This window comes from Gossypium hirsutum, chromosome A09 (assembly GCF_007990345.1).
Source record: "Gossypium hirsutum isolate 1008001.06 chromosome A09, Gossypium_hirsutum_v2.1, whole genome shotgun sequence".
Classification (NCBI taxonomy): Eukaryota; Viridiplantae; Streptophyta; class Magnoliopsida; order Malvales; family Malvaceae; genus Gossypium; species Gossypium hirsutum.
Genome location: NC_053432.1, coordinates 1,333,947 through 1,478,125, shown reverse-complemented (window position 1 = coordinate 1,478,125; position 144,179 = coordinate 1,333,947). Strand labels below are relative to the sequence as shown.

The 144,179-nt window shown below is 32.4% G+C and overlaps 9 protein-coding genes, 1 long non-coding RNA gene and 1 pseudogene across 25 annotated transcripts; 5 read left to right on the top strand and 6 right to left on the bottom strand.

Moving 5' to 3' along the window:
- The first annotated feature begins 10,938 nt into the window (after positions 1–10,938).
- Positions 10,939–11,899, top strand: LOC107890180 (protein DOG1-like 3). The gene has a single exon (XM_016814676.2). It carries the CDS (start codon positions 11,011–11,013, stop codon positions 11,824–11,826), a length of 816 nt encoding a protein of 271 aa, XP_016670165.1. The 5' UTR covers positions 10,939–11,010; the 3' UTR covers positions 11,827–11,899.
- Positions 11,900–30,838: 18,939 nt separating this feature from the next.
- LOC107888487 (uncharacterized) lies at positions 30,839–38,984 on the bottom strand. The gene is made up of 10 exons (XM_016812616.2): positions 38,452–38,984; positions 37,679–37,799; positions 36,203–36,288; positions 35,724–36,105; positions 35,495–35,595; positions 35,246–35,312; positions 32,986–33,213; positions 31,505–31,963; positions 31,275–31,347; positions 30,839–31,178 (listed from the first exon to the last, which is right to left on the bottom strand). Exons 1-10 carry the CDS (start codon positions 38,820–38,822, stop codon positions 30,919–30,921), a joined length of 2,148 nt encoding a protein of 715 aa, XP_016668105.1. The 5' UTR covers positions 38,823–38,984; the 3' UTR covers positions 30,839–30,918.
- A 7,915-nt stretch (positions 38,985–46,899) lies between these two features.
- LOC107888488 (amino-acid permease BAT1 homolog) lies at positions 46,900–50,884 on the bottom strand. Its single transcript, XM_016812617.2, has 7 exons — positions 50,681–50,884; positions 50,406–50,588; positions 49,749–49,868; positions 49,462–49,653; positions 48,651–48,956; positions 48,023–48,205; positions 46,900–47,463 (listed from the first exon to the last, which is right to left on the bottom strand). Exons 1-7 carry the CDS (start codon positions 50,777–50,779, stop codon positions 46,969–46,971), a joined length of 1,578 nt encoding a protein of 525 aa, XP_016668106.1. The 5' UTR covers positions 50,780–50,884; the 3' UTR covers positions 46,900–46,968.
- Positions 50,885–53,142: 2,258 nt separating this feature from the next.
- Positions 53,143–56,744, top strand: LOC107889832 (uncharacterized). The gene is made up of 5 exons (XR_005901652.1): positions 53,143–53,516; positions 53,797–53,837; positions 54,841–54,988; positions 55,428–55,493; positions 56,483–56,744. It is a non-coding gene; the product is annotated as an uncharacterized lncRNA (long non-coding RNA).
- Positions 56,745–61,374: 4,630 nt separating this feature from the next.
- Positions 61,375–67,751, bottom strand: LOC107888489 (pentatricopeptide repeat-containing protein At4g18975, chloroplastic). Of its 2 annotated transcripts, XM_041077587.1 has the most exons (8): positions 67,407–67,751; positions 67,229–67,309; positions 66,744–66,794; positions 65,225–65,344; positions 64,971–65,114; positions 63,725–63,937; positions 63,312–63,510; positions 61,375–61,719 (listed from the first exon to the last, which is right to left on the bottom strand). In XM_041077587.1, exons 1-8 carry the CDS (start codon positions 67,428–67,430, stop codon positions 61,637–61,639), a joined length of 915 nt encoding a protein of 304 aa, XP_040933521.1. In that variant the 5' UTR covers positions 67,431–67,751; the 3' UTR covers positions 61,375–61,636. The 2 variants fall into 2 exon arrangements, with proteins under 2 accessions (XP_040933521.1, XP_016668107.1); XM_016812618.2 differs by lacking the exon at positions 63,312–63,510 and having other exon boundaries at positions 67,407–67,707.
- Positions 67,752–72,199: 4,448 nt separating this feature from the next.
- On the bottom strand, positions 72,200–73,483 carry LOC107888490 (ribosomal L1 domain-containing protein 1). Its single transcript, XM_016812619.2, has one exon. The coding sequence runs from the start codon at positions 73,388–73,390 to the stop codon at positions 72,329–72,331; it is 1,062 nt and encodes a 353-aa protein (XP_016668108.1). The 5' UTR covers positions 73,391–73,483; the 3' UTR covers positions 72,200–72,328.
- An 11,450-nt stretch (positions 73,484–84,933) lies between these two features.
- LOC107888491 (ubinuclein-1) lies at positions 84,934–107,055 on the top strand. 6 transcript variants are annotated; one of them, XM_016812620.2, is made up of 12 exons: positions 84,934–85,449; positions 88,298–88,374; positions 91,308–91,402; positions 91,607–91,890; positions 97,678–97,777; positions 97,880–97,989; positions 98,107–98,193; positions 98,407–98,511; positions 98,936–99,076; positions 99,165–99,212; positions 104,389–104,490; positions 105,999–107,055. In XM_016812620.2, exons 1-12 carry the CDS (start codon positions 85,240–85,242, stop codon positions 106,416–106,418), a joined length of 1,779 nt encoding a protein of 592 aa, XP_016668109.1. In that variant the 5' UTR covers positions 84,934–85,239; the 3' UTR covers positions 106,419–107,055. The 6 variants fall into 6 exon arrangements, with proteins under 6 accessions (XP_016668109.1, XP_040933520.1, XP_016668110.1 ...); XM_041077586.1 differs by having other exon boundaries at positions 84,978–85,449; positions 91,610–91,890; positions 106,004–107,055; XM_016812621.2 differs by having other exon boundaries at positions 84,979–85,449; positions 91,610–91,890.
- Positions 107,056–108,958: 1,903 nt separating this feature from the next.
- On the top strand, positions 108,959–112,546 carry LOC107888493 (RNA polymerase II transcriptional coactivator KIWI-like; annotated as a pseudogene).
- A 2,378-nt stretch (positions 112,547–114,924) lies between these two features.
- Positions 114,925–117,286, bottom strand: LOC107888497 (large ribosomal RNA subunit accumulation protein YCED homolog 1, chloroplastic). Its single transcript, XM_016812630.2, has 2 exons — positions 116,411–117,286; positions 114,925–115,455 (listed from the first exon to the last, which is right to left on the bottom strand). The coding sequence occupies exons 1-2, from the start codon at positions 116,968–116,970 to the stop codon at positions 115,047–115,049; spliced, it is 969 nt and encodes a 322-aa protein (XP_016668119.2). The 5' UTR covers positions 116,971–117,286; the 3' UTR covers positions 114,925–115,046.
- Positions 117,287–117,429: 143 nt separating this feature from the next.
- LOC107888494 (tRNA uridine 5-carboxymethylaminomethyl modification enzyme MnmG) lies at positions 117,430–132,898 on the top strand. Of its 9 annotated transcripts, none has more exons than XR_005901649.1 (15): positions 117,430–117,652; positions 117,727–117,884; positions 117,992–118,083; positions 118,429–118,542; positions 120,595–120,925; positions 121,630–121,809; positions 122,736–122,816; positions 127,599–127,817; positions 127,967–128,109; positions 130,589–130,755; positions 131,429–131,646; positions 131,810–131,902; positions 132,272–132,412; positions 132,521–132,663; positions 132,794–132,898. XR_005901649.1 is itself a non-coding variant. In XM_041077583.1 (14 exons), the coding sequence occupies exons 1-14, from the start codon at positions 117,469–117,471 to the stop codon at positions 132,530–132,532; spliced, it is 2,127 nt and encodes a 708-aa protein (XP_040933517.1). In that variant the 5' UTR covers positions 117,430–117,468; the 3' UTR covers positions 132,533–132,898. The 9 variants fall into 9 exon arrangements, 4 of the variants coding, with proteins under 4 accessions (XP_040933517.1, XP_016668116.1, XP_016668115.1 ...); XR_005901648.1 differs by having other exon boundaries at positions 132,754–132,898; XR_005901647.1 differs by having other exon boundaries at positions 117,733–117,884; positions 132,272–132,663; positions 132,754–132,898.
- Positions 132,899–134,447: 1,549 nt separating this feature from the next.
- On the bottom strand, positions 134,448–142,020 carry LOC107888495 (CDP-diacylglycerol--serine O-phosphatidyltransferase 1). Of its 2 annotated transcripts, none has more exons than XM_041077584.1 (13): positions 141,728–142,020; positions 139,624–139,820; positions 138,575–138,640; positions 138,426–138,485; positions 137,261–137,351; positions 136,686–136,740; positions 136,441–136,587; positions 136,219–136,307; positions 135,994–136,078; positions 135,352–135,443; positions 134,991–135,244; positions 134,815–134,903; positions 134,448–134,731 (listed from the first exon to the last, which is right to left on the bottom strand). In XM_041077584.1, exons 2-13 carry the CDS (start codon positions 139,785–139,787, stop codon positions 134,604–134,606), a joined length of 1,320 nt encoding a protein of 439 aa, XP_040933518.1. In that variant the 5' UTR covers positions 139,788–139,820; positions 141,728–142,020; the 3' UTR covers positions 134,448–134,603. The 2 variants fall into 2 exon arrangements, with proteins under 2 accessions (XP_040933518.1, XP_016668117.1); XM_016812628.2 differs by having other exon boundaries at positions 136,219–136,335; positions 136,508–136,587; positions 141,728–142,019.
- Between the last annotated feature and the right edge of the window lie 2,159 nt (positions 142,021–144,179).

Here is a 144,179-nt window from a genome sequence, read left to right as displayed (position 1 = left end):
AATTTCATACCGCTCACACACAACGCTAATTATCTACAATGGTTTAGAATGGAGTGTGTGAGCTTAAATGAGCTTAGTAAATAATCAAAAACCACCAATAAACGTGATATCATACATTAAATGAAAGCAACTAGAACATATTCACACATATTCAACCATGGTGACATACTAAAACATCAATGCATCAACTGTCAACTTATTTAATTTTATAATCATCTAATTAGTCATACAACAAATTTCATAATATTTCATTTCATGATAAATTGAAACTTGAGCTATGAAACATAAAAGTAGGCTCATCACCACACATTGAATACACAGATCTCCAACACACCAATGGCTCAAAGAGTCGAACATATCCCAAAAGCGTAGCATTTAGCTAAGACTCTCCAACACACCAACATATCCCGATGAAAAGAGCTTAGCTCACATTCCCTTATCTCTCCAAACTGTCCCGGGCCTTAATTCTCCAAAAACACAACACAAGGGTGAGTGCTCACAAATCCAATAGCATGCCAACTATATCCAAAGGTCTCAAAAGGTCACAAGGACAATATACCCACAATAAAACACATATATGTACTTACCGTTTTATGCATACTTTCACTTCACATTTAGATCATTAACACAACATCACTTCCATTCAACAAGTTTAACATGCCTAGAATTAACATATTCCATAATAGTATCTCAAACATATTTCTCATATCACATTTACCCATCATAATACACAATCTATATCGCATAATCACATATCACACAAAAGTAAATAGAGGAATAAGAAAGCTCACACTCGAAACTTTGGATAAGGGTTTAAGCTACTCCTAAGCTCCCATGTAACACTATGAATCATGTCTACAAGCAGCAACTCCAAACATTCACCATTCGCACTTTCGCCTAGTCGCCGAAAGCCTAAACTAGCTTGTCCTTTCCTTTTCTCTTGCTCATCGAAGGCTCCAACAATTTTGAATCTTCACTAAAATTAACCACAAAACAAACATAATTAATTTATAGCTATAAACACACCCAAACAATCAAAACCCGCAGGTCTAAGGTTTCTTCCTCTTAGAATTGAAATTTTTTAATTGCAAATTCGAAACCCAAATATCATAATCTTAACTCATTCTCTTTACCTAAAATCAATTCCAATCATCTAATTATTTATCTAAGAATGATTCTCAACCATCAAACCACTCTAAACTACTCAGAATCATGGTTCCAAAATTTCGATGTATAATGGCCATTTTTCATGAAAACTCAACAAAACCTTAAAAACATTTAATGAAACCTTAAAGAGAGTATAAACATCTTCCAATATCATCAAAAAAATTGAAAAATACATAGAAATTGTAGTTTCATCAACAATCCCAAATTTCACCACTAACGACTCCAATTTCGGTTAACATGGAAAATTCTCGATTCAATTGATTAAAACTTGATTTAAAAGACTAGACTACATCAAAAACTATTAGGAAAATGAAACATTACCTTGATTAAGGGGAAAAAGAGCGTTTGATTAAAAATTTGAAAAACCCGCAAGTTGAATGACAAGGAAATTAAGGGTTTTATTTGTGCTCTTCTTGGTTTTCAAATGGGGTTTTAATGTTAGGAAGATGATATAAAATAAGGGATTAGAGTTTTGAAAACCAAAATTATAGTAGCTCGTTTTTAATCAAATCAAAACAGTGGTTTCAAGACCACAAATCTAAAGTCAAACTAATTATTTTATTATAATTTTAATGTTTCCAGTATGATATTATGATTGTGTGAAAATTTTGTTAAAATATTTTATTGTTTGAATGCTTAATTCGATAAAAAGGATTAAATCGCGTAAAGTGCAAAATTGATGTTCTATTAGTTAAAAGGGCCTAAAAGTTATGGAATATTAAAGTAAAGTCCTCTAGTAGTAATTAGACCATTATAATGGTGAGTGGACATTTATGGACACATTATTAGGTGTTTTTAAATGTTCAATTAAAGGTTAATTTTGTAATTTGGTAATTAAAATTAAAATAATAAAAAAAACAAAACCATTACCTATTATCATCTTCTTCCACCGAATTGAGGGCAACAAGGGAGCCATTTTTTCTCCTTTACCTTCGGGTAAGGCATTTATACTCAATTAGGTATGGTTTTTGTCCCGTTTTTAATGATTTCTATGTTTTTAAGATCGTTGCAACTAGGTCTAGCTAACCCATGGACTATTTTGCAAACCTTTTAAAGATTAAGGGTGTTTTTATTGATGAATAAGCATGTATTTGAGTGATTGGTGATAGATTATGAATGTTAGATGATAGTTATACAAGTTTTGTTAAGTGATTTTTAGTGAAAATACAAATTAGGGATTAAATTGTGAAATGTGGAAACTTTATAGTTAAAATGTGAAATAAATGAAAAATATGGCTGCTAGTACCTAATTGAAATTCGGCTAACATGGGTTTGGGTGAAATTGCATGAATTTGTAATTTTATGAAATAAGGACTAAATTGTAACAGTTGTGTAATACTTGGGGCAAAAGTGTAAATGTGCTTAAATGTGAATTTTGGACTAAATTGAATAGAAAGGTAATTAAATAAGTTGATTTTGATTATATTTAGATCAAGAAAAGCAAAATTTAGATTTAGATCGGGGGAAAAACAAGGTGTTGGACTAGTCAGTCCATTCAGTCGTTTTAGCGGTTGAGGTAAGTTTGTATAGTTAAACTTTAATGTTTATTTAGTAAATTTATGAATGGTATTATGTATTTATTCGTATCTATTGTTGAAAATGAAATTATTGTTGAAATATGAAATCAAATTAAATGTTTAAAACAAGTGCAATGCAGGATTGAGTACAACCATTTTATGACAAAGGATGAATTGAGTGTAAGGCCATGGTTGGACCATGGTAGTATTTATATGTAAGACCATAGCTGGGCTATGGCATTTTAATGAAAAGACCATAACTAGGTTATGGCACCTTAAACGTAAAACCATGGTTAGACCATGGCAGTATCTATATGTAAAACCGTAGCTGGGCTATGGCATTCTGATGATAAGACCATAATTGGGTTATGGCATTACGAATGTAAGACCATGGCAGGGCCATGGCAATGTAAGACCATAGTTGGACTATGGCACAAGAAAAATGATATACTCGTATCCGTAAGTCATTCTTCGATTCGGAAAGACTAGGTAAGTGACATATGAAATTAATACTAAAGATGTGAAATGGTGAGAAATAGATACGCATCGATACAGGTATGTACGAAAAACTGTATAAGCATCGAATAAGTGAAAGTTGTGCATACATGGTTAGTTATGTGATTGAAAACATAATAACATTGTGTTTAAATGTTTTGTAGCATGTTATATATACAATTTGAATGGTTAATAAGTGATAACTGTTGTTTATTATTTTTATACGAGCTTACTAAGCTATAAAGCTTACTTTGTTTATATTTTTTCGTGTTTTATAGTGATTTCAAAGCTAGCTCAGATTCGGGGATCGTCAGAGACCTCATTACACTATCAAGCTATCATTTTGGTACTTTTGAATCTACGTTTTGGAATATATGGCATGTATAGGAATTTTGGTCATTTTGGTAAATAAGTTGTTGATGAATTTAACCATTTGGTTTGGCTTGTAAATGTCTATGGTTTGATTTGTACATATAGCCATGAAAGTTGTCTTAATTTGGTTGGTTTGGTTGTTTTTATATATGTATCTGTGCATATAGTTTATGTGATGTGATTGAGGTTAGGTTTGTGATGCTTATTGATAATAGGTATGGTGGTTGACATTAGAGAAGATATATGTTTGTAAATCTTGAGCCAAATGATGTATGTTTAAAATTGTTTAATTAGTTGAAATGTATATGTGAATTTGGTATAAATGGATTGGCCTATTTTGTGACTTGAGTGTTTTGTGGATAATGATGTTGAGTTAACATGAATTAGGTTTGATTGAGTTGGAATGAATACCTATATATATGCTATGTTTTTTTCCATCTAAGTTTGGTGTAGGTACATGTAATTTGGGTGGAAAAATGGCTTGGTAAATAGCCTATTTTTGTCCACACGGGCAGAGACATGAGCATGTGTCTCAGCTGTGTGTGACACACGGTTATGTTGCACGGTTGTGTGTCCCCTTTTGTTGAATTAAAAACTAAGTCACTATGCTCCTCACACACGAGCATGTGACTTGGCCATGTGGCATAAGTTAGTATACCTTACAGGTTTGGCACGGCCTGGCACACGGGCATGTGTGGTCATTTTTAGGGCACACGGGCATGTGTGTTAGCCGTGTGACCCAAGTCAGAGAGTTATATTGGGTCAGACACGAGCTGGGACACGGCCATGTGCTCTCATTTCGAATGTCCACACAACCTGCAACACGGGAGTGTCTTTGGCCGTATGAGAGACACGACCACGCCACACGAGCATGTGTCCCCTGTTTTTGAGAAAATTTCCTAACTGTTCTAAAAGTTTCTAAAGTAACTGGTTTAGTCCCTAACCACCCCGAATGCATGTTTTGAGCCTCGTAGGCTTGTATTAGGGACGATATGAATGTAGTTGATTAATATTCGCATGAAATTGAAAATGTATGAGAAAATGTATGTGTAATTGTATTATATGTGCGGTAATACTCCGTAACCCTATTTTGGCGTTGAATACGGGTGAATGATGTTACATTTATTGGTATCAAAGCTACAGTTTAGTCGATTCTAGGACTAACGTAGCGTATGTGAAAGTCTAGCTATATATGCCATATATAATCTATAATAGTGTGATATCTCCTGACAGTTTTAAATCATGTTTTCATATAGTAAATGAATCTCAATCGAGCTGTAGCTGATGATAATAAAAGTAATGCATCAGCCTCCATTTACAAAGTAGCAAAATTTGAGTCGAGACCTGTATCGAGTAGTCAGAGAGGAGAGGCCAAGGAAGCCTTCTCTCAGATGATGAACGAGAGGTTCGAGTTTGTCTGAACTAAATCGGTTGTTCAACAATCTCCATCCCTACCTATTTCCCAACTGGTCCTCGTAACTCCTCAAGGTTTGGAATCTTTATGTTTAAATGAGTCATCTATTAATAAAATTCAAAAATATGAGGCTAGCGATTCAAGAAAGAGGTTAAGGAATAAAACAAATCATTCTTCGTCAAAGAAATTGAAGGATTTTCAAAATCATTCTACCGCTTTAGTGGGATATTCTAGCAAGGATCATGGTAAACAACACATAAATTCAAAAGCTCAAGCCACTTCAGTAGCAAGTGTTGGTAATGTCAAGGCAAATAAATTTGTGTGTAAACAGTATGGTAGACGACATATTGGAGAATGTTGGATGAATACTAGAGCTTATTTTAGATATGGTTCATAGGAACATTTCATTTGAGATTATACTGAATTACCTGAGAAAGATAAACTACAGATTTCTCGATAGAGTAATACAACCGTGAGAAGGAGACCATTTTTCAAATTACTGAAAATATGAGTAGTAGTCGTGATGTTACTGGAAATTCAGCTGCAAGATCCGAAGTATGACCGCCAGCAAGGACCTAATTGAAATTCAGTAGCATGGTTTTAAGTGAAATTGCATGAATTTGTAATTTTTTATGAAATAAAGACTAAATTGTAAAAGTTATGAAATACTTGGGGAAAAAGTGTAAATGTGCTTAAATGTGAATTTTGGACTAAATTGAATAGAAAGGTAATTAAATAAGTTGATTTTGATTATATTTAGATCAAGAAAAGCAAAATTTAGATTTAGATCGGAGGAAAAACAAGGTGTTGGACTAGTCAGTCCGTTCAGTCGTTTTAGCGGTTGAGGTAAGTTTGTATAGTTAAACTTTAATGTTTATTTAGTAAATTTATGAATGGTATTATGTATTTATCGTATCTATTGTTGAAAATAAAATTATTGTTGAAATATGAAATCAAATTAAATGTTTAAAACAAGTGCAATGCAAGATTGAGTACAACCATTTTATGACAAAGGATGAATTGAGCTTAAGACCATGGTTGGACCATGGCAGTATTTATATGTAAGACCATAGCTGGGCTATGGCATTTTAATGAAAAGACCGTAACCGGGTTATGGCACCTTAAACGTAAGACCATGGTTGGACCATGGCAGTATCTATATGTAAGACCATAGTTGGGCTATGGCATTCTGATGACAAGACCATAATTGGGTTATGGCACTACGAATGTAAGACCACGGCAGGGCCATGGCAATACACGTGTAAGACCATAGTTGGACTATGGCACAAGAAAAATGATGTACTCATATTCGTAAACCATTCTGCGATTCGAAAAGACTAGGTAAGTGACATATGAAATTAATACTAAAGATGTGAAATGGTGAGAAATAGATACACATCGATACAGGTATGTACGGAAAACTGTATAAGCATCGGATAAGTGAAAGTTGTGCATACATGGTTAGTTATGTGATTGAAAACATAATAACATTGTGTTTAAATGTTTTGTAGCATGTTATATATACAATTTGAATGGTTAATAAGTGATAACTATTGCCTATTATTTTTATAAGAGCTTACTAAGCCATAGTCGAATATATTTTTGGGTTACCATACTTCTAAATTTTCGAACTTATTTTGAGCCTAAATATCTAAATTACCCTTGAAACTTCTAGACCCAATTTCGGGATGTGAAAAATATATTTTTTGTAACTTGTGTATGTTTGTTGCGAACCCAATAGAATCACCCTCGAGCAAAGTCAAAGGAAATGCGAAGCTTGTCTATGTTTTCAAGCAAACTGGTGAGTGTATAGGGATCGCCACTTGTATTTGCGAACCGCAATGTTAACTAGGAGCTTAGGGTTTTGAATTAAGTTTCGAGAGTAAGTCTTTTCTATTACTTTGCTATATTAATGTATTTAAGAATGTGTTTTTACTCACAGTGGTATGCAAGGTCTATTGGTGAGCTATATATGTTTTGCGAGCTCCTTATGATTTGCGAGCTCTAGATTAAATAAATGTTTTAATAAAATAACCTTCTGGATATATTGGATATAATGGCTTGCCATAGGATTATGAGTACTCACCTATATGTTTTATGATTTGGGTGTTGATGCCCTAGGATAGGTTGGAAAGATAAGGGTATGTCGAGCTGAGCTCTATTCAGTAAGACATGTTGGTGTGTTAGAGAGTGTTTAGCCTTGTGCTACACTTAATAGGACATGTTAAGGACTCATTGAGTCGTTCTGAGGCATTATAAGGAGATTCAATTATCCAACAGGAATGAACATGTGACTAAGAATATGTTTTTCTGAAATAATATGTTTTCACTATTTTCAAGCTCTCTGAAAAGTACCCGCGAACCAAAGTTCGCCAGCTAAGTAACCTTGCATATATTTTTGTTCAACTTATGTTTTGTACTTACTATATGGTTATTATCTCCTATAAATTCACTAAGTTCACAAGGACTCACACGCTCTTTTCTAAACATCGTAGATAAGTAGAACGTAAGGTGAGCAACAGCAAGGCAAGTGATCTAGGCAAAGCATACATACTGGAAAAGTAGTGCAATCGAACCCTAGAAAATTAAGGCAATATGGGATAACCTGTTTTGGGTTTAGAGATATAGATCCGATGACCTCGCCAAATGATTTAGAACTAAGTAAATTTATTTATATTTCCCTGTGTTTTTTTTAAGTTTAATTTGTGAATCGTAACATTTGATAAAAACATATGATATTTAAAGATTTGATTATAATCTTAGTCTGCTTTGATGTTTCCTTAATTCTCATGCCTTCATGATTTTTCTCATGCTTTAATTTCTAAACCCATGTCACTTTAAGCAACAACATGTAAGAACCTATTGATTATCTTATTAGAGTTCGCCAAGAATTTACATTTGTTGGTGACAGGGTGCAAACCCTAAAAAATGGAAAACTACTTCCATCTGACTTTTAACGAGTTTCCATAAAACAGTATAGCAAAAAACTTTACGAACCGAGTTCATAGAATTTGAGTGTTTAAGGGGGAGTTCGCGAACCTTACCCTGTTTAAAGACCTTGTTATGTTACGAACCCTGTTCACGAAAATTTAACCCTGTTTAGAAAGACCTAACAATCCTCAAGTATGAAAACACTTAGAAAAACCATTACGCGAACCCTAGACAAGCAAACCCCTAGTAGACAGTAGACGGACCTTTATGTGAAACTTTGCTTGTGTATAAGCGAACTCTTACTTATTATGCATGTGAACCCTTATTTGTTTGCGAATTGTGACTAAATGAGATTTGGTTAATTGTTTTGAAGTAAGTACCTATATGATATTTCGCTGCATGAAAATATCTTAAACATATATTACATGTTTTATATTGAGGTGTGATGGAGGATAGATTGGGTGTTAATGGAGAGTCACTTTAGCGACTAATGTGACATTCCATGGCTCAAGTTCGACGATCAGACTAGGTATGGGGTGTTACAATAATCCTAATAATATGTTATTTATTTTATAATTTAATTTCGATACTTTCACCACGGAATCCAAACTCATTTAGAGAGTTAATAATAGTATTAATAGATATCATAAAATAATTAGTTGTAAATTATTAATACTATTATTTATATTTAAAATTAGATTATGGCACACATACATTATGGGTGAAAGCATTAATGTAACAAATTTGTAAAAAAAATTGATATAAAAAACTAAATGTGATTTTGATTGAAATGGTAAAGTTAAGCTAGTGAAAATTATGATGTTTTGAGTTCAAATCTCATAATTCTCATTGTTTTTATTTATTTTTTCTAGATTTATCAAAATATAAAAAGCCAAATATCCTCAAAATAATGTTAGTTGATTTGCAAGAGGAATAACCTTTTGACAATTTCATACTAAGTTGGGACTAGGTTGATAGGTGACACCAACTTAATCGAAATGTTAATATATAATAAGATTATAGCACACCCATGTTGTGGGTGAAAAATAGATTTATGTAAAGTATAAATGTTGAAAACTATAGACATTTGGGTTCAAATATTATTTTGTATGTATATTTTTTCTATTTTTCAATAAAAGATATAAAATGGCAAAAGTATCCTCAAAATAATATAATTTACTTCGTAAAATAAAGATGTTTTCATTATTATCCAACTCAATTGGATGCCCGTTTGACTCATGGCATCAACTTAGTCAATTACATAATATAGTATAGAAAGATAGTAAAAGAAAGGGTTAATATATGTGTGTGTGTGTGTGGAGGAACTTGAACTTTACCTAAACTTTTTTTTGAACTTAACTCATACGTAAACTTGGAAACCATAAGTTAACTTGGCACTTTTTTTTAGGTACCCGACTAACACTATTAAAATATGTTGGCGTGGCGCTAATAACCAATAGCATGGTGATACGTGGCAACCTCACATTTTGACACGTGATTAAAACATAGTACCAAGTTGGCTTACAGTTTTCAAGTTTAGGTACCAATTAGGTCCAAAAAATGTTTAAGTACCAAATAGGTACAATTTGCTAAGTTCAGATACATCCGTATATATTAACCCTAAAACAAAACATTTTCCACCCGAGAGAATATTCGATACACTGTCGGTGCTTAAATTTAATGCACCATCGTTGAATAGTAACACGACTCTTCATCATTAAATAAAATAAAAAAAATAGCGGAGATTTAAAATAAATACTAATAATTTTATTTGAACATAATTAAATAATAATTCATTATAAATAAATGCTAAAACTCTAAATTCTAAACTCAAAACCTAAGATTCTAAACTCTTAAATCCTAAACCTTAAACTTATGACCTTAAATCCGATAATTATTAATATTTAGTTATAATAATTATAAATTATGTTTAACTAAAATTATTAATATTTAATTTTAGATTCTCTATATTATTTATTTAATTTAGCAAAAAATATATCATACTATTATTGATAATAAATAAAATTTATAGACTATCAATACATCAAGAGTTGCTTTGTAATGAAGTACGATATCATAAAATCCAACAAATGTATGACAAGAGGCATTTGATGGTGCAGAGGAATCGAAGTTGCAAGTTACAAACAAAGCAAATTGTTTCTTGTCTTATTATCCATCGGCATTCAACGTTTTTAGTCAGATATATACGAGAAGTCACATGCACTATCCAAAAGCTGCTGGCACCAATGATATCAAACTCCTACTCTCATTGGTTCACTTTGATGTGCAGAACTTTTTAAGTGCTTCCTTTCTAAGAAATCTCCCAACTTGTCCCTATCCTTACTAAATCCAATAAATTGATGACCAAAGCATCAAACTATTCACATTATAGTTGTTTCCTTAATCAAACCTCATGTTGTCAGCTGTAAAATACTATCCTTGGGTGCATTGAACCAAATCTCAAACATAGGTAAATTATGATTAAAATCATTAAATTATTAATAAATTTACGTTTTGATCATTAAATTTTAAAATGTTACAAAATAGTCATTAAGTTATTCAAAAAATTTTATTTGAGTCACTGGGTTGTTATGTTTTTTCTTTTAAAGTCTAACTAGTAAACTTCAAGTGACAATTCGATTATCGATATCAATATTTATTTATGAGTAGAAGAACATATCTTATATTCAAATTTGATCTGATGATCGGCGTCAAAGATCGGAGAAAAAAGCTATTTGGATTTTCATTTCCCAATTTTTAATGTTTAAAGATATTTTATGAAAAAAATAAATTGTAAAAGAGAACAAAAATGAGAGGTTTAAACTCGCGCAGGCGATGTGAACCAAGAAGGCTATACAGAAGTTATTTTAACAATCGAGTGAATTATATGAAAATTTTCGAATAGTAATGTGATCATTTTGTAACTTTTTGAAGTTGAATAATCAAAACGTAAACTTATTAATAGTCTAATGACTTTGGCTGTAATTTACCCATCTCAACATTTAGTTCTAATAAATATCCCAACTTTGGCTGTCTCCAGTCTCATATACAATTAGTATTAATAGCCTGTCCCCAGACTGATATAGGGGAACTGCTTACTTTGTTTATTCAGCCATGTCTGTACTACCTAGCAGTGGTAGTGCCACCTACATGGATTCAGGCAACCAAAATCCCGACACTTTCAACAACTTCTTCGAGCGCTGGTTGGTGGAACAAAACCAGCATCTTCGAGAACTGGTTGCTGCATCCCGGCAACAAAGCAGTGTCGATGAGCAGAGTCTACGGTGTCTCGTCCAAAGGGTATTGGACCATTATGAACATTACTATAAAGCCAAAGCCAAGTGGGGTAAACAGGATGTGTTAGCCATGTTATCACCTTCATGGACCAGCAAGTTTGAAGATGCTTTTCTTTGGATCGGTGGGTGGCGACCCAGTATAGCTTTTCACTTGCTTTACTCAAAATCAGGGATGCAATTAGAAGACCAACTCGACGAGTTAATTCGAGGAATGGGAAGGGGTGATTTGGGTGATCTTTCACCAACTCAGCTCTCGAGGATCAACGAGTTACAAACCAAGACCATTAGGGAAGAGAAAGAGATAAGTGAAAAGATGGCAAAGCATCAAGAATCGGTAGCTGACTCGTCTATGGTTGAGTTATCTCATTTAGTGTCTGAAATGATGAGGAAAGGGGATGAAGATGGTGTTGATGTTGAAAAGGATAAAGTTGAGTCAGCCATGGAATCAAAAGAGGAAGGATTGAAGGAGATTTTACTAAGGGCTGATGATCTTAGATTGAGGACATTGAAAACCGTGATTCACATATTGAATCCCATCCAAAGTGTGCATTTTTTCATAGCTGCTGCTGAGCTGCATCTTAGGATTCATGAATGGGGCAAGCAGATAGACCATAAGCATCATCAACCATCCTAACAGGGGCTAATCCCCAAAAAAAAATTAAAATGTTTAAAATATAAAATGGAATTTTTATTATTTTTGGGTAAAACGTAATTCAACCATTTACTTATTTTTAAATTTTATAAAATATTAAGAAACAAATATAATATTTTTCTGTTTTCCTGCACAAGTGCCAAAAATCAGACCTAGCTACCATCTTTTTCTTCTTCAATTGTTTTTACTATTCAAAACCATGACCATTTATTTGCTTATAATATACTTCTCTTGGTTATGTAACATTAATATATGCTTTTCTCCCGTCTCCCATTTATTCTATATCTTATTCTTTTAATTGATCTAAATTTACTTTTTGACTTCAATTGATTTCAACATTCGGTGATGTTAAAGTTGAATACATAGATTAATTGAGTCCAAAATCAGATATGATAGTTCCATCAATATTATATAATCGAAAAATGGCTAAATCTGTAAAAAAAAGCATATCAATTTGATTAAAGTTTGTTACATTTTAGTTGAAGTCAATGGCGAATATGAGCGGCAGGCACATGAAAAATTTTCTAACTTATTCTTTTTATGAATAAAATAAATTATAAATTAATATAATAACTTAAAATAAAAAAATTTCAATTCATTCGTTTTATAAATAGAGAAATTATAAATTAATATATAGTAAAGTCCCACTTTAAACCTCTAAAAATGAAGAAACTTTTCTTTAATTCAGTCAAAAATGAAAAAATTATAAATTAATACATAATAAACTTATATTTTTATCTATGAAAAAAGCTATATTTAACTTCTGACCCTTCAAAAAGAATTTTTGAATCCCCTTATTGATGTTAATTTAAATCTTTAATTTTATTGTTAAGATCGAATTTATATATTAATTTTCTAATATTTTTTTAACTGAAAAATTGATTATGTAACCAGTTTCATCAATCCAATTATTATAACATAGGTGAAATTTATTTCTTTAGATTCTTACCAAGCATTTATGCGTGGAGCTAGATTAAAGTTGGACAAACTTTTGTACGGTAATAACGACATCCTCACTTCCTCATTCTGTTCTTTTTTAGAATATCTTATTCTACTTTTTATTAATTTTTTAAACATTCATCGTCAAGTTTGGCATCCACTATCTGTGCGTCTCTAATTCAGTCAAATAACACCGGTTTGACTCTTAACTCTGCCAACAAATTGTCATCATTGCAAATATTAAGTCGAGCAAACATAGCTCGTAACTCAGTTGTTGCTTTCCTACTCAGCGCGTTAACTACAACATTAGTTTTAGTAGGGTGGTAATTAATAACACAGCCATAACTTTTTAGAAACTCAACTCGATAATGTTGTCCGAAATTCAACTCCTTTTGAGTTAAAAGGTATTTAAAAATTTTGTAATCAGTGAATATATGATTTTTTTCACCTTACAAGTAGTGTCTTCAACTCTTTAGAGCAAAAATTATAGCAGCTAGCTCTAAATCGTGTGTCAGATAATTGCGTTAGTGTGTTTTTAACTGTCAGGATGCATACGCAATCACTTTCCCTTCCTACATCAAAATGCAGCCTAAACCACTCAACGAGGCATCACTATAAACCACAAAGTCCTTTCCCAATTCTAGTAAGGCTAGAACTAGTGCCTCGGTAAACAACTGTTTAAATTTCTCGAAACTCTATTGACATTGCTTGTTCCAAAAAAATTGTGTATTCTATAACACACATAACCTGTACCGGTCGTCGAATTAGGGATACAACGTATAATCGTACAATCCAGAATAATCAATAACAGATACATCAAGTTGCCAATTTAATTAACAGAATTTCATAATAATTCAGATCGGAGTAATTCATTCATTTATGGACATTAAATCAAGCTTATGTAGCCTTAAAAATAATTGAGGAATAATTAGGGACTAATTCGAAGTAAATTAGCAAGTTTAGGGAAAAACTAAAAATTTTCAAAAACAGGGATCACATGGTCGTGTGGCCAACCGTGTGACCGAGCGTGTACCCTTTGAAATAATTTCACACAGCCGTGCTGTAGGCCATGTGCTAGACCGTGTTCAAACTATTTTAAGACACACGGCCGTGTCGCAGGCCGTGTGTTAGCCCGTGTGAAACTTACACCTAACACGTTCAGGGCGCACGCCTGTATGGGTTGCCCGTGTGTGACACATAACCGTGTGATAGCCCATGTTCTAGGCCGTGTGTGCCCAAAAATGTCTCAAAACATGCTTAATTTACATTCAAATGCTTAGGTACCTAAACCAACTTATAACATATTATCACAAGCCATCAAAACACATTTTAAAACACTTAAACCAAGCCAAAAGAAACTAAGTGCCTAACCAATGTGTCATCAATGAGTCCACAAATCAACATTTACATCCAATCATTTAAGATAGATCTCAATTCACAAGTTTACAACCTAGTGATTTATAATCACCTAGAGTATCATACCAAAATTCATGTCAAGACTTACAATTTCCCATTCACATTCAACCACATCTTTGTATCATGCATGCGCATATTCATTGACCATTTAGCTCAACGACATTATGAGCACAGCACGTTATACAATATAAGTACTTATGAACATTACAAAACATAACCAAATGCTCCTATTACATGCCATATAAGCCAAATCAAATTCATAATCTACCAAAGAACTTCAAATAGTGTGATTCTTCGAGTTGATCCAATCGTCCGATTTCCACAAAACATTATCTACAAGGAAACAAAACAATAATAGGAGTAAGCTTTATATAGCTTAGAAAATTCGTCGACTTAACGATAAAGCTTACCGAATTAAACATAATAATTCAAATAACAAGATTAATGAACAAAGTTCCTGTCAACAAAGTTATTATCAGAATTTTTCTCAATCACAACTCACAACAGGTGAAAAATGCTCAGTTTTCCATATTCCAATAACATTCAGTGATCAATAAATAATGCCCGATAAACAATATATGGATATGAGTATACAGTTATCCATCTGGAACACGCCAAACGCTCAAACGAGCCAATCCAACAGATAACATGCCTCAGCACCAAGTGCTTAACCTGTAGGCTAACATCCATCCTGTAACACACCTTAGCACCAAGTGCAAGCCCAAAGGCTTTACATTCACCCCCGATAACACACTAGAAACATTATAAATATAACACGATAGTCCGCAACAAGTTGATAAACCATAAATTGTACATATTTTTACCCCATGTTTAATGCATTTTATGGATGATTTCTCATCAGAATTGGTGAATTCGATGCTCCTAATGCTTTAATTTCATGTTTTATACTTAAGAGAGCATAGGAGAGCGAAAGGAGCCAAAAACGAGCCAAAAAAGGACAAAACGAACCAAATCGAGAAGATGACACGATTCACGATTCACACGGCCTGGCCATTGACCCACCCGATCGTGTGCCATTTAACGAATAGAACACAGCCTGGCAATCACGTCACACGGCCGTGGCACACAGGCATGTCCCTGCCGAGCCCAAGTTAAGTCCAATTCGGAAAAGGCCACTTTTGAGGGCTTCTAGGCATTCCAAAGCCTATAAATTCACCCTAGAAGAGGAGAAAATGGGAGACGGAGAAGAGGGAGTAAGGAATTACACCAAGGAAGCCGATTGATCCATTTCAGAAGCCAGATTCGTCATCAAGACTGAAGATCTCTCCTCAATTTCCCTTTAGGAGTTTTGGGTTTTCTTTATGTTTTGTATTCTTTATTCTTCTGAGATGTTTTCTTATTTAGTTATGAACTAAAATCCCTAAATACCTAAGGGGAATGAAACCTAAGACGAATCTTGTTATTATTTTTTGAATCGTATGATAAATATTTAAATTGTTCTTAATTATGTGTTCTTAATTCTTGTTTTGATATCCTAGGATACTGATTCAAGACATGCTCTTATTCAGAGGAGGAATAGACCCTGTCTAAGAGTACTTTTGTCATAATTAAGCGGAGTTGATTGCGCGCCTAGAAATAGGGTGACAAGATTTTGCCGGATTAGGGTGAAACCTAATAAGGGGATCCATAGATCAAGTTAATGCAGCCCTAGAGTGTTAATTAGAGAAAAGTCTCGATTATTCAATCTAGGGATTAGACGTTATTAGTCTTGAATAGGGATAATAACATAACTTAGGGATCTCTACGGAACAAGTTGAATGAATAAATCGTCCGGTTCGGAGCCAGAATAACAAGTAAATTTTAGGTGAATTTTTCCTTAGGTATTGTCTCAAGTTAATCGATTTTCCCAAAAGCAATTCCCTAATTCTTTTCTCTGTGCGTTCTTAGTTTAGATAATTAGTTAATTAAAACAAAACCCCTTTATTCTTAGGTTAAATAATAAAAAGATAGTTATTACTAGTACTTTTGGTTCCCTTGGGTACGATATCCCGGTCTTGCCATTACTATACTATTTTTCGATAGGTGCACTTGCCTTTTCGTCGTGATAATAGTTAGTCTAGGTTTGATCTTCATTATAAATATTTATTACTTGTTACGAATCACGCGATCACAAGTGCTGGACTTCGGTATATTCAGTGGACAGGAAATACACAAGAATCATCATCTCTTCTCATACCAATCCCATTTAGCACACACTATAACCTGTCGGCATGCCAATTGTACTCTATCCTACGTTCATCGGTTCAGAGTATTTCAATCAATAATCAATACCATATCAATTCATTATTTCCATTCTCAATTACATGCATCAACATTATCCATCATTCTACAATCAAGTTTATATAATATACATTTAAGATATATTAAAATTATCCGAACGAACTTACCAGACTAAACTGCAGCAATGACAAAGTACATAGACTATTTTGCAATTTTCTCTTCCCTGCTTTTCCAGTCGTTCTTGATCTAAAATAATAATTTCATTCAGTTCACTAATTCCATATAAAAATCAACTCATTTTTATGCAATTAAGTCTTTTTTGACATTTTTACAAAATTTCCCCAATATTTTACTTTCATGCAATTTAGTCCCTAAGCCCAAAATATGCATTTTAACCAATTTTAAACAAAACCAAGTTTAGTCGAACTATATAGGGCCTCTCTAAAGACAATAATTGCAATTATATCACATCAAGTACAAGTAATTTTATTACTTTAACAATTTAGTCCTTAAACGTTAAAATCATCAAAAATTACTTTACAAAATAGTCCTATCTAGCAACAAAACTCAATAATTTTTCATAAAACTTTAAGAACATACAAAACTCATCAATGGTATAACTCATAACATTTGACAGTTTTACAGATTAGTCCCTAGGTTAGCTAGATCAAGATAATACAAGCTCAAAAACATAAAAAAAAATACTAAAAATAGGCAAGGTTTACCTACCCAATCAAGGAACCCTAAGTGACCAAAGCTTGCTTCCCCCTTGGAAATGGATTTTTAGTGTTTAGACGAAAGAAATAAAGATAATGATGTCTTTTTAATTTTGTTATTCTTTAATTTTAACTTACCTTTTTTACCTATTTACAAAATTAACCTTTAAAAACAATTGAGATTTCATGAATTCCATCACTTATACCATCCACTAATACCTCAATGGTAAATTTACCTTTCAATGAGGGTTTAATTACACAATTGGTCCTTCAATTATATTAAATTCCAACTAAATAAGCTTAATTTCAATTTAACCCTAAACTAATTAGGACTAAATGAGAAAATAGCCCAAAAGTTAATGGATTAATAATATCCACCACCGCTTGGATTTTTTGACCATGATTTAAATACCATTTTGGTCTATTTACTATTTTAAATCTATAGCGATTAACTTTTACCTGTTTTACAATTTAATCTTTTTACTTTCAGTAGGCAACCAATCGTCAAAATTACTGGACCAAACTTCAATTCACCTATAATAAGACTTTGTAAATATTTAATAAAAATATTTACGGTATTAAATTACGAAAACAAGATCTCAATACCTCATTTTCAAAAATTACTTGACTTTTGAACTGAACCACTTATATTATTTATTTCTTCAATTTATAAAAATAAAATATTAAGCCAAAACTCAATATAATATTATAATTGACTCAAAATATTAAATAATAATACAAACTTATTCATCAAATTTCTGGTCCTGAAACCACTGTTTCCGACAATACTAAAAAATGGGCTATTACATATTCTTTTGAAGAAGTTTCGTTATTGGCATAGATATATTTGAGAACTCATTCACAAAACGTCGATAATAGCCAGCTAAACCAATGAAACTATGGATTTCTAACACATTCCTCGATGCTTTCCACTGAATAATTGCTTCAATTTTTTTCGAATCTACTCGAATCCCATCAACCGATATCACATGCCAAAGAAATACCACTTCGGACAACCAAAATTCACATTTACTATGTTTCCTGTACAACTATTTTTCTCATAAAACTTGTAAAATGATACACAAAAGTTGTTCATGCTCAACTTCCGATTTTGAATATATCAAAATATCGTCAATAAAAACTACCACGAACTGATCAAGGTAAGGCTGAAAGATGCAGTTCATGAAATCCATAGATGTCGCCGGAGCATTTTTCAATCCAAAAGGCATCACCAAAAATTCGTAATGGCCATAATGTGTTCGGAAAAAAGTTTTCGGTACATCACTATCTTTCACTTTCAACTTATAGTAACCCGATCTTAAATCAATCTTAGAAAAGACTGAAGCTCCTTTCAGTTCATCAAACAAGTCATTGATACGAGGAAAGGGGTATCGATTCTTAATTGTCAACTTGTTTAATTGTTGGTAGTCAATAAAAAGTCACGTTGAGATATCTTTCTTCTTAACGAATAAAACTGGAGCTCCCCGGGGTGATATACTAGGGCATATAAAACCATGTTCCAGCAAATCCTACAACTAAACTTTCAAGTCCTTCAACTTTGTCGGTGCCATACAATAAGGAGATATGGACACTAGAGTTGTACCAGGGAATAATTCGATTGTGAATTCAGCCTCCTGATTAGGTGGTAATCCCAGTAATTTATCAGGAAACACATCGGGGAATTCACATACAGTTCAAATATTACTGATTTTACTATCCCCGACTTCGAATTGATAAGATAAGCCAGAAAAGCTTTGCAACCATGTTTCAACAACTTATCAGCTTGAATCTACAAAATAATTTGAGTTGAACCACTCGTTTTAACACCTTTAACCTCTATAATTTTACCATCTGAATTTTGAATCGAAAACTTTTTCTTTCGACAATCGATAACCACTCCGTGCTCGGTTAATCAGTCCATACCCAGAATTACATCAAAATCACCAAAAGGCATGATTAATAAATCTCTAGAAATGTCAAGTTTTGGATTTTCAGAGTATATCGCTTACAGACCTAACCAACTAACACTATTTAACCCAACGAAGTTGATACAGACATAGCTACTCTTGACATTTTAGATTTCATACTCCCAGATTAGACCAGATCAATATTAACATACGAATGAGAAGGAATAGGATTTATCAAAGTATAAACAGGTGTGGAAAATAACAGAAAAATACTTGCTACAACATCGGTAGCATCACCCTCATCATGTGTCTGCACCACATAAGCACGAGCCGGCACTCTGGCCTCAAACTGATGAACAATTGTTTCGATCCCTTTTCTTGATCCAACCCTCGAAACCAATCCAACTCTACTCATCCTTCGACCCCTAACTATTAGGGCGGCTCTCTGTGTAACATCAGATGTATCATTTTCGTTCTTCGGACACTCACAAGCGAAATGCTCCAACGATCCCCATCAGAAACAACCCTTTGTCAACTTCCAGCATTTTCTCCAGTGCTTCTTTCCACAATGCTCTGAGGTTCTATTCAGCCTTTTCACACTGCCAATAGGAACTATAGGTTGACAATCTCATACTCTATTTGGTGTAGCTGATCTTGCAACTGTCTTCCTATGTTCCTGAGACTCTTTGTGTCGTTTTGGTACTGAATGCGAACTATAAGTCCCGAAACATTTTCTCGTAACACGGAAAGGTTCAAATGTCTTGTTTAAGCCTAGAATTGTTCCACCATTTTTGCATATTTTGACAAATCCACATATTCTTTAATCTTCAGTGCAACTAACTGAGTTCTGAGTTCTAATTTCATCTTACATTCCACATAGAAAATGTTTGCAGCTTACTTCTTTAGTAAGAACAAGTTCCATCGCATACTTGCTAAGTCATATATACTTTCGTTCATATTCTACCATAGATAAATCTTCTTGTTTCAACAAAAAATTTCTTGTTTTCTATCTTCAAGATATAGTTCCCCGACATACTTCTTCTAAAACTCTATCTGAAAGAATTTCCAATCTATAGCTTCTGTAGAGACGTGTCATGTAATAATTTGCCACCATGTTTAGGCTTCCCCCTGTAGTGAAACAACACAAATAACACTCTCTCAGGAAGGGCATTCTAGCTGTTGAAGAACTCGAATTGTTTATTCCAACCAAATTTCAACCGTTGACAGATCAACTCCTTTTAACCCAGCAATTTCAATCGCACCATACCTTCTCGATTTTTAATGGAAGCTCATTTAACCGCAGGTTGGGCATCATCAAAGGAGTAACTCCCACTACTCTCTAAAGAGCTTCAACAATAGTGCAAAGTATGCTCATATCACCATGTCCTTCGTTAGTGCTTCTATTAGCACTTGGCTATTGAACACCATCAAATTGAGCACTCAGTGTTACCGATTCAATTTCATCTAATCCCTCAGTAAAATCATCACCCGTATGAATATCTTGATCAACCACATTATTAGATTCATTTGACATCTTTTAACTATAAAGTAGAAACAATTATAAGCAGCATCCAAATCCTGAATCAGACTTGACTTAACTTTGGCATATATTTCTAGACTCGATTTCGAGCTCAATTTAGTTCGAGAATGGACTAAACCTATAGCTCTGATACCACTAAATGTAACACCCTAGACCTATAACCATCACCAAATTAGGGTTATAGGATATTACTAATCAAATCGTAACAATTACTAAACTTAGAACCAAAAAAATCAATTTGATTTACAACAATTAACCCAATATATAGTCATGGAAAAAACATAGCTACGAATCCTAATTCGAGCATACGAGATCAAAATTATAAGTTTGGAACATTTAGGGCCAAATTGAAATTAATTAAGAAGTTTTAAAGAACAATAATTTTTTTTGAGACAGGGGTCACACGGCTGTGTGGTCAGGCCGTGTGACAAGGCCCAGACCATGTGGCTCAGAACATAGGCCGCGTAACTCTATGTGCCCAAGTGGACCAACCAACACTGAAAACAAATAAGACACAATCGTACAGATAGGCCATGTGTGACACACAACCGTGTGACAGCCCGTGTCCCAAGCCGTGTGCAGCATAATTAACCCCTAAAACAAGCAATTTCATACCCCAATCCTTGCAGCACAAGTCATACCATGTCTAAATGAATCCTAGGTTCAAAATCACATTCAAATCATCAATTTCATGTTATAATTTCAACCATTCTAAGCCTAACCATTCAATTAAATAACCAAAATAGGAAAATACATGATATTAACCAACCATTTTCATTCAAACATCAATCAAAATGTCCAAATATATATATACAAGTTACTAATTCATTAAAATCACCATTATAGATGACATTTACATATACATCACAAAACACTTATATACAAGCATTCACTTTAAGATCAACATCATTCCAAAAGTCTACATGACAACATCCCTTGCAAATAACCTTCACTACATTCATCTATAGACAAAAAGATCAAAACTCAAAACATTATCATCCTAAGTACATGCCAAGACACAAAAAGAAAACATCACCAACTTTGAGTTCGGGACTGTAGTTGGGTGTTGAGTCATAAATCAAAAATAGATACCTAGCCTACACACAAAAGAATGAATCGAATAATGAATAAATTCTTTAACTCAAAGAACTACAATTACACTTAATAGCCATAATTTCATAATCCATGTCAAGTAATGTTTATATCCACTTAATTTACCATAAAGCACAACTTGAGCATTCCATACACCTTTTATAATAAACCTTATTTGCCAGTCTTCTCCAATGAATTAATTATACATTATCAATATGGGACAATCTGATGTTGGCACTCGATTCCTAACGGATAAACCGTAACAAAGTTTTGCACCAATGATAGGTGTGCCCTGCACTAGTTGGATAAACCGATAATGTTTTGCGCCCAGCGCTAATCCGATAAACCGACAATATCAAATGTGGGCCCAGCACTAGTTGGATAAACCGACAATATCAAATGTGGGCCCAGCACTAGTTGGATAAACCTACAATATCAAATGTGTGCCCATCACTAGTCAGATAAGCCGACAACATCAAATATGTGCCCAGCAGTAGTGGGATAAACCGACAATTACATATGTAATTTCATAATTCACATTTCCTCATTTCATAATTCAAGCATTTACACACATATATATAATTAAGATATAAAAGTAACAATTAAATTATTAAAAATAATAAATAGAGTTCGAGTTCAAGGGCTACGAACTTACCTTTGTAGCAGCCACCAATATTCGATGATGATTATTCAACAGCTTTTCCCTTCCCATGATTATCAACCGATTTACTTGTTTCTCGATCTAATTATAACAATTCAACTCAATTAATCCCCACCAAAATCTTTAACAATGTAATTTATATAATCAACTCATTAATACTATTTTACATATTAACATTAAACTTCTACTTTTATACACATTAGTCCCAAAAATTGATACTTCCAATTTAACATGAATTTACCCCATCCATGCTTAACTGAATTTTCCTAGAGTCCCTATAGAACTTCCTATTTCTCAATTGAACCCTTAATTTATTTTTTTTAATTTAGTCCCTAATGTACAATTTCATGAATTGACTCTACAAAGTAGTCTCATTTAACTTTCAACCTTAAAATCTATCAAAACAACACCAAAAACGTAAATTTCTCTATCATGGCAACTTCCATAATTTCAACAATTCTAAAAATTTCAACATAGGCAAGCTAACTTATGATCCTAAGGTTCTAAAAACATAAAATTTATGTAAAAAGGACCAAAGTATACCAACCAATTTGAGGTTCAAAGGTTAAATATCAATTGCCGAAATATGCTTCTTCTCCTTTCCAAGTCCGGCATGCAAAGAAAATGAAGTTTAAAATTTGTTTCTCTTCCCCACTAAGCTATTTGTTTCCTATATTTTATTATTTCATTTTCACTTTTATTTTAACATGATTTACTAGCTTAAATGTTATAATATGATTAACATATAATAAATAATATCAATCATAATCATCCACTATCAACAACTTATATAAATAATGGTCTATTTATCCCTTACTCTAGTCTCACCATGTAATTCAATATTAATTACTATTTTTATCACTTACTTAATTTAGTTTCTGTATTTAAATTAAAACCTTATTTCTACAAAACTACCAAACTGAATTCCAATTTACTTTCAAGATAACTCTATAAATATTCACTAAAGATATGTACGAGTCTGGTTTACAAAAAGGTCTTGAAACTACATTTTCCGACACCACTAACTTTTAGGTGATTATAACAGAAATATCATTTCATAATTAAAATAAGTTATATTATTCAAAGATATTTTAATCTTTTAATTTTAACAAAAACTAAAAAAAAATATGTACAATAAAATTTGAACCACACCAATTAAATTAATAAAACATTAAATTCACCGCACATCAATAACAAATAAAGGCCATCCTCACCTAGCAGAATTTTGTGAAAGATGAGAAGATAATTATTAAAGCTCCATGAACCACCCTCTATCAATAAGAACCGCTTATCCACAAATCCGAGATGGGATGCAAAATATTAGGTATAGTAGTGCACATAGGCTGGAAGTTCAGAATACAAGCAGGTAGGCAGAGGAGTGAAGTGCCTCCCATCCTGCTTCCTCCTCATCTTCAAGATTCAATGCAGCCAATCCGTCTTCCACAATACATAACACCCGACAAAACAAATAAATAAAAAAACGTGGTATAGAAGCAAACCTAAAATCTCTTAATTGAAGTGATTTATTTTAGTCTGAATATTTTTATAAAAATTTAGTCACTATAGAAAATATTCATGAAAATGTCGGCCACAGCAATTAATTAGGCAGATGTATGATTTCATTAATGCCCAAAAAAGTTATTCAAATTCCAAAGATGACAAGTCTGTTGTTTCTTTATGGCAAGAAAATACAAATTGTGCAATGTTATAAATATTTTTGACAACTTGTGGGCAGAGTCCCGCCCACTAGTCTCTATTTTTAATTACCAAATGCAATTGGCTGCGCATCATTTATATTTTTTCCATCTTTTTTGACCCTAACCAAATAACAATTCCATATATATATATATATATATTAAATTCTGCTGATCTAATTCTTAGTATTTTAATTTATTTTTTATATTTTAAAATTTTAATATTAAATAATTATTAAATTTATTAAGTTTTGTTATTTACTAAAAATATATTATTATATGTGTAATGTCATTTTAATTTTTTATTTCTAATATTACTCACTAAAAATAAAATTAATGGATTAATGATTATCATTTGTAACAAGACTGAAACTATAATATTTGAAAAATATATGGACTTAATGATAGATCCTCATTGTATAGTTATTTTAGGCTATATTTTACTTACATTTGCTTAGTTTCTTAACTATTCTTATATGTTTTGGATTCATTTTAGTTTATTTAACATTTTATGTTTGTATTAAATGTAATGTATTTCACTGTTTTATAAGTATTTGCAGTGTTTTTCGAGCATTTAATTTTAATAAAATATTTTGTATAATATTTATAATATTTATAAGTAAATATTGGTTTGTAAGAAAGATATCAATACATGGAACCATGGGATTAAATACACTCAGCTTGAAGTTGATCCAAGATGATGAGTGATAGTCCAATGCTCAAAGTTTCAAAATTTGTAATTTGGACACATTCAAAATCTCCAGCCCCAACACTTAGTGTTCCGACCATATCTCAGGGTCCAGCACTCCGTTTTGGATTACTTTATATCGTCGGAAAGAGAATTTGAAGCTCTATCCAAATATTAAAACATCAATGTCAAAATGCATCAAGAAAAAAAAATCTAAAAGCAAAGAGAAAGTTACAAGTTTTACATTGATGGAAAATTTTGACGTATTTTCATATTAGGATCATGTCTCTTAATATACTTAAAGTTTGGTGCTGAAATTTTTACAATGAATGTACAATGTGCAAATCTTCAATCAACTATTTTGACTTTTCCTAACTAGAGTCATTATTTTGGACAAAAGAAGTAATCAAGTAGCATGTAGAAAATGATTCCAAAATATAATAAAGAAATAGGCCAATAAGTTATTACTATCAAAACCTATTCATTGTCATTTAGTTCTTCCTAAACCTTTATAAATAGTCGTTAGTTTTTAGAATGGAAGGCCTCTTAGATTTGAGATCAAGATCATTTTCTTGTTAGAGTTTATTTTATGTTCATTTTTTTCTTCACTATGCTTGTAAAAATCTTATGTTCCTTTTAGAAAAAAATCTTATGTTCTTCATTTTCGATATCTCTACCCTTATTTCAAAATTAAGTAACAAATATTTGTTTTAGCATAATATTTGTAATATTGTAATGTAACGACCCAAAAATCAATGGTGTCGAAAAATGTAATTTTGGGACCCTGTTTTCGTCAACTGGATCTATAAATGTTTCTAGTAAATATTTATGAAGTTATATTAGAAGTAAATTAAATTTTGATTAGGCAATTTTGTCAAATTAGTGATAACTTAGGGCTCATGGAGTAAATCGTAAAAGTGTCAAAAATTCAAATTTTAAGAAATCTCTAATCAGGATTTAAAGTAAGGACCTTGAATAGAAATCATACCACCATGGATATTTTAGTGGACGGTGGTGAGTTAGTGGACATCATAAAATTTCTAAAGTTAAGAAATTAAAATAAAATTTAAAGAATAAAAAAAAGGTGATGTTGGAAAGAAAGAGAAATCAATATCTTTTATTTCTTTCAATAAGTGATAGCTAGGGTTTGAAATACTCAAAGCTTCAATTGGTTAGCTCAATTTAGTCTTTTTTCTTGTAATTTTTATATTTTCGGAATCCCGGGAGCTTAAGTTAGTTGACCCATGTAGTATTTTTCGGTACTGTTAAAGATTGAGGATGTTGCCATTGATGAATAGTTGCAATTTTTTGTGTTAATTTGATATATTTAAAGTTTAGAGTTAAAAAATTGACTAAATTGTAAAGTCAATTGATGATTTTGTTCAATAGAAACTAAAATGGAAAAAAAAATTAAAATTTATAGTAGAAATGAGAAATAGGAGGTTCAATTAGGACTAGAGTGAAATTTACATGAAAATTTGAGACTAAATTTGAAAGTTATGATAGTCCCGGTTTTAGGGACTAAATTGAATAAACTAAAAAAGTTGCTTAAATTAACAATTGAATGTGAAATTGTTTGTGTATTGATGATTTGGTATAATTGTGTTAATCTTTAGCTAATGTCGACCCGGATTCCTTGAAAAAGAAAGGAAAAGACAAAGCCGTCAACAAATAGCTCAGAGTTTGCAATTTTTGTTTCTATAATCCGAACTATCTCAATTGTTGCATTTATGAATTGCATTGTATGGTAAGTTCTTAAGGTGAGTTATAATTGATTCAATGAAATGAATTGAATTGATATGAATTCGTTGTATGTAAAAAAGACTGAATTGAATAGATTCAAAAATATTATTTGAAATATGGAATTGTACTAATGTTACGATGAGCTATGTTGTTATATATGAGAATTATTGATTGGTTGATTAAGATTATTATATTGAAATTGAAAATAGGATTTAAATAAATGTGAGAAATTTGTTACCCTATTAACTATTCGAGCAGGGTCAGGTATAATTGGCATGTCATAGGATAGAAAGAGTTCAGAGTTATATGACTACGTGTCGAGGAGTGTTGGGCACTCCATTTTTTGGTTATACCGACCAGTGCTGGGCACATCTATCTGTCGGTTATACCGACCAACATAAGGCGCAACTTATTATTCTCGGATTTATCCGATAAGCACTGGGTGCCAAATTGGTGTGTTGGTTGGATCCGCGTATTCATCTGAGTCCAAATCAGGTTAATAGGGAAATTAAAATGAAAATCAGAATAATGATCCATGAAATGAGTAGAAATAATTATGGTTATGTTCTTTGAATTAATGATATGAAAAATTGAGATGAAATGTGATACCTAATAATTGAGATTTTCAAATGGAATATGAAATGGAAATGTTTCGCCTTATACTAATGACTTTTGTTAGATTTAGATTATGAGAACAAGAAATGGTAAAAGTTGACATGATAATTTGCATATCATCATTTATTCTTAACTTGTGCATTGAATAATTTATATTATGATTTAATGTTCAGATTATAGAAATACCACTAAGTTATACTCAGCGTACGATTTTGTTTTTCGTGCGTAGGTTAGGTTCTTTTCGTTCAATCATCAACTTCAGCATCCAACAGCAATCCCGAACTCAAGTGTTGGTGATGTTTTTAGTTTGTTCATGACAGAGGGTTATATGGTTGTATATGTTATGCTTTGGATTAATTTGGTATTTTGAATGTTATGTGAATATGTGTATATATAAGTGTTGGTACTAATCTTTGTAGTTGATAACCTTGTTGAATTGTTTAGGTATGTATGTTTAATTGCTTATATGGTGATTAGGTAATATGTCTTGAAATAGGCTTAGTCAAATGAATGGTATGCATATGCTAAGTTTGAAAGAACATGGTAAGGTTTGGTATATGTTTATGTGGTTGATATTAATGCCATCTTAAAATTGTTTTGAATGATTAAATGATGTGTGTCATGTTGATTGTATTGTGGCACTTGATGGTATAAGTATGCTTTAGTACCTATAATCCATTTTTATTGATGAAATTTGGTAATTGGGATTGATGTGATTTTGGTGAACAAATTGGTATGAAACTTTGGTATGTTTATACATGAAGGGTTAGTGATGAATTGTTGAATTGATGTACTAACTATGGCATATTGGGTAGGCACTTAATATGGTTGTTATAAGTGGTGTTTTGGAGCATGTTTTGATTTTTTTGAATAGGTTGGGAGTTGGTTTAAGGCTTGCTTATGGCTTAAGTGAATTAGGGATTATAAAACTTATTTTGGAAGGTTTCTTTAAGTGCACACAGTCTGACACACGGCCGTGTGCCATACACGGACATATGGCACGGCCGTGTGGTCTATATATTTTGGGTGATAATTGGTACATACAGTCATAGTCTCTCACACGGTCCAGCCACACGACCGTGTGAATGTTTGTAAGATTTTACAATTAGGTACACACACGGACTCAGTTTGTTACACAGCCAAACGACACAGCTGTGTGACTTTCTATTACACAATCTTTCTTCTTTCACGCTATTTGGCTACACAACTGTGTGTTTCAACCCCACACGACCTCAACCTTTCACACGGTCAGGGGACATAACCGTGTGACCCCTGTTTACAAAATTTTCCTATTTTTCTATAATTGTTTCAAATTGATCCCTGATTGATGTCAGGTTAATTTAAAGCTTTCATAAGCTCGATTTAAACCCAAAATTGTTTGTAATACATGTTATAATCGATCATAGGTGATAAATTGATATTGAATTGAGATTTTGAACTATGAATTGCATGTAAATACTCCTTATTTGTTTATAGCACCTTATTGCTCGAGTCCAGCGGCCAGACTGAGTGTAGGGTGTTACATGTAAATTCTAATCAACTTTCCTATGGATTGGCCTTGGACTCTTAAGATTTTATTACTTAAACATAACTTGCACTTGGTTTTGCGAACATTGAAAGTGTTTGTCAAGTTTTTTTTGTAACGCCCCGAATTTCAATGGTCTCAAAAAATACGGTTTCGAGACCCCATTTCAATAAATAGAGTCCATAAATAGTAAATAGGTATATTTATGAAACTATTACATTGATTATATTTGAAGAAGTGATTGGATCAAACAAGATTATTTTTCAAGGATTTAGTGTGATTGACTTACTTTATATATTGAGATATGCTATCACAAAAGATATGGGCCAACTTTATAAAGATTTATCTAAATCTCTTTCATCCTAAGTATAATTGGTTTGATAAGATTTGGAAAGATAATTCTAGATTGAAGTTTGCTTAGTGAAGCTAGGTTCTTGCTCTAAATGTGGAAGCCTTGTTCAATATTGATACAAGTTTTTATTGTTGAGAAAATTATGTGAGTAGTGCCTCATGCAATGCCACCAGCAGTGCCCACTACACTTGGTATTGCACGAATTACAAAGCTTGCCTTATAGAGTTGTCAATCTTTCCAACCAAATTAGTTGGGTAATGAATTAGATGATTTCGTGGACATACGTTGGCCCATATTTGAAGATCCATAGTGTGGAGCAACAAATCTTAGAAGATTGGATTGAATCAATTCGTATTAAGCAATCAAATTCTGGTTTAATAAGATTCAGTTAGATAACTTGAAACATATCTTGAGAATTCTTGACTTATCTTGAACTTTATGGAGATTCTCAATTTTGATTGTGCTGCTATTTTTGTAAGATTTTTTTTATTGTAATTTGTTTTTATCTTAGCAAACCTTATACTCTTATATATTAGAGGCTTGTGTAAGTTAAAAGGTTCAGATAGGTTTAACACTTATCTATTCATTGGGAATTTATCTTTTGAGAGTACATTCTTGTAAATAAACAAGTGAGCCACTTGATTTACGGTCCAAGTTTTCAGGAGGAAAACTTAGAGGAAAGTGATCTAGATCTTTTAAGAACAAAAGTGAGGCTTCTAAACTGATGTATGTTAAGACTTAAATCACTTGTACGAAGTTGAAAGATAGTGGATCATCTCTCTAAATAAAGCCTCACCGTAAGAAAACCAAACTATGTAAACAATTATATTATGTTCATCTTTGTTCTTTAACAATCCTTAAAGCATTTGGCACTACTCATAGCACTGCTCAAATATTCTTAACTTTGTTTTGCAATTAAGGACTATAGGTTCCAACATACCAAAAAAAAAAAAGAAGCTGCGTTTGCTCCACACTTGGACCATACTTAACAAAGGTTTGAGAGGGAAAAAACTATAACGAAGATAGCAAGAAAGGAAAAAAAAGAGCCTACCGGCGAAGGGAAATATAAAGGGAGGCCACAAATTATCCGGTGACGAGCACAATCAAGAAAAATTGGTTCAAGTAACTAAACTAGTTTGAATGGTCCTCATTTTAGGATTAGTTTTATAGATATTTTTTACACCATGTTTTTGGAACAGTTTGGAACTTCAAATTTGAGATTTGTGTTACATAAAGGCTTTGACTTTGATGCTTCAAACTAAGCATTGAAATAATTTTTCAGTGAACTCCTCATAATGGAACTATCAAATGGTTATAACAATGCCCTGAACCTATTATGCAACATTTACATTTTCTTTTTCTAACTGGACATCGTATCTACAGAACAAATATAATAATTTTTATAAGATAAAAATCGGTAAAAGTATCATGAAAACAATTGTACTAGAAATCAAATTGCATTTTGCTCCATTTACTAAAAAAATAAGAAAATTAATCTCAATACGTTAGATAAAAAAACAAATTGATCATTCTATTAAAGATTATATTCATTTTTACAGTTAAAAACTAGTTTCTTATGTTAGCATGAAATACATATGGCACGTTACACATAACTATCTAGTTACTTTTCATCTACAACAATTTTTAACAGTATAAATAGATGAAGTTTTTAACAAAAAGGCTAGTTGGTTCTTTAATCCGACGTATAGGGATTAATTTACCCATTTTCTGAGTAAATGGAGCAAAATGCAATCTGATTCCTAGAACAAGAACCTCTATGGTATTTTTACCGACAATCTTTAAGAGAAACTATCAAGTTTGGAACTAAAAGAACCTAACATATCCTTTTCTACCACGACCAAGAATATTAAACCCAATTTATTATACTCCATAAACAGAAGAAACTAAACCAGTAGACTGGTAGTAATAGTAGTAGTAGGCACATTTATTCAACCCAATTAATGTCTAAACCTTTTAGCTTCGTGAGCCACTTTTGTGTATTTTGCGAAACATATGGCTTTAATATTGGAGTCTTCTCTTCACTTTCTATGCCCCTACTTGCTGCTACATTATCTACCTGTTTTTCCTTGGCACTAGTTTGCCCCTGTCTGCTAGGGTGCTTCTGTCTCACCTTGAGTGACAGTAGACGAGAAACTTCATGAAGGCCGCCCCATTTCTCTAATGCCCGTGCGATGTCATAGCGTCCTGTAAGTATAACAACAGAGTTCATAAAATTCATAAATAAAACTGAAGCTCCCTCTTGTTGGAATGACTTGAAACAATATCACAACTGAATATAACCTGCACGCTCAAACGACTTTCTGCTGGGCATAAATGATGGGTCCATTCCCCAGCTCCTCTGGAATCGATTAATCTGTAAGGTAAAACAGGCCGAATTAGATTGTTCCTCATTATCAACTTGTACATATTATGATTCTGTATTGCAATAACTTTCCACCATCTAACATGTTAATGAATTTCATTTGGCTTGAATTTAAAAGAACACTTAAAGGGTAACAAAAACAAATCACCTCCTCCTGCAGATTTTCAAGGTTGTCCCAATAGCCCTTCGGTTTACGTTGTTTGTATGCAAGGGAGAGATTCATTAAAGATGCAATCCTTCTAAATCCACCCATGCGTGTGATTGCTTTCTCGATATCCACTCTGCCATGCAAACGCAGTTGCTTTCTCATAGGCATAAATCCTTCCTGTCCATGTTCAGATATGAATTTCAGGAGCTCAGTTTTGAGGACTTCAATGTCCCTTTGCAAGCCTGGAACTCTTGGTCTTTGTCTAAGTGAATTAGCACTATTGGAACCTTCATCCTCCTCACCAGTATCACTATAGGCTGTTTCATTGCCATTGCTGGAGGAACTTTGTTGCCCAGAAAGCTGTCGATTTTCTCGTGTTTCCAAGGAAATTTTGGCCTCTGTTTTTTCAACATAATCTCGTATCGCACATAAATTGGACGGTAGATCTTCATATATAACCTACAAGGTCAGATGAGTAACACTTTATTATTTTGTTACCACAATGATGCTTATCATCTTTTCTTATTATTCCCACAAGGGCAGTGACTCCTTGGAAGGAGAACAGTTGTCTTGCAACATATCTTGTAGGCTTACAAAATTAGTTTCAGAACAAACATGTATGGCAAGAAAATGGGTAAAAGTACCATGGAGGCCCTTCTATTAAGAGTCAGATTACACTTTACTCCCTTTTACTCAAAAAATGAACAAATTAGTCCCTATACAGTAGATCAAAGAGCAAACTAGTCCTTTCTATTAAAAAATTCATCCATTTTTACCGTTAAAAATTGGCGTTGCTGATAGAATAACAAAATAGTTACATGTGGCGTGCCACATTAGCCTCATTCTAACATACAAGGACCAATTTTTAACAGTAGAAATGAATGAAATTTTTAACAGAAGGACAAGATTGCTCTTTGATCTAATATATAGGGATTAATTTGCCAATTTTTTTAGTAGAGGGGCAAAATACAATCCGACTCTTAATACAAGGGCCCCTGTGGTACTTTTACCCAAGAAAGTGAATGACAAATTACATTTTATCATGACGATTGAATTGCACATAACCATTGGCCCAAAAATAAAAAGAGTAATGAATATTCAGTTAAAATTTCCACAAAGGTTCGTACAACTGTTGAAACATATAGGTGGAGATCCATCTGCAACTTTTCCATGCAAGGAGAATGTGTTATTTATAGTTTATGATTCATTGAAATCTAAGAAGTTTGAAGGTTAAGAAAGGTTGATATTTCGATAACATTTTACCCAGGTACCTAATATAGAGGTTCAAGTAAACATTCACCAAGTGACAAGAATTCTGTAAAGAAAGGATATATTCAGTTCTTACCCAGAAACATTTGTATTTTTAAACTTATATCTTCAATGGATACATTAGCTGCAGATTAGGTACTACACAGTAGATGAGAAAATGAAAACGGAATGCAGTGAAATGAATATTTGACATCCTTCAATGGATACATTACCTCTTCCATGAGAGCTTCAGAAAGAAGGGAATCTCGGTGCATTTTTGACTCCACAGAATACTTCAGTAGTGTGTGATGACTTCCAAGTTGCTCTAGAAGCCATCTCCCCTGAAATGAGTCAAAGTCCCCTTCGACCTGCTCAAACATGATCTCTTTTTCAAGTTGTTCATGCAGATCTAAAACAACTCGTGCATGAAGCACCATATACAATAAGCCCTTGCATCCTTCCTGCAAAAGGAGCCAATTAAATCATAAAATAGGCCAGAGTAAACTTGCTTCATATTTTGTTGAGCTAATGAAGATCTCCACAGGCCAAAAAGAATGAAGATCTCCAAATTTACTATGGTTCTTAAAAGCATCTTCTTTAAGAGGCCAAATGTGAAATGGTCCTAAATATAACTACAACAAAAACATCACACTTAAGGTATGGTCCTTAATCGCACACAAAGCATAATATAATCGATGTAGCTGATGCAACATTGAGAGGAAATACTTTTGTAGCATTGCATTGTCTTGTAACCGAGTCTCGAAACAATTTGGGCTCTAAGATCTTCTTTCAGGATTTTACAAGTATGGTGCTTTTCTGCATGTCAAGGTTCCCTCCTTGATCCTATGGTCCCAAATTCTAAATCTCCAATAACATCATAAATGATATTGAGAATGGTTTTTGGAACCAAACTGGTAGCTGAACCAATCAAGCCACTGGTTCCCAATTCCACCACCAATTCAGTTTTAATTAAATAAATTATTAAAAATTATAACTCAGTTCAACAGATTAAACAACCAGTTTAACCAGGTTTTTATCCCGGTTTTGAGGGGTTCATGGTCCAATCGATTCAAACCATGTGTCTGGACAGATGTAATGGCCGGTCTGGTTTGATTCCAACAACTTCGACCGAGAATAACTACAAAACACTAATATAATACTCCCTCCATCTTAATAAATTTGTTACATTATGCCTTTTTTTTAATTTATTATGGGTAAAATTTTGAAAAATATATTATAAGAACTTTGAATGAAGTTGTTTTTAGATATATTTTTTATAAAATTTATTTAATTAAAATATTTAAAAAATTGAGGTCAAAGTTTAAAAAGTTTGACCTCAAAAATATCAATTGTGACATTTTTATTAGGATAGAGTATATATATATTTGTAGTTAGCTCATCAATTTATTAATTTTCACCTGTTTGGGAGAGTGAACAAGATGGTAGATTTGGATTACTTTCACCTCGATTATGTGGAGATTGTACAGAAGCTCCAATTGTTCCTTTGTGAATTTTGGAAGCATCAGAGTATTCTATTGACCCTTATCATCTCCTGTTGTTTGCAATGCTTGGCCTGTCTGATTACTGTCATTCCCCTTCTTTTTCCAATTTGGAGGCTTCCCATGAATTTTCCAGTAGGTTTCCTTTATGTTGTGCCATGGCTTAATGCAATGTTCACACTATGGTTTCCTTTATCTTCTTGAGACTCCCTTGGGCTGATGCAAGTGCTGAAGCCTCAAGTGTTTTTGTTTCCGGGTCAGTATTTGGTTTCAACATTACCTTTCCCCTACTCTCTTCCGTCCTTATTTCCAAGAAGGCTTCCCTAAGGGTAGGTTCCCGAAGAAGTAGGACCTAACTTCATCAAAATCTTTGTTTACCCCAGCCAAAAAATAAATAAACCCAATCATTCTCCTCTTTTTTCATACACCTAACACTATCGGTTGGACAGTCCCACTCATCATTATAACATAGGTCTAGTCCCTGCCAAAGGGACATCATCTCATTGAAAAAATCAGTAACCTCACGCTCCCCTTGCCTTCATTCCCATAACTTGTTTTTCAACTTAAAGGTTTGAGAGAAGTTTTCTACATCAGAGTAAGTTTCCCTCATAGCCTCCCAAATATCTTTTGCAATAGGAAGGAAAAGATAGGGTTTGCCTACTGATGGCTCCATAGAATTAATCAGCCATGACACATCCTTAAATGGAAGGAAAAGGTAGGGTTGATCTTTTAAATGGAAACATCCTTAAGTTACATTTGCTGCATGCATTGGATATGATAGCTAATAATAGAAAATTTTAGTTAGATTAAATATCCAATACTGAGATTATTACAGGATTATCAAAAGATGAATCGGAATGCATAATCTATATGGACAAGTTCACATAAGACAAGAAAAAATTTATCGTTCATCCAGTAAAAGCAACAGAATCTAAAAGCATTTACTATGGCATCCTAAGAGAGAAAATGATTCATAAATAAACCTTACTCGTACCTGAAGAATGCGAACTTTGTTGTTTTCGCGTGATAAGACTTTACTAATAGCTAAATTTGGAACAATCCTGCCAAAATGAAACTTATTGAGGAAAAAACAGGAACACAAAAGAACGATTTGATTAGAAAGATAAATATTTGGATACTGTGGATTTATTTAATCTTAAATTATTCCATTTTACTACAAATCTGGGAGCAATGGAGAATGTATGGTAACTAGTAAGTTCTACATGGATTATATTATACTTACTCTGGAAGACTCTCGTATGCAGTTAAAACATTCCAAACTTCACGAACAGGAGCTTTTACAGTTATGCTAGCAACAACGCAACGATGAACGCCTCCATTTTCCTTCAGCCCAAAAGCATTTTATCAGGAACAGCTAAAACAGAAGTCAATATATCAGCAATTGCTAAAACAAAAAGCGGCTTCCAGACAACATGAGACCCTATGAGAACAGACTAGAATCAATTAGTTACCAATAAGCCATCAAATCTGCGAAGATGAACTTCATCAACCACACAAGGCCTATCGATTCTGCAGACTTTTCCAAAAACACCCCAGCTACTGTTCAACTCACTCAAAGATGGTAGAGGCCCAGTTACAGACGGTGGTTTATCCTTTCCCAAGAGTGCAACATTTGAGTCAATGCCAGGTGAAGAAAGAACAGGCAAAGATTTTCTAATCAAATCTTTTGCTATTAACATCTTTTGATTCCCATGAAAATTCTTTTCAGCTTGACAAGCCAAGGCTCTAAGATTCACAGGAAGATCAGATCTGATAATCCTCTCCAGGAATATGGCAGGGAAGTTAAATCTTGGAATTACATTAACTTCATATGATAAAATTGTAGTACCAGACCTACAACAATGTCATAGAGAAAAAGTATTTTACTTCATATGGTAAAAGCAAGAATCCGAAAACATGTTGGCTGTGAAATAGAGAACATTGATGCTACCTTGTTCCAGATTTGACAGACCATTTCCCTTCAAACTTCTTAAAATCTCCATCAACCATGGAAAAGAGGAGTTCACGACCGTTGGACTGAATCACAAGCAACAATTTATAAAGCTCGTAGGTATTAAAGACGACATAAAGGCATATGTCAAAATTAAAGCTACCAAGAAAAGTGAAACAAGCTCAAATTCAGTTACGAAGAACTATCAATCCAAAGCAAATAAATCTGCATAAACCTCGTCCATACAGCATCTCAGTTGCATAGCAGCTAAAAACCTATCCATACGTTTTCATGAAAACCAACCTCCTCTTTCAGTTCAAAATCCTATTTTCTATTTCAAATAGTTCAGTTAATAAACCTGCAAATTAGTGGCATCATGGATCCACCTTGCTCAAAATTACAGATTGAGCTTAGCCTAGCTTTGCATTCATCAACATTCTCCATCCTTGACTAGTCACTTAAAGTCTATGCATGATCACATTTTCATATTATGACTTATGAGGTGCTTGAAATAATTGATGGATCAATTTAGTATATCATATAAGAAGTCAACAAGAAACCATAGTTGGTATAGGAACTAAAGGGTTTTGTTAAACTTTTAAGCTTAAAGACTGCGCAATGTCAGTACATAGAGAATGGCAGAGACAAGCTCACTCTATTTACTCCTATGCCAAGTAGATTGCAAATATTTTCTCCAAAATTCAGATCCATTCCTTGCAGTCAGCTATTAACAGGAAAGGGCAAGAATACTTGTAAGATGATTAGCATTCCCCACTATGAAGCTAAAAGCTTTTTGAAATGTTAATCTTCCTAAATATTTGTTTCATATATGCATTGAGACTTTATTTCAAACTCCAAAAGGTATCACCTTTAAATAGTTCATTCCAGACATTCCATCAACTACTTATTTTTGGCAAAGATAAGTACTTTCCATTCATACTCAACCCAGGTAAAGCCCATGATTCTTAGTTGCAATTGCAATAAAAAGTCTTGTAGTTCATTAGAAATTGAATGTGAGCCCTCAAAATATTTTTTTCAGTGAAAAATGTGAAGGACCCAAAGAATTAAGTTTCATGTATACCATATACAGTATGGACACATTTAAAGTTATCATCTGATAATATGATGGCAGTGACACCTGCTCATGGCACCACTAAAGCTAAACATAATCATGATGATAGCAGCGAAGAAAATTCTATAGTGAAAAGGTTGCGGACTAGAGTTCTACTGATTTCACGTGCAAAATATGGACTTTTGAGGCAGCAGTATTCGTGGGAAGATGTTATACATAGATAGCTTCTACCCGTTAAAGTACCAACTTGAGAAGAACAAGGCTTTGCAGTCAATTACATATCCAAATTTGTTAAAAAAAAAAAAGTGAAACAACAGCCATTCGTAATGCTGCAAGGTTAATAGACAATTACTAGTATCTATATCACAGTTCAACACTATAACTATATGGGTTAGGATGCTTACCGAATTGGGAATTTCTTGGAGATCAAGAACAACACGTGCTTCAATATGCCAATATAATGCCCTTTGCAAACCTCTCTGTTCCAACCATATCCGTCCAGGATGGGGGCAAGGAATCCTTCCACTAATAAGCAGACAAAGTTCATAACTCAATTGACGGAGAAGGGAGTAAGTTGAAACTGATACTAACTTCAAGTAACCCCAATTGCAGCCAAGTATTTTTGGGAAAAATAATAACAGTAAGGTTAAATTCTGCTATTAGTCTACCTACTTCATGAAATTTGTAGATTTAGTCTGTGCTTTTATTTGATCAATTTCAGTCCTATAGTTTCCGAATTGGTCACTTTTAGTCTCTATACTTTTCAAATTCTGAAATTTTAGTCCCGACTCAATCAAACATTAGCAATTAAATCCATTTGGTTAAATTCAATTACTAGTCCCTACACAAAAATAGATTTAGTCCATTTTCTTCCATTGGATCATTCTAACTACTTGTACTTTTTCGAATTTTGAAATTTCAATCTTCACATAAATTAAGAATGGTGAGTAATGAGTAGTGAAAATAATATGCTCATATGACATTATGCAAATAATAATATGTTTAACCCAACAGATTTTAGAGATAGTATAACTCTACTTAATAAATTACGTACTAAAAATGATCAAATAAAATTACATCTATTAAATCTACAACTTTTACAAAGTACAGGGACTAACAACAGAATCAGAATTTAACATAATAATAAAAGGGAGAAAAGGGGAGGGAAAAGCAATACCTGCAAATAAGATTAGGGATAAAATCTGCAAGACGTTCATAATCAGTAAGAGCATTCCAAACAGAATCAATATCAGCAGAAACCAAAATCTCGGCTTTGATTCGTCTTTCCCTCCAAGAAATCACTTCGACTTCGCAATGCACTCTCTTATTCCTATATTCTTTTTCATTTTCATCATCCTTTCCACCGAAATCACCATCTCTTTTCACCAAACTAGTTGTTAGCAAACAAGTTTTGGCCTGGGTTGTAACAGTGGAAAAGGCAATGCGATATTTGTTGGAAAAACAAGGGGGGTTGTTGTTCAGTGGAAATGATAGTGAAGAGAGAGTTGCAGGGGTGAAACTCGAAGCCTTGCATACGCAATTTTTCATAGTGGTTTGAGAATTGAGAGAGCAGCAGCTGTGTTGGTAGAGTTTGTGTTGTGTTTTTAATTAGTAGGAGATAGAAGAAGAAGAAGAAAGTGGTCCATTCCATTTTAGTTTAAACTAGCTTTGGTTTTGCCTCTGGTTGGCTGGCTGGGAACCACCAGTTTCTTCCTCATACTCCCCCGTTTGTCTTTTAATAACCAGAATGTGTGGTTCAACTACGTCCTTCCGTTGAAGAGGGGCTTTTAGTCTTTTTACACTAAACTACATATAAAAGTTGATGGGCGAGATTTTTGTGTTATAATTACTGTATAAACGAATCAATTTACCCTATATTATTAAAAAAATTAAATAGGTTAAATTGTAATTTATTATATAAAAATATATTAAAATTTAATTTTTCAATTACAATTCAATTTCAAAAAATTATTTTATTTATTGAACTATAAAAATTTTATAATTATTAACTATATTAAACAGTAAATTATATTTTTAAACAATAAATACTAAAAATCTATTCAAATTTGGTCTTATTTATTCTTTTAAATAGTATAGTATTTAAATTGATTCATTTAATAATAAATGAACCAATTTAATCAGATTCCTACAATAGAGGAATCTCTAAGGTAAATTTACCATACTTTAACACTTAGTGAGTTAAGTATTTAAAATGATTCTCAAAAATGTTCTTGGGAAAAAGTTCAAATTTTTTACTTTTGAAAAAAAGTGTTTTTGAGCTAATTTTTTCTTTAAAAAATTACTTTTTTCTCTCAAAAAGTAGTTTATTTAAGAATATTTGTGTCCCAAAAATACTTTTTAGAAACAATATTAAACACACTTTTATTAGTTACCGGAGTCCTTAATCTGTACTTATTACTTTTCTTATCTCATCAATACGTTAAAGACAGATGGGCATTGTCGAGTTTAGTAATCTAAAAAAAGTAAAAGTTCATTGTACTATAAAACAATTATCATCCTAATAATTATAAATAGTGAAACTACATCAAATTTATAATTATAATTATAAATAATAATTACACCTTTTGTAAATATAAGAAATTATTATTATAAAATAAAAAAGACAAAAAGTAAAGAACAAAGAAAGTTGGATAACAAAAGAGAGTACATTTTATTGATCAATTGGAATATTTACAAAGCTCTTCCAAAATCTCTATTTATAGGCATAAGAAGTATAAATGAAATAGAGATCTACTTCTAATAACTATTAGAATTTAAAGTACATCAAAATTTATATTAATATTGATGGATATCCACTTAATAAGATATTCATAACCCTCCCCATTGGATGTCCATTGGTAGATAATGTGTCTCGTTAAAACCTTATTAAGATAAAAATTCTGTAGAGAAAAAAATTCCTAGTGAAGGAAAAAGAGTACACATATCTATAATACGCATAATATGCTACCTCATTAAAAACCTTACTAGGAAAACCCAATGGGACAAAACTTCAGTCAAGTGAAAAAGAGTACAACGTGTATTTACTCTCCCTCATGAAAACATCACATGCTTCCTCATATTCTACATATTCAATCTTGAATACTAATATTTCAAATGACTATTTGAATGTATTTGCTAAGCATTTATATCACCATTCTTTTGAAAGTCATGAGGAAGGGGCTCCCCCTCATGAAAACATTACATACTTTCTCATATTCTACGTATTCAATCTTGAACACTAGTCTTTCAAATGACTATTTGAATGTATTTGCTAAGCATTTATATCACTATTCTTTTGAAAGTCATGAGTAAGGGGAATTTTTGGGAAAATATATTTTGATCTCTTCAGGAGTTTCAATAATAATCATAACAAACTTTAATCATGATCCCTCTATAAAAATACAAATAGGTATTTTAGATCATTTTATAATCATCTTTCAACTACTATTGACTAAGTCAAATTTACCACATATGTTCAATTATTTCAATTCATATAAATAAACAATTTCCCGATAATTTCAATATACTTCTAGCATTCTAAATCCTTTAAGGATTTTAATATAAACTTTACTATATAGTGATTCATAAAAAGTTGTAACAACAAACATTAGAAGCAAATTAAATTTTTTATGAACTGCCAGTTTAATAATATATCTAAAGATTATTGCATCCACCACAAAAGAATATTATATCTTTTCATAATCAATGTCAGGACTTAGCGAAAAACTTCATATTTTTATTTTGTTTTGCAAAACTACTTCATTTGTACCTTCATTGGCTTTATACCTTTAGATATTTGATTGTTGTTACAAAAACTCCTCGAATTTGAATTGCGCCTTTCTATTTTGACCAATCTATTCCATATATATACTTCTCAATAGATTTATCCAAGATTCTCATTTCATTTCAACAATAATATTACATACAAAATCATTGTCGTCCACTTTTATTATTTGGCTTCATATTTTCTCGAATTAAGATCATTTATAGAGATCTCTTATTTTCACTATTTTAATCTTCAGTTTCAGGTACCTGAATCTATAACACCCGTAACCCGAATCCATCGTCAAAACAAGGTTACAGAATATTACCAGAGTTTACAGAACAAATAGACAGAAATTTCAAACATTTCACATCATATAATATTCATATCAAAAACCAACTGAAAATAAACATATTGTCCCTTATATAAGCCTTCGAGGCCCAAAACACGCATTAGAAATAAATCAAGACTAAATCGGATACTAAAAAAAATTCAAAAAATATTGAAATTTTTCAAAGTTGCAGAGAACATATGGCCATGTGGCCAGGCAGTGTGACCACATGGTCAAGAGACACGCTCATGTCTTAATCCGTATAGGCATTCAAAATAGGGACTATAATACCCCAAACCCGGCGTAGACGTTATGGCCGAATCTAGCGAAGTCACATGATAGCGTGTTGAAAACTAAGTTGTTACGATAAGACAGTTTTCGTTTATTTACTCTTATTAATTCCAAAATCGTTTGCTCATTTAATCGATTGTTTAGAACATAATTCATTGCGGAAGCTTTAGCAATCATTCATTTTATGAAAAATTGAGTTAATTAAGTAAATCCAACCATTTTAGGAAAGTCCCAAATTACATCAAAAATTTTCCCAGCAATAATAGTAGAAATATAACCAGAAATCAAACAGAAAGTTTTATTAACTATGGTCACCGCTGAGTCCTTCGCCGCACCAATCCGTCTAAGCTTGGGGATTACCTGAACATATTAAACAGAAGGAGTGAGTTTATGTAAACTCAGTGTGTAATCCCCACAGAAAATATGCATACAGTCAATTAGTAGTAAACAAACAGATGCAGTGTGGGCCTAAACCCATTATAGTTTCAGCAGTAGTTTGGGCCTTAGCCCATTTCAGTTTAGTATCAGATATGTATTAGGGCTTTAGCCCATCACAGTAACAGTAATGTAAGCAGCAATCAGTAAACAAAGTCCTACCCACCAACCTCTACACATCATCTCCGTCCATCCCTACCGAAATCGAGCAAGAGCAATTCTCAATGCAAAAAGAAATGATAATTTAGGGAAAAACGAACAGGAAAAAGGAAGAGAGGCAGTTCAAAGGGAATTTCAGCTGAGTGCAAACATGAAACTGTAAAACGTCAAAATTTTCTTTGAGAGAGGGAAAGAAAACCAAAAATTTCAAAAAGAAAACGAAAATATCTTTCTAATCAAAACCTTATGACAACATTCAGTATATTCGATTTACTGTTGACAAACAAAACCCGTAATGCTCAAATCTCTGCAAAAGCACTCCCCGATTCCTCACCTTCACCTAATCCAAAAAGTACCCAAAATAATCATATTTTAGAACTCAAACACAAAACAAGAAAATAGTGACAAAATTATTACTTACCAAACGAGCCCAACAACACAAAACCGAAGAAAACAAGAATTCTACAGAAAAGGGTGAGAAGAAAACGTTAGACAAAATTGGGAAAAAGAGAGAAAGTGCTAAAATTTTTAGGATAAAATCAAAAAGAGAAAGAAAAATAAGGAAAAAAAATGATAATCCCCTTATCCCAACTCCCCTTAAATTTCTCCATCAAACTCCCCACTACTTAGATTTTAGACGAGTAAATAAAATATATTTATCCTTACGCTCACGTAGGGATTCGAACTCTTGACCCTTTGCCAACCAACACTCCATTTAACCACCAGGCTAGCAGGCCCATTCTAGTAAGTACTTACAAACTTTTAATTAAAAGCCTACTAGCCAGAAATAAGGGTTTAGTTAGAAAAATACTAGAATTTGCCAAATCGGGTACACATCTGGTTCGATTTCGATGTCAAAACACTCCCTAAGCCTGAAAACTTATCAAAGAAGCATTCAAAATCAATTTAGTAGACTAATTAACATGTTTTCGACAATAACTTATCAACAATAACTCGACTCACCATCGACTAAAGACCCTCCGTCAATATTGTTTAGACGAGAAATACGAAATTCACTGATCAAAGCCTCTTCCTACGCCATTAACAGCAGAAGAGAAACATTACTACTCAATTGTTAAGAAATTCATGGCAAAAAAGAAGGGGGACTTACCGAAATTGCGCAGAAGCAATTCTCAATGCAAAAAGAAAGGATGATTTAGGGAAAAACGGAAAAGGGCGATTCAAAAGGAATTTAAGCGGAATGCAAACATGAAAGTGGAAAACGTCAGAATTTTATTTGAGAAGGGGAAAAATCAAAAATTTCAAAAAGAAAACGAAAATATCTTTCTAATCAAAACCTTATGACAACATTCAATATACGCGACTTACAGTTGACGAACAAAACCCGTAATGCTCAAATCTCCGCAGAAGCACTCCCCGATTCCTCACCTTCACCTAATCCAAAAAGTACCCAAAACAATCCTCTTTTAGAACTCAACCTCAAAATAAGAAAATAGTGACAAAATTATTACTTACCGAACAAGCGCAACAACGCAAAACAGGAAGGATATCAATAGAAAACCAAAAAGAAAGGGAGGCAAGAAAACAAGAATTGAACAAAAAAGGAAGAGAAGAAAACGTAAGACAAATTTGGGAAAAAAAGAGAGAGTGCCAAAATTTTTAAGGTAAAAATCAAAAAGAAAGAGAAAAATAAAGAAAAAAACTGATAATTCCATTATCCCAACTCCCCTTAAATTTCTCCATCAAACTCTCCACTACTCAAATTTTCAATATAACTCAAACTCTATAACCGACGAGAAAATAAATATATTTGTCATTATGCTCACGCAAGGATTCGAACTCCTGACCCTTTGTCAACTAACACTCCTCTTAACTAGCATGCTCATTCTGGTAAGTACTTACAAACTTTTAATTAAAAGCCTACTAGCCAGAAATAGGGGTTTAGTTAGAAAAGTACTAGAATTTGGCAAAGTCAAGGCCTGAACTCAATACCTACCAAACTCACCTAGAGCACTTAACCACTAATGCAAATACACAATTGTGTTACATTTTCACAATAACAAAAAAAAAATTTGAGGCGTTACAACTCTACCCCCTAAAAGAAAATTTCGTCCTTGAAATTTACCTGGTCAGAAAAAGTGAGAATACTGCTGGTGCATCGCATCTTCAGGTTCCCATGTAACTTTCTCAGTGCTATGATTATGCAACAGAACCTTTACCAATAGAATGGACTTCTTCCTCAGAACCTTAACGTCACGATCCAGAACCTGAACTGGCTCCTTCTCAAAGATCAAGTCTGGCCTAACCTCAATCTCCTCAATAGGGGCAATAGGCGTAGGATCAGAGCGGTAGTGCCTCAATATCGAAACGTGGAACACATCATAAATACAGTTTAACTTTGGAGGTAGCTCCAACTGATAAGCAACCGGTCCCACTCATTTTAAAATCTGGTACGACCTAATAAACCTAGGGCTCAGTTTGCCCTTACGACCAAACCTCAAAATCTTTTTCCATGACGAGACCTTGAAAAATATGAAGTCCCCCACAGAATACTCAATCTCGCGTCTCTTCAGATCTACGTAAGTTTTCTATCTGTCCGATGCCGCTTTCAGTCGATCCCGAATCTATCTGACCTTATCCTCAGTCTCAGAAACCAATTCAGGACCCAGAACATGTTGTTCACCCAACTCAGTCCAACACAAAAGAGTGCGACACTTTCGACCATAAAGAGCCTCGTAAGGTGCCATCTGAATGCTAGACTAGAAACTTTTATTATAAGTGAACTCTGCTAGAGGCAGATACTCCTCCCAACTGTCTCAAAAATTGATAGCACAGCTCCTCAACATATCCTTCAGTATCTGAATCACCCTCTCTGATTGACCATCGGTCTGAGGATAGAATGCAGTATTGAAGTCCAACCTTGAACCTGAGCCTCATGTAGCTTTTTTCAAAACCAAAACGTGAAGAGAGGATCTCTATCAGAGATGATCGAAACTGATACCCTATGCAGTCTCACTATCTCAGAAATATAAATCTTCGCCAGCTTCTGCAAAGAATAATCTGTCCTAACTGGGATGAAGTGTGCAAACTTGGTTAATCGATCCATGATAACCCACATTGAATCCTTCTTAGTGGGTGTTAAAGGCAACCCACTAATGAAATCCATCGTCACTCGCTCCCACTTCCATAGCGAAATCTTAACCGGTTGTAGCAAACCCGAAGGTAACTGATGCTCAGCTTAACTTGCTGACATGTCAGACAACGAGCAACAAAATCAGTAACCTCACGCTTTAACCCCGACCACTAATACAATTTGTGAATATTGCAGTACATCTTATTACCATTGGGATGCATAGCATAAGGGCTACTATGCACATCCCTCAGAATCGACTGTCTCAGATCCATATCGTTCGGTATACAAATTCGTCCCCGAAAACACAATACACCATCACAGTTTAATCCAAAGTTGGCAGTAATACCATTCTCAATCTGTCGAAAACTCAAGCCCAGATACTCATTCCCTAACTGCTTATCCTGAATCTGTTCTATTCAAGTCGGTTTAACCTACAGCTCAGCCAACAAACTTCTATCGTCAAACAAACTAAGTCGAGCGAACATCGCTCTCAGATCAGTTATAGCCCTACGGCTCAATGCATAGGCCACCACATTGGCCTTACCACGATGGTATTCAATGATACAGTCGTAATCCTTAAGCAGCTCAATCCATCTATGCTGTCTAAGATCCAAGGGAGAGGCCAAGGCGAAAACTCGCAGAGGGCACATTGAGACCAAAGGAAGGATTTTGAGTTGAAAACCCGAAAAAGGGCAGCTCAAATTTGGATTAAAGATTGAACATGTAATGCTCAGGTTTTCTCAGAAGGAAGAACGTTACATCTTGGGACATCAACAAAATACTCTAGATCTCCTAAACACATATCAAGCTCAAAATGGTCTTCGAGAAGTTAGTGTGGAGAAGCTCATGCTACGATATCTGGGGTACCTAGTTTCATCTTACTCATTTTGTATTTTAGCAATGTTTGCTATTTTGATTAATCTATTCCTTTAGAGCTCTGCTCCCAACAAATTTCAATATTGTCCATTGTTACGATCCTTTTCAAACATTTTTCATTGAAATAACGATTAATGGACAAATCATATTCAAATAAAAGGATTTCTGCATATTGCTCTGAAAGGTTTTCTAAGTAATACAAGGAACTGAAACAGGACCAATAGTCAAAACTAACCAAATCTAAGGGTTGGAAATATTTGGGAATGAATAATTTGAATTGTAATTATTTCTTCGAATTTCCTGTCAAAGAGATCAAATCTGAACAAGAAGGCATGACAATACACCAATGATGGAACCTTGACAAATAACGAGCAATGTCAACCTAGGCATTAAAACCATAAGTCAATTTCAAAAAGGTTTCAACATCTATAATTTTTAAATTTTTTAAAAAATATTTTCGCATAAAGAAATTTGAACCCAAAATATTATTATTTTTAATAATTTGTTGAGTTGGTGAGATAAGATACTATCATCTCCAAGGCCAAAGTCAGTCAACGTAAACGACCATAAGCATGCTATAGAGGCATGAAATTTAGATAAGTAGTTTCAAAGAAAACAAAAAGAGCACTGAACATGCTAAATCAATTAAACCATAAAAGCACAAAAATAGAGAAAAGAAGAACAAGGATTTATGTTCATCTATAAATTCATAAATGTACGTCTCTATTGTAGTTTATGGTTAATATTAAACCTTTCCATTAACAGAAATTTCAATGTTCCTAACAGGTCCCTTAAACCATTTCCTAGCATCCACCCACCACCAAACCATTACCAAAGACAAACCCACACCTAAAGCAACAGGTGCATAATTAAATGTATCCCAAGTAATTGGGTAATATGTTGGTAAAAGGAACACTGAACATGTGTAACAAATCCAGACAAATGCTACAAGACAAACTGGTCTTCTTGCTCTGCCTAAATAAAATGGACCAGGTTTGAAATTCTTCTCTGGCATTACCATTCTTGCAAATATTGGAACTGCATACCCACCAACCCATCCAATGGTGCATATTGAAGTTATGGCTGTAAATACTACATTTACTTTCAAGATTGGTAGCCCCATTACAATACATATAGCTGCACATAACCATACTGCATTTGATGGAACTTTGCGCTTTGGGTGAACTTGTCTCCATATTGATGAATAAGGGATCCCTTTGTCTCTTGATAAAGCATATACCTAAAGGGTACCAATGGTGACATAAGGCTTGGACAATATTAACAACTTAGCTATTAGGATTAGATTTATGCATAATGATTTATTTTGTCTTGTAACTTTGCAAAAAAAAAAAGTTATTTTAGCCTTTTATTTAATTTTTTCGTCTTTTTTTGCTCTTGGATTAGGGGTTTTTGTCAAAAACACTCTAAAATGGATGGAAATTTTTTTTCTAAATAATGCAAAATAATTATTAGAAAAGAAGAAGAAATATATAAATTTTAATTTTTTTTCTAAATTTTTTAAATGATTTTTGAATTTTTAAATAATTTAAATATTTTTTATAATTTTTTTAATTTTTTACAAAATTTTAAAAAATATTCCATAAATATGTAGCAAAAAAAATATTCCATAAATTTTAAAATTAATTACTAACGTGACATATATATGGACCACTAATGGCATGTTAGCAAAGTTAACCTTTGTTAATTTTTCTGTCCATTTCAATTTATTTTGTCAAAAAACACTAATTCAAAGGTTAAAATATTTTTTTTATAAAGATAGAGAACAAAGATGCACTTACAACTCTGGCTGCACTGGTAGTGATTGAAAGCCCACCAAAGAAGAAAGAGCCCCAAATGACAAATAGTAATACAATTGCTCCAGCAGAATTATGATACCTTCCATGGAATGCATCATACAGTATTTGTGCTGGCACAAATGCACCCGCAGTTTCATTGCTTGGATCATAGAGGTAACTAAAATCCTGAATGAAACAATATATAATGACATTAAAGAGCTATCTATATATACATATGTAAACATGTATATATTCAGAATCTACCGATCATTTTTTAGACAGTAAAAGTATTATGAAAACCTTTATATTAAGAGTCAGATTGTATCTTATCTATTTACTAAAAAATGAGTAAATTAGTCACTATATATTAGATTAAAGAACAAATTGATCATTCTGTTACATATTTCATCTATTTATATTGTTAAAAATTAATCTGTATACGTGTCAATATAAGGCATACATGGCACGACACATGTCACTGTGATTATCCGTTAGTCATGCTAGCTTTTAACCGTACAAATGGATAAAAATTTTAATAGAATGACTAGTTTTTTTTTATCAAACATACAAAGAACAAAATACAATCTAACTCTTAATATAAGTTATTTATAATACTTTTAACAAGACATACCTTAATGCTGAAAGTAAGGGCCAAAATATAAGCCCATCCAAATACTGCAATGATCCCAATGCTGGAGAGAATTGAAATAGGACCATTCTTATCAGCACCTTTAGTTTCTTCAGTCAAATGTGCTGCTGCATCATATCCATACAATGAATATTGACTGACAAGAAAAGAGAGGATGGCTGCATAAGGTTTGCTTGATACTCCTGTTGAGTCTACCCCCATTTCAAAACTTGTGAATACATATGCTGCAGAATTTCTAGTCATTGCAACCAATGGGAGCATTATAACTATCACTAAGCCACCAATTACCTGTCAGGGAAAACTTTGGTTTAACTAGCTTATCAACTATATCCGAATTATTATCTTACTGCACATCAAAGTATATAAATGAACCACAAGTTGATACAATGAAGGCTGTAAAAGTTACCATAGAGAACGATGTATTAAGAGCCATATTATATTTGGCTCCCTCTACTTAAAAATGAATAAATTAGTCTCAACATTAGATCAAAGAGCAAATTGGTCCTTTTTGTTAAAATTTTTGTCCTTTTACTCTTATGAATAACCAGAAAGTGAAATGTGGCGTGCCATGATGCTGACATACAGAGACTAATTTTTAACCGTAGAAATGAATGTAATTTTTAACAAAAGGATCAATTTACTCTTTGATCTAATATACAGAGACTATTTTATCCATTTTTTTAGTAGAGGGGGTAAAATGTAATCTAACTCTGAGTACAAGTACCTCCATGATATTTTTACTAGTGAAAGACACACTATGAAGCCTTAAAGTACGCAAACGTAAAACTTGTACCTGCCACCAAATTGAAATTATGTCGATGAAAGCAATCACTTCTAATGCAAAGGTGTTGAGTACTGCCCATATTAAAGTCAGGCTCACATACATGCATAAGAAGAGCCATTTTGGAGCAAAATATCCACCATCTTTATTAGTTCCAGTGCTTAATAAGATGATGCTCTGCAGTGTTTGTGATCCTGCATAAGCCTTCCATACCAAACACAAACACAAGGTTAAATTCAAACGATTTACTAACAGATTGGACTGTGTATTGTTTTGTTTTTTATCATTTTCAAGCATACCTGAGTACCTATGCCAGCAATAAGCCCTATGGTCTCAAGCCAAGCACAACACCATGATGAGAAAGGACCCCATTTGGGACCAGCTAAATGAGCAGCCCAAAAGTACAGAGAACCTGTAGTCTGTTAAAAGTTTACAAGAAAGAGCAAGTCATTTCCCTCTAGTTGTAGAAGCACTTTTAGAATTAGCTGCATTATGATTTTTCATGGTTGGATTAGGAGATGGATTCTGTCATGTCTATAATTGTATATAGCATATTAATGCTGTCATTCAGATCATGTTACGAGGTAAAAATGCCATTAAAGCCCCTATGTTACTGAGTCAGATTGTATTTTGTGTCATTTATTAAAAAATTAGTCAAATTAGTCCCTGTATATTAGATAATTTCATCCATTTCTTTTATTAAAAACTGATGTAATTGACAAAATAACTAAATAAATCACCTGTACCTTATGCTCTGACATATAAAAATAAGTTTTTAAAAGTAAAAATCTATGATACTTTTACCTATGTGAGGACCATTTGGCTTCATTTTAATGCAAGGCTTCAAAACATCAAATACCTTGGAGGCTAAACAAAAATTGTTTAACCTCTTGGGGCAGATTTTCCAAATGAAAATGAATGACAAAAACGGAACAAGAGTGAGAAAGGAGACAAACAGGAAAAGAAGAACAGATCTCAGCCATTGCAACTCCAACAAAGCAAGTGAAGAAAGAGACAACAACCCAACCCCAAACAAGACTAGCAGGACCTGCATATTGAAGACTTGAACCATACAAGGGAGTTATCCCAGTGAATAGTGTCATTGTTGAAAACGAGATCGCAAGAGTCTTGAACAAAGTCTGCGATTCATAAATAAAGGAACAAATTAAGAAGTTACTGCATGTACGAAAACAAAAGAAAAAAAGATTAAAAGAATGAAAAAAACAAAAACCATTTCTCTTCTGAGTTCTTGCTTATATCCAAGTTCATTAAGTCGTTTCTCCCCGGAATCCATTTCTTGGAATTGTGTTGGTTGCAGGTTGTGCTCCATCTAATTTCAGGTCTAAATGGGAATTAAAGATGGTAAGATCCCAAAAAAAGAAAGAATCAAGATGGAGTTAATTAGAGAGAGAGAAACTAAGACAGGTTGACTCATGCATATACATATATTAACTACAAATAATACCATCACGCATTGACTGCTTTGGTTTTATTATTTTAAATATAATAATATTCAACTTATAATTATTAATTTTTTATTAAATTTATAAAAAGATTTATGGTTCATAGTTCATACTATTCTTCAATATTAATATTATGTTTTTATAAAGTTAAATTTCAATGAAAAACTTAAAATCAAAATTATTATTTCATATCAGTTATTAATTAAAAATAATAAATGCAATAAAAATTTTAACTTATAAATATTAAAAAGAAAAATACTTTATATTTAAAAAAGCAAGTTGTCGATTAAGTCTTAACTTGATTGGCATGAGCATTATTGTCAATGCAGGAGGTTATGGTTCGAGTGCGCTCAAGCGCATTATTCTCCTATCTATGGATTGGGGAAGAGCTACGAATAGTTCTAAACATTGCCTCAAACAAAAAAGTTTTTTTAATTAACTCGACTAGTATTGATATTAAGATAGAGCATGTTCCATGTTATATAAGATCTATTTTCAAACAAAAACAAGCTAAGTTTCTAAGTATGATTTCCAATAAGTATACGCGAAACAGTTTTTAAATTTATGTTTTTTAGCAAACAAGTTCTCTGCACTGGGTCTCGTACCTTCTCCACAAATCTAGCACATGACGCGATTTTTCATACTAAGTCTCCTTTCTGTTGTAAACTCTGTGTTTTAAGCATACTTTGCTAGTTATTGATTATTCATTGAGTTCACAATTAACTCACCTGCTCCTCTTTTACTTTGCAGGTAAGTAAGTTGCGGATGATAGTGGTAAGGTAGAAGAAGGGGAAATTGTTTTGAATAATAGATATAAATTGTATGCAATTTTGTCGATTAAGTCTTAACTCGATTAGCATTGATAATATTGTCAGCGCAAAAAAACACGAATACGAATGCGTTGAAATGCGTTTATACGTAATTCTAGACATTATATATAACTTCAAATTTTAAATGATATTAAAAAAATATTATTAAATGTACATTTATAAAAAATAAGCGCACAATTTTACATAACATTTATAAAAGGATATTCAAAACGCAATATTGAAGTAAATACGTGAATAATTTTAACATTTATAAAGTATATTTAATTGGTAAATTATTTGTAATTTATGAATATTATATAATAATTTAATTAGAAATATTTAATTTATCCTAATAATTTTAATTGGAAATGAGAAAATGATTTAATTAGAAATTTAGTCTAATTTACCCCTATTTATTTTACTATTTAAATTTGAAGTTAGATTAAAATGCTCTAACTGTCCCCTTTTTAGTCTCAAATGAGTTGAAAATACTATATACACATTTACTAAATTAAATATATATTTCAAATAGTAAATTATATGTTTAAAATGCATTATATCACTCTATTTCATAAATTAAATTCACAACATTTAAAATTTTAAAATTTTAGAAGATACAATTATTTATTATTGGAGTGCAATATTTTATTATTTGTTGGTTTCAACCTTTTTTATTTAAAGATTTTTAGAAATTTGTCGATTAAGTCTTAGCTTGATTGGTATGGATATTATTGTCAATATAGGAGGACATGAGTTTCAACGCATTATCCTATTATTTATGAGTTGACGAAGGGTATGAACAATTAGATAATAAAAGATTCTTCAATCATAGTGATTGCTATATATACACGTTAAAAGATAGTAAAAAAATATTTTTGAAATTAATGTTACTCATACATAAATTTTATTTGTTATTTGAAACGGATTAAATCAAACATTCAACAACTCTTACCCTTAAAAGGAAAATATGTCCTAAACAATATAACACATGTAAGGGAATTAAGGTTATTCATACAAATTTTCATTTTTTTAAAAAAAATATTTTTCCAACAAATTTCAACTAAATGATAAATATATTTTTGTTTAATTCAAATAATGATTAAATTGAACTTAAACATAAAATTTCTAATTAATGATGAACTTATTACATTAAATTTTTAATGAGAATTAATTTTAATATTAGATTTATTTAAAAATAGAAATAAAAATTTACTTAATTTTGAACATATTAAAAAAAATACCAGAGATCCTAAAATCAAAAAACAACATGCATATGAATGAGCCATAAAAAAATAATTTGTTGAAAATTAATAGACTTAATCATTAAAAAAAAAACATGCATATGAATGAGCCATTAAAAAAATAAATTTTTAAAATTAAAAGACATAGTCATTACAATAAAAATAAAAGATTTTCATGTGTAACAAAAATAAAATTGACAGCACGTTTGGTTGGAGGGAATGGAATAGCCATTCCCTCCTTATTCTTGGATGAACAGCTATGGCATAGTTTGGTTCACCGTTTTCTTCATTCGGCGAATGGCTATTCCTTTATTATTCGTCTAATTTACCGAATCATCATTCGGCGAAGGGAGTTAAGAATAGCCCATTCAACGACGGATGTAATAGCAAAAATTTTCCCTCAGACAATTTTACCCTGTGTTTCTTCACCCCTCGACCGTCAATTCGGTCGTTGTTGTAAAAGTGCTGCTCCCTCGATTCCGTCACTGCGAACCGTAGATTTATCTCCGACTCGTTCCCCACCTCCGCAGCCTCCTTTCCTTTGTGAGAACTCTGTAAGTTCAACTTCTTCCCCTTCTTGTTTTATAATTTCAATTATGTTTGTATTATTGGTTCCGTTTTTCCTCTTTCCTTTCGATTTTTTTCAATTATTATTGAGAAATCTAGTTCAGTAATTATTTTTCCATAATTTTCTTGAATTTTGAAGAAAAATGGAATTTTTTTAGTTGCGCAGTCTTGAATTTTTTTTCAACTATCACTATCGCGTCTTATACTGTTCATTGTTGTCATGCTCACAAGGGTCTTATGGCTGTGTTTTCTTCTTTTCTTCTGCAGAGCTATTATTATAGGTCTCTTGAAGTTCTTCTTGGGTATCAGTATCCTTTTGACATGGATTTATAGCATTAATTCATTTCTATCACTTGATCTTGCTTACCGCTTTTGTCTTTTGGTGGATCATGGTGTTGTTTCTTTCCTTGTAGTATCTCTTCTCATCTTCAATGACTTGCTGAACTGTAACTTTGGTGGAATGAACATCAGCAGAACTTATTTGACATAACCAATCCTCAGGTTTTAAATGAACCTTTGGAGTTCAGGTTATTTATCATGTGAATCATCAGGGCTTATGTTCATTATGGGTGCGAAAATTTATCCTGACCTTTTATATAGTTCTGAATTTGTTGAAGGTGTTCTCTGTTGATATAACAACTTACTACTGCAATTTTTGTTTCCTTAATGAGATCTTTTTTTCTTTCATCTCAACCTGTTTCAGGGTTTGTATCTGTTGTTTGATCTATTATAAGTATAACATAAGGTAGGAAGGGCATAAAATACCAAACATTAAACCTCAAGTAGATTGTTGAAAATGTTGGTTTAGGCTTGTCTGCCTTTGTCATTGTTTTACCGTTGATGGACTGGAAAGAAACGAGATAAAGGTAGGTTTGCACTCATTGTAATATCTCAGATTATCTTTAAGGTATTTAACTCTTTTTCCCTGGATGATATGGAACTCTATCTAAATTGGCAAAATAACTTATTTGCTTGAGTATCTGCATCTAAATTGGCAAAATAACTTATTTGCTTGAGTATCTACAGTATAACTAAGATCTTTCTATTTCTATGTGAAGTTGATATCTTTCAAATAATGATATAGAATATTTGGTCTTATTTTCTATCGCTGTTTTCTTTAACAAGTTGCAACCTATATAACTTTTTATTTATCACATCTTTTAGTCTTTGGAAGTAATATTAGAAAACACTCACTCTAAAAGGTGTTCTGTGGTTGCGATTTGTTATTATCTTTGATGATTCAGTACATTGATTTTGATTTCAATGTCTTCTGTTATGATTGTTTTAGTTTGAACATTGATCCTTGTTCAGATATACAACAGATATTGACATGTGGTCCTTTGGCTGCATAGTTGCCGAACTCTTTTTAGAGCTGCCATTATTCCCAGGTGCTTCAGAATTTGATCTTCTAAGGTGCTTCAGAATTTGATCTTCTAAGGCGAATGATTGAAATACTTGGGTATGCCTCTTGCTTTGGTGGATGCATTTTGGCTAATAATTTCACGCTATTCTAGGCATCAGTTTCTTTAATTGATTTAGGAATAGATATTTCTTTGGTAGGTTTGATAGGAGGATAATCAAGTCTCTCTCTCTCTCTCTGTGTGAGTCCCCCTTGGGGGTTCTAAGATTGACCACCCGTGATCACATTAAACAATTTGGTTCAGCAATTATTTTTCCATAATTTTCTTGAATTTTGAAGAAAAATGGAATTTTTTTAGTTGCAAAGACTGCAGTCTGTGGATAGGGTTAGAAATTGTAGATTTTGGTATTGGGACCTTTTTCATTAACCAACTGGTTAAATCCAGATGATAGAACTGGTATGTTTGTATTATTGGTGTTTGCTGCCATGGATACAATCTTGGTTTTTGTCTTGTGACATCTTTGTTTTCCTTATACAGGGTAAAGACTACAGGTCTCAGTTTCAAATGGGAAATGGTGCTTTTTTTGGAGCTAGTTATATCCAGGTAAATTGTATGAAGCCATATTATATTTGTTGAATTGAGCAGAGATGAAGAACTTAGCAGAATAGACAAGTTATTGGATTTTTAGTACCTAGAAAATTGACTTTTATGCTTAGATCCAGTATAACATGGATCTATGCACTGCTATGGTTTGTCTTCCTTGTCATTGTTTCTGTTAAAATATGCACTGGTAAATTTGTTCCTAAATATGCCATTAAGGTCTATTTGGCATGAACAAAAGAGCTGGAAGTAGCTTTAAAAAAAGAAGAAAGGTCTCTTGATTCTCTCAAGCATTTTAATAAACTCATGCTGGATTAAATATAGTGATTATTGATATTCTGTTGTGACATCCAGTCCATGTCCTCCAGTGAATTAACCACATTCTTTATGCATATCTACGGAGCACAATGAAACAGCAACAATAATTGGTCAATATTATCCTTTAAGCTTTTTTAATGCCTTGTCTCCATCTTTGTTTTTGTTAGCTTTGTTTAATGTCTATTTTCCATAGAGAAGAAATTAGATTCTCTTTTCTTGCATCATCTGACACTGCTTTATTTGGTTGGTGATTTGAACAATTTGGCATGGATTTGAAGTTAGAGCAGTTCATTAGATAGTGTGAAATAGAAGCACATTGATCATAATAGAGAAGAATTGGAGTTCAAATAGAATCCTTTAATACTGCAAGTTTCTATCGCGTGTTGCATTGATGCAAATGTTGAATAGGACAGAGTAGGAAATGCAAAATTGGATCAATTCCTTTTATTGAAACATATAAAATTACATAAACAAGACTGGTGTATCGAATCGGCTACCTGTCCAAGAAAGAAAATGGCTTTTTGTCAGGTCGTAAGAGGTGTACTTTTTCTTTATTTTGCATTCTTTTGTTTTGTTTTCCAAGTATTCGTTTCGGGTACTTTAGAAGCTTGCTATAGATTTTTCACTCTTGTTAAAGAATACAGGAGATGCTCATTTTGCTATACTGTTTGCAGGTATTCCTAGAATGTGATTTCCTTATATGTTCATAATTTGCAAAATTTATGAAGTTGAACCCGAAAAATCAGAAACTTGCAAGAGGTTGTGAAAGATGGGAGCATTCAGTTCAAAAAATCAGCAGATAAGTTCTTAAAATCGAATTTTAGGTTTCATGATGGGATCATATTGAACTGGGAAATGTAATCGCTTGAGCATTTGTATCATTTGGGACAGCTTCTGCACAGTTTTATTATGGCTGAAATTTGCTATTATTTGGCATGACTTCATGTATCTGTTCTTTTGTCAAGCCTAATAGAAGTTTTTGGTCAGCTGGCACTGCAAACTTCTTGTTATCATGTTATTATAAAGGATAAAATAAAATATAAAAATATGTTTTCTATTAAAATTGACTATTAAAATAAAATGTTATTAGAAGATTATCATAGCGAATGTTAAACTTATTTTTTTATATTGGCGATTGTGACTTAAGAGAATAGGTGAGAGGTTAGATTAAAGCAAATATATTAGGCATTGAAATATTCATAATAATAATTTTATATTAAAATTATTATTAAAAATTATATTAATAATGTTATTAAATTATATATTATTTTATTAAATTATATTTAATAATAATTATGTTAAAATATGATTAAATTATTTATTTTTATTTTTATTAAAAAATATTTAACAATAATCTTATTAAAATTTAATAACAATAATCATCTATCAATAAAAATTCTGTTAAGGGTATTTTGGTCATTTTAGCCTTTTTCTTTATTCTATTACAACATCATTTCATTCAACCAAACACAAGAATTCTATTACAGCTCTACTCCATTCCATTCAACTAAACAGTTGAATTACTGATTACAGCTCTATTCCATTACAGCTCTATTCCATTACAGCTCTATTCAATTACAACCTTATTCCATTACAGTGAACCAAACGTAACGTGATTGTTTGAAAGAATTCTCATGACAAAGTTTTGAAATAATAAGTGAATTTTGATATGGATATTAAAAAGGTTAAGATGTATATAAAAAAAATAGATAAATTAATAATAAGTGAATTTTAATCAGCAATTGGTATGTCTTGATTCTCTCTAAAATAAAAAATTCCTTTAAAATTTTAAATTAATAAAAATAAAATTATATTTTAGCATCCTAAAAATAATAAAAATTTGATTTAATCTTTTAAAAATTATAAAGATATATGCTACTCAAATTGTGAAAATATATTTTTATTATCGTAAAAATTATAATTTAATTTCGACCTCTCTAAAGATATTCTTGACTTCTTCCTTGGGTTTAATGTATGTGGACGATTTTATTTTATTTTTTTAGTAAAATAAATAAAATATAATTTAATTTTTAATATAAAGGTCTCTATGATACTTTTATTATATATTTGAAAAATAAAAAATAAAAAAAAAAGTAATGAAAAGGTGGGTGCTTGAAATTTGGTTATTTGTTCCCCCAAGCAAGATGGTTACTTTCAGCATATAATATATGAACGTCAAGTTAACCTGCAATTTGGAGACCCTATAAAAGTCCACATCATGGGGGCGCGTAACTTTTGGAAAACGGAACCCCTTAAGACGTAGCGACTTTGACTTTAAGCTTTTCAGTAAACTATATATTATTAAGTTTATAGTTTGGTTATTTAAATTTTAATTTTTTTTAAAATAGTCATTAAATTATTCAAAAATTATCATTAAAGTCATTAAATTATTTAAAAAATTTTATTCAAGTTATTGGGCTGTTATTTTGTTTTTTAAATGTTTTATTAGCAAGCTTCATGCGACGATTCAATGATCGGTATAATGGATCAATACTCATCAATAAGTAGAACATACCTTAAATTCAATTAGGAACAAAGTTAGAAATTTATCTTCAGAGGGGCAAAAAATTAAATTATAAAATTTTAAAGGGGTAAAAGTATAATTTTTCTTTGCATTTGCTTGTTGATTTAGAATTTTAAAGGGATTAAATTGAAATTCTTTTAATATTTGGGGGCCAAAATTTATTTTCAACATTAAACTAACTTATAATTTTAAAATTTTCAAGAGGCTAAATTGATAATTTGCCATTTGGGGGGTACCTACCCCATTGGTGTCATCCCTGGCTTCAATTCAATCTGATGGTTAGTATTGAATACCAAAGAAGCAAACTATTTAGATTTTGATTCGCAAATTTATGATGTTCAAAGCTGTTTCATACAAAAATATTGAAATGTATAAAAGAAGGGAAATAATAACTTTTGATTAGTGCAAGTGGTGCAAACAAAAAATGCTATATAATAGTTATTTTAACAACCAAATGGTTTAAATAAAAACTTTCGAATAATTCAATGACTGATTTTTAATTTCTTAAAATTGAGTGATCAAAATATAATTTTTTTAATAATTGAGTTACTTTAGATGAAAATCACCTTAAACATTAGAGCAACATGGTCAGAGTTGGACCATTTGTTTGAAAACATAGAAAGCAGACACAGGTGGTTGTTTCAACGGGACACTAACCTCTTCACTTAATTATGGCTCGAGTTAAATTTAGATATATTTAAAAATTTAGATTCAATTTTAAATTTCGTCTGACCCGAAAAATAAATCTAAAACTTTATCGAAGTTTAGTTTAGATAAAAAAAATGTTAAACTTGAGTCTAGTCCCTATTGAATTTTTTATATAAAAATAAATTTAAAAAGTATAATACATCAAATACACTAAAAATATTAAAATAAATATTTTTCAACAAATTGAAAATATATTAAAAAATATTTATACTTAAATAACATTAAGATAGGTGCAACTTAACAAGCAAATACCTCTAAAATAGTAGCAAAATTAACAATAAAATAAGAGTTATACAATATCCAAATAATAACAACAAAATAATAGCAATATAGTAGCAACATGGCAATAAAACAACAACAAAGCAGTAGTAATTAGTAAACAACAAAACAGCAAGGAGGAAAAAAGTTAGCCAATTTTGGGTTGAGCTCAAGTCAAAAATCTTACTCGATGCCCGACCCATTTAGAAAGCAGATTTTATTTTTTGTCTAAACTAATTTCTCGAATCTATATTTTTATTCAAATCCTCTTATTTTCCTAACGAACCTTTAAATCTGAACAAATAATTCAACCATGTTGAGGTGTACCCCAAACTCACCAAACCATGAACAAAAGAGGAAATCAAATATTGTTCCGAACACTCCGCAATTAAATGAATCTCTTAATTCTTATACTTTATCTATTTACTTGAAAACCTTAAAATGAATTCTAAATTAAAGAATAATTTTACGTTTTATTAATTATTACTAATTTTCAATTAAAGACAATAAAATTTTAATTAGTTATAAAAATATTTTAATTATTATTAAATTATATTATAAATTTGCTTTATGTTAAATAAATATGTATTTTGGGTGAATAATTGGTGCACTGGCATAATATTTTTTTTATTTCACAAGCAACTTTAAAATTTTGAAATATGTTTGTTTTTAATATTTCACTATACATTTATAGAACACTTGTCAACCCTCTAACTCTACTTATGAAGTTTAAAAACCCCACTAGTTGTGTACCAAATATTTTTTCAAAGAATACATCCTCAAAATAAATCATTACAAAGAAAATTTATAAAATTATACAATATTATAAGATATTTTTAAATATTATAAAATGTTATAAAAATATGAAAATATTATATAAATACTATAAATAAATTTAGAAATTATAGAATATTTCAAAAATATATAAAAACTATAAAAAAAAAGTTATTGAAAGTTGTACATAAAAATTTATAAAAAGTTAATAAAAGTATTAAAAAGTTATAAAAATAATAAAATATATATAAGAAAATTATAGAAATTTCTTGTGTTTTGAAGGTTTGGATTTGGTTTTAATGGAGAGCTTAAAGTGTGATAGTGATTAAACTTGTATGAGATGCAGATGAAGGATATGAGAGATAATAAGTTTGTAATGGTTTGGGTAGGTGATGTGAGGGAAGTTTATAAAGATGGATTGAGGTATAATGTAGGATAACATGTGAGGAAAAACAAAAATGAGTAATAATTTTCTATTAAAAAGTATTAAATATTATAAAATAGGAAATATAAAAAATTATAGAAGTTATTATAAATGATTAGGTATTATAAATATTATAAAAATTATTATTCCTTTTATAAAATTTAATATTTTTATTTTTTTTAATAATTTTATTATTTTGTTACTTTTTAAAACTTTTTTTTATATATTCCAGCCTTTATAAAATAATTAAAAAATTAATTAAATTTTCCATGCTAGTAATTTTACTTATCAAATGCCACATCAGCACACACATCATCATTTTTTCATGTCAATTGTTACATCAATCGTCACGTCTCTACTTAACGGCCCATAAGAGGTTTTGACGGAAAACAATATTACAAACGCTTAACTGATTGCACTTTTCAACTAAGGATCCAATTAACTTTTTTAATTATTTTGCAAGGTTTTTTTAGTACTTAAGCTTAAATATTAGTTTGTCTTTGGATTTTTTACCGGTTGTGCATTGTATTAATTAGATTTTACATTATAATTGATTGAACATGTATTTGTACTCATATTTTAAACCCATGAAGAATGTGTAATTGTATTATCTTTGTATTAATAGAAAAAAGAACTTTGATTCAATCCCTAATATCCTTGACTTTGATTCAATCCCTAATATCCTTACATTATCCTCAAGTACGACTTTCTGTATCATTAAAAACGACTGGTTCAATCTTTAATATTCTTACACTATCCTCAATTATCAAAAGGGAAAAATGTGTATACCTTTTTTTATTAATGTATAACAAGATTTAATATAGCGTAACTCTAAATAGATATTGAAAAAAAAACCCTAAATAAATAAAAAATGAAAATAAGATCAAAACTCTTGATCAGTAATTAATATAGCAATAGAAATACATAATTTACAATAATGTTTGACAATCACTAGATACCAAAGGAGTTCAAGCATAGAAAGATTTTAGGCCAATTCCCTGTTGACTATCATCCAACCATGTATTCACACAACGATTTTCCAACCGATGAAAACTTAGGAGCCTGTAGTCGTCCAAAGTACTATTATAATAGCTGACGAAATAAATTTACCAGTTCCAATATGGGAAGCAAAACCCATCCTCATCTCACTAATTCTGGGCCATCCATGGTGCTGACAAGGTTATTTGAAGTCGATGTCTGTCTCTGTCTAGGTCTTCCCCGTCCTGAAAACCACCGAAACCAGCAGGGTCAAAGAAATATTTATTATCAATAGAAGTATCATGGAGGCCCCTGTACTAGGAGTCAAATTGTATTTTGTCATATTAATTTAAAAAAATAGGTAAATTAGTCATTATATGCTAATCAAAGAGCAAACTAGTCCTTTCGGTTCAAAATTTCATCAATTTCTTCTGTTAAAAACTGATGTGGTTGACAGAATAATTTGACAGTTTCACTAGTGTGCTACATGTACCTCATTCTGACGTATAGGGATCTATTTTTAATAGTAGAAGGATCAGTTTGCTCTTTAATCTAACATACAGGAATTAATTTGCCCTTTTTTTAGTAAATGGGACAAAATGCAATCTGACTTTTAGTATAAGAGCCTCCATAGTACTTTTACCATTTTTATCTTACAATGCATACATGTTGAAGTTTAGTCTCTCATAGGGGTGTAATTGAGCAGAATCGAGCCCATATACTGCCAAGCTTGAGCTCGACTCGAAATTCGGAGCTCAATACTCAAATCGAGCTCAGTCAAACATCTATTTCAGCTCAAGCTCAGCTTAAGATATAATCGAGCTACTCGAGCTCAAGTTTGACTCAATAATTAAACTTTGGGTTAATAATATATATTAAGGACAATAACGTAATTTAATAATATAAAAATATAAAAATTCTGAAAATGCTCACGAGCCGTTCGAGTCAAGTATTACTAAGCTCGAATTCGGCTCGTTCGATAGCTTGAGCTAGAACTCAGCTCGATAATTACTGAATTGAACTCGAACTTTTTCGAGTCGAACTCAAGTAGCTTGCGAATACCAGTGTTTCAGTTACACCCCTAGACTCTGTCATCAAATCTGGAAGTATTAAACTTGACAATAAAACAACAAAAACTAATAAATTCCTCATATTTAGAGCTGATCATGGGCTGGGCGGCCCGGCTCGACCCGAAGGCCCGCCCGAAAAATGGGAGGGTTTGGATAAAAATATAGGCCCGAAAAATGGGCTTGGGCAAAAAAATAAGGCCCGTTTAGAAAACGGGCCGGGCCTCGGGTAAGGGTTTTTGACCCGGGCCCGACCCGGACCGGCCCGAATTATATATTAATATATATATTTATTTTATTTTTAATTATTTTAAATTTTTAATATAACCATTTTTTATTATATTATTAATTTGTGTATTGTTTTAAGAATTGTTTTAGTATTATTTTTATTTGTTTTAATATTTGTTTTTATGTTTTTAAATATATTTGATTTATTATATTTTTAAACTTTTTTTATTTAATGAAATAAAAAAAATTAATATGGGCCGGGCCGGGCCGGGCTTGGGCTTAGTAATTTTATGTCGGGTCGGGCTTGGGCAAAATTTTAGGCCCATATTTCGGGCCGGGCCGGGCCGGGCTCGGGCCTAGTAGATGGGCCTAAAAATTTATATAGGCCCGGCCCGGCCCATGATCACCTCTACTCATATTCAATGCCTAACAGTGTTTGCTACATTGTCCTAGGTGAAAATGGTACAACCCTTCATCCTCCTAAAATACAAAATTCTACTCTGCAAGTGGTTAATGGAGTGGGACGAGATTGAGAATCTAACCAGAATCCTTCTTTTTCTTCAATGAAGTCTGCTTAGATTTCTTATGACCTTTCTCTATTTTGGTACAAACATCTTTGTATTTTTCAAGAACCCTTTCTTTCTCTTCAAGTAAACCTAACATCTCATATGCATCTGCTACCCTTTGAACTATTGATTTGTCTGTAGGCTTGCGACCAAAAGCTTCCAAGCCTTTGAAAAGCTTTATGATAACAATTAAAAATAGACCAACACAAAATATTGGAAAAACTAGTTAGTTATGAGAAAATAAGAATAAGCTGAACTTTTAATTAAGTAAAGCTCGAGAGAAAAAAAATAAAACGAAAACCTGTCAAAGATCTGAAAACCACCTGTACAATATTAAGCACTAACTTTTTAATATGCATATAGTTGATAGCTAGGGAACAAAAACATACCTTCACAAGATTCTCCAGCATGTTGTTTCGATAGTATACTGATATCATGAGGCCGCATAACTGCCAAGGCACTGAATGTAGATCAGCACTAACTTTCTTCACCCAAAATTGATGAGCTTCATCTGCTCTATTATCCATATCTAAAGCTCGTAATAGTTGTCCATATGTTCCCATTGTGTTTCCCTGCCCCTTGCTTAGCATCCATTTAACAACCTAAGAGGGAACAATAGTTGTTGAACTTGAATTCATATCCAAAGAGTTCACTTGACATGACTCATTATATTTGATGCAGGAGGTATTATAATATGCAATTTGCAAAATTTAATTTACCTTGTCTTTTACAAGTATAATAATTATTTATGTATTTATTCTTTAAAAAAGCAGCAAGTAGAGAAAAAGAAGTACTTGTAATGTGGGGAAGGCAGCAAGTCAAGCTTGGTATAGAGGTTGTTACCCTCTTTAAGAGGTTTGAGGTCCAAGATTGAATCCTCCCTCCCCCTTGTGTAAAAAGTGAGGAAGGCAAATACTGAATGAAGAGCCCTAATCAAACTATTCTGATAAAAGTGAAACTGTAAAGTTAAACATGTGGTACAGTTGGTAGAAACATCTATTCCTGTTAAAATGAAAAACAATTCTCAATAATAAACATCTATTATCGTTTGTAGTTCTTGCCCTAACCTACACCAAGAAACAAAAGAGCCAAATGCCAAGAAAAATATGCTCTTCTTACTACTAATTCACTTATTGATTCCAGAGCCCCAAGTAACCTGGATGGTATCTTCTTTCTTAACTTGAAATATAATTGTTAAGCATCTAAGCAAAAACCAATTGGAAATAGGCAAAAAGACCCCAACTTAAATATAAGACCATAGGAAACCCAATACTTAATAGATGAACAGTACTTGAGACTCCCCCTCCCCCCACATCTAGCTAACAAAGAAGACACATGAACAACCTCACAGGGTTGGTAAACCTCACATGGGGTTGGACAAGAAGAACAGAACGTGCCTAAGCTCCAATACCAATGCTAAGCATCCACCTAAAACCATTTCACAATAGATAGACTCGACTTGAGGTCGACCAGTTGAAGTGGGATTACACCTCTTAACGAATAAAATAAAATCACAACTAACCAGTTCAAGTGACTTTGTAGCGTCCGATACAAGGAAAAATAAATCATCCAGTGAGAGAGAGGGAAAGCTGATTAAAATTAAAAAAACAAATTGGAAAGAGTAATTGCTGATACCTGAACAACTCTATGCCACTGATGCTCCTTCTCAAGAGCAAGGATTACATTTTTAAGAGGTCCAATAGGAAAATTCTGCTCCCAAGCAACCCACGCATCAAGAGCACTGTAGACAGCTTCTTTACTGTCTTTAAGATCAAGAAGCTGCATAGATGGAGTTATTTTAGTAATTTAACAACCCAGTTTAGCATGCAAAATTAAAGCCAAGGAAAAAAAAGGAAAAGAAAAAAAAGATGACATGCTGTTATACTTACTGTGGTGACAAGAAACTTAATTTTGTCCTTTCTTGAGACATTCTGCCCAATTTGGAGCTTCTGTTGACCTCCAACATTTGGCTTGGGATAGAGATTCGCGACTTGGTTATTACATAGATCCTTAAATAATTCCCACATCGGTTAAGGCAGTCAAATAAAATGAACTAAACAACTCAAAAAGTTGAATAACTTATCCAAAATAAAGCAGCATGTAGAAAACAGATTAACAAATTAATAAGATACGATATCTGTGTAAACCTCTATTATATTTGATAAATCATGCTTGTCCAAAAGATAAATAAACCCTTTTTGTACAAGAAAGAAATATGAAAAACTTCAAAATAATTGCTTAACCCTTCTTCCAATCATAGAACACCGTATTCAAACATGTTTCAAACTTTAAGGATCTGTCATGTTCCCTTCATTCTATTTTTGCAAGTCAAAAAAGTTCCTATGCTATTTATTCTTATAACAGTTGATATACATGAGAAATGAAGGAAAATAAATAGAGATAAGAGGATGGCTTGAAAGATTAAATGGAAATTACAGAAAAATGATATTTGATGACAAATTGAAAATTAATATTTGTGATAGATACCTATGCTGCTTTGTTTCTTCATAATCCCTAAAGAGTCTGTATTCAACATATACCTAGACACTGTATGTAAGTATGACCTTGCAAATTTATAACAGGAACGAAAAAAAACTTGCAAAACATTTTTGAGTATACCCATTCCAAACACATAATCGTATTCAACACTTCCCAGGAGTTTGAGTGACATAGCTAGTTAATCATTTTAAGTACCACTTAATATAATATTCCAAATTAAAACTTTAGGAATATTTAGTAGTTTAAATAAATTTATTTCATTCAACCAACAATATTTTACTTTTAGACCACATTATCCCAATGTCTTACTAATGGACCTTCTGTGCCATCTTCTATTGCGTAAAATCTCATTAGTTCTAAAATCACTACAAAATAATATATTACAACTTCAAAAACCTAATAAAAGCAGATTCATGCTTCTTCTCTTTTTAAGCAAATGCAGAATCAAGCTTTAGTTATTCGATATTTATCTTTTTTCAATTTATCAAATAAAATTAACTAAAAGTTGTTGTTTATTTATTTATAAAATTTGATTAAGAATGATGAACCTCCAATTGAAACTCATCCTGACTAGGAGTGCAGGGAAGCCAAGTCTTGCTCATACATGTATGTAATTGAGCTGTTGACTTAATAACAAATCTCTCTGTCACAAAGTATATGAGCTTGATTTTATCTTTAATGATATGAGGCTAATTGAATAGCTCACTATCTTCTAGAATCAATATCAAATTTGAAGAATAAAACCCTATCAAACTTAGCCCTATTTTAAGCTTTTGCGAGTGAAGTTCAAACATTTAACTCTGTTGATCAACTTGGTTAGAGTATACCACTAACAGTAAAATGACAAATGCTTCAACTTTTTGAAAAGTTAGAGCAACTCAATGACAACATATCAACAAAAGAACTTACCTTCACAACGTGGTCACAGTGTGCTTCTCTTCCTTGTCCTTTTGGAATAACCTATATAAACATAGTTAAAGAAATGAGCAAATCAGACGGCCTAGTTATTAACTGTCCAGTATCCCCCCCCCCCGCTTTTATTTTTCTAATATATGCATAAATACATAAACATATTTATAAATTTTATACATAGATTACATGAAACCAGAAAAGGGTAACTCAAACAGAGACCGGTTCTTTACTTGGACTAAGAGAAAAACAGAGAAGTTCAGAAGCTGAGAATCTGAATAAGGAGAAGACATTAACCAGCCATCAAAGAATAGCAGAGTCTTCAAAGTTAGAAATATTAGCAGAGAAGGAAACCAAAGTTCTAACTTACAAAAAAAAAAGTTGAATTACATTGAAAACTCATTTCGTAATTTAATCAAACAGGTGATGGGGGTGACAGATTTCGGCACCAGTTACGAAAGAAAACTTGAAAACAAAAATATCACCTCATATGTAGCAAAGGAGCAACCTCTCATCAACGTTGATGTTGCAGGAAGAAAAATCCTTTGCGTGGAGTGTCCAGAAATCTATAAATAATAATGAAACAAGTATGTAGCTTTTAATTATATAAAAAGGAAAATAAAAGCGCATGATCTACATGGAAAAGGAGAAAAGAAAGAGTACTTTTTGCAATGCAAATCGCAGCATCAGAACGGATTGGATTCGATATGGCAATGGAAGAGCTAAAAGCGTGGTGGTGGCGCTGGTCTTTCAAGACGAGAGCGAGAAACAGGTGGAACTCGTAAATATGTTTATACGTACCTAGTTACTGGCTAATTTCTTGTCATTCAAAATAATAATAATGGTATAACCGAAGACAAAATAGGGACTGAACCTGCTCGGACTGAATTAGGTCGAGACGGGTTTACCGTTTACCAAAGGGTGGGATTTATTTGGGTCGTCATTACAATTTGTATTTCGGTTTGAGTTGTCTTTGGGCTGAAACTATTTTTTATTTATTTGTATTTGGTAAAAGTGTTACGAGTTTAAGAATGATATTAATTTATTCTAATTTTTTATATTTTTTAATTTAAAATACAAATAAAAATTTATTCAGATTTATCTATATTTGTAAATTATTAACACAAATTCATTTAGGTTCGTTTATATTTTTCTTAAAATAAAAATTATATTTATATTATTTTTATTTTTTATTTATTACCATTTTATATATAGTTATCTTAATATTTTTTTAATGTTTATATTATAGTAATATTATAGATTTAATTTTATATGCTATTATTTATATAATATATAAAAATAACATAATATAAAATATTATAAACTTAACAAAAGTAAGTGGGACGGAGCCGAGCTTGGGCCTTGAATGTTCAAACTCAAGCTCGACTCATATTTTAAAGAGTGATTTTTTTGCCCAAGCCTATTTTTTAAACTTAATATTTTTGCTCAAATCCTCTCAAAATTTTGGTGGACTTTCGAGCTTAAGTGGACAACTCAACCATGAATAGACTTAGCATTTGAAAATTGGATAGTTGAATCAATCTCCCGATCCTTTCACAAGTCAATATCCAAAAAATAATTCTAGATGGGTAAAGGATTCATCCTCTTTGGTTTTTAATGGCTAGTTTTTTCTTAAGGGAGTGATTCCCTCTTCAAAACAATAAATTTCCTAATCCATTAACAAGTCAGTATCCATAGATAATTTTAGAGGGGCCAAGGATCAATCCTCTTTGATTTCTAATAGCTAGTTTTTCTTAAGGGTCATTTTCAAAGTGATCGATCATTTATATCGAAATGCTATAATAATTTGTGTATTTAATGTTTCAACGACTATAATCACTCTCTAGCTACATCAAATGGCTAGAATTCAACTAGAGGAGATAAATAAGGTCCCCAAACATTCAAATCAAACCAAGATATAAGTTCAAAAGATCAAAAAGTAAATATTTAAAGATTTCATCCTTTATTCTTTCTATATATAAATTTAATTTGTAGACACTTGTTAAAGTTCTTATTCATTGTTCAAGTGTTTATTTGTATTTACGAATACATAATCTTGTAAACCAATATCTTTGAAATGCCATTCATTGTGAGGTTATATGTTTTCCTTCAAAAGATAAAAATATTTGTAAATATTTAACTTTATTCGAAATCTGTAAATGTTATACATTATTATGAAAATTAAGGTAAAGTAACTAAATAATTGAGATAAAAATCACTATAAATTCTTAAATATAATTTTTTTTTTCAGTCTTCGTAACTTTTTATTTAAAATATTAAATACCGATTTGTAATTTCAGAAATGGGAAATTCTCGATCTTGTTTCAAAGAAACTCATTACGTGAAAAATCTTCCGTGCGCACACACAAATATCTAACTTTTACCGAAATTTTAACATTTTCTGTTAGAAGTATTGGTATAGCGCTCATACAAATATTTAATTTTTTTTTAGAAATTAGGTATAAATTAGAGATATTAGTAAAAGGTTAAATTTTTTGGCACAGCAGAACTGTCCGAAAATTTGAGCTGCTCTTTGCACATGTAACTGTATTTCCTACTAATGGAAATAGATAGTTCAAAGTATGGTCATATGAAGATAACAAACAAAAATAGGATCATAGAAGCACATTTTGCAGCTGTTGATGTTGAAGAGTCTATCTTGTTTGAACTTAGAAAACAGTTTTACAATGCAATGGCAAGAGTATGGAACCCACAGGAGAGGCATGTTGTAGAACCTGCCAACTCTTTCAACAGCAGCAACTCTACATTCCTTTAAACATCCAGAAAGTGCAGGGCCGACTAAATTAATAACAAACGAGCAGTGGTAACTCAATGATTTGCCCCTTATGAATGTCATGGAAACAAAAGCAAAAACACCAGTGTACGTTAAACATAAATAAGATATAGAGTTAAAGCTCATATATTTTGGCAGCCATTTATCTTTTGTGGCAAACAAATGCACTTCTTCAGCGCTCATCACGTGATTGTAATGTTGACTGTATGTTAAAATTCTAAGATGAGCACTGAAGAAGTGCATTTGTCTGCCATGACGAGAACACTTAGAAGGTGAAAGCTGAGCCATGATGAAGAAGAAGATCACACACACAGCTGTTCTCAATGGTCAATGCAGATCAGAAAGATGAGCTTCTTCCATGTATCAAAGCTTTAGCAGAGTGGTAGAACAACGAAGGCTGACATTTTACCATTAACTAGATGTAACTAAACGGTAACAGTCAGCACCAGCTCTAGCGATAAATTCATGGTCAAAGACTGGTCCAAAAGGCAAGTCAAGATATGCAAAAGATTGCCATAGAGCACAATACTGGCTGCTGTCTGAATAAAGTTCTTAAGACTATCAACAATGTACCAGCAATATATGAACAAATAGTTGATATGCTCCAAGTAAACATTCGAAAGAGGTCATCGTAACCATAACTAAATCCTCAAGGAGAGTGATGATACTAATTCTAGTCATAGGGGCATTAAAACAGCCTCTGTCACTCCAGAATCCAGGACCTGAATGGTAACTTACATCATCCAACTTACTTTAAAGTCTGTCAAATAAGATATTATTCACAAGGAATACAGGAAAAACAGAAACTCAAAACTTGCTAATTACATGTATTATTGAAATATAATCATAAATCGAGATGTGCATTCCATATAGTATGAAATGGTCTGTATTTGCCACCAAACTTCAAAGCAACAAGTTCAAAGAAGTTAAAAATTTTGGCTTGGCACTTCGATTTGTGCAAGGCCTATTAGCATATGCAGCTAAAGATGAAATCACTACTACAATGATTTTGGATCATCTAGATGAAAGTTTGCTCAGAAAATAAAAAGCGGAAGGGAAACAATTTAGTTTAAGTGAGACAAACGCTACAAACTTGTAGGAGAAGTTTGATGATGTCGTTGGTGACCTGAGAGCTTAATATTGCTAGTTCGCTGATTTTCCTAGTGTTTCCCTGCCATTGTGTAGCATCATCTAATAAAAGACTAATAATTGATAACATATTTTTACTTTTCTAAAGCATACAAGTAGATGGGGTTTTTGTTCTGACAATACCAAAGAACAACTAAACAAAATTTAAACTCAAAAGCAGCAAGCCAAAGAGGTAGAGTCATAGAGAGTAGAGACTAGCACGGAACAAAAACTTACCACATCAGACAACGGCAATTTATAAGATCCCTTTGCTACTATCTGTGAACAGTCACCTTTAGTCAAGGGACGGTTGAGGTATCTTTTTCATTTTCTAAGCCACAAAGAACATCCACTTGAGTCCCAATATATCATATATCAAATATCAAAATCACAAACAGAGCAAAAAGAAAAGAGGAGACCAATATCCCAAATTTCCCACGCCGTGAATGGTCTCCTACTACCCATTTGGCTCTTGAAGGCACGGGACCAGCTGTAGAGAGAGAGAGAGAGAGAGAGAGATGGTGGTTACCGCTTTACCTTTCTAATGAGTATTGTTTACATCTTGCTAGACCATCATAGTGATAGTTGTCCAATCGCCATGGCAATTAGACACATGGAATAGCTTATTTCTTTTTAGATTCATATAACAAGAAACAAAATCGTTTCTCATTCAGTAATTCTTACAGTAAAGGCTCTTTCTCTTTCACTTAAGTTCCCTCTCCATCATTCCATGATATCATCAATTCACCGTCATAGGTTTAGAAATTAATGGGACCTCAAGACATCCGATGCCTATAGGTAACACGGGATAAATAAATATATGTGTGTGTGTGTGTACACGAAGCTCAAACATGCAATACTTTATTCACATCAGTTCCCTCAATAACTTCCAATTATAAACATCAATCTGATTTAAAAAGTCTAATCCCATCATACTTGGATTCTCAACAAACAGATGAAGATGAAACTAAGTAAACACTGAACAAATCCTGAGGGGCAACAAACAAACTAATAGATTTAAACAATAAAATGAAAAGCAATTTGATGTGAAAAATCAATCAAGATAATAAGCTTGGTATTCAGCAAGTTTCAATCAACCACCATTACTTTCATCAAAATCCAGCTGCACCAACAAGACAAAGATAAACAGAGTATGAGTGTAAAACCTATAGATCTTACAAATAATTCTGTATCAAACTTATATTCCTCCAAAAATCTTAACTTATTATTATCCAAACACGGAGTAACTTTAGATAGGACAATCCAATCTAGAAGTAGTCCACATATAAACAAGCAAAATTAGAGGCACCTTCTTCAGATTCATTTTGAAGTCTTAACACAGGTTAGATACACATGGATATTTGCATTTTACAATATCTAAACTCTTTTCATAACATTGTATACCATTAAATATGTAAAGAAATCAGATTCAAATGCTGCTTACAGCAATCATGCTCCAAATTCATTCTTAACAATCTAATACAACTAAAAAGCTAAGTAAAGAAGCATTCAAAAATAACATAGACCTTCAAAAGATCAAGAACAACCCAAAATTGAAAGGTAAAACCAATTACAAAAGAAACAATAATGAGTACTAATCCGGAAGAACAAGAAGCAGTAAAATTGAACTTAAAGTTTACTAGGTGCTAAGTAAGAAAAATCATTAAGCTGCTAAACTTTTCTTCTTTTTCTTATCCTTGACCTTGATGTCAATAGGGCATAACTTTTTTAGTGCAGTCTTCTTTTTCTTGGTTGAGATATTCGCATTGATTTCATGTTTTCTATCAGCCTCAGAGTTAGAGTAATTAATATGTTCTTGATTATCCATGTACTGAACATCGTGTATCCTCCCCTTGTTTTTCTTCTTTTTCTTCGTCTTCTGATGGGAAGCATCGTCTTCCTCTTCTTCAACTTCTTGTTTTTCCTCCTTGGAAGAAGTATGGTGATCAGCATCAGCGAGAATCTTCAAACGCAAATCAGGCATAGCTTGAAAAAGAGGTAAAGCCAAGCTATCGAGCAACTTCAAATGAAACGACCTGATATTACCCCACTTGCTCGGCACACGCTCTGCAATCCCATTAATAGCAGCAATCACGTTTTCAACAATCTCCTTCTTTTCCAACGAAAGCTTCGCCACCTTCACCACACAGCAAGTCCCGCTACTCAAGAACAACATAGCAGAGGAACAAGCATTATGGATCTGCTCCTTCCAGTTATTATGCTTAAGGTCCACAGGCACTGGAATCTTCTTCTTCTTGAAAAACTGCTTCCCCAATAACCGAGGCAGAAGTGGGATCATTCTCTTATCAGCGAAAAACATATCATATGAATCACAAAGCTTCCTTTTGGCCTCGAAGGGCTTATAATCAGTCTTGAGCTTGGACAGCTTAATGACCTTGTTGATGGGTATGTTTTCCGACTTGATTTTCTTAGACGCAGCGTCTTTTGTGATACCAGACTTGGAGCGGTCATCGATGAATAAGCAAAGCTCGGCGGGATCATCGATGATGGGGTGAGGGAGAGGGACTTTGATGGGGTTAACGCGAGCCTTCTGAGGGATTTTCTTGAGGCTGACGATGAGATATAGGAATTCATCCTGTTCAAGAAGTTGGGGTTTTTGGGCTTGGGACTGAGAATCTCTCCATTTGAGCAGAGCATTCACAGCCTTCTCCACATTCAATTCGGATGAAGCAGCCGCTCCCGCTACTCCCATGTTCTTCGCCATCTTCCTTCTTTCTTTCTATTTTGCTAGGGTTTTATTCACTTTTTCCCCTGCCGCCAGTTAGGGTTTAATAAACGTCACAAAAATTAGTCGCTTAGCCGGGCTAATGTTTTTATAATTATTTCATTTATATTTTATCAAATAAAAATCATTTCTGTATTTTTGGGTAAACTACATACATAGTCACTCAATTATCAAAAATTTTCATTTTAGGCATTTAAAATAAAAAATTGTAATTTAAACACCCACATTACATTGTTCATTCATTTGAGTGACTCTCTTAAGCTAACTATTTATATATAATTCATGCAAAAACGATGAATTTAAGTTGTTTTTGGTGTTTTATGCATGTTCGAGATTATTACCTTTTTCTTTGCCTCATTACTAGTTTGTCTAGAAAGAGGCTTCGGGTTGTTTAAATTCAACAACCCACTCTATTTAGTAGCAAAACTCTAAAATTGAGTTCAAACGACAGGGTTCATCAATTTAAAAAAAATGGATATTCTCTTTCCTAATAATATTTATTTTAATTTTGAATTCGCAGATATATTTTGTATTGAAATGATGACTTGATTGTTCCTGCTATGTTAATTTTAGAAATGAAACAATCTCCAAAATTAGGGCTTTCAATCGACGACAAGGATGTTAGTATTTCTCTGCCTACGATTCAGGAAGCAAAAAACAAAATTTCTTAGATCGAGTACATCTTTTGCAGCCAACTGTATCCAAATTTCCAGTCGAAATGTAAAGCTTGGAGAAAATATGTGAAGAGGCTAAAGATGCATTGAAGAAGAAGTTGTACCATGTGGCATTCGTTGACAGGTTCATGTGTCAAAAAAATATAGTGTCAGAATTCCCTTTTTTTTAATGGACGTAACCAAAATGACTTATACAAGGTCAACGATCATGCCCATACAAACCAAGCTTCTGCATTTTTCAGTTTTACTTTTGAAAATTAAGTTCTAATGTTAAATATATATTTGCAATAGATAAAAGCTAATCTATAATTTATATGTAACACCCCTAACCCATCTCCATCGTCGAAGTCGGGTTATGGAATATTACAACGTCAATTTAAACATTTCTCATTACTTAATCATAAATATCCAAATCACATTGCAATTATTACAAACATACACTTACGAACCTTAAATCAAGTTTACGGGGCCTTAAAAATAGTTTGAAAATATTTTGGGGTTGATTCGAAACAAAACGAAAAATTTAGAAAAAAGTTGAAACTTTTGAAAACATGGAACACACGGCTGTGTGTCATAGCCCAGACTGTGCAGACATTTGAAATCCAAACACATGACCATGTCCCAGCCCGTGTGTCCACCCATGTGTGCATTCAATGTTGGGTCACACGGTCGTGTCGCAGGCCATGTCTCAGACTGTGTAACTAACTGTTTTAAGACACACGGCCGTGTCGCAGGCCATGTGAAACGTGTACCTAAATCATTACAATGCACGGTCGTGTGACAGCTAGTGTCTCAAGCTTTGTGCACCAAATTTTACTTCCAAATAAGGCAATTTTTACATCTATATTGGTTCTCAAGCCAAACCTAAAGCCACATTAAAACCATGACCAAAATTGTCCTTAAGTAAGTAAAAAAAATATATACATATCAAAATCCTACAATTCATGTGCCTAACCAATGTGCCATTTAAAGACACCTTAACAATAATTTAACATTCAATAAAGCAAAATAAGTAGATACATAACTCAAACTAAGCTCTCACATTCTAACATCAACCAAATGACCAAACATATATATATATAGACATGATTACATATATATAGACCTTTTTTCTAATACTAATTCAAGCACATTGATAAACAGTAATTTATACATATTTTTTATCCCATGCTTAGCACATTTATGGATGATTTCTCATTAGATTTGGTGAATTCGATGCTCCTAATTCTTTAATTTCATGTTTTATACTTAGGTGAGCATAAGAGAATAAAAAGAGCGAGAAACGGGCCAAAAATGGAGAAAATAGACCCACATGGGAAATCAACACGGCCTGAACTTCCTCACACGGACGTGGCACATGGCCGTGTCCATTTGGTAGGATCGAAGCACGACTTACACAGGTTGACTACACGCCTGTGCTTATTTAACAGCCTTGACCACAGGCCTCTAAATAGAATTGCTCTGAACAGTTTATGGACAACTTTTTACTTTCAATTGTAACCTAGATTTCTTTTCAGTTGTAGTTTTCATTTTAGTTTTCTATTTTTTTATGAGGATCAGATTTTAGATCAATCAACTCTTCAATGGATTACCATTCGCTCTTTTATAATTATATCAAAATTTTTCTTATCTATGTTTTTTATCTGTTCTTAATGTTTATATTTTCCATCAATTGCATTGTATGTGTTAAATCCATGGGGAACTAATCTGGTAAGGGAGATTAATGAGTGGATGTGAGATTAATTAACATTTATGTAAGGTTTTTTAGCGGATCAGTTGATTGGGATAGGCAACGAAAGAAGCGATATGGCTTCGAAAGTTCTTAGCCAATCTTGAAGTCATTCCTAGTATGAACAAAGTATAACACTTTATCGTGATAATAGTGATGTAATAGCTAATACCAAGGAAATAAAAAGTCATAAGAGGACCAAACACTTTGATCGGAAGTATCACTTGATACGAGACGTAATAGCAGTAGGAATAGTAGATGTTGTGAAAGGAGCTTCTGAAGATAACCTTGTGGATCCGTTTACTAAGACTCTTGTAACTAGAAGTTTTAAGAAACATGTCAAGGATATAGGAGTGTGAAACATGACACATTTACTTCACTGGGGCAAGTGGAAAATTTTTAGGAAATGTGTCCATATTGTAGTAAAGATGTAATTGTTTTCTACATATTTGAACGATGAATAAATAAATAAAGTTAATTTCATATTTCACTGTTATATTTTTTGTGTTTCTGTCTTTCATGTTTTGCATACATAGCAAAATTATGACAAGCAAATATTAGCTCATTGATTGTGTAAGTTTAAACTGATGATGAGTGGTATTGTAAAAATGTTTACATTACGAGAAAGAAAACTTGTTTTAGTAGATAAACTAAACAAGTCTGTAATCCCGTAAAGAATCAAAGTGAACATTTGATTCAAACATTTAGATATAAGTGGAGGCTTATGCTCTAAAGATGATCAAGCCCACAACTGATATGTTAGGTACATGACTTGTGTATGGCATGGCTTTATTAAAAACAATGGAATCCATAACTCGATCAAAGATTTAACGATACCCTTTCATCGACATTGTATGGATTGATAAATATGGAACGTGGCCACAGGTTGCTTGTTCTCGAACGAACAATTTATCACGGTCATTTGTTGAAAATGATCATATTAATCATTAAGAAGACACAATGGTGACAATGAGATAAAGTAGGATTGTATTGAGTAAATGTATTTAACTTAAAGGAATCAATGATATTATATGAGGGTAACACACACATGACGAGGTCATTGGACAAAGCAGTTGGATGAATTGTTTTCGTAAAAAGTATATAATAAGAAGTTTTCAATCATGGTACTTCTTATGGACTGACTCCATAATTAAGTAAATTTTGAATTATCAGAACGATGCTTCTGGATATAATTGCAATTACTAGAGCCTAATTGTGTATGTCCGGCTGGTCCCTCTACTAACTCAACAAAAGTTCGATTAGACTGCATTTGAATAAAAAAAATTCTACAACTCTGGAAATAATTTAACTGAGTCGATTTATTTGATATGAAATTAAGTTGGGAGGTTGTGAAAATTGTTCAATTAGAGAATTTGATTAAAGAATTTTCTTGAAAATTACTTTTGGAAAATCTCAATGATTTTTGAGAGAATGAATTTTGATCAAACAAATTTAAATTAATAAAATTAATTAAAATAAATATGATATTTTTTGGAAATTAATTTTCAAGTCAGACAATTGGCCTAATGGGTAATTGAACTTAAAAATTGGACTTGAGATCGAAAACTGGAATCGAGAACCAAAAATTAAGATTAAGACCTAAATCTGGTTAAACCAAGCCAGTATGTGAAATCGGACTGACGATCCAACTGGTGGCTGGACCAAACCGGTTGGGTCATCACTGGCCTGAACCGATTGGGTTGTCACAGGCCTGAACCTAACCAGCAACAGTCGAATTGCTCAATGTGTCGTAAGGGTATCATGCCTACGATGACACCGTCGGCCACGGTGGTGGTGGCGGTTGTGACGGCGGCATTCCAGTGGCCGATGGATGATCAGCAACATTCTTCGATGGTTGAGTAGTGGGAGAATTGCACTCCTACTTAGACTTTATCCGATAATTTGATTTCAATTAGTTATTCTAAAAACAATATTATTTTAATAAATTTAATATTAAATTAAATTTATTATTTATATTGATAGTGTTTTATTAATTTAATATTAAAGTGATTATGTTAATATTAAGTTTAATCTAATACTTATCATAAGTATTAGATTAAACTTAATATTAATGTGATTAAGTTTGTTTTAGTTGAACTATCTAAACTCTTCTTATATAAAAAGAGTCTTGTGTAATTATTTTACACAAACTTAAGTTCAAGAGAAAGTAGTAGAAAGAAAATTCTCTGAAGAAATTATTTTAGAATATTTTTAGAGATATTTTTCTTATTTATAACTTGGCCTAGAAACGTTTGAGCGTGTTTTCAACTTAAATTTTGATCTTAGACATCTCTAATCACCCACAAGTAGTTAATGATTTCAAGATTAATTTAAAATTCATAAATTGATTTTTACCCTATTTATAAGATTTATTTAAATTGATTCCATATTTAAAATCTCAAACATTTTCGAGATTTCAACTTCGTATGTGTTTCAATGACATCTCTCATCCGTACCGAATGTTGAAACGAGTAAAGAGTATTATAACATTAGTTATGGCCTTGAAAGCAAAAAAAGTCTTGCCCTAAGGCAAGACACGAATAATATAAGAGGAAAATAATAAGTAATTCATAAAAGAAAAAAGAAATTACAAAACAATTTTCAAAAAATTAAATAATTTTACATTTAACCTATTAAATTAACTGTAGCTCATCATAATCTCATGTTAAAAATGTTTATAAGAGAACTCCCTACAAATTCATTTTAAAGAAGTTTAGGTAACAATGAAACTATCAATTTATTTAAATTTCATCTCACTCAAGTTAAGTTTTATTCTTTTGAAAGCCATAAGGGTAAACAAACAATTTTTTAAGTTAAAAGTTTTTTTTTGGTAACTCTAAAGTTACCGCTTTTCGAGTTAAATGATAATTTTTAACTTTTAACTTTTATATAATATTTATACTGAATATGTAATTGTTTTTATATTAAAATTTATTTCAAATATATAACATTATTTCTTTGAATTTGTAATAATTATATTTTAATATTTAAAATATAATTTATATACTCAAATTAAAATTTACAAATAATTAATATTAATTACTTAAAAAATATTTAAAATTTATATTACAAATATATCAAAGTATCAATAATGAGTCAAAATAAATTATTTTCATATACTTCTGTCACAACAGAAACTTAAAATTTTGAAAGATATAGTCAGTTTGTGATATTTATAGCAATAATTTTTTTTCCAAAAAGTACCAATGCTTTGTGTGAGACAAATACTAGATGTTCTCAGCTTTCAACCGAACGATCTTCTCCACTATTCTTGAACTACATCACTTCGAGTGTGGGCTTGAATAATCACAAATAAAACACAAAATCAAAAACAATTTATTAATTTCAGTGAGAAAATAAATTTCTCTCAATAGAAATAGACAAAATTGTTATTCCCAAAAAGTATAATTTATACTCATAAAATAAATTATCACTATTTTTGGGTAGAATAACAATATTTCAAAGTTGTATTATTTTAGCCTTACTAGTGCAATCTACTTTTAAGGAGAGATAGAATAATCTTGGTTGAATTAGTAAAATACAAATAATACTTATAGGATAGAAAAACTAGCCCCGAGATGGGCGACACACCCTAGTTAAATATACTAGGTTAGCACCCCTCATATGTATTATTGTCCTCACATGATTTTTGCATGTAAATCAAAATAGAAGCAAATATTAGCTCACTGGTTGTCTAATGTTTAACTAATACTAAGCGGTATTACGTGGTTAGATTGTAATAAGGAAAGACAACTTATATTAGTAGACAAACCTAAACATGTTTTTAGTCTAATTTGAAATGAGCAAATCGATTTAAATACAAATATGTCGTCTATCAAGTCTAATTGGAGAGATGTCTTATTTTGGGCATCAGAGCGGATGACTCCCAGAAGATAGAAACATAAATGTGATTGACTGGACTGACAATACATCGGACAGGACCTAAGTAGAATAGATCCTGTATTTGTTTATAGATTTATTCACTTGTGACGTTTAAGGTGTGACATACCTTAATCCTGAGTGAATGACGGACTATGTATGCGTGACTCATATACTTTGATATAAGTAAAAGCCTGAGTTCAAATAGATAAGGAACTGAAAGCTAGTATGTTGGCTATACGACTTCTGCAATATGTAACGTCATTCACAATAGTGGAATTCATAGCCTGAGATATGAGTAAATGTTATTATCTTATTGGCATTATATGATAAATGAAAAGTAAACATGACTATAGGTTGTTCGTCTTTGTGATAAATACTTTATTACTATTTGATAGTAATTGATTTTTTATTAAGGAAAATGTAATGGTTACCATGAGATAAAATAGGATTATATTGGGAGAGCAGATTTATCCCAAAGAGATTAAGAATATCCTATGAGGGTTACACACTTATGATAAAGTCATTAGACAAGTACTGATCGAGTAACTTTCGTAATGGTATGTAATTAGAGAGAGCTTAGTCATGATACTATAGTGGAATGACCTTCGTGACTAAATGAGTTATAATTAATAAGCGAAAAGCTTAAATTTAATTATAAATCATTGAGTCCTAATTACTTATATCCAATCGGTCCCGCCGTTAACTCGTTAAAATTGAAAATGAATTGCATGTTAAATCAAATGACCAAAAATGGATAGGAATGGAAAAATTCAGAAATGAATGTGATTTTATTATTAAATGAAAATGACCTGAAAAAATAATTTATGATTTTTCGAATTGCTATTTAATTAAATAATTAAAATTTGAAAATGTAATTAAATTAATTGGTTATTATGAATTCTTTAAATGTAGAAATATTAAATATATTTTCTCATAGATTCCTTTATGGTAAAGTTGTAATGATTTTAATGAAATTAGAATTGGGTTAAGAAAATTATTTAATTAAGAAAATTAATTATTTAAATTAATAAATAATGTCTATTTTGAGAAAATAGAAAAGTATGTACTGAGTTAGATTCAATTATAAAGTGTTGGGTTAAAAATCTAGAAAATACATATAATTGGACCCAATACAACATAGGCTTGAATCTTTATCATAATACTGTTGGAAAAACGAGTTTGGAAAACGTAGCAGAATTTAGGAAAAAACAAAAGTTTTAAATTTTTTTTCCAAAATAAGATATTGGTTATGATATTTAAGTATTGTCGAAACCATCCTTCTTTCGAAATTTACAATTTTAAATTTAATGAAAAATAGGGGAATCGACTTTTAAAAAAGCAGAAATAAGTGAGTCGCCATTGATCTTTTTGTTTTGGGTGTGATCGGACCACCTAAAAATTTGGTCATTTTAATAAAAGATTTGCGATTTACTAAAACAATGACTCTGGTCTACGAAAATTTTAGAAAAATGGGATCGGGAATCGGTTACGCATGAGGAAGAATTAGCACCCTCACTACGCCCAAAATTGGTACCAAATCAATTAAATATTGTCCTTATGTCTAAAAAATGTTTTTCGAAATCTGGCTCTTTTTAATAAAAGTTGAATAACCCGAGTTGATTGTCAAAAATCTTTTTGTTTCGACGTCCGAAAATTTATAATTTGAAATTAACAAGAGGATGCTCAACTATTTGGTCCAACGAAAAACTGAAACCCAGCACAGTAGGGCATGATCCCTCGAATTTCCAAACATCGAACATTGCCTCACCTTAGAGAATATAAGTGAAATACCGAAGAAATGCTCGATTATTTTGGAGAAATGGAAAAGCACAACCCAACACGATAGGGCTCGATTCTCAAAACGCCAAATATCAAATATCGTCTTCGTTTTTAAGTATTTATATTTTTTTAAAACATGAGTGAGACTACAAAAGAATATTCGATCGTTTTGAACAAATGAGAAATCACAACCCAGCACGATAGGGCATGATTCTCGAATTGTCAAACGCCGAATATTGCTTTCGTTTTAAAGGATTTTTAGAAGAGCCGAGTGAAATTTTGAAGGGATATTTGATTATTTTAAACAATCGGGAAATTGCTACCCAACACGTTAGGGCATGATCCCGCGAATTGCCAAATATTACATATCGCCTTCGTTTTAGAGATTTTAAAAGACACGAGCAAAATTTTAAAATGATATTCGATTATTTTGAACAAATGCGAAATTGCAACCCAACACGTTAGGACACAATTCCACGAATTGCCAAACATCAAATCTCATCTTCATTTAAGGAATTTTAAAAAATATGAATGAAATTTCGAAGGGAAATTCGATTATTTTGAGCAAATACGAAATTGCAACCCAACACGTTAGGGCACGATTCCGCGAATCGCCGAACATCAAATTTCGCCTTCGTTTTGAAGAATTTTTGGATGAATACTTAAAACATATTAATTCGATTTGAAATGAGATGACATTAATCGTAAAATTTAGATTTTATAAAGCCACATTTCGAAAATCAAATGAAAGCGATGAGATGGGATAATTGACATATGTGAGATACGATCAACTAACAAACTAATAATTAAAAAATAGCTAACCTAAAAGCGTAATCCGATGGCAATAATGTGTGGAGAATAATAATCATACCAGGACAAAGATGATAATATAACAACCATTCAAGCAAAACAATACATACTATAACATGCCACAATAATATACAACACATGATATAGAATAACCAATACAAGATATAAAAATAATATAGCAATTAGAAACCAATGCGCTATAAAATGATTCTAAAATAATAACGAATAAATGGACCTATATTTATGTTGACAAATTTTCATGAAAGCCATAGATAGCTATATGATTTTTTTTGAACATATATTATAGAATGAAAATTTGAATCAAATTGCATGTAAAATGTTTTAAACATGAATTTATTTAAAAGTTGACAATATATATGATAATTTAGATAAAATATGATGCAAAAGAATGATAAAGATGCACAAAATAGATTTATAAAACATATATACATGCAGGTTTATTATAAAAAGAACATGAGATTAACAATAAGATATATAAAAATTTTCAAAAATAGTTTATAAATGTACGCCCCTATATTAGAACATTTAAATGATAGGTTATATAAAATACAAAAGCAATGTAATATAAAAAAAATTAGAAAATATAATAATAATTTTAATTGAAAGGGTTTCTAAAATTATTTCATATATATTTGGTAAATCACGAAGAAAAGGTATTTTAAAATAAAAAATCTACTAAAGCAACAAGTGTATATATATATACATAAATTTAAAAGTGAATACATGTAAATTCATATAGAAAAAACGATAATACGTAGGTTTAATAATGTATATTAAGTATAAAAATAATTTACATGGAGCATATATATAAAAACATATTGTCATAGCAAAATATACATTAAAATACATGGGGTTAATACATATATAAATGAAATAAAAAATAACTTTAATATAAAGTGTATGTATATACAGTAGCGGACGTAAAAAACATTATAAAAGGGATTAAAGAAAAATGAAATCAAATCATTAAAATATATAAAGAACAGTAAGTAAACAAGGTTAAAAACAATTGAATGCGTCAAAAAAGGATTGATAATGAGCCATAAAATGAATAAATAAAGAGGAGGGACTTAATTAAAAGAGAATTAAAGTGATAGGGACAAAGTATAAACAAAATCAACTAACAAAATACAAAAGGGACCGGCGTGTAACATGCGCGAATTCCTAGGGACTGAACATGGAAATAGTCCAGACCCTAAGACCCAGTGTTGAAGCCCGGACCACGTTGCGAACACGCGCAAATTAGGGGGAAAATTTAAAAGAAAAAGAATTGTGGAATTTGAGCTGATTTGCACGCAGCACGAAAGGGAGGGGCCTATTTCGCAAAATCTCCATTTGAGGCAAAGAAGCGCGGATCCGGGTCTTGGATCGGGCCGACGCGCGGATCCCCCCTCCAAACGGCACCGTTTCGTTGTCAATTAATAAAAAAGAAAGAAAAACCTAAAACCTAATACCTAAATGCCTTAACAGACTAAAAAATGGGCAGACGAAAGGGAGAAGAGGGAGAGAGGGGAGCGGTCATGGCCGATTACAGTGTTCATCGGCGCTCAACGCCTCCACCGTTGCACCAATCCGAAGCCACTCGAACTGCTGGTAAGTCTTTTTCTCTCTACTTCATTTGCTTTCAAAGTAAAATAAAATAAAAAAAAACAAGAGAATAATCGCAAAGAAAGAAAGCCCAGAGATTTAGATCGGAAAATCACCTTCCGATGTTGTTTTCTTTTTGTATTGCTGGTATCTCTTTCGTAAAAACGTGTAGGCGTTCGTAAAAAAAAAAGGGGAACCCCTCTTTACAATTGAAACAAAGGCTTTATAGCCGACAAGAAAAGAGAGAAAACCGAAAAGAAAAATAAAAATCGAAATACAAATTTCATTCCTTTCCCTTTGCTATTTTGCTGTTGTTTGTTTGTATTTGCTGTACGTTTGTATGTTTTTGCAGGTACAGGGCGTGTGTACGAGGGCTGGGTGCTGGTCGTACGGAAGCTGTGCTGGCGCGGGGCGTGGGCGTGGCGCCAGGAGGCTGGGGCGTACGGAGGCCTGGAGCTGCTGGGGTTGCTGGTTGCGGCGCGAGGACCCCTCTGCCCTAGGGTTTGCCAAAATCGGGCTTAACCTTTGGGCCGTTTAGGGTATTAGGTTAAATCATTTAGGATTTTGGGCTATTGGGTTGTATTAGGTTTTAGGCTTTAAATTTGGGTCATGTAATTGAATTTTGAACATTTAATGGACTGTGATGGTTTTATTTATTTGTTTTTAATTTTGATTTTTTGGTTGTTGGGCCCGGGCAGAATTTGGGCCTTACAAGTATGATATTAATACATTTTGTACTTACCTAAGTTATACTCTACCTAAAACATAAGTCTAATTTTTTTTTTGAACCCGTTTATATTTACAAATGGCTAACTTATATTTATTATAAGCCCGCATATATTATTTTAAAAAAAATCTATTTCTATTATTTTAATTTAATATTTAATAACTTAATATTTGTTAAAAATTTATATGTAATTATGTCAATTTTTTAAATATTTATATTATAATAATATATAATATTAATATATATTTATAAATTATATAATATATAAAAATAAAAAATTGCGAACTTAAAAATATGGATAACTCTTTTTTTATTATTCAAACTCAATTTTTGTATTTAAAGTATTTCAAATTTGGAACCAGGTTGGAGCTTGCACTTTACCCGACACTAGTTTAGCCCTTAGTTTCCCCAATCGGCAAGCCGCTTGTAATAAGGGCAAACATTTGACCAGATGAATGCATATTCAAATCAAATTCAATGGATTTGTTTGAATAACACGACTTAAACAGCTTAAACCTTCCCTTTCCCGAGAAAGATCACAGTTATTCTTTTGATTATCGATGGCGGTAAATTCAACCCAAATGCTATAGAAATCGAGAATCTTCAAAGTGCTGATCCCATGGAGGAAGGTGATAAAAGCACTGGTATTGGTGGAGAAATCTCTACGAGGGTTTCAGCGGGTTCAACATCTTGGTTATTTGCTAGCCGCCAAAGATTCACCATTGAACTCAGGCCTGGTGAAACCACGATAGTTTCTTGGAAGAGGCTTATCAAAGATGCCCAGGACACGTCTCCTCATTTGACTGCCCCAAACACTGAGGATTCTCTGGTGAGAGTTTGCGGTCCAAGCCTATCTTGCTAAATTGCTTGTTTTTACTTCTATATCTTTATTTTTTAGGATTGGATTTTGGATTTTATTGAAATTAACTTTGCAGGAATGGAATGTGATTATTAATTCTTATGGTAAATTTAATTATATGGGTTGGCTTTGGAGCAAAGTGTTATAGGTAAATTTATGGTTCTTTGAAATTAAAACTGCTTTGAATCCAATTAATTTTTGACTTAACCAAACTCCTTATTGCTTGACAGTCAACAAAAAAGGAAGCAGCAATGCGACTACCTATATTTCAGTATGGAATCTGATTAATACTAATTGTGTTAGGATTCCTTGCAACCATTGGCTTCTTTGTTGTCGAAACTAAAAGGATGTAAATTCCCCTAATTGTCCAGCTTTAGTGGCTAAATGCTAATTCTTTATACCTAATAGGTTCATAGATTTAATTAGTTGGTTTCTTGTTGTGGGTCGTCCATGAAAATATTACCTATGGTATCTTTTTAAACATAAGTCAGATTAATCTTGTATTTGTAGTGTTTATTGTTTTGAACTAAAACAGAATAATTGCTTAGGTTTCCTTTACCCAAAATAATTTTGGCAGATAACACTATTACAATCCGCTTCATGATCTAAAATGTTCTCTCTGCCTGGCTTAGCTGTAAAAGGCATTTGCATTCCTGAGTGGGCCTTTGTGGTTCTATAGGGTTTTATGATGATTTCTCCAACTACATTTTTTCAAATAGAAACAGTTATACTATACAAATCTATTTGTGATTCTATGGTTTTTGGATGGGTAATGAGGTAGTATTTTAGTTGAAGATCCTGTTTCATTTTAAAATTGCTGCCAATGAACCCACTTAAATGTTAAAATTTGAGCAAAATACTGAGTGCTTTCTTGTTACAATTTAGCCACTAGTGGTTCACTTGATGTTTGTAAAGTTTAGGATGCCATGTAGGGTAAAGCTAGGTTAGCCAGTTATAACTATTCAATGTGGTAAGCGTGAATCTGGGCATGATCCTTTTTCCTTAATCTTATTTAAGACCGCTTTATATTATGAGCAATAATTTCTAATTAATACTTGCTTTTGTGTCCTTGGACATAAAAAAGAAAGAGTAAGAGGCAATACCCCTCTAACTTGTTTCGTGATCTTAAGACATTGGACAAATGATTTGATAACCACATCTTCCTATGTAGATCACTTAATTGCTACAACTTGTTCTCTATTGCATATATTTCTTAGACCCCATTTTAAAATTCAAACTCTCGTCCTTTATTTCTTTGGTTATCTAAGACTAGTTTAACTAGATTGGTCAAGTACTGATGATTTGGGATGTAGTTTTTCCATAAGTGACTAACCAAGCTGGAATTGAAGTTTGATACCTTATCAAATGCTTTAGATTGCCAAAAGATTTAGTCTCAAAGGTTGCTGTGAATCTTTGACTTTAAGGATGTGTTTGTGTCATAGAAAATGACTTAACGGAAAATGTTTTCTATGTTGTCCTGCGTTTGTTTGATTGAAAGCAGTTTGATCAACGAAAAATGACTTAGAGGCCAATAGAAAATAAGTTTTTTTCTTTTTAAAATTGACTTTACCTTTTTTTAAAGCGTAAGTCATTTTTCGAAAAAGAGCTAGTTTATTAGTAATTTTATTTTTATATGAAAATTAACTTAAATCAAGTTTAAAATTATTATATTAATAATAAAATTTTAATTTTAATTTTAAAAAATATTATAATATTAATATTCAATATTCAATATTATTAGACATATATATTTAATCATTTATATTCAATAATATAAGTGAAATTATTTGGTACTGCAAGTGAAGTTTTTAGACTCTACAAGTAAGGTCAGGGGGTTGACAAATGTCTTTTAGGGGTATAGTAAAATATTTAAAATAAATATTTAAAAAAAAGACACATGTCAGTTTTTTAAGGCTTCTTGTGGAATAAAAAAATGCATCGCCAATATGCCAAATATTCATCTATATAATAAATTGTTAATATAATTTATTAAATTTAATATTAGATTTTTATTTTAATAATAAATTTTAACAGTAATCATTTTAAATTTTAAATAATATTATCAATATATTATTTAAGAATATTTATATTAATATATTAATAATAAATATATTATAACTTACAAATGTTTTATAGTTTAAAATATGAATATTTTAATTACATAAAAATGAGTGTTTGTTTAAATCATGCTTAGTTTCATTTATCTCTTCCAACTCTGATGTGTCATTATCTACTCCAGTATATGTAATTTAAATTAAAACTTAATTAGGCATTGTTTACTATTAAGTTTATATAAGATATTAATTGTTATAAAATATTATCTTATTATAAAATAAATTTTGATTGTCAAAAGGAAATGCTACTATAATATTTTGTAATAAATATATTTATGTTGTGTTTGTTTCATTAAATAACGACTTTTAGAAAAAGTTCTTAGAAAATTTTGCCAAATAATGAAAAATATTTTACACAGAATCATCTAAAATTTAAAAAATAATACCTTTTCCAAAAAATAAATTTATTTTTTAGAAATCATTTTACGAGAGTTGTTTTCAATGAAACGGCTTCAATCCATTATTTTATAATAATTTTTACGGAAGTTGGATTTGGTACTTGCCTTTGTACCAAAAATATCGGCACATCTTGCTAAATGTAGGTCAAACATTTTGTCATGATTCAATTGGGTTTTGTTTCTTGTTTGTAATTTTGCAAGTATAGCTTGGTTAATATCTTAGCAATAGTACTAAATCATTGCATTCTTGCGTGTTTCATTTATTTAATGATCGCTAAAAATGTTCATTTGTCCATTGTTACGCAGGATGAATGTTGTCGAGATGACAAGTCAACAAGTAAACAAAATGGATTACTTGTAAAGTTTGATAAATTGGAATGCAAGTGAGTTTTTTTCCTTATCTAAGTCATTCTTCTTTATTTACTTTTCATATTTACATTGTTGGGATGCTCCAAGAAAATGATATTCTTTCTTTGATTTTCTAATATAAAGCATGGTTGATAATCAATATGCCAATTTTGAAAGATTCTTTATTAATTAGTCCAAAAGCTTTAAAAGAGAAAATGAGTAATTATTGTTTCCTCTGCCATAATTAAGAAGCCAATGTTTTTATTTTCTTTAGCCAATTAAAACTTTTTGTTTCTAGGAGTAATATTTTATCTTTATTTTTTAATGGCTTAAACAACAAAATGGTACTTAAACTATACTAGTTTTCTCAAATTGGTACCTAAACTTTTTTTTTTTGTTAGAACTGGTACCTAAACTATTAAACCGTTACCCATTTTACCTCAATTGTTAGTCCCATTAGAAAAAATAAATTTAGCCAATCATGACTTGTCGCGTAGACCTTTTCCACATTGAAATTGGGAGAAATCATTTTACGGCTCCTCTTTGTCCGCTCATTCCTAATGGAATTGAGCAACTCTTGCACCTTTTCCACATTGAAATTGAGAGAAATCATCACAAAGCTCTTGAGCTACTTCTTCAAGTCGTTTGTGTGTCCCTCGACCATATCGAGTGTCTTCCTCACGTCCCCTATTGACTCTTCAAGATTGATCACTTGTTCTTCTACAGCCGACAGCATGTCTTTCAATAGGATTGGTTTTTTTGTGCCCCAACGGGTCTTCCTTGGCTCACTCTGATCAGCAACTTTTTTCGACATCTTTAATGGTGTTTTCGCAACTTTAGCTCGGATACCAATTGCCACGGGGTTAGACTTTTTGTCTCGTAATCCGTGCGGCTTTAGACGATTCTTTTGCTTCAAACACGCTTAACTCAATCTAACTCCCACAAAGTGAGGATTCTCGTAGAATTCCTCCAAGACATCAATTTATATAGCGGCAACAACTCAAGCTAAAAAAATGCTTAAAGAACAGAATAGCCACATAAAAACAATGTAGGAAAGGTGTTTAAGAAAATGCTCTCAATTTAGTATTGACTACTAAAGATTGGAATACAATGGATGAATTACAACTGAACGGGAGGCTCTTTATTTATAGTAGAGCTCCCTCAAATCTAACGGTCTAGTTAAATTTACATCTAAGAACGAAATGAAGTCTATTCCTACAATTAATGGATTTACAAGATTATATAATCAAATCACGTCTAATTTTATCAAATATTATTCTTCTCAATCTTTTAAGATTAGTTTCCCTATTTACCGAGGTAGTTTAATTTTTCATATCTGTTTCATTGGGTCACTCAGGGTTTAAATAGACAAGTTTCTTTATCAGTTCTTTGAATGGAGTCAATTCTTATGGGTCAAATAAGCCTCATCTAACTAATAGGCCTTCATGGGACCTATTCGTGCAATGATCATGGTCTTTGAACTATAGGCCTTGAAACTTGAACATAGAAATATTGTTGATTCGAGATGGTCTTTAAATATAACTATGATAATTGAGGAAGGATAAGATGGTTGATATGGTTGATTTGTATAGTTTTTTTGAGCATATTTGGATAACCTAATTGGTAATGCCACAACATGACTACACCATCCTTGTTGGTATTAGATAATGAAGCTACACAAGTTGATTTTTAAGTTTGTCTTTTTGAGAATTCAACTATAAGATGGAAGAAGTGTTGAAAGTAAAAAAAAAAAAATGTATAAGAAGTAACTACAGGAAAAAATGTAAAACTTTAAAAAAGAAATATGAGGTGACTTGGGTTTGAAGGCCCAAAATATTTAATCCAATTGAAATATTTTATATTATATTCTTTTTCAAAATTATTTATAATTGATGATAATTAAAAAGAAATGTAATAAAGAAATATTTTTGTGAAAACTAAAATTAGTATAATGTATTTATTGTCCCATATATATTCAAACCAATAATTGTAATCATCTATATTATATATTCAAGTATATATGAGCCCTGCACTCACCTCTCAGATCCTTTTGTTGCGTAACCTCAAGTTGAGTTCAAATCAATTTACGAGTCAAACGTCTAGATACGTACCTGTCCGACACCCGTACTTCAATCCGAGCTACATATGTTAAAAGAGAGATTGAAGGTTATGTTAGAATTTTTTAAAATGTTTTGAGATATAAATTAGTAAAATAATCATATTTATTGTGTTTTGACTTTAAAAAGAAAAAAAATGAAGATTCAAGAGGTCAAAGCTGGTTTTTTTTTTCATCTAAAGTTAAGCGCATTAAAGCAATCAACTCTTTGAAATAGCCTCGCCCGGGAGGCTGTGAAGCAATTTTGATCACTTTGGCTATGCCTAAGTGCTTAGGCTTTAATGTCATAGCTTGCCATGTCTGGTTTGTGAGGTTTAGTTTCTCTTCTTCTATTTTTTTAAAGGAATGGTTTAGAACTGACTTTGATACCATGTTGAGAACAAGGAATAGTAGGAGTAAAAAGTGTGTTGAGAAAGGGAATGAAAGAGCATTTTTGAGAGAATAAAGCTTTTTTCTTTTCCTTATTTTTGTTAATTACAATAGCCTAAAAATAGGAAACTATACAAAGCATGATATTAGGCCCTAGTGAAGGGCGTTATTACAAAAATGCAAGAACTCGTCCTAAATTATCTCTACCAACCACTAGTTAATAAATTAGTAGTAATGTATTTATACCAATCATTGATTAACATAATTACTCCTAAATAATTTTACTACATCCCTTGATTTCCACATAAACCATGTTTTTCAATATGAGCTATTATATCGTCATATAATTACAGCTTTGTGATGCATACTTGTTTTTGTTTGTTTATTTTAATAGTTATTCATGCCATACTTTTTGTTTGAGAAAATAATTTATTAATTTTATTGTTGATTTGACTTTTTTAATTGTATATTGATTTGGTCCAGAAATGAAACAGTTTTGTCAGTGGCTCAACCATCGAGAAAACGAAGTAAAAATATGGCTGAAGCTCAAGGAGAGAAAGATGGTGATCACGAACCTAGTAAGCATGCAAAAGTAGAATAGGGGAGGCTAAATTTTGTTGCAAAAAATGCAGTGCCTAAAGAACAATCTTTTGCTCTCTTGCAGAACTTAGATGCTAATAGTGAACATGATAAAAAATTGTTTGATCTGTTTAGTACTTTTATAAGCTCTATTAGAACTACTACTAATATTGGAACTAAGTTTGAGCATTCTTCATGCATAGGAGTCTCAAATAAAGATGCTTCTATATCTCCATCAAATTCAGAGGATGTTGATAAGTATAGGAGAGTAACCGTCCACTCCAACAATTTAGAGAATAATACAGACTCTCTAGCTACAAATCAGAAGTATGTGGAAAAAAAGCCTTGTAAAAAACTTGAGTCTCCAGTCAGAAAATTGATGATTGAAAATGACGTGGAAGGAATTTCCACTAAGGTAGAGCAGAGGGAGGGAACATGTGGTGAACTGCCAGATCTTAATCTTCCTGTTTATCCAGTGCAGTCAGAGGTAAGCAACTATATCTCCAAATTTCATCAAGAATATTTAGGAGTTGATCTTATTTTGTGAATTGTCACTTTTAATGGTCATGTGTAAATTCATTGTTTAGGATATTCGTGAATGAAATGCCTTTTTTTTTTTGATGAAATTAGAGATAAATACTCTAATGTATTAAGGAAAAATTCTCTCAAAAGTATGTATTTCTTAGAAATATGTACATTTATATAGACATTAAACATTTAATCAATTAAGGAAAGAATATCTCTAATTAGTATATCTAAAAATCAGGTGTAATATCTAAAGATATGCTATTCAATGTTATCAAATAATCACATTCCCCCTCAAGTTGGTGCATAGATATCTTGCATGCTCAACTTGTAAAGAAGATTATAATAAGTCTTACAGTTGATCCCTTTAGTAAAAACATCAACCAACTATTTTTCGGATGCTAGATAAGATTGACTTAAGGCACTGCTGACTACTTTTTTCTTGATAAAATGACGATCTATTTCGATGTGCTTGGTTTTATCGCATTGCACTGGATTTTGATCTATGCTGTGGCCTCTTTATTGTCATGGTACAAGGTTGATCCATTTTCGCTCAACAAATTTAGCTCTTCCAATACCTTTTCCAGCCATAAAAGCTCACAAACACCTTTAGTCATGCCTCTACATTCAGCCTTTGCACTTGATTGAGCCACAACACTTTGTTTCTTGCTCTTACAAGTGATTAAGTTCTATCCCACAAGTGTACAATAACCTATTATAGTCCTTTTGTCATCAAGTGAGCCAGCCTAATCTGCATTTGTAAATATTTCTATCTTGAGATGACTATTTTTGGAGAAGAGTATCTTTGCCCAGTGCAGACTTCAAATAGCACAAAACTCGCAATACTGCCTGCATATGGGCTTCGCGAGGATCATGTATAAATTGGCTTACCAAACTAACCGCATAGGCTATATCAGGTCGAGTATGAGCGAGATAAATCAATCGTCTGGTGATTCTTTGATATCTTCTTTTATCCATCATTTCACCAATTCCTGCTTGTAACCTGTGATTACTTTCAATAGGTGATTTTGTTGGTTTGCAACTTAACATGCCAGTCTTTTTTAGAAGATCTAAGACATACTTTCTTTAGGAAATAAAGATTCCTTCTTTCGATCTAGCCACTTCTATTTCGAGGAAATATTGTAACTTTCCCAAGTCTTTGATTTCGAATTCCTAAGCCAATTGTTTCTTAAGCCGAGCAATTTCTTCTCTGTCATATCTTGTCATAATCATGTCACCAATATAAACTATAAGAAGAGTAATCTTACCCTTGTGATGTTTTATAAAGAGGGTATGATCAGCATTACTTTATCGATAGCCAAATGACACCATAGCCTTATTAAATCTATCAAACCAGGCTTTGGGAGATTGCGTCTTTTTCAGTCTACATACCTTCCCTTTAGTGTTCTTATCCTCGAATCTTGGAGGAACTTTCATGTGATGACGCCTTCTTCCTTTCTTTTTCAGTCTACTCACCTGATAGTGAAAAGTCAGGGCATAAAGTAGATTGTAAGATGGCATCTTTTTTCTTGCTTTTTCTAGTGTATGTTCTGTAATCAAGTCTATCCAACAATCCTCCACTAGTCTTCTCTTGAACCAAAGTCTGCTGAAACTAAATTCTCCCTCAGAAGGGTAGGGTGTATCTTTCATTTTCAATAACCTCCCTCTGAAAAGATGGTTGTGATGAAGAAAAGTAAGGTTTATCCTCATGAAATGTTACATCCATACTTACATAATATTTTCTAGATGTCGGATGATAACATTTGTAACCTTTTTGTGTGGGAGAGTATCCAATGAAAACAAATTTGATTGCTCGAGGGTTTAGTTTGCTCCCATGTCGAAGATGAATGAAGCAAACACAACCAAAGACCCTCGGTGAAACTGGATAATCTGTCTTGCCTTGTAAGGTTTCAATAGGACTTTTAAAATCAAGGACTCGAATAGGTATCATATTAATGAGATAAGTAGCAACCAAAATCGCATCCCCCCAGTAAGCTTTGGGAGGTTAATAGTGAACATAAGTGATCTAGCAACCTCCAAAATATGTCGATTTTTTCTTTCGACAACATCATTTTGAGCACTTGTATCTGGACAACTGGTCTAATGCAAAATCTCATATGATTCTAAATAATCATTAAAGTTATACTCGATTCCATTATTAGTTTGCAAAATTTTAACTTTAGCATTAAACTGAGTAGTAATTAATTTATAAAAAGAACGAAAATACGAGAAAACATCACTTTTGGAGTTCAATAAAAATGCCAATGTCATCTGAGTGCAACAGTCAATAAATGTAACAAACCAACGATTACCAGATAAAGAAGGCGAGTAGGGCATCAAATATCCGAATAAATAATCTTAAAAGAAACAGTACTTCTATTATTACGTAAAGGATAACTGTTTGTTGTATGCTTAGCAAACTTACAGGCATCACAAATTAAAAAGTCTAATTGAGTTCTTGAAAACAAAGTAGGAAACATCTTGGCAAGAACAATAAATGATGGATGTCTTAACCGCCTATGTCACTGAATTATCTCCCGGCTGACATCTTTATTGTCTCCAACTAAGGCCTGAGACATATTGGGCGATCGATCTAGAAGATATAAGCCATTACACAATCTACCATTGCCAATCGTCTTCCCTGTTTGGAGGTCCTGAAAGACACGGTAATTAGGAAAGAATTTTTAAGTTTACAATTTAAGACTTTAGTGATAGTACTAACAGATAAGAGGTTAACACGAAAATTTAGGAACATGGAGGACAGAGGATAAAGTGAGATTAGGAGTGCAAACAATAGAACCTGTTCTAGAAATGGAGGTAAGGGATACATCGACTATTCGCACACTATCTTTATATAGACAAGTAGTATAGTTTAACAAGCTTTTGTTTGACCCTTTCATATGTCTATTCGTACTAGAATCAATAATCCAAGATTTACAAGTAAATGGAGTATTTAAAACAGTACTTGGTTTCGAATGATTAGACTTGGCAATCGAGGTAGAGTCCAATTGAGACAAGAGGCATCGGAGATGTTGAATCTCGTCCGAGGTAAAACTCCCAGTAGAAGTGGACTTGTCCTCTGTTGTCACAGATTCTGACAAATGTGTCTGAAGTCAAGTATTATTCCTTTGTTTTCCACCACGGCCTTGAGTGGGGCAACCATACAACTTTCAGCATTGATCTTTAGTGTGCCGAGGCTTACTACAGTAATCACACGTCAAGTGATCCTTGTTAGACTTACCACTCGATGGACCATCCTGGTTAGCAATGAGACCAACTTTCTCAGAAGATGGATTATAGAGCATAACAACACGATGACTCTCCTCCTGTTGTTCATAGGAGTATGCCTCATGGAGAGAAGGAAATGGAGTTTTGCCAAGAACTCGAACTTGGATCTAATCATACTTAGTATTCAACCCAGCCAAGAAATAAAAATCGCGCTCATTTCCCACCATCTTCTGAAATTTTTCGGCATTATTGGTACAAGACGCCTGAAAATCTTGGTAATAATCAAGTTCTTGCCACAACGCACTTAATTTAACAAAATATTGAGAAGTCATTAGCTCCCCTGTTTTGTACCATGGACCTTATTACAAATCTCAAAAATTTGCACATCATTCTCAACATGAGTGCAGGTGAGAGTAGGAGAATTCAAAATTGCAAAATTCAAAATTCTTTTGCAATGTCAGGTAGCAAATAAGTTTTGGAAATATTGGGTTGCATAGAGTTGATAAGCCATGCCATAACAAGAGAGTTTGTTGAATCCCACTGACTAAATGTTGAATTATTGAGTTTAGATTCCGACGTTGTACCAGTGATATCCCTGCAGGCCACGAGCCTTGATAAACAACAAGGAGGACCTTGACCGAGTAAGGTAATTATGTCCATCAAGCTTCATAGGACTAATTTGCAACGAAAGATTATCAGTTGGAATCACGAGCTTCTCGTCCTTAGACATAAGATTAGAAAAACAACTGATACCTAAAAAAAAAAATGCTTGGAAAATTAAGGGGAAAAAACACCCAAAAAGAACTCAAAAGAGATCCCAAGAAAAACTTAGCCAAAAAACACACTGCTTAGAGGAGAATGACCAGAAGGGAGCAGAGAGCATAGCAACGGTGTCCGAAAAAACACGGCAGTAGCAGGTGAAGTTCACACGCGGCGTTTGAAATGAAGTTGCAGAAGCTTGCGACGACACATGAATCCCATGCGCGGGTCTTTTGGTCACCTGAGTTTGGGGTTTCACCGGCGAGTGTATTCTTACTCCAATGGTAGGGGCGGTGAGAAAAAAGTAAGGCTAGGGTGGAAAGTACCAATTTTGTGTCTTATAAGATTTTTGGAACAAATTTAAAAATCAGAAAAAAAATCACAAAAATCTAATAAAAAAAACTGATACCATGATGAAATTAGAGATAAATACTCTAATGCATTGAGGAAAAACTCTCTAAAAAGTATGTACTTTTTAGAAATATGTACAACTATATATACATGAAGCATTGAATCAATTAAGGAAAGAATATATCTAATTAGTGTCTCTAAAAATCAGCTGTAATATCTAAAGATATGCCATTCAATGCTATCAAATAATCAAAGATTCTCAACAGTTTTTGATATAATTGATTCCTATTTTCATGGTTGGAATCCTTATTCTCATTCCATAGATTCATGTATCTATATCCTACCATAGTCTGTAATAGTTGATGGCTTTCGCATTGTCTTAGTGCTGATGCTCAACTCTTAACTAGATGTATATTAACTGAAAATTTAGCTATATCAGGTTAATCACAACTTTCAAGTTTTGGAATAATATTTCTATATGTAATATTATAGATCGAGTACAAAAAAATTAGTAAAAGTCATCTTAGCAAGCTGAAACTTACTTGGACTTGATAGCAATTAAATTGATCTATGAGCACTTAGCAAGTCAAGCTCGAGTAGGATGTGAGCAGATTAACTTACATGCTTAGAAATGTAGATAATTTATTGTTGTTTCTTTTGATTTTAAAGTTATATCTGATGATAGATTCAAACCTCCTGTGTTTTTCTATCAGATTAGAAACATACATGACATGGGATTTTTCTAATGTCTGGCTAAAGTACATGTGATTACATAACATGGCTTATGAAAAAAGAACTTAGAAAGTAATAGTGACTGGAAAATTACTCATACACAATTGATAGCTGTCTTCTTTCTTCAAACCATTGATGGTGGAAATGATAAGCTTTTAAAGTTGGACAAGGTAACAATTTATATGTACCAAGTTCTTGTTTGCTGAATGGTTCCATGTTTCTTCTATTCTTTTAATTTTTTATGTAAACAAGAATAGGACATCTAAGCAGTAGCTCTTTAATTAAGGAGCCAAATGTTAGCATGCATGAACTTTTGCAATAACCTAACTAATAGTGTTTTGGTTTAAATTGTCTCAAATATTGGTAGAACCCATGGATAGAAGACTTCCAAGTTCAAAAAATTGTTGAGCAATACTAATTGGCTTTTATACATGATGGGGTAGGACGTTGTTGCCTTTCAGGGGCCAAAATTGTTACTGCTATAATTTTTTAATAATTGAGCTGAGAAAGAATGCTGATAAACTAACTTCTGAATGTTAACTTCTTTCTAATTATAAAGGTTGATACATTTTACTTCTTGTCCTGGCAATTGTGTTTTTCATCTTTGTTGTTTCATAGTTGTATAATGATTTGCATATGCTTAGACTAATTAAGGTGATCTTATATTCAAAATTGCCAGAAAAGTCTCTCTTTGCAGTCAAAAGATGTTTCTAATTTGAGGACAAAAGGAATAATGCTTGAAAGGGCAATGAGAGAGTTGGAGAAAGTTGTTGCAGAATGTGAGTTGTGTGGTTACTTTTGTATGTTCAATTTCTTGCTTACAAAGAAGTTTAAGATGTGTTATCTATAACTTGCTACTGTCTACTCAATAATTGTAACAGCAAGACTATCAACTATGGAAGTTCAGGATATTGATGCTTCATCTACCACTATCAAAAGAAGGTTGCCTTGTGAAGTGAAGCAGAAGCTTGCTAAAGTTGCTAGACTAGCAGTAAGAATAAAATATATCATCCGTTCAACTATTCTTTAGCTCCTTTGACGAGGAAGGGTTTCACTTCTAGCTAAAAGTTATGATTAGTTTCTAAACCATATTCTATGGTAATTTCAGCACTCAAGCCAAGGGAAAATATCCAAGGAGTTAATTAACAAGCTTATGAATATTCTTGGACATTCGGTGCAATTGAGAACATTGAAGGTATGAGCTTAGTCACACAGATTTGGAATTAGTGAACAGGAGCCCAGTGCATCAAAATCTGGACAGTAAAACCTATTATGAGCATAAAAAAATCTCTCTCTATCTAATAATTAAGATGGTTGCATGTTCATAACTAGGTTCATTATGTTTTAATTATTTACTTGCATACTAACCTTCTTTTTGCCCCTGCCTCAATCAATTGTTTGGGTTCAGAGGAACTTAAAAGAGATGATTTTAATGGGAATCTCGGCAAAGCAAGAAAAAGCTTATAGATTTGAACAGATCAAATTGGAGGTCATTGAAATGATCAAATCGCAGGTTTCCTCGAAAATCACTTTGAGCAATTTGCAAATTAGTTCTAGGTGCTTAATTTCTTTCAATAGAAGTTGTTCTCTTTTTGATTTCTTGGTTCCATATTGGTGTTTCAATAACTTTTGGCCTCTTTCTATCTTCATTGGTATTTTATATCATGAAAGATATGGATACTATCACTTTGATCACCAGCATCATACATTTTTCTTTCTCATAAGAAACAACACTTATACCAACATATAGGCTGGAACTTTGATCTCCATCTTATGTTGTGAGAATAATATGATACAAACATTTATGGTTGCAAATTGTTATCTTGTCACTTATGTTAGAAATACATGCTAATATATTATTTAGTATATGTGCATATTCGGTGGAAAGTGATGATAATATTTTAGTTCTTTGCTTATTAACATGCATTGCTTCCCAGGCATCTATGCTAGGAGATGTACCAACTGGTGACATACAAGAAGTGCTTGGTTATGAAGAAAAAGTAGCCCTTAAAAAACAATACAGCATGGATAACGTCATTGAGGATAAAATTTGTGATCTTTATGACTTGTACACTCAGGTGCTTTTATCAACTAACTATTCATGTTCTCTGTATTATAAATAAATTTATTAGGTCACTAAGTTCTTTACGTTATTAATGGTTGTAGGGGATAGACGAAGACAAAGGTACACAAATCAGAAAGTTGTATGTCGAGGTATTCATTGCTCCTATGAAATTTGGTTGCAGTCATTTGATCCAATTTATTTGTTTTTCTTTTATGAATGAACTGTCTCGATATATCCTAAGCATTGGCTTATTCTTTGTTGATAATTAAGTGCAAGTATAAGGTGTAGCATTATCAATCTTTGACCTAATTTGTGAAACATTGGTCTCAAGCCTTTTGACTTGGTTGTTATCCTTTCTTTCTGTTCCCTTTTTTAGTTCAAACTATTAAGGTGCTTTGAGCTGCCAAATTTTTAACTAATAGTAGAAAATAGGTTAGGTAAGGTGACTATTTGTTTGTATTGTGATAGACATAATCTTAGAGATTGATAGACTTGATTTTAGGAGTAGAGTTTAAAAAATTTGTATAATATAGGCTGTAATCTTATTCTTTCCTTTTCAGTATAGCTTATGATAGTATAAAATCCCATTTAAGGTTGAAGGAAGAATCAAGCTGAATTTTTAGAACTCAATCTCCTATTATTTGGCCTTTCCCTTTCTTTCTGCTCCTTTTCTGTTTCAGCATTCTCTCACTACAGCCTCTACATTTTCTTCTCACCATTTTGTTTCTCTCAAGGCACATGGTATTAGAGCCTATCTGATCTCACTGCCCCTGTATTGGAAAGCCCATCCACCGTCGAGTTGTTCAGCTGAATTCTGTCGACAGAAGCTGCGCGTGCAAGCCACACACACCACTACAAGGAATCTTCCTTTTCCCACGCACTGACGCGTGAGCACTATTTTGACCACCACTTTTTTGTCGGCTCTTTCTAATGTCTTGCCCTATAATTTTGACTCAAGTAAGACCCTCCATTTGTTATTCTGACCCCTTTTGAATTTTGGGCATTTCTTGTTCCTCCCAACATGGTTGAAATCTCAGATTCTCTCAAACCTCTCTTCTATTTTTTGGTTAACTTGTTATTACTACTGTCAAATTACAAGATAGTAATAACTATGTTTCTTGGGCTGCTTTTGTTGAATTCTGGTTTATGGGGCAAGGGGGTAAAAGGATCATTTAGAAAATGGTGCTAGTAAAATTACTGAGAAAAAAAGAGATGCTTGGCTCAAAATTGATGCACAACTATGTAGTCTATTGTGGCATTCACTTGAGCCAAAGCTACTTGGTTTTAGTCTTCTAAAACTTGTTATAAAATTTCGGCTAAGGCCGACATTTTAGACACCAATGGTATCCAGCGAATTTATAAAGTTGTTTTGAGCCTTGTTCATCTGCAACAAAATCAGCAGGATATTGATAGTATTTGGGTCAAGTTGAAACTTTGAAGGACAAATTTAATGTTCTTATGACTCTTTTTGAAGATGTTCCTGATCAGGAACAATAGAGATTTTTTATGGTAATTGCTTTCATAGGACTATGACCAGATCTAGTCTCTGTCTCAGATTAGATTCTTGCTAGCTCAATTATTCTTAATCTTGAATATGTAAGTACTCGTTTACTTCGCATCTCATCAAACCAAGCCTAAGTCGAGGCAAACTCCTCTATGTTAGCCATATAGAGAACTAGCTAGCAAGGATATAATATAAGAGGAAAAGGCAGAGGATTCTAGCCCATTGCATTTATTGTGACGAAAGTTGTCACACGTGACACTTGTTGGGCTTTACATGGGCGATGTTCTCGCAATAATTGGCTTGCTGCACATATAGTGCAGGTTCAAAGAGATGAACTTTTTTCTGCTACCAACCTCTCATGCCCGAGGGTCCAAATCAGTCACATTATTTGAATCAAATTATTATGAGTGAAGAAGAGAGGAAGAAAGAAAACAGCTGCTGTTGCAGCTCTACTGTTGGCTGTAACAGCCGTGAAAAAAAAAAGAAAAATAAGGAGAAGTAAAGAAGAGAGAAATAGATAAAGACTTGTGTGAAAATATTACTTGTCAATTTACATTAAGTTACATAGCCTATTTATAATAAAAACTAGATACAAAAATAAGTAAAGTCAAAGATATGATATGATATGCCTAATGTTATGCTAATTAATCCTAGAATCATGACATAATTATGCAAGATATCACAACATCACAACAGAAACAATAGTTTTCCACCATGGTTTCTGTTGCTCAACCAAGTAATTCTTTTGCTTGCTTAACTTTGTCTTTTTCAAATGGACCTTAAATACTTGACTTAGGTGCTTTTGATCATAACTTTGGTTCTCTTGTTTTATAGTTATTTTTTTGTCGGCTCTTTTTGAGGGGGTCTATCTGTATCCGCTCCGAACCTGTAACGGATAGTAATTGTAACATCCTGATTTGAATATTATTCGAATACACAAAATCCAAATTTAGATATCTAAATTTGTAATGTGAATTGTCATCCCTATCATCACCTTCATGTTATGTCTTTACCGTGACTATATCCAATCTGTCCATTCCTAAGACTATTACTGTAACAAAGGCAGAGCTTGGATGACAAGAAGTTATGGAGGAAATAAATACTTTTCATGCTAATCATTGGGATCTTGTTACCTTATCATTGGGTAAAATTGCAGTTGGCTGTCAATTGGTTTACAGAGTTATCGATTCTGATTAGATGATAGAGTGGCTAAAGGTGCAGCTCGTTGCAAAAGGGTTTTGCACAGATTCTTGGTCTTGAACATGAGAGATTTTTTTCTTCAATTGCCAAAATTGCCTCTGTTTGAATCCTAATCTCTCTTGCTGCAATGAATCATCGGATTATTTATCAGCTGATATTAGGAATGCATTTCTCCATTGTGAATTAACTAAAGAAATCTATATGGAGCAACCACCAGGTATTGTTGCTCAAGGGGAGTATGGGTTTAGCTTTTTTGCTGCAAAAATCTTTTTATGGTCTAAAACAATCCCCAAGAGCAGTTCAACATTGTTATTCAAGAATTTGGGATGAAAATAAGTGAAGCAGATAATTCAGTCTTTTACTGTCACACTGGCTACGACAAGTGCATCTATTATGTAGTATATGTGGATGATATTGCTATTATAAGATATGATCATGAAGGGAATACCCAACTCAAGTAACATCTTTTCAGTTATTAGGAGCTACTAACCTTGGTACTTGATTCGTATCTCATGAAGAACTTATGATTAATAATATATCAAACTCTTAGGGAGCTCCTAATGAGTACATTAGACTTGTAAGGAAGAGTCTTAAATCTTTGTAATTGAAATGAAACTTTGGCTTACTCTTACTACTCCCAGTAGTCTTCGTAAATAGAGGTCACATAGGAAATTAAAATTAAGAACTTTGAATTGTAATAAAAATAATTACTAAAATAAATCCTTCTAATTGAAGAGTCTTAAATCCTTCTAATTGAAATGAGGTTATTCGTCTTCTTTTCCATCTTTGGTGCCTTTGACTTCTTGTGGCCCATGTCCCTTTTGTTTCGTTTACAGAGGCAGCCATAACATTCTTATTTAGTTTGAGGCCATTAAGAATTTCAAAATTATGTTATGTTCGTTTATTTAAAATTATTTGTGTTTGTGTCCATTTGTTTAAATTGAATGACCTTGTTATTGAACATTAGATGAACATGTTCACAAACATTTAAAAATTGATTATGATTAATAAAAAAAAAACGCTAGTAAACATATATCTTATTTTTAGATATAAACTAATAAAATATAAATATTAATAATTATATTATAAATAAATTAAACAAAAAATTATAATAATTTATTAATTATAACGTAATGATCATTGAATGCACTATTCATTCAAAGCCCTACTGTTAAGTTCTAACGAGTTTGTTTTCAACTTGTTTGTTCTACTTTTCCTTTCGTCTTAAATGTTTTGTTGTATGTGTGTCCTATCACATTGAAAGAAATCAATAAAACTTTTCTATCTTGAAATATGGTTGTAATTGCAATTTTTGCATCTGAACTTTTAATTGAAGCCGTATGGACCTAGATGTCGGTAGTTGCTTATTATGCTTAAAATTTGGAACTGAAAATTCTGCTAGTAGTTGACTAGAGAATTTTAGTTCATTTTATTCTTCCAACTGTAATTAGATAGGTAATAAGTCACTTCTTTATTTCTTTAAGGTTCACTTGCCCCTTTGTTGATTACCAATCAAATAAGCAATTAGTAGAAGTTTTCATCAACATTATTGAACTTTATATTGTGATGGAGGGGCATTGGAAATGGCCTATGTCTTAATGGAATATCACATCTGGTAGTAACTTTGCCACAAATTAAAATTAATCTCATAATAAGGCGCAACCTATAATTCACCATTTGTTGATTACCAATTAAATAAGCAATTAGTGGAGGTTCATCAAAATTATCGAAATTTATATTGAGATGAAGGGGTATTGAAAAATGGCTGTCTTAATGGAATATCACTTCAGTTAGTAACTTTGCCACAGATTAAAATTGATCTCATAAATAAGGTGCAGCTTATAATTCATCATAACAATATGTTCACTCTTTTCCTTGCTTTTGTTTTACTACTTTTATTGCAAGGTTTACCAACTGAGCTAGTTGGCACCTTTATATTAACTATGAAGCGCCAACATAGTAAGCCTTGCAACAAAAGTACACCTCAACACGTACACTTTGCCAACACAGTTGGATACATACCGGACATGCCTTAACATGTTGGAAATTTTTTTTTCGAATTGGACACGGTCAAGACACGCGTGTGTAGAAGGGACACTGCTGGACGCGGGTATAGTGATTTTTTTTTCCCGAAAATATGTTTCAGAAACGAAAAAAGAAGAAGAAAGACAATGGAAGAAGGAAAGGCAGGGAAGAAGAAAAACCGAAAAAGGGAAAAAAGTGTGGAGAAATGGAAAGGGGCATGGGAAATAAGGAACTTTGGGAACCGAGAACTGAAAAAAGTGAAGTTTAAAAATTGTGGGTCATAATTATTAAAGTAAACAAATGTTATGATAATATTACATATAATATTTGGTTACTTAATTTAATTTTTGTGTAAAAAGATTAATTTTGATTATAAATTAATAAAAATATTAATATTTTTATTTGAAATGAAACATTATAATGTTAAAATATTTTTTATTGCTGTGCGTATCCTAAATTTTTAAAATTTGTCATGTCACTCTGTTCGTATCGTGTCGTACCCGTAATACATGTCCATGTCCGTTCTCCATAGTATATTGATGACGTTCTTTTCTTTCATTGGGTCATTTTATTTATACTCTATATATGTCATCCAGCTTGCAGAATTGTGGCCAAATGGGATCATGGGCAAACATGGTATAAAAAGCGCAATTTGTAGGGCAAAGGAACGTAGAAGGGCATTGTGTGAACATGATAAGGTATGCACATGTTTTGTATTTATTGCTCAATATTAATCGTTAGTTCAATCCTGCATTATAATTTGGCATCATTAGATATTGAAAAGAGGAGACGAGGATCAAATGCATTAATTTAATTTTTTTAATTCAAAACTAGGAGTAAATAAATAGATACTGGATATGAAGTATTTTGTTTTAATGAATGGAGGCCTTCGTCTTGATGGGGTAGGCTGTCGATCTTTGATAAAGAAGGTTGGGATGAAGGGGATATACTGGGCCAGATTATAGCCTTTATGATACTAATTTCTAATTACCCTGTTATGGTTATAGATACTTCACAAGGAGTTGACCACCTCATGTGGGTAATAAGCAAGAATAAATAGCAAACCTAGGTTTTGATATTGTGTTAAGTATCTAACCTAGAACTAATAGGCTCTGAAGGTCTAACTTGAGATCATAGGAAATTTATGATTTAAGAGATGTGGGATAACACCACTTAACAAGCATAGTGGAAATTCCAATTGAAAATTTATGAAATGATTTTACTGGCGGTTGTTCCCACTAAATCAAATCTAGAAAACTACACAGGCAAATGTTTTGTTATGATTGATGCTCTCTCTCTCCTCCATTGAACCGTGGAAAAACTAAAGTAACTTCTCTCTAGTTAATAGATATCAATAAAATTTGTAATTCCTGCAAGAAATTTGAACGGGAGTGCTGTGAAATACATACATTAAATGGATTTTAGATGCAATATTCAGTGCTCGAATTTTTTGTCCCTGATTCAATGAATAGAATGTGCCATTCTCTCATATGTTGGTGTTGGACTAAAATGCAGCATTGCACGGCATGCCTTTGAAATGTATAATTAACATCCTGTATAGAGTTTAATCACGAGAATCATATGATGCTGCAATCTATTTATGGTTTGATTTTCTACATTTTCAGTTCAATCAGCTTTTTGCTTATACCAGCATATTTGAGTCCTGTAGAGAATTTTATCGGTAAAAGTACCATGGAGGCCTATGTACTAGGAGTCAGATTGCATTTTGCTACCTCTACTAAAAAGATGAGCAACTTAGTCCTTGTACGTTAATCGAAGAGCAAACCAATCATTTTTGTTAAAAGTTTCATCCATTTGTGCACTTAAAAACTGATGTGGTTGACGAAATAACCAGATAGTGACATATGTTGTGCCATGTATATCTCATGTTGATATACAGGGACCAGTTTCAAACAGTAGAAATGGATGAACTTTTTAACAAAAGAACCAATTTTCTCTATAACCTAATGTACAAAGATTAATTTGCTCTGTAGAGAGGACAAAATGCAATTTAATTCCTAGTAAGGTGCTCAATGATAACTTTTACTAATTTTATCTACTCAGAGAAATCATGATGTAGCAGTCTACTTAAGATTTGGTTTGCTGCATTTTAGTCCTAGCAGCTACATTTAGTAACATAGAATGTAGTTCCTTTTATTCTAAAATTGAAAATTGTTGTAAATGTTTGGATGTGGTTATTGTTAAGGTTAGAGAGAACAGGAGAAAGAAGTCGGCACAGAAAACAAAGACCGGTGTTGTAAAAGCTTGTTCAGTTTCTCAATTGCAGGCTGAGCAAGAGAATCAAGCTTCTGCGTCTAGTGGTCACGTATTAGCTTTGCCTTGTATGACAATTTATTGTAAAGAAACCCTGGACCAGCACCTTGCTGCACCACTTGAAAGTTGCAGTGTGCCACCAAATTCGAGTCTGGATATTTCTGAAGAAGAGAAGAATGAGAAAATGATTATCCCAATGCTGAAAAAGCAAATGAAGCACAAGAATAGAGTGAAGAAATTATCCATGAAACTGGAAAAGGGATCTCATAAGTCTCATAAGCAGGCTATTAAACATCCAGATGGTGTGAGTCATGAATTGGCTGGCCCCCCAAGCTGTGGACATCCTGTTTGATTTGGCTATTTTCAACTTAAATTTCGCAACATGGAGAGTGAGGCGATGTAAAATTGCAAATTTAAATGTATAATTTAAGGGGATCAACTGAATTTTGGTAAAAATATAATGGAGGCTTCTGTATTAAGAGTCAAATTGTATTTTACTTTTTTACTAAAAAAATGAGCTACTTAATTCTTGTATATTAGATCAAGAGCAAATTGGTTTTTTCTGTTAAAAATTTTATTTATTTCTACTGTTAAAAAATGGCGTTGCTGATGTAATAATTAAATAGTTATATATGACTTGCCACATGTATCTCATGTTGAGGACTAATTTTTAGCAGTAGATATTAATGAAATTTTTAATAGAATGATTAATTTGCTCTTGGTTTAATGTATAAAAATTAATTTATTTATTTTTTGAGTAGAGAAAGTAAAATGCAATTCAACTTGTAGTCCATTAGAAGCTGTGTTTCTGCTGTTTTTGACTTGACAATCATTTCATCATGGAGAAGATAAGTAGCAGCATTAAAGCAGCAGGAGTAGTTTAGAGTTTTCCTGATAAAAGAGCAGAAAGAATGTTGTTGTATTCTTAGAGAAATAGGAATTTCAGGTTTTTCGACAGACATTATAGCGTATGAGGATGGGTTCTTGAATTTGTCACTAATACTAGATTATTATTATTATTATTATTATTATTATTATTTGGCCAAGCACTAATAGTAGAGTATTTATCTTTCTAAAATATTATATTGCTATTGTTACTTGTTTTGGGTACTTTGGCAGCAAATTAATTTTACTTTTCTCATACCAGATTTTTAAGAAAAGCTATTTAGCAATTGTTAGATGTAATTGTTCAAACTATTTTAATTAGTCGATCTTATTGAATTAAGTGTAATTAGAGTGTCCAATTAGGTTTTTCAATATGAAAGGTGAGAATTAGAATAATTACATTGAAAATTTATAAAAAAAAATTACATTCAAATTCAATTACTTTATAATATATCAAAAGTTTTTGTACATAATTCAAACTAATTTTTTTAGGCAAAAATAATATTTTAAGTTTTGAACATACAATTTATTTTTAAAATATAATTATATATTATTTTATTAATATTGTTTAAAGATGATAAAAATTTTATTGATTAGAGATGATTTTTTTATACATTTTAATTTACTAAATAATTAATTAAATTATATAATATTTATTACTAATTATTTATACTTGACCAAAGATCTATCGATAACAACAATGAGTATATCTTTGATGCGAGAAAATAATTTAGCAAATATGGAAGGCTTGAATAACGAGATTTTTTTTTCTCAAAATCTTACTAATTGCACTAATAATTGTTTTGTTTAATAATTTTAGAATATTGTATTATATAAGATGTGTACACACTTAATTTTGTTCGGGGGCATGTTAGGGTCTTGGCTTTATTGAGTAGGGGATAGCATAAGTTCTTTGAGCTGAATCAACATTTTATTGTGTAGGGGTTTGCATAAATTCTTTGAGCTTAATCAACATTTTAATCTAGCTTTAGAATTAAATTAATTTTTAATTTAGTTTTAGAGTTGTGTTAAATGACTAAATTGAATTTCATTTAAAAGTTTAAATCAAATTTATTTTCGAAGTTTTAGTAAAATTAGGTTTAATATAACATTTAGTATTTTGACTTGTCCTTTTCTTTAATATGGTACTTCAGCTTTTTTGGGTCTAATTTGACTACTAAACTTGACACTTTAATTCAGTACTAGAAACAAAAAAGTTTATTGGGCATCGACTTAACACAATATTAGTATCTAAACTTAACACTTTTTTCTAATTTGGTGCTTAGCTTTTTTTGGTTCAATTTGGAACTTGGACTTGATATTTTTTTTTTATATTTTAGTACTTGAACTTAACAAGTTTTTTAATTTGGGCCTAATTTAGTACATGAACTTTGACTCTTTGTCTTAATTTGGTATCTAATCTCTTTTTTGTCCCATTTGGTACTGAAAGTTGTTGAATGTTATACCGATAACTCCAATATATTAACAATGTTATTTTTTATGAAGTAGTAAAAATAATTAATGTATGATCAACATGTGATTGAATATATGATATTTTCTTTTTGTATTTCAAATGTCTAATTACTTTTAGTTTAATTTATTAACTTAAAATAATAAAATTTCTTATTTTGGGTTTTTAAAATTCTTGTTTTTTATTCAATATTAATTCGTTAAATATAACTCAATGCATATATTTTAACACAAATTTCCTCTAATACTAATGATATTTTTGTAGCATAAAACAAATTTTTTAATACTCTTAGTGTTTTGGGTTATTTGTATAACGTTTAATAAGGTTAGATACGAAATTAAACGTAAAACAAGTTTAGGTATTAAATTAAGAAAAAGTGTCAATTTTAGGTATTAAATTAAAATAAAAAAAGCTTAAATACCAAATTAAGAAAAAGCATCAAGTTTAGGTACTAAATTGAGACAATATTTTAGATATCAAATTAAGAAAATAATGACAAGTTCAGGCACCAAATGATATATTAAGCCAAAGCAAAATAAAGACACTGAACTGTTTGTCTGCTTGGAATCGTCTGCAAGTTTAAATGCCAAAATTATCAGAAAACCATTAAGAAAAAAGGGTGCACTTTTTGTAGAAGAAAGCGAGTTGGAGAGATGTCGTTTAGAGGGAAGAGAAAGGACGGAATGGATCATGCTTCTGACGAGACTGATGGCCACGCGCCTCCCAACAAAGCTTCTAAGATTTCTGCCGCCGATGACTCTGATGATTCCGACGACATCGTTGTCTGCGAGGTCACTCTCAACATTCTCTCGTTAATTCTCCCTTTATATTATATATTTGATGCCTTTTTTTCGAACGTATGCGATTCTAGGGTTTTGTATTTGGAGGGTTTTTTTTTAAATTGTATATTGAACAAAATTAATGAAATGTGGAATTCTTTTCCCCCCTTTTTGACTGCAGATATCCAAGAATAGAAGAGTTTCAGTAAGGAACTGGAATGGCAGAATTTGGGTTGATATTCGTGAATTCTATGTCAGGGATGGCAAAGCAATTGCCCGGCAAAAAAGGTTCTTTTTTTTTTTTAAATTTTTATTTCCAAAGATTATAATTTCAAGGTTGCTTTTTTTCTCTCTCAGGTTTGAAGTTTGATTTACTTAACCAATCTGAATATATTAACAAAGGTGTCTTAACTTAGAAAGTTCCAATATTTGTGTTATTTTGCTGTATTTAGGACCTTGCAAACATGTTTATTTCATGGGATAAATACAATTTAGCCCCTGAACTTGTCCATTTATACCTAGTAGGTTGCTGAACTTGTATTTGGTCAACTAGGTTGGTCCCTCCACCACTAACACCATTAGTTTGTTAGTTTGTGTTGACGTGACACTTTTAACCAATCTGATGGTGCCACATGGCAGCTTCTCAGAACGTCATGTGGCAAACATAATTTATATATTTTTATTTTTAAATTCATGTTTGCCACATGGCACACTTGGAGGCTACTATGTGGCATCATTGGATTGGTTAGTAGTGTCATGTCAGCATAACTAATGATGTTAGTGCAAATGTATGAACCTGGTTGACGAAATACAAGTTAAGAGATCAACTAGGTTAAAAAAAATTTAGGGGCCAACTAGGTACAAACAGACAAGTTCATGGGGCAAATTATATATCCTTATTTTATTAAGTATAGGTCTTTTTTTTTTCAGTAACATGTTGAATCTAAATGTGAAGGTAAAGTAGCGTTATTAAATTGGGTATGTGACTTTCTTTTAGGTTGGTCCTTTCTACTACTGCCAATTGATGGTAAAAGTACCATGGAAGCCCCTATACTAGGAGTCAAATTGCATTTTGTCTTCTCTAAAAGAATGGGTAAATTGGTCCCCATATGTTAAATCGAAGAGCAAATTACTCCTTTTTGTTAAAAATTTCTTCAATTTGTACCGTTAGAAATTGGCGTAGTTGACAGAATAACCAGATAGTTATACCTGACATGCCATACGTACCTCATGCTGGTGTTTAGGGACCAATTTTTAACAATAGAAATGGATGAAGTTTTAATAGAAAGATCAATTTGTTTTTTGATCTAACGTACAGTGCCTATTTTGCTCTTTTTTTCAATGGAGAGAGCAAAATGCAATCTGATTCCTAATACAAGGGCCTCCATGGTACCTTTACCGCAGGTTGACTTAGTTTGTGAGAGTACTCTTCTTTCGTTATTCGGTTTGTTATTCGTTGCTTATTGTCTTGTATTTGTTGCTTATATAATTGGAGTTCTTTTTAGTTTTAAATATTTGATCTATTAAATTTCGTCATCAGTTAAAGTTCATGTATCCGTCACTTCTATCTTTAAAAGACTTGTGCATGAAGATTTTGTTTTATGTTCAGGAGATTTACCATTGTTATTTTTTCAATACTAGAAGAAAAGCTATAATAAAAGAAAGTAGAGTGGCACATAGGGACCTTTTAAGCCTTACCTTAAAAAGGAGTTTGCCTAGGCAGAAAAGGTGTGTGTTTGATTGAATAAGCATGACCCAAAGTGGCAGGAGGCATTATAGTTGATTTGCTTTATGACTTGGTACCAATGTGTGCACCTGCCGGCACTGCATTTCCCAAATTACACTTGTTATTCTGTGTTGAGATTAATGTACCTGTTTTCTTAATATTAATTTGGTTATTTTGTTTCCCTATTGTTTATTTCAACCAACATAAACAGACCTGTTAAAGTTGGGAATATCCGTTATTGTATACTTTATAAGGAGAAAACCTTATTTTTAGAAGTTATTGATTGTTGAGGAATTTTGGCATAATGCCAAATTTACCCCTCAATTTTTACATTTTTTCCAATTTAACCTTTATTCTTTTTTTGAGTTAAATTTAACCCTCTACCTTTTAAAAAAAGTCGAATTTGACCATCAACCTTTCAGAAAAGGTTAAATTGTTGTTTTAAAATGAAAATACTAACTAAAATGTTAACTTTTAAACACAGTTGCTTGAATGACAATCCACATGTACTTCATGCTAATCTTTTTAAATTTTTATGAACTTTATTTTTTTTTGAATTTTAAATATTTTTATTTTAATCTTTTTAAAATTATTTGTTGTCATGGTATATAAGACAAATAGTGTCATATAAGTATGAAAATACATGTGGATTGCCATGTGGGTTGCCATGTGGGCTGCCATGTGATGATTAAAAGCATTTGAAGAGTTCAGTTTCTGAAGCTTATAGTTAGTAACTATCTTTCCCATTTTCTTTTTCCTTTTTCATTGTCAATATTTATGAACTAATATCATCTTATGCTCCTTCTAGGTATTGCACTAAGTCTGGATCAGGTATGAACCACAAAAGTTTATGCTTTATCTTTGTATTCTAGGGACCGTATCAAACTAGTCATTCTATTATTAAAATGATCAATTCAGTCCCTATATTATTAAAATGAATCAAATAAGTCCGAATTGTAACAGAGTTAACATTTGTTGTATAGAAATATATTTTGAAAATGATTTTATTCAATTGCAGTTGAATTCCAAACAAAACATTTCATTTATAAAACCATAAAAGCTTTAAAACTATTAGCTCTGTTAAACAGTAAATGATATTTTTTAAACAATAAATGTTAACATTATTTGATTCTTTTTAATAGTATAGAGACTTAATTAATCCATTTAATAATAGAGGGACTAACTTCATACAAGGATCCCATAGGTACTTTTACCTCTTACAATAATTGTTGAGGCGTTTCACTTATTTGATTTTCTTTTGGTTCAGTGGAATATTCTACGGGATCATGCAGAGGAAATTGACAAGGCACTCGCTGAGAGCTCTTAGGAAGTAGACAGTGTACCCTGTACAGAAGATGATGGGAGTCTAAGGTGTGTTAAGACTTCTTTTTCTTTATGCTGGAAAAATGAAGTTGCTGGAGGTGGAGGTTTTGATTTTGACTATAGTCTATTTTGACTTGTTTTTGATGTTGCTGAACTTAAAGATTTCATTAGGTGGACCTCCTATTTGTGTATTTAGTTGTGTAGCTTTAGCTTTAGACTAATATCTGTTGTATCTTGATGTTGGATGATATTAACATGATCAAGTAAATGGAGAATATAGGCGTCTATAGTTGTCAGTTGAACATTTCCAGCAAATTTGATGCTATTAGTGGTTAAAAGTACAAGTTCTTGTACTAGGAGTCAGATTTCATTTTGCCTTCCTATTCAAAAAACTGGGCAAATTAGTATTAAAGAGTAACTTTTAAAAATTTCATCCTTTTGTATTGTTAAAAACTGGCTAAAAATTGGCGTGGATCAGACAGTGCCACGTGACATGTCATGTATACTAGTTTTTAATAGTAAAAATGGATAAAATTTTTAATAAAAAAACCAGTTTGCTTTTTGATCTAATATACAGAGATTAAAATTTTTTTAATATAAGGGTCAAAATGCAATCCGGCTTCTAGTACATGGGCCTACATATACTTTTACCAAAAAGAAGTCATTTTCTGATATTTTCTTTACTGGTTTCTTCCTTTTTTATGGAAATACTAGTGGTATAGATGTAGATGAAGATGGAGGTGAATGGCTGTGACATGATGTTTTGTACCAGAGCTAGATATCGGACGAGAATGTTGTAAGTTTCCTTGGATACAGGATTACCGGCACTAGATATCTAGGTTTTCAATAAAGATCATTAAAAATAAGATTGCCTTGGATACAGGATTACCAACAGGCAATGAAGAAGGTTCGGAAACGATGATGAGACTGGTTTACATGCAATAAGGGACTGTCCACTTTCAAGAGCAGTGTTCCAGGTGAGAGTAATATGCTTAATGCAGTTGACTGGGTTGAAATGGCAGCAAAGAAGCTGGAAAGAGAAGCTTTTGATAAGTTTCTAATGTTAATATAGGGTTTATGGACGACATAATGTTTAATTTAGCTCTCAATGTCTACACTTTTTTGTCATTTTGGCATTCTACTTTTTACAAAGAGTTGAATTTGACTATCAATTTTTCAAGAAGAGTCATTGTTGGTTTTTTAATAGAAATACCGATTAAAACATTAAAATTTTTAAATATGACAATCTGCATGGCAATTCACATGTTTTTCATTTATTTTTTGAATTTTGAAAATTTTCTAATATTTTTAAAATTTTTAAAATTATTTATTGACGTGATATATAATATAAATAATTTCATATCAGCATGAAATATAGGTGAACCGATAATTTGTTATGTAGATTGTCACGTCAAAATTGTTAAAAATTTAATGTTTTAATTAGCATTTTCATTAGAAAAGCGATTTGGTATTTTTTTTAAAAGATTCAGAATCAAATTTAGATAAAAAAAATTAAATTGACAAAATGTAAACTTTGAGGGGCTAAATTTGACATTATGGATTTATGAAATGGTAGGGATAATGAGACCAGGTTGGATAAAAAGCTATCAAGAGGTGAGCTTTGGGAGGGAATGAGTAATACAAACTCCTCAATGAGTACCAGAGCAGTTATGTTAGCCACAACTCAACTGCATGGGAGTCCACCACCATTGCAATTTCTCAATAAGTAAAATTCAAGGCAAAGCTAATGAGGTAGCCCATCAGGTGTGGATGGTTTAGCTTATCAATTCCTGCTAAGAGGAAATTAGTTTTTTTTTTTTTGAAAATTTTATCAATTTTTATTTAGCTACAGCAGTTTTTAACTGTAACTTATAAAAATTAATTAATTTATTTTTTAATTAAAAAGAAAAAGTATAATGTGATCCAGACCCTTGAAGAAGTAATACCCTCCTTTTTCTATGGTGATGTCTCATGCGATTGCTGCTTTACTTTCAATAAAAGTTTCTATTTTATCTCAAGAACAGTTGACAGGACACCAATCAAATTGTATCATTTGTTCCTTTGATTAATTAATTGAATTTATTTGTGAGATGTATCTCATCATATACAAATTTTATTAGAAACGAAAATCAATAGAATAAGGTGTCTACAAAAATATCAAATTACTTCAACCTTCGACTCAAGGATCTAATTCTGTTATTAGGCCCTGAATTATCCATAACTTTTATTTAGTCCTCACACTTTAATTTGATTAATTTTAGTTCTTATTGAAATTTTATTTTTGGTCCAAATTGTAATAGTTAAATCTATCAAGTTAAATTATACTATTAGCCATGTATTATAGTAAATTGTGAATTTAATTATTTTGTTTTAATTTGATCATTTTTAGTCATTGTATTGCTTTGAATTTAAAAATTTTAATCCTGATTTAAATAGTAATCACTAAATTTATTATATGAAAATGGCGAGTTAATATGACATCTTTTATAACTATTATATAAAAATGGTCAGTTGATATGATATTTTTTGCTGCCTAAGTTTTGAGTATTTTTTATTTGTTTAATATGAGTTCAAACCATAAGACTCCTATTCCCAATATTATATGAAATAAGCACAACATGAGACATGACATAAACATAACACAAAAAAGTAACTAAAATGTGAGACAAAGACATGATAATGTGTAGATCAGTATAATTAAAATTTATACAAATATACAAGTATATCTTATATCCTTCACATACCCCCCCCAAATATATATAAATATTTATCTGGAGGGAGTTGGCATTGCATAAACTAAGATAATTTCTTCTTCATCTGTTTCCTCAATATTCCAAGTGGGCCAAACGTATTGTCTTTTACATTATCACTACAGCTACAGCTGCAAGTATTCAGATTAGTACCGCATTCAAGACATATACCTTTGCAGCTTGGATCACAAACTGCGTTGATTGTGATTTCTAGATGCACCAAGTCTCTTATGTGCTTCGAAATATCGATTTCTTTTCTTTCGGGAGGAAAATAAAGCCGATCATCCCAATCGATCGACGCATCATCATCCTCCGCTTGGTTACTTGCATAGGAAGATTTGAATCCTTGCTCAAAGGTTGCTCCTATATCAATAATTTCAGGCTCTTCAATGGGGTTTTCAGTTAGTAGAAGTGAGAAATTGGAGAATATGCACTCAGCAGCAGGTTCACCACACCTTTTCAATAAAAGGTTGGATTCAGTGCAAAATACAACGAGGAAAGAGGTGAATTTAATGCAGTAGAAACAATTCAAATTCAAAAGAGCTTGAGCCAATGCAATGTTATGGTAAAAGTACTATGTAAGCTCTTATACAAAGAGTAGATTGATCTTTTTCTATTAAAAATTTTATCCATTTATATTGTTAAAAATTGTCGTGGTTGATGGAATAACCATATAATGACACGTGTTTGCCATAAAATAACCAGTTTTTAACAATAAAAATAGATAGAATTTTTAACAGAATGACCAATTTAATCTTTGATCTAATGAGTAAAATAGGAAAATTTCAATTTGACTCCTAATACAAAGAGATCTTTAGTACTTTTACCGCAGTGTCACATAGAGATTTCATTTTGAATATGACGTGGATGAATTCACAAAACATGAACTAGAGGGATGAAGAAGTCAACAAACCTGATAGGTGATGATAACAATCACACTGGTAAAATTACAAGACCTCTTTAATTCCTTTATGTATTTTTGCAAATTTTATCATTCGAGGCATTCAGGGTAAGTAAATATCATTTTAGATAGAAATTTTCTGTAACCTACTCCATAGTCGTTACCTGTTCTTGAGGAAAACCTCCTCCAATCAAGCAGAAAATCAAACCCTTTTGTAGGCATTGGATGATTTGCTAAATATCTAATCTTAGAAAATCACATTCCATCTCATGTATATATATATAACCAAAAATCAGATTACATTTTATCCCTTTTTACCAAAAAAACGAATAAATTAATTTTCTTAAACTAAATTAATGAATAAACTGATACTTATACTAAAAATTCTATCATTTTAATTAGAAATTGATCCACCTATATCACCACCACTAATTTATTCATTTCTATGAATAGAGGGAGCAAAATATAAAGTTTAACGAATTGAAACTAATTAAGGAAAAGAAAAATACCTATTGCAACCGAGAGTGATGACAGTTTTAACAATCCCATCAAGCCTCATCTTTTGTTTCTTCCTTGTCACATCAATGGAGATCTGAACAGGGGTACCATCTGGAAAATCTTTCACATCTTTTGTAACCCGTAATCCCATCAATGAAGCCCTAGATTTTGAAACAACGCTCGAAAGCTTTCCTAAACCCAACCTCTCCAAAGTTGTGCAATACTCCATATGAGTAACAGAAGGGTTTCTCTTATACATAACTGCTCCTTCCCATGGTGATTCTACGTTTTCAAAATCTTCTTCTTCGTCCTCCCAATCAAATGATATGGTGCTGTCTTCCTCGTTGAAAGATTGATTCTGTGATGGGTTAATGGAATCTCTAACGGGCTTCATATTATTTCTGAAAATTTGATTGTTATTTAGAGTTACACTCCATGGAAATTTGCAATGGCCAACGGAAGAACAGAAAGGAATCGATAAAGCAGGTTGCTGCAATTTTATATCATAAACATTGGATGGACTAAAATTAGAGGGAAAATTTATAAAAGATGATGATATTAAGAGAGACATTTAGGTTTCCGTATTATCTACACCACATCAACTACAGCTTTTTCATTTTTTGTTGCCAGCTAAACACATATACCGTCTGCCACAGGCCATAAATAAATGGCTAAATTTCAGTATAGGTCATCCAACTATGATTTTTTATTGTTTTTGATCACTTAACTATGAAAAGTTGTAAAATAATCACACAACTATTAATAAACTTTTTTTTATCATCTAACTATGAATAGCTATAAAATGACTACCGACTATTTAATTTTGTCTCTTTTTTCTTTTTGTCACTAACTAGCTAACTTAAAAATAGAAACACTCAAAAATCCTAAAAAATTCCGTGACCATTTTGTAACTTTTTGAAATTGAATCACCAAAACATAAGTTTAGTAATAGTTTAGTGACTTAGATGCAGTTTACCCAAAGATTAATCGGATAGCTCTGCAGTAGGCTGAGCCTTACAAAAAGAAATACAGGTTAGAAGACCTAAGCAGACGATATGCGATTAAGAAAATGTCAATATTATCCGTCCACCTTTCGCGCCTCACCCGCCATCACTTCCCCTTCTCTTCCCTTCTCTTTCCTTCCTCTCGCCCTTATTACCATGCCTGCGCTCCTTCCCGCCGCAATCTTCGTCTCTCCGTGGTTAAAAGATTCCCTTTCCGCTGCTTTTGCTCTTTTCCAGCAACCAATTCGAGTATGTATTGGTTCAGACATTTTATCGAACAGGTTCTCGTGTTGGAAAACTATTTGACTTTCTTATTGGAAAAGTTGCAGATGGGAATCGGAATGTGGAAGTTGGTGAGGAAAAGTATGATGTTATTGTGGTTGGAGGTGGACACGCAGGTTGTGAAGCTGCTCTTGCGTCTGCTCGGTTGGGGGCCAAAACGTTGCTTCTCACCCTAAACATTGATCGGATAGCATGGCAGGTTATCTTTCTTTTATCACTTTATTATTTTATTTCATTAAAGCTAAGAAATTGCAAACTATGGCGGATATGTTCGTTACTGGCGTAAGTTGGTTTTGTTACTTACAGCCTTGCAATCCTGCGGTGGGTGGACTTGCAAAATCACAACTTGTACATGAAGTGGATGCGCTTGGTGGTGAAATTGGAAAGGTTGCTGATAGGTAATATCCTCAAATTTCCAATGTTGGCATATTTGCTAATTGTGTTTGTTTGCTTTGGGACGCTAAAGCGTAAAACTAAAATGTGTGTGGGTTTAATAAACTTTTGTAAATTTATTAGTATTAGTATTTTTTAAAACAACAATGTTTTATTTTTTGTTACATTTGGTAGCCATCTGCTTACTTTGATTGAGTATGGCTTTGTTTTCCAGCAACAATTTGGGAAGAAAAAACAGGCAGAAGCAAAAAATTTCATTTGAGCTGTTGATTTCTAATTTATTTGCTTTAAGCCAAACATAATCTTATTTGCAATCAATTCATTTACATTTGGGATTTTGGTACTTTTAGGTGCTATCTACAAAAGCGTGTTCTTAATGTTTCAAGAGGTCCTGCTGTCCGGGCATTGCGTGCACAAACTGACAAACGGGAATATGCAATGCAAATGAAAAATGTGGTTGAGAGGCAAGTTTCTTTCTTTCCATTCCAATTTACATATCTGTTTGTAGCAATTAGCATCTATTTTCATTTTTTTATTAGAAGAATAGTTAATATGTTTTAGTAGAATCTTGATTTTGTAACAGCATTAACACTGTCTGGCCAACTGATTAATTTTCCTATCCATGATATTTCTAGCTTATAGTTAGGTGCCTATATTATGTAGCATTTGTGATTGAATTGTGATATTCAAAGGCAAATAGATAGACTTTTCAATTCTGATATAATAAAATCGATAAAGAAACATAAGGTCGCATGGAAAAGATAGAAAATCAGTAACTGTTTTATTTTCTTTTGCAACATCACAAAAGAATTGTTGCCTCAGAAGTTAAATAATAGTTATAGCCAAACATCCATCTAAACCCTTTAAGAGCAACTATTTATAGGGCTGATGATAACAAAAAAGTTGCAGATAAGAATGAAAATTGTGCAAATAATAGTTAGTTTAAAATGTAGCTTCTCCTTCTTTCAGTTTCAATAAAAGGGGAAATTGATTTCTGATGAGCAAGCATAAGAATTTAGAAAAACTTATTTTAGAGTGGTCAATAATATTCTGAAGAAAGTTAGGCTTTGATTTGTTATAACTTTTTTTTATCTTTGGTTGTACTGACCCTTCTTTTTTCTGAGAAAAATGTAAGCAACATATGCGTGCCCCATATTTTTCTGATGCATTTTTGTACTATAAAGAGAGTATGACTGAGCACTCATTGGTGGTGATCGTGTAGGTTTGTTAATAAAAGGCCTTCTCTTGATTTGCTTTTAGATTTGAATTCTTAAGAGAACATAGGAATCAAATAAGAAGAAAAGATTCCAGTGCTACCCATTAGTCCTTGAGATCCATACCTGTGATTGGTTGTTTTAAAACTGCCACAGTAGCAATTATGTTGGAAAACTCTCTAAAAATGCTTCTCTTCCGTAACAAAAATATTAGATTTGTATATACATATGGAGCATTCCTAGTTCCACTAGGATCTGAGCAAATTCTCAGACCCCAACTAGACTAACTCAACCTAGAACAACTCAACATCCATAATTAAACCTAATTACAAAGGAACCCATAAACAAGTCCTAAAACTCAAATATTGCAATTTCCAATGAATCTAAATAAAAATCAAATGCTCAAAACAAAAGGAAAAGAATAAGGGATTTGTATGATGGAAATGTTTTAGCCCATCTTTTTATTTGTATTCTACCAGTCGAGTGTTAACATAATTATGTTTCAGTGATAATTCAATGCTGGATTAGACTGCTGTAATCCAAAACCTGCATCTGGTAAACTTCAAAATGGGTAGTTTATGTAAAAAACTCCAAAAAGTTGATTCTGTTAGTCTTTCCTTCTCCTTGGTTTATAGATTCATTTAGGAGCAATTGTTTTATCCATTCCTTCATGCATTTGATCAAACAATTGGGTTTTGGTTTCAGAAATAGTTTCATTGACATGCTGCAATGTAGTTCAAGTATCTGTTGTATCTTTGTTTGCAAATGCTCAAGTTTCGTATGTATTTCTGTTCGTCACTCTGTTAACCATTGTTTTACTATTATTAAGGGCCATTGACTCTGATACTAAATTGTTACACTTTGTTTGGGACTAATAGTTTAGCTCATCAAAGGGAAATGGAAACCTTTCAGCTCATTAAAAGGAGACTGAAACCTTGGGACTCATTAAAGAGAGAACCATTTATCTATAGGATTTTTTATAGAAATTTTGCTTCTGTTTTTTATTCCGTACGTCTCTTTAAAGAAGGACCAGTCTTATTACATATAGGAAACCTATTTTAGAAAAGAAACAAATCAACTAAAGTAAAAGCACAACAAAACCTAAGGAAAGAAATAAAATCGAAACCTAAACCTTAATTAGAGAATAAACATTAATAGCCTTTCCTAACATAGATTTGGCCCATAACACCTACTTTGTGCTAGTTAGCTGGTCTTATAATAATGTGCTTATGACTATATTCATGGAAGAATGCTTTGTTTCTGTTCTTTTTGCTAATCGATGAGTTGGCCTTTTGTTTTCAGTACTCCAAATCTCTCAATTAGAGAGGCAATGGTGACAGATATTTTGCTTGGAAAGAATGACAATGTTGAAGGTGTTTGCACATTTTTTGGTATGAACTTCTACGCCCCTGCTGTTATACTGACAACTGGAACTTTTATGAGTGGTAAAATATGGGTTGGTAGAACCTCTATGCCTGCTGGAAGAGCTGGTGAGTCTGCATCACATGGTCTGACTGAGAACTTGCAGCGTCTTGGATTTGAATCTGATCGGTTAAAAACTGGAACCCCAGCACGGGTGGACTGTCGTACTGTTGATTTTTCTGTTTTGGAGCCTCAGCTTGGAGATGAAGAGGTCCTTCCATTTAATCTCATATGTAGGTTCAGTGGATTAATCTTGTAAAATTTAAGATATTAAATCCTGCTTCAAAAATTGCCACCTGGTAACAGCGTGCATAGATTAAATATCTTTGGGTCATAAAGTAATCTTCTTATATTTAACATCGTGAGAGAGGCAAAGTTTCTAGTTTCACCACAGTAAGAACTTCATTATTTCAATTACACGTAGACCGATAGGTTACAGGAGCAGAAAAATTCTGGTTGATGTCCTTCTTTTTTCTTGATTATAGAAACTACCTGTTAACAACATAAGATTTCATGATAAAATGCTGTTAGCTTGCAGGCTGCTTAAAACTTATTCTATCTTTCCCTACTAATAAGTTACTGATATTATTCTGGTAAACAAAAAGGAAAAAAATTACTCCCTGTTCCACTAAAAAAGTCACTGTTGACATATTTGGGGTCAAACTTTTTAAACTTTGGCCTCAACTATTTTAAATATTTTAATTAATTAATTTAAAAAAATGTTTAAAAATTACTTCAAAATGTTCAAAAATTTTATAATATATATTTCAAAAAGATTTCCACAATAAAATTTAAAGAGCAAGAAGTAAAAGTTAAAAAATTTTGATCATTAAAAGTCAAAATGTTACAAATTTAGTGGGTTATAAGGAGTACTGTTATTTGTTGTTCTTATAATAGTCTTTGAAAAATTTTCAGGTCAGCTGGTTTAGTTTCGATCCTGATTTCCACATTGAAAAGGAGCAAATGTGTTGTTATCTGACACGGACTACTAAGAGTACCCACCAGCTTATTAAAAATAACTTGCATGAAACTCCTACCTATGGAGGATGGGTTGAAGCAAAGGGGCCTAGATACTGCCCTTCCATTGAAGATAAGGTAACTTTATATTGTTTGAATTATACTTTTATTGGCTGAATTAGCATTGAAATGTCATGTTAAGCACTGTAGTGTTATATCTACTTATGGTGGCGTTTCACTTATCCCTAGTTGAAGTCTTCCCTTTTTGTTTCATTTTTACATGCATTCCCAGGTTCCACATGATATCTTAAATTTTTAAAGAGCTATATTTTGACTTGTGTTAATTATGCTGTAAGATTGTAAACTTTCGTGTACTTCAGTTTGAAGCTAGCTAATGGCAAGAATTTTAAGCTGTTTCTGTTCATATATATATGTGTATATATACGCTCGGTTATATATCAACACCTAGAGGAGATTCTTGCTATCTCACGAGACTTTTATTTGTAGACTATGTACACATCTGCAAGTTTAACTCTGGCTCTATTCAAATTGTTTTTTTTTCTTTTTAATTTTTTATAAGTTAGCTATCCATTATCTTACATAAAGTGTCAGCATATTTTATTTTAATTTGTTTACCAGTGATCATCAAGTGTGAAAGAGAAATGCTGCTGATTAGTTTATGCTATTGCTGGGTACTGTGTCAATCCATGGTTTTGGACTTTTATTAACTTAACTAGTTTCATACAGATGTGAGACGTATCATAGAAATATGGAATTAAGAGCAATATTCATCAAGCTATTTTCTACATACATGGATGAATCTTTTTATACCTTTTCAAAGGATTTATGTTCTTATTACAGTTTAAGCCTGTAAAGATGCGACTGCATTGTTGGTTCAACCTAACTTGCTGATAGTTTTTTTTTTTTCTGCCTTAAAGAAAATGAGCCCTCTCTGTTTTAGCATTTCAATTAGAATTTTCCAGATAATGTAATTTAGTTTCTTTTTGTTACAATTTTTCACATGGTTTGTTTAGGCTATACTTATTTCACATTGGTTTCTTTAGATTGTGAGATTTCAAGACAAAGAGTCTCATCAGATTTTTCTTGAACCAGAGGGTCGGACTGTGCCTGAGCTCTATGTGCAGGTAATGTTTTTTTGTCTCCTTTATGGGATTGAGAAACCATGGCCATCAATTAGATTTTGGAGCTTTAAACTTGCCTTCTAATGAATAGCTTAAGAACTACTAGTTTGTTGTATAGGCGAGTAACCCTATGGATTATTACTCATGTCTTGACTTTTATGACTTTTCAATTTAGATGCCTTGAAATTCTTAAGCACAAAATGAAAAAAAGAAGAAGAAAAGAAGAAAAATGCTCGACTATGCCTTTTGATGTGTTGATACTGTTTTCTCCAATTACATATGAAGTTGCCATTTATATGTTTTTGTCCTAGGAAATTTCTGTCTTTCATTCTACATTGCCTTTCAAATTAGTATGAAACTTTGATTAAATCTTACTCTTTGAAAAACTTTTCTTCTTAAGTTCAATGGGAGTCATGCAACTACAATATGCATTGTAGCTATGTTGGGCATCCTATTAAGGGTATCCTAGGAAATTCTTATGTTTATTCTGCATTGCTTTCAAAATATTTGGAAATGTTGATTGAAACCTTTCTCTTTGAAAAATTTCTTTTTAATGAGGTTCTGAAATTAGTTTGATTCATGTAACGGGAATCCTATATTGGGTTGTCCTATGAATGTTTTATTTTCTGGTTCTTTTTCTTTTGTAGTTGTTCTGTTCATTGTTTAAACATGCTGAATTTGTGCTGGTTTGTCCATTTATCTTATTAAGAGTCATGTGTTGCTGTTTAGTGTTGGAATTCCTTAAATTAAGCAGATTTTCTACCTTAGTTCTAGGAATTTCCTTGTACTATTAGCCATAATCAAATTACTAATTTTTAGGGATAGGCTAATTTCTAGAGATTATTTCCTTTTTATTTTTCCTGTTATTCTTTAAAAGGCTGTAGTCAGATTAGAAGAAATAAGAATAATTCTTCTTCCTAAATTTGTACATGGTATCAGAGCATCAGGAATTCAGTAGATCCTGCTCTTTCTTCTCTTTTCTTGTTCTGTTTTCTCTGTTAGAAACCCTACTCCCATGGGTGACACCGAAAATTCCTATGAGACTCTTCATAAACTTCGGCTAACCAAAACTCAACTTGAGGCTCTTCATAAACTACTCGGGACTCCTACAGCCAGTGGGTCACTAGCTATTCACGGTACTGCTTTAAATACTACACATGAACCTATCACAACTTCCTGGATACTAGACTCAGGTGCATCCGACCACATGACAGGTAATCTAAGTTTGTTTCACACCTATTTACCTTGTCATGATCACTCTCGGATTTGCATAGCTGATGGATCTTACTCGCTGGTGGCTGGAATGGGGACAGTTAGACTTACTGAAAATTTTTTCCTTGATAAAGTTTTACATGTTCCAAATCTTTCCTATAATTTACTCTCAATTAGCAAGCTTACCAAGGATGAAAAAGTACTTGTTGAATTTTCTGCTTTAGGTTGTGTGGTTCAGGAACAAGAATCGGGGAAGATGATTGGCACTGCTAAAGTTGATGATGGCTTATATGTTTGGAACAAAAACAGTTCACAAGAAGGGATGGCCTTATCTACATCAAAAGAAGATTCTATCATGCTATGGCACCGTAGACTAGGACACCCAAATTTCATGTACTTGAAGAAATTGTTTCCTCTACTATTTCTAAATAAGAAAATAAGTTCATTGAACTGTGAAGTTTGCCAACTGTCTAAACACACTCGTGTCCCTTATCCTTTGAAACCTTATGTTCAATCTCAACCTTTCTCTTTAATCCACAGTGATCTATGGGGAGCCAGTCGAGTAAAAAACATCACAGGGCTAGGTGGTTCATAACTTTCATTGATGACCACACTAGAGTTTGTTGGATCTATCTCCTTAAAGAAAAATCCGAAGTCTCTAGAGTCTTCAAAAATTTTCATTCAATGATTCGAACCCAGTTCAATTCAAATATTCACACCCTTAGAACTGATAATGGGAGAGAGTACTTTAATTCTATCCTAAGTCCTTATCTTTCTGAGCAAGGAATCATACATCAAAATTCTTGTCCTGACACCCCTCAACAAAACGGGGTTTCCGAGAGGAAAAATAGACACCTTGTAGCCGTGGCCCGTGCTCTTATGTTTACTATGGGTGTACCAAAGTATTTATGGGGAGAAGCTGTCCTCACTGCTTGTTATCTTATAAACCGACTCCCATCTAAGGTATTAAACTTTCAAACACCTTTACATACTCTTTAAAAAAGTTTTCCCTTGTTTCGTGTTCCTAATCTCCCAACCAAAACATTTGGTTGCAAAGCATTTGTCCACAACCATCAACCTAACCGATCTAAACTTGATCCTAGAGCCCACACATGTGTCTTTATTGGTTACTCATCTACACAAAAAGGGTACAAGTGTTACTCTCCAACCTTACACCGGATGTTTGTGTCCCTTGATGTTACTTTCTTTGAAAATGAGCCATATTTTTCAGCCTCTCATCTTCAGGGGGAGATACTTAGTGAAGATGAGACCTTGAGCAATTTTCTCATTATACCTCAAGGCTCTATCAGGCCTACCACCACTACAAAACCTGCTGAAAATCCTACAGCCACTGTTATTCCTGTTTTGGAACCTGTTTTTCCTGTTTTGGAACCTGTTGTTCCTATCTCCACTGTTCAGCAACAAGAAACAAGGGTGATTAACCATACTAATGAAGAAAAACAGTCTACTCATTCTGAAAAACAACAAAAAAAAACTCAGGGGCTTCGTGTATACTCTCGGAGACATCAGCTGCCTGAGACAGAAACAGCAGTGCTAATGCCATCTTTACCCGAGGACTGTCTTGAGGAAGAAGTTTCACCTCCTTCATCTTCCATCTATCTTCCAATTGCAGTAAGAAAGGGCATTAGGAGCTGCACTCAACATCCCATTTCTCGGTTTGTATCCTATGGAAACTTGTCTAAATCCTACAATGCCTTTGTTTCTAATGTTGACTCTATAGAAACTCCAAAAAACATAGAAGAGGCTCTTAAGTCAACCAAATGGAGGCAAGCTGTGTTGGAAGAAATAAAGGCTCTTAAAGACAATGGAACTTGGGAAATATCTAAACTACCTACTGGGAAGAAGACCGTGGGTTGTAAGTGGATTTTCACCACAAAATTTAAACCAGATGGGAGCATTGATCGATACAAGGCTAGACTTGTGGCCAGGGGTTTCACTCAAACATATGGGTTGGACTATGAGGAAACCTTTGCACCGGTGGCCAAATTGAATACTATTTGAGTGCTTCTCTCAATTGCTGTCAACTTAGAATGGCCTTTGATCCAATTGGATGTAAAGAACGCTTTTCTCAATGGAGAATTAAACGAAGAAGTCTACATGGATTTTCCGCTTGGATTCGAAGGAAGCAAGGGCCAAGTATGCAAGTTGAAGAAGTCCTTGTATGGACTAAAGCAATCCCCTAGGGCTTGGTTTAATCGTTTTGCCAAAGCCATGACTAGTAGACATTATAGTCAAGGTCAAGCTGATCACACCTTATTCTACAAACACTCGGATAATGGGAAATGCTGTATTCTCATTGTCTATGTAGATGACATAATATTAACAGGGGATGATTCTATTGAAATTGAAAGACTAAAAGAGTTCTTAAGTCTTGAGTTTCAACTTAAAGACTCGGGGAATCTTTGATATTTTCTAGGAATGGAGATAGCAAGGTCAAATGCAGGTATTTCAATCTCTCAAAGAAAGTATGTTCTTGATCTACTTTTTGAAGTTGGACTGTTGGGTTGCAAACTAGCCGAGACTCCTATGGAACCCAACCTTAAATTAGGAACTGATAAGGATGGAGAAGAGGTAGACAGGAGGAGATATCAACGGTTAGTGGGAAAACTTATCTATCTTTCTCACACTCGTCCGGACATAGCTTTTGGAGTAAGTGTCATAAGTCAATTTATGCATGCTCCTAGGGAGAAACATTTGGAAGCTGCCTACAGGATATTGAGATACTTAAAAGGGACTCCTGGTAAGGGGTTGCATTTCAAGAAAGATGTAAATCGAAGCATAGAAGTCTACACTGATGCAGACTGGGCAGGGGCAGTTAATGACAGGCGCTCCACAAGCGGTTACTGCAGCTATGTTTGGGGTAATCTCGTGACCTGGAGGAGTAAAAAGCAATCTGTTGTGGCACGCAGCAGTGCTGAATCTGAATATCGAGCTTTGTCCCACGGTATATGTGAAGGAATGTGGTTACAACGGCTAATGGGAGAACTAAAATTATCCTATACAAAACCTATAACATTAAACTGTGACAACCAGGCAGCAGTTAGCATAGCTCATAACCCTGTACACCATGACCGTACCAAGCATGTGGAAATTGATCGCCACTTTATTACGGAGAAAATTAACAAAGGGGAAGTTTGTGTTTCATATCTACCTACAAGACAACAAGTAGCAGACGTGTTAACCATAAGCTTGAGCAGAAAAATGTTCGAAGAAATTATGGGCAAGCTGGGTTTGATTAACATCTACACTCCAGCTTGAGGGGGAGTGTTGGAATTCCTTAAATTAGGCAGATTTTCTACCTTAGTTCTAGGAATTTCCTTGTACTATTAGCCATAATCAAATTACTAATTTTTAGGGATAGGCTAATTTCTAGAGATTATTTCCTTTTTATTTTTCCTGTTATTCTTTAAAAGGCTGTAGTCAGATTAGAAGAAATAAGAATAATTCTTCTTCCTAAATTTGTACATTTAGTATGTGTTTATACTTTATAGGGTTAATTCTGTTGCATCTTGTGTTTAACATAAATAGTTGATTGTTTGATCAACTTGACAGGGGTTCTCAACTGGTCTACCAGAAAGACTACAGTTACCACTATTGAGAACTTTGCCTGGACTTGAGAATTGTTCAATGTTAAGACCTGCATATGCTGTTGAATACGATTATTTACCAGCTCATCAGTGCTCTAGGTCTCTTATGACAAAGAAAATTGACGGTTTATTCTTCTCTGGTCAAATAAACGGAACTACTGGCTATGAAGAAGCTGCTGCACAGGTTTACATATTGTTTCCAACCTTCTTCTGTACATTATGGCGCCTTTGCAAATTCATTTCTTTTATTGAACTTTTTCATGTATTAAGTATCAACAAATTCTTGTGGTTCTTTCTATTATTTTTGTTATTTATTTATTTATTTTTAAACAGGGCATCATTTCTGGTATCAATGCTGCTAGACATTCAGATGGGAAGCCCCTTATTGTTCTTGAGAGGGAAAGCAGTTATATAGGGACATTGATTGATGATCTGGTTACTAAGGATCTTCGAGAGCCATACCGAATGTTAACAAGGTAAGCAACTCCAGATTCATGCTGTCATGATAATTTTCTACACTTATCATACTATTCCTTTTGGCTGTTTGATCTGGTTTTTGAAAATAGGGTGATTACACATTCTTCTCATATGCGGTTTAAGTCCAGAGAATTAAATTATTTATTCTTGGAAATGATCATGAATATGAGGATGCTTTCAAATTTTATAAAATTTAATTTGTGAAGGATTTAATAGAGCAATTATACTTTATTATTATTTCATGCTTTTTTTAAATAGGAATTAGAAAATTTCACAGCTTTATTTTTGGGAAAATATTCGGTACACTGCTAGTGGAATTTTTAGATTCCACAAGCAAGGTTAGGGGATTGACAAGTGTTTAAGGGGTATAGTAAAATATTAAAAAAAATAGATATTTAAAAAAAAAAAAAGAGACACTTCAATTTTTTAAAGCTGCTTGTGTAATAAAAAAATTACACTGCCAGTATACCAAATACTCGCCCTTTACTTTTTGGTCCTCTTATTTGTTCTTTTTACTTTTTCTCTCTCCATTTACTTTTTTTTTTCTTCCTACTCCTTAACTCTGTTTCCCTTTCTTCTTTCGACTTCTTTTCCCTCACATACATGGTGTGTTTTCCATCTATTTAAATCAAATAATTTCCTTCTCTCTCTGAACTCTCAATTCTCTTTCTATCTCTAGTTCTTAAGTCCCAACTTGCAGCCACCTCAATTTCCAATATCCTGTTTTGGGCTGCCTTCTGGACCATCACTCGCCATCACGACTGCTGCTCACCGGTGTTGGTTTGAGCCCAAATGCGTTCACTTCTTCCTTTTTACTTGAACTTGATTTCTAAATAGAATCTCTGGCTTATCCTAGATCTAACATCCTAGTCCACAACTCCTTTTCTCCACAAGCTTTACCTCTGCTGTGGAGGGAAAACTTAGGGCCTTTTTTTTAATTATAAGTGGGACATTTCATGGAGCTAATAATTATATGGTTTAAATTTTGAGGTAATTTAAAAATATTTAATTATTATTTTTGGTGGAAGAAGAGTATAAGGCTACTTAAATCAAAACTTGAATAAAACTTATTAGCCGCCTAGTAAAGTTTTGAGAAACTAATCTATCTATAATTTATATAAAAACGGGTTTGGAAAAACTTTTGAACTGACCAATATAACCTTTTTTTGGTTCATTATATTACTGGATTTACTGTTTTAATTTTTTTATTTATCATATTTATATATAAGAATCTTTTTTAAAGATTTATAAATAAGAATTCTAATTCTATTAAAAGACTTCTATTAAGTGAATTTATATAATAGTTAATAAAAAATTATTTTTATATTAAATTAAATTTAGATTATTATGTTTTACATAAACCAAAAAAGGAAAAAAAACAGGGAGAAAATATATTACTTTAGTTTTAAACAGAAATTGACCATAATATAAATATAATATTTAGATTAGAATATTAAAATATATTACTCTCTTGATTGGCCTAGTAGCTAAAGGCTGTTCACTTATAGAATTCACCCGGATTCGAACCTCCTGGGGAGCAGTGGTAGCCCTTTATATGGGTCAGCTCCCTTTGGATGTAGTGTGGGTATGTTCATACCGTGTGTGCATGAGTACTTCATATTTCATAAATAGTAAATTTTTTTAATCTAATCTAAATATATTATATTTATATTATGGTCAAGTTTTTTACTATTAAGAAAAGGGAAAAAAAATACATATTGAATATTGAAGAGTTTGATTTACAATATATCCATTTTAATAGTTTGTACAAATGCTTTAATAATATTATAATTTTTTTATTAGCACTATATTTGAATTATCAAAATAATTGATATATGTTAAATATGTTTATTAGTTTTTTTGGATGGTGTTTCTTTGTATTAATGACATGAAAGAACATGAAAGAAAACTATGTTGTACCTTTAATATGGTTAAAATGCTTTAAATATGGTTTGAAATTTTATTATTATAATTTTTTAAATGTTAAATAAGCTAATGGGTTTTAACTATATTCAACAATTCAAATAACGAACATTACTTTATTCTAATTACAGTAATTAAAAATATATTATTAAAAAAAATTAACTAAAAAAGTTCAATGCATAAAATCACGTGCAAGGCATGTGATATTGAAATCTAATACCATTAAAAGCTGTTCAAACTGGATTCTATACTATGGTTCAGTTTAATTTTTTGGTTTCCTCAGTTTTTATGCACAGCCCTGAAATGATATACACATGGAACTGCTTTGCAAATCTTGGATAGAGAATAAATTCTGTCTATATGGTATTTGTTTGGCATGATTATTCTTAAAAGGACACTTGTGTTTATGAAGTTCCACTTTAATTTATAAGTTATGTTTTTTGAAGTTGTATCATCGATTTTTTTCTCTTCTAGAAGACTTGATTGTCGGGGTTTTTAGCATCATACTGAATAAATAATCTCGTTTATTTGTGTCTCTTCTTTTCCTCTTTCTAGCCGTTCAGAACATCGATTACTTCTTCGCTCTGATAATGCGGATAGTCGTCTCACACCTTTGGGGCGTGAAATTGGGTTGATAGATGATAGACGCTGGAAAATATACCAAGACAAACAAGCAAGGATTTCAGACGAAAAGAAGCGATTGAAAACTGTCAGGATTTCAGGTTTGTATTCTTTCTTTTGTTCCCCTCCATGAAGCTTTCAGCTTGCAAATTATACATCTTATATCAGGAGCCATTTTCTTTTTATAGTTTGGAAGAAGACTAATAACTAATGCAGTTGGATAAAGGGGAATCTCTCTTATACATGGGGAGTATTAGTTTTTCTGTGGTGTTCAGTTTGCTTGCTGTATGAGAGACTGATTGATCTTATATATTTATGGATCATCATTATTCTTTCTGTTACTTTGCTTTTTTGATTTAAATATTTATTGTTTGATTAGTTTTCCAGGACACTGTTGGCCCTTTAATTTTTTCGATATGCATGATAAGACTTATTAGTACAAATCTATGAGAGTGAGGTCATAATATCTTGTGTGTATGTGAGATTTCTGTGCCCTTGAGAATAATTTAACCAGAGCCAAATTGAAGAGAGCTGCCATTATAGTACACTGATATTGTTCCTAAACAATAATAGATTGCAAATATGGTTGCAAATTTCATGGCTGTTGTCAGTGGCCTCAATTTCTAGTATGCTTGATCATTGAATTCTTTGCATCAAATTTCATCATTCATCTGAAACTTGTTATAATCCTTCTTAGTATTTATAATAAACAATAATAGAAGTTTGTGATTTGTTGGAATTTAAAAATGGCTGCATTTTGTGATTGCTTTCCAGGAGGAGACTTGGCTGCTGATGTTTCTCACTTCTCTGGTCAACCTGTGAAGGAATCTTCAACGCTAGAGAGTCTTCTAAAGAAACCACACATAGAATATAAACTTCTTGATAAGCATGGTTTTGGGAACAAAATGTTATCAAGAACAGAGAAGGAATGTGTTGAAATCGATATAAAATATGAAGGCTTCATTATTCGCCAACAAAACCAACTCCAACAGGTATGAATTTAGAGTTGCATGGTGAAACATCATTCTATGCCACCATACATCTCCATGTATCTGCTTCTTTCTACACTCCTTGGCATCAGTATATAGTGAGGGAATTATTTATCATCTCTGATTTGTTTATTTTCTTTGTCAAATCCAACACTTTTTGTTGAAGATGATCCATCAACAGCATAGACGACTTCCCGAGGACTTGGATTACTATGCAATGACAACTTTGTCTCTTGAAGCACGCGAAAAGCTCTCCAAGGTCTGTAGCACCAAAAATTGGATTTGAAATATATTTTAAAGCATGCTACAAAAGGAGTGAAAATCATTTCCTTTTGGGGATCATGTTTAGGCATTCATCCAGTTGACAGTAACTCAGCAAGTGATTAATGCATGGTTGTCTCTCTGTCTGTGTGCTTTGAGATATTTGCTTTTCCAGTTTTACCAGAATGCATTGAATACAGAATCTTGAATCGAATTTACTAGACTTTCAGCTTAATGCATTTATTCATGGAAGAAGTTCACAATAGAGGGAATTTTCCTGGATAAATTGTTCAGATGTTTGTGAAGTTGGTTCTCATCAAATGAGGTTTGTACAATTGTAATTGAAATTTAATTCTAATCCCAACAGGTTAGGCCGCAAACTATTGGTCAAGCGAGCAGAGTAGGTGGGGTTAGTCCTGCAGACATCACTGCTCTTATGATTATACTTGAAACCAAACGAAGAAAAGCTCAAGAACTGAGAAGACACCAGATACGTGCTTCTGTCATGGTAGATACTGTTGAAAACTTGTCTGATACATTAACAGAGGCAGTTGGTAAGTAGCAGCAGAATGTAAGCCCGTCATCTAATTTGAACTTATGCATGTCTCATCATCAGTGCAATTTATGAAGAACAATTCACGAACACATATATGCGGATGAGATCTTGAGTCTTTAATAATTAGAACCTTGAGGAACAAGTACTTTGAAGATTTTTCCGGAGGCTGCAATCTCTCATAGCATCTGGACCAGGAATTTGAGGTTAGTTTTAGTTTGCTTATATTAATGATATTTGTATCTCGGAATATTCTTGTATCATTTATGCCATTTGTAATTAGCACAAATATTCAGGCTGTAACTACCATATTCGTCCTTGATTACTTTGTTGAAGCTCTTTGGAATTGGAGTTAACTTGCTGCATTGCTATTGATGAAGGTTCACCATGCTTCATTTTGTACATTTTAGCAGTTCAATATAAAATTTCCAAGTTTGAGAATGTTAAGCTGTCTTGGGTTGTTTCAAGTTAAAAATTGTCATTTTGTTCTTTTGTGCATTTGCAACCTCTATTGGCCCCAAGGGTTCTTAACTACTACTATTATTTTTATATAGGGAAACTTATGTTTGAGTAAGCTTACGTTTTGATTATAGAATTTTAAAAATATTACTATATAGTCACTTGCATTATTGATTTAAGCCCTTAATTCTTGTTATAAATTTTAGATCAAAATGTATATTTTCCTTTTATTTCGTTAGGCTCCGTTTTGTTTTAGAAAATATAGAAACATGTTTGGTTGAAAATTTTAAAATGATTTTTGAAAAATGAAAAATAAATTAGGTGAAAAATTAAAAAACATAAAAAATTATTTTCAATTTCACAGAATATTTTTGTAAAATTGAAAATGATGAATATAAGAGTTTTGGTAAATGGTGGCAAACCTTGAACTTGAAAGCCCGTCATATTTTCTTACTATCCCGATTATAACCAAAAAAGAATAGAATAATATGCATAATAAAAAATTGGCCCAGAAATTAGTTTTTTTTTTGTCAAAATAGTACTAAGCTTTAATTTTGTTGTTAATTTTGGTCGAAACTGTTGGCTTTGTTGAAGAACAGTCCTAGAACCAATCAAAAAGTTCATCGTCATCTTCCGTCTCTCTTCTCCAATCCTTTCTTGCACCACTTCGCTCCAGGCCAGTAGCATGCAAATGACACAAATTCTCCAATCCAAATCCGAACTCCTCCCTTTCAACCAAAACTTGACCGCTTCCATCTTCACACCAAGCTTTCTCCTGAACCCACTGCCACAGCCACAAGCATCCGTACTACAGCCCAACACGACCCAGATGATGATCCATAATAAACATCAAAAGTTGCGAAATACCAAACCCACTATTCAACTAGGGAAAACTGATGGTTCTCATGAGCCTTTGTCGGAACGGATGCGTCCTGGTATTGTTTTCAAAGTTCTATTGATCGTAGCAGAATCCTTTCCACTATTTTTTAGGGTCCTCCTGGCACTGGTAAGACTTCCATTGTTAACTCAGCTCAAGAACACTCTTTGTATCGATTTGTATCTTTTATCTGCTGTTACTTATGGGGTTAAAGATGTTAGGAAGCTAGGAAAACGATGGTTATGAATAATAAAAGGAGACGTTCATAGGTTTAGTAAATCAAAACAGGATTCTTTCTTGAAAGTGATTGAAAATGAAAGCATTGTGTTTATGGGTGAGAATCCTTCGTCATAGGTGCGAGAGTGATAAGAGCAAAAAGAAGGGAAAAAAGATTATATAAAATATGAATATTATTCCAATTCAATAATTTAATTATCCTTTTTCAATAATTTAATATACATCAACAATTTAATCTTAAATTTTAAAATTCACTTAAGATGAAAATATTGATAATAACATTAAATATTAAAAAAATATAAATAACATGATATCACTAATTCATACAATTCTTTCTTTAAGAAAAAAAAATATTTAATTTAATTTAATACTAAAATTTTAATTTTGAATTTTGAATTTAATTAGAAATAACTCACATTTTGGTTCTGAAACTTTTTTCAACAAAAATTGTCAAAAAATAACAAGTACCTATAGTTATTATTTAAGCCTAGAATTACAATTTATGAAAAGTTACAAGTATTTACATTACAGCCAATCAATGGTGCAAGTAACTAAAAGAATAGTATATTGAAATTATCGTCTCTTTTTGCGGTAACTCCGCTGCAGTTTCCATGACCAAATCATAAGGAACAATACGAGAGTGGATCCCATAGACAACCAGAAAACTACCAACCATCGTGGCATCGGCTTCGGGTATAAACCTGATGGGTAGGTTAACAATATCAAATTAAATGATTAAGGAAACCAACTCTTCATAAAATATTATATGGGGACTGCAACATACCATGTCCAAACTTGATGCATAGGAGAAGCTCGATGATGCAAATCGCGAGAGAAAGCCAACAAAATGCTCCTACCTTTTTCACTGGTTTACTGAAAGGGGAACAGGAATATTGTCAATATTCTGGCATTGTATGTACATGTCAGAAATAGAGAAAGAGAGAGAGAATGAGATAATACCGGTCTTGAAGGTATAAGTTGTACTCACGAATTGTTGGTATTGCTATTAGCCACCACAAAATCAACCTATAGACAATCACAGGGTTTCGAGGAGGAATCCAGAGACAAAACTTTAGAAAGAATGTATTAAGTTCTACTGTCAAGAAGACGATACAAAGGCTGAGAACTTGAATGAAACGCCATGGACCAAGCAAGGGGTGCCATTCATCTTTGTCCCACTGGGCTGGCGTAAATTGTCCCAATGTTCGTTTCACCTAACACCAATGACCAATCACCATTTCATGACTTGGAATTTTTAACAAACTCTTATCAAACCTGAAGAAACACAGTAAAGAAAGTAATTACAGGTCAAAAAACATACTTTGCCAATAATGTTAGGCTGGCGACTTATTCCAACCCACTCATAGGTTCTGCCGTCAAAGTACCTAACAGTATGCATTCCAGCCCAAATACCTACAAGAAAACCAAATAGGCTGAAGAATCATATTAAGGCTTTGTTACCACACCAGGAACTAACAACAAAATAAAATTATATACTCATGATAACACAACAGACTACGACTTTGAGATCACATGAATAGAATAGAAATGCAAAACTGTTATTCCCACTTAGGTTTCACATTTCATACAACTTAAGGAGTATGATCATATGTAGGGCTATAATAAGGGTTTTCAAATCCACATCTGTCATACAAATTAATTAGGCTGGGAACCTGAGAACTATTCTGTGTGAGAGGAATTATCAAAGCACAAAATATTATCCTTACCAAAAATTAATTTATTTTATCACAGTATAAAACTTGCTAGAAAACATTTGAATAATTGAAAATGGAACTTGGAAAAGACCATTTAGAAAACAATTTAACCAGCTAATAATATTGTTCAGTTGCTTCATCCCTTTCAGTCAATTCCATATGCTACAGCCTTAGGCACAACAGTGATCAAAGGAAAAAAGAACATATTGAAAACAAAGGGTAAATAAAATGGCAATGTGGGATCTTACCAAACCAATTACATGTAAAAATATCAAGAATAATGCTGTCCCACCAGCACTCATTAAAGTTGGGTAGCATGTGTCGGAAGGTAAGCTGCATATGGCATAATAATAGTCAGTTTATTGATGTAAGACAGACCACACATACAAGCATTAACTTGTCAATAGTAATACTTCTAAACGGGAAATGAGAACAATATGAAAAACTATAAGCATGTCCTGTAAAAATCTAACCTCCATAAACTCAAATCCAGTTGAGAGGACCCAGAGAAGTGGCTGATTGCGGATTAAAATGGCCTTGCCCCACCAACCTAAGATGTGGGCTAGAACAAATTCATCAAATAGAGTTTCCTATAAATTGTTTTTTTTTATATGAACAAAATTAGAATTGAGAAATAAAATACCACAGCCATTGCATCAAGAAAGACTAGCTCAAGTATGCATTAAAATAAATACCTAAAGAAAAAGAGGTAAAAGAAGGAGAATAAAGTAGAGCATTCAGGTTGTGCAAGAAGATCCATACATAAACATTCTTAAATCTGCTAGAGGGATTTTCAGGAATATAAATGCGACAATCAGCACCATAGGATCGTTCTGGAAGCTCTGCATGAAGAAGCAAATAATAATGAAGAAACTTTATTATAATTAATAACAGCAGAGCAAATATGAAACTAAATATATTTCAGGGCCAAAAGCAATACCAACACCAAGGTCAGGATGGAGAAACTTCATGAATTGCCTAGCATCATCACGTGTCTGGAAATGAAATTCAGAGCAACCATCACTAATCATTTATTCAACTTCAGATGACAGCATGCATGTCTGCATGTATATGCACAGACAGAAACATTCCAGAACAACACCAAGTTCTGACCCCTTACAGACACACACACACACACACGTTTCACTTTTTCTCATATGTATGTGTGCTGTATAGAGAGTATTTGATGTTTGTAAGTAGTGCATCTCAGCTCCTATTTGCAAGGCTGAGCAACTTTTGATAATTGACAACATGTTAACATTACCAAATCTTTAAATTGTGAAGGGGCAGGGCTTTATGCTAACAAATACAATTAGCCGGGTTTCCTATGTGATCAATTAAGATTCCAGGTATAGTACATAATGTCGACCAACAAAAAAAAAAAAAAAGGCTACAATAGACAAATGCAAGTATGTACACATGATGTACAAAAATAAATAAACTAAGCAATGGACAATAGTACAATATACATAAAGAAAATAAATAAATAAATAAAAGCTGCACTGGGAAGCTAACCTGAAAAAGCAAAAAAGTGAGTGCAACAAGGTAAACAACAGCCATTCCATGAACTAAACGCCAAACTGCAGGATGTGGCCGAATAAGGACCCTGCAAAGAAGTTTGACTTTCTTCAAGTGCCCAGAGCAATAACACTAGCAATCCATTAACCGTAGTAATAAGAAATGCAGCTGACTAGAACATAGCTTTGCAAATAAAAAAAGATTAAACTCCAGAGTCATCCATAAACAAATTTATAAAATTCCATCACCATCTTCTCCAGCCGACACAGTCATAAAAGCATTGCTTTCACATCATGAAAAGTATTTTTGACATAGGACAGATATACGAATACATATTTCAACTTTAAATCTCACACCCTGCCTCCCCTCACTCCTTTATAAGGTTCAACCTGTTTTGAAATGTAAAATGTTGAACAAATAAAGTCTCCCAGGAAATAAAATGTGAACATGTATACAAAAGCAAATAATGATGACAGAGAGGAGTTAGTTTTCTGGTCATCATAATATGGAGGCCACATAGATGATGCATTTCCTTTAAGACTAAGAGACTCCGATTGAGAATCATTGACAAATCTTGAAGGCAGAAATTTTCAGCTTTTATCGTGAAAGCCTCTGATATTGAAAGAGTATATTTTATCTATCTATTTATCTATATATACACACAACTGAAAGGAAAACTCAAAAGTCTGATTCTAAGAGGTTACAGAAGAGAATCGAGTCTGTAGCTTTCTACTTAATGAACCAGAAGAATTGTAAAATCAATCAATACAACATAAATTACTGTTTTTAGGAGTGAGGGGGATTTATACCTGCTACTAATAGTAAAGAATCCATGTAAAACAATTAAATAAGTGAAGCCACTTGGAAAATAAAATGTGAACATTATGCAAAAGCATAGGATGATAGAGGAGTTTGTTTTCCAGTCATCATAATAGAGACCACATAGACAATGCATTTCCTTTAAGCCTAAGAGAAACCATTGAAAGTCATTGATAGCTTTTTAGGAAATTTCTTAATGAACCAAAAGAAACATCAATCAATACCAACATTTTTTTTTTCTCTCATGCGAGGGGGATTTATACCTGCTACTAAATAGTAAAGAATCCCTGTAAAACAATTACATGAATGAAGTCCTACAGAAGAAATCAATCTAATAACTTACGTAGAAGGAGCCTGCAGCATGCAATAAGTAAGAAAAACTGCAATCATTGCCCATACACCCCTATAAAAAAGAGCACATGTGAGATACTTAAAACATGTCAGCAAGTAAAAAAGAAAAGACATAAAACACCATTAGATATAAATAGAAACCTTTTTACAGATGTGACAAGATCACCAGATTTGTTGCTCTCAGGATCAAGGGCTCCACTTGCCCAACTGTGAAACATATAAAGACCAAATAAATGAGTGCTAATATAAAAATTGAGACATAATTCACATTAAAAGAAATAAAGAAGTTTCTTCTTTAACAAATAAAGGAAAAAGATACATACTCAGGTTATTTATAGATTTCAGCCATGTATCTAGCAAACAGAACTTAAACAGCAACATGCAAAACTAAAGACATGGTGCTGGATGCAACTAGTAGAAGACAATGATAAGAAACTATCATTGTACTAAATTGATGAAACTGTATAATGACCAAGCTGCACTCAATAGATAATCCCAATTGTTTCCCTTAGATTACAATGACTTTAACAAGGTCAAAATGGAAAAAGAAAAACAACTATAGCTGAATAACATACAAGTTTCCGTGAGATTTTCTTAAAACTTTTAAAAATAATCAACACCGAAATGAAGTCATTGTAACAATAGTGTCCTTATTAAAATGCAGCTCCTTGCTCACAATACCAATTGTTTCCCTTTACAGTGACTTTAACAACGGCCAAACAGATAAAGAAAAACAACTATAGCTGAATAACATTAGTTCAGTTATAAAACTTCAAAAACATATATGTAAGTTTCCACAAGATTTTCTTAAAACTTTTGAAATAATCTACAACTCCATAGAGTCACTGTAGTCATAGTATCCTTTAAAACACCAAAGGAAGCATAATATTTTCCAATGTAATCTTGCCATCCTAAACATAGTACATGCAACGGAAACAAGTTCAAAAATTAAAAACCATAAGCAACCATATGGTTGATGGCACCCAAAAGATTGACAGCCATTCACAACAAAAATAAGCGCATAAATTCAAGCCAAGAACTACAAATTCTCGCAAAAAAAGAAGATTTTGTGTTATTGAAAGATAAGCTACCAACAATATAAAAGATGTCTAAAGCTAAAAAGGGGGAAAATGCAGAATTTTCAGTTGAGTTTATGCTAACAAGAAATATATATTAAGCAGGGCACTTACATTAGAAAGCATGCGCCAACAAATAAAAATGAAATAGTACGAGGCTTGTATGCCCATGCAGTCCATGGATCTAACTCATCAATGGAACAAGATAGATCAGGATCTCCATTTTCCTGAACAAAATGATCCCTTCTCCTCAATCTCCTATGACCATCAGGTTCCATAGGCTCTGTGTTTCAGAAATACAACTTGCTTACCTGCAGAACAAAGTTATAAAACATCATTAGTAATATTTACTTAAGAACTTCTAAAAATGGCAAGCTTTCAATTAATAGTAAGAGAAAATCTAACATACATTACTGTATATAAATAAATTGGTGACAACAACTAAGGGCCAGTTCTGCATTGCTTTTCAAAAGCACTTCTGGCTCCAAAAGCACTTTTGGAAGAAAAGCTGTGCAGAACAAGCTGCTTTTGGCTGAAATTTTTAGCTTTTCAAAAGTGCTTTTCAAAAGCACTTCTGAAACGGAAAAGTTAAAATTTTTAGCTTTTCCTCTCCCAAAAGCACTTTAGTGCTTAATTACTTTTTCACTCCTTCAATAATAGAGTACTTCTCTTTTTTTTTCTTGATACTTAATTACAAATGTGTTAAAATCATTAATTAAAAATAAAAAAATATTTTTTAAAATACTAATTACAAATATTTAATAGTTATATTTAAATATTTAAAATATAGTTTATATACTCTAATTAAATTTTATAAATAATTAATATTTATTGCTTAAAAATATTAACAATAAATTATAATATATATTTTTTATATTCTTACTAAAATATAATAATATTAACTAATTTAAATATTATTTAAATGTATATTTGTTACTTGATAATAACATGTCTAAAATGGACATTTTATTTCTCAAAAGCACTTTTTGACAGCAATGCTAAACACTCAAATTTTAAACCAAATTTTTCAAAAGCACTTCTCAAAAGCACTTTTCCACAGCACTTCTCAAAAGCACTTTTCAAAAGCATTGCCAAACTAGCCCTAAAAGTACTAAGCCCAATGGAGGGCATTGATAACATATATGAATGTGAAATGCAATAAATTCATTCACCAGATCTAACATTAAAAGAACTTGTCTTATTAACCAACTTTAAATAAGGCAAAGCACAACCTTAATATAAGTGTTGAAGCATCTTCAACGCAAAGATTACATAAAACCCAAACTCACACCAATACAGTTGGTGTGGTGGCATAGTCAGTTTATTGTGTCATCTTAATTCTAGGTGATGATTTGGCCACTACGGAAGCTATAAGCATTGTAATGAAGCATTTAATTCGCAGTACTACCAAAGACAAGCCACTACCCTAGTGAAAGATGCGAAGGAATAACCCATAAAGGATGAAAGAAAACAAAAACCCTCCCCAGCTATGTTAATCACACTCAAGTGCAAGTGTCGGGTATGAGTATGTATCCTACATGAGCATTTTCAATATTTTTAAGTTTTTCTATATATTTGGAGGCTCCATAAAGGATCCTCTCTCCATGCCCATGCCCATATATGTATTGGAATGGATATTTCAAGAAAAATGAAAAAGTCAAAGGAACATAGCACCTTAAAGCTATGAGTCCATACAGCTTGCCCAAGAATTGAAACTCCCATTCAACACCGGTTCATATGATGTGACAATCCACTTTACTAAAGAGCAAGTGATATTCTACATGATAATCTATCAACCACATTAATTATTAAAACAGTTGCTTTATTATCTTTATCATATTCAAAGCTACCGGTCATTTCAACCATCAAAAAGCAAAAGATTTCATGACAAGATAAAAAGATCCGAACTTCAAGCTGCTTCTCAAAAACCTCCTTTTCAGAAGAGAATCTTTCCAAGGACCATCATAGTAGATTTTAGCAGCTAGAACATTAAGTACTTCTCACATTGAACTAAGAAATGAACATTTTAGATCGTTACATCAAAACCCATAATTGAGATATCAAGTTCAGCAAGTATTTAAACCTCTTTAAAACAGAATATTAGTAGGTATATAGGCATTATGACACTTGAGATTTATGCTTGCATTTTTACGTCTTAGAAAAACTTCAAATTCAAACAGAAAATAAACATATAAAAGGGAAGAGACAACAAATTCACCATGATATCTAGGCTTAAAACCTATGAAACACCGACACGGCTCTTCCCCTCTCGTACCGGTGTCGTACATACGCCCGATACGTACGGGACACGCCGAAATACGTCAAAGAAAAAAGAAGCTGGACACGATCCAGACACGGCTCCGGGCGGCGAGCAGATGAAGAAGAAAAAGGAGGAAGAAGAGTTGTGGCGGCAGAAAGAAAGCAGTGTGTCTAGGGTTGATTTTTTGGTTTATTAAACTCAGTTTTAGCTGATGAGCTTCGGGTGTATTTCTGAGTTCGGCCTTTGGTTTTTTAGAGGCTTATAATATATTCGAGTTATTTATTTAACTTAAAAAATATTTTAATTAATTAAGATTAAATTAACAAATGCTACTGTTATTTTAACATAAAAAAGAATATTTTTTTATTGTGGAGTTCTATCCTACTTGTATTCTCATTTTTTGAAAGTAATCCTATTATCCCTACTTTCATAGCTTAAAATTATTCTTAAGCCTGGAAGCCAAAGTAACACTATAGAAAAGGAAAAGAACATATGCAAATAAACCTCCTAAAGATTCCATCCCCACTTTCTCTTAACAAAACAAATGCAAATTCCTTTTTGATGCTGAAAAAAGAAGAAGTAAATAATCACTTATCACTCACTTCTCTATATTTGAAGGTCAATTCCGAAAAATAAGTTTCAATAACAAATAAGGCTCGTCTCTTAAACGAATCAGGCCTAAGGATAAGATTTTTTAGTTTAGGCCTAGCCTGAATCTACTTAATTTTTTTTCTGCTGTTGTTGTTTGGATATTGTATAACTTTTGTTTTATTATTTATTTTGCTATTATTTTAAAGACATTAGTTTGTTAAGTTTTAACTATAATTTATTTTAATATTTTTAGTGTATTTGTTATATTATTTTTTTAAAATTTATTTTTAAAGAAAAAAATAATACATATAGACTGAACTGAGCTTGGGTTTAGTATTTTTTATCTTGATCGGATTTGGACAAAATTTTAAACCTATTTTTCAGACCGGATTGAGCTCGAGCCTAAAAAAAGACCTAAAAATTCTGACCCGGCCTTGATCAAGTCTATTTAGAATTAAGGTAATGAGGAAAAATAAAGTACCCATGCTGAAGGAAAATAAAAAAGAAGAACATGTTTGATAATTTTTCATTGCATGTAATTAGAGAAAAATTGCTGATAAGGGATTATTGGCGTAAGATGCTCATGTATTTATCAATGAAAGCATGGCTCCAAAATAATCTCCACTCACGAAAGTCTCACTTTGAAATAGGATCTTTCGGTTATAAGAACATAAAATACCCTAAGTACAAATAAGAACGAAATAAAAATCCAAGAATAAAATAAAAACTTAAGAATAATTTCTTTCTACCTAAAATTGTGTGTTTAAACTGATTACAATGGCCTTTATATAGACTAAATTCGGAATATTAAAGTGCCTAAATTATCCTTGAAGTCCTTAGAGTTCGACTAGGATTAATACATCTAATTTCCCTCCAAAACGTAATTATCACATGCAGCACTTTTTGGGCTATGTAGGGGCAGTGTTGCAACACAGCATGGAGCGTGTCGCGACATCAAAGGCAGTTTCATTCCATGACTTGTTTTTGGCTTCTGTCTTCAATGTTGAGACATCGGTGTGTTGGTGTTACGACATAGGCATCAATTTCAACCCGAATATGAATCTTTAGCTCCTGATTTGTCCTACAAGACCAGGTAACCTTATTTAGATATATAGAATATAATAAAAACTAGTAAAAAGCATAATTTACTACTTTAAGCATGAAATCCTAAATATATACTAAGCTGCTTTGATTTAACTATTAAATTGCATGATAACCCGATACGCCACTTCTTGGTGTAGTCCTGGCATCAACCCTCATGGTGTAGACCCACATCAACTTTCTTGTAACATAACACACACGAATAAGTTCATAAGAACTAAGTGGGGAAAACATCATTTACTTGAGTCATATTTGCATATTGCATTTGATGATTTAGATTAACAATCCTATCATTTTTAACTTTCAACTTTGGCTCTTGCGAATGCTTCCTCAAGTTCTATTCCTTTATATGCACTAGTTATTATACCTCACTCTGAAACTATCTGTAATATTCTATTTTTTAGTGATATCGAAAACAGTAGTTTTGAAACAAAAAATCTGATGAGTGAGTTCGTAGATTTATTATTTAATATTTATGAGTCAAATATAGTATTATATTGAATTTTTAATATGATAAATTTTGCTAATTTAATGAATAGTTAAGTACAAGTGATTTGTCCCTAAAGGTGAGTGGTTTTCAAAAATGAGGTCTTGGGACCTCGCTTCTATAAACCGAACCCATAAATATTTTTATTAAATATTTACTTAGTTATTATATAGGTGTATTGAAATTTAGTCTACAAATTTTAACGTTTAGATAATTAATTTAGTAAAAAGG

Bases quoted from the DNA above. Each gene is read 5' to 3' on its own strand.
- LOC107888488 (XM_016812617.2), bottom strand. From the start codon at position 50,779: ATGGAGCACAACCTGCAACCAACACAATTCCAAGAAATGGATTCCGGG. The intron at 48,957-49,461 runs GTACAAGTTTTA...TTTCCCTGACAG, and splicing joins TAATTTCAATTTGGTGGCAG to GTAATTGGTGGCTTAGTGAT. The intron at 48,206-48,650 runs GTATGTCTTGTT...TGTTTCATTCAG, and splicing joins CCCTTACTTTCAGCATTAAG to GATTTTAGTTACCTCTATGA.
- LOC107888487 (XM_016812616.2), bottom strand. From the start codon at position 38,822: ATGAAAAATTGCGTATGCAAGGCTTCGAGTTTCACCCCTGCAACTCTC. The intron at 37,800-38,451 runs GTATTGCTTTTC...TCTGCTTATTAG, and splicing joins ATCCCTAATCTTATTTGCAG to TGGAAGGATTCCTTGCCCCC. The intron at 36,106-36,202 runs GTAGCATCAATG...ACATTGTTGTAG, and splicing joins TCTGTCAAATCTGGAACAAG to GTCTGGTACTACAATTTTAT.
- LOC107888490 (XM_016812619.2), bottom strand. From the start codon at position 73,390: ATGGCGAAGAACATGGGAGTAGCGGGAGCGGCTGCTTCATCCGAATTG.
- LOC107888497 (XM_016812630.2), bottom strand. From the start codon at position 116,970: ATGTCTCTCTTAATATCATCATCTTTTATAAATTTTCCCTCTAATTTT. The intron at 115,456-116,410 runs GTATTTTTCTTT...TTTATTGAAAAG, and splicing joins ATCACTCTCGGTTGCAATAG to GTGTGGTGAACCTGCTGCTG.
- LOC107888494 (XM_016812625.2), top strand. From the start codon at position 117,469: ATGTCAATATTATCCGTCCACCTTTCGCGCCTCACCCGCCATCACTTC. The intron at 117,885-117,991 runs GTTATCTTTCTT...TGTTACTTACAG, and splicing joins TTGATCGGATAGCATGGCAG to CCTTGCAATCCTGCGGTGGG. The intron at 130,756-131,428 runs GTTTGTATTCTT...ATTGCTTTCCAG, and splicing joins GAAAACTGTCAGGATTTCAG to GAGGAGACTTGGCTGCTGAT.
- LOC107890180 (XM_016814676.2), top strand. From the start codon at position 11,011: ATGTCTGTACTACCTAGCAGTGGTAGTGCCACCTACATGGATTCAGGC.
- LOC107888495 (XM_041077584.1), bottom strand. From the start codon at position 139,787: ATGGAACCTGATGGTCATAGGAGATTGAGGAGAAGGGATCATTTTGTT. The intron at 136,741-137,260 runs GTTAGCTTCCCA...TTTCATTTCCAG, and splicing joins TCACTTTTTTGCTTTTTCAG to ACACGTGATGATGCTAGGCA. The intron at 134,732-134,814 runs GTATGTTGCAGT...CCTACCCATCAG, and splicing joins ATGCATCAAGTTTGGACATG to GTTTATACCCGAAGCCGATG.
- LOC107888489 (XM_041077587.1), bottom strand. From the start codon at position 67,430: ATGCTGCGATTTGCATTGCAAAAA. The intron at 67,310-67,406 runs GTACTCTTTCTT...TATTATTTATAG, and splicing joins TGCGATTTGCATTGCAAAAA to ATTTCTGGACACTCCACGCA. The intron at 63,511-63,724 runs GTATGTTTTTGT...GTTATCATAAAG, and splicing joins TGCTGGAGAATCTTGTGAAG to CTTTTCAAAGGCTTGGAAGC.
- LOC107888491 (XM_016812620.2), top strand. From the start codon at position 85,240: ATGGAGGAAGGTGATAAAAGCACTGGTATTGGTGGAGAAATCTCTACG. The intron at 91,891-97,677 runs GTAAGCAACTAT...CAAAATTGCCAG, and splicing joins TTTATCCAGTGCAGTCAGAG to AAAAGTCTCTCTTTGCAGTC. The intron at 98,194-98,406 runs GTATGAGCTTAG...GTTTGGGTTCAG, and splicing joins TGCAATTGAGAACATTGAAG to AGGAACTTAAAAGAGATGAT.